Here is a 144,179-nt window from a genome sequence, read left to right on the forward strand (position 1 = left end):
TCGGTTTGTTACCCATTATGGGTGTGCCACCGCCAGTGTGCGGGCTGGAGCCCCCACCCAATCCCTTAACCCGGACCTAAATTAAAATTTACATAAGGTTTATTAGGGTTAAGAAAAAAGAACCAAAGGATGAGACAGGGAATCTATGTGGGAGAAAGTAAGAGGCAATGAGGCCATGTTGTTATGTCCCATGGCACTACGCAAAGTGAACAGGCCCATGAAATAGTCTGAAGAAATAGAACCCACGTAGAACACTAAAAGACCATACAAAAAAACAGGGGAATAGGCTAGTAGACAATTAATAATCCTTTATACCTTTCCTATCTAACTATACAGCTCCCTTACTGTATAGTTCTTTTCCTTTCTATGGACATTTCTTTAAACCCTTTTGGATCTTTTGGTTAATAGGTTAAATAATAAAGAGGCGGCCAAACTCGAATCAGGAGAAATACAATTAAACAAAGAAAGTGTGGACCCCCACTCGAGCACAGCCGGCCTCATTATAATTTAACTAATGCGTGGAACGACACGCATATAAAACAATAGGATTATTTTTTAATGACTCACCTGTAGTACATATTTCACTCTCAGAAATTCATAATTAATTAATTAAAATTTTAAATATCTAAATTTTATCAAAATTATCAAATGGATCTGTGATATCCAAATAAAAATATATATTAAGACAGCTGGGATGAATTGAAAAAGTCTGCTGTCCCTACACGAAAACTATATAGCACACACACAATATAGCATATATACACATAGCACACACGGGAAGTAGGATACCTCTAGCCAAGGTCAACTAAGAACTCAGGGGAGGGATTTCGAGTAAGATGATAGAAACCGAACTCGGATGAACAACCCTGTATATAACACTAGGACATAACAAATACCTCATAAAACATTTATTTTAAATTATTTTTTAAAAAAATAAACAAACAACATACTTGGTGGAAACAACAACACATAAAACACCTTTTCCTTTTATGGAGATAAGTGGAGGCGGCATCAGTAGTGAAGTGGGATACATTACGTACAATGGAAATTAGCATTACAGAGACCCCTGGGTCAGATTACGTACAATGGAAATTTAACATGGCGAAAAATCGTGGGTCAGATTACGTACAATGGGAATTAACATGGGAATAAATAGTGGGTCACTTTACGTACAAGGGGAATTTAACATGGGAATAAATCGTGGGTGGGATTTTTTTTTTTTTTTAAATTTAAATTTAAATTTAAATTTAAAAATGGGGTAGGCAATTGAAAAGTCATTCTCTTTTCGAGAAATATGCGTGGCCCTGAAAAGGGCCTTTTGTTTTTCTTCTTCTTCTGCTTCTAATTTCTTCTTTTTCTCCACCAACTTCTTATTTTCTCACCTACACTCTTTCTCTTCTTTTTTTTTTCTCCTCCTCATCTTTCTTCTCTTCCTCCTCCTCTTCTTTCTTTCTCTTCTCATTTTCTTCTTCTTTTTCAATTTTTTCATTCCATTTTCCTATTCTTATCCTTTCCTCTTCATCCTCCTTCTCCTCCTTTATTTCCTTCATCACACCACTTATCATATCCTTTGCTTTTCTTAAATTGTTAATTTCCATTTTTACTCTATGCGGACTATAAGAATAGTGGTCTTCATTGAGTCGTACTAGCATTTGTTCTATCATTCACAAATTGTCAAGGACGTCTTGCAATGTTTGAAATTTATCGAGGTGGTTCGAAGCCATCTTCTCTGTAGAATGGTTTGAACGACGAATACTGTGGGTTCTTATACTTAAAGCGCGTACGTGAAGGAAAACATCCCCCTAAAACATAAAATTGATCTTACCTAGATCATGACCAAACAACGCGCGTACGTGAAGGAAAACATCCCCTACTTTTTCATTTCATATAATAAAACCCAAACTATACTCTCCACATACGCTAAGAAACCCATAATCTACTATTCACACAAACATACCTGAGCTCTTACAAACACTAACACACAAACACATACCCTCACATTTTTTAAAAAAAGAGTTAGTGTTTATATTCACACTACTCTACCTACACACATGAGCAAATTGATGGTTATTTCTTTTCTAGAGTATTGGGGTAGCCCTGAAAAGGGCTGTTTGTTTTTAACTTCAGATGCCCCTGGTTAATGGTGGCACCTTCCGGGTCTGGCACCACAGACACAACGTCTACTCCAATCATTAGTCCAATTCACATGACTCGTTTGAAGAGCAGACGGGGGGTGAGTGGCTTCACTATCCCACTCCTCCGTTTGCGGAATAGTGAACACTTCTTCTTCCCTCTGTCTTCTTTGTCTTCGTTGTGATTGTGGTTCAGCTACAGGCTGGCGAGATGTCCTTGCCTCAGGTGTCACCTTGCACACAGGGTTCATCATAGGGTGACACCTGATCTCTCTCTTTCTTTCATTCTCTTCTTTCATTTTTCTCTCCTACTCCTCCTGTTCTATTCTCACTTCTTCCACAAGGGCCTCCGCAGTCAGCTCGTTCAGTAGGTATCTGGCATACTCCAGATGCATCTGAAGTTCCATCAGTTTAGTCAGTCTGCTGCTCATTTTTTTACTGTTGATCAATCAACAAGGGTAGCTAGACTGCCCAGCGAGTTTCAATTTATAGTGAAAGCGCGGACGTGAAGGAAAACATCCCACTAAAAACATAAAATTGATCTTACCTAGATCATAACCAAAAAAAAAAAACAACGCGCGGATCTAAAAGAAACACTCACTCACTTTTTTATGCTACCCATTCCAATTCTAAAAAAAATTTTCATTAACCACTTCAATAGACTATCCACATACGCAAAGCAATCCAACCCCAAATCTACTCTCCCACACCTCAAACACCAAAAATATCATCTTAATCTGCTATCCACACCAACGTACGTGAGCACTTACAAACACACAATCTTATACACAAACACATACACTCACACTATGAAAAAAGAGTCAGTGTTTATATTCACACTACTCTACCTACGCATTGGCAAATTGATGGTCATTTCTTTTCTAGAGTATTGGGTAGCCCTAAAAAGGGCTGTTTTTTTTTGTTTGCTATGGCAATCTTTTTTAGTTTCTAAGAATGCGATGTCCTCTGAGGATAGACTTTCTGGCGATAGGTCTGCTTCTTCGGAAAGAGAAGAAGAACTCTTTGGTGTCGATACGACAATCGACAAAGCCTCTGTCAGCTTCAGATTGCTGCTGTTGTTGTTGTTGTTGTTGCAGCTGTTGCTGCTGTCTCTGAAGTCTGTACTTCTCTGTCCATTCTTCTTTCTCCCTGTTCACTTCTTCTCTGAAGAGCTCTTCTATCAGGTCTTCAGTGATTTTTAACATTCTCACATTCTCTATTTCTTCTGGCTTCGGTATCAGACTGTGTCTGACCCTATGCAAATTCACGTAGGCTTCGTTGAGCTTAGCTAGTTTGGAGCACATCTTCGTAGGAGGATGAGTCGACAATGGATGGTTAGACTGGAAACAACCACGGTTCTTAAAGTCAAAGGCGGACGTGAAGGAAAACATCCCCCACACGGTTTTCGAGTCGCAACGTTCAATGAGTGTCATGAGAGGGATAGTAAGAAATTAAAGAGCATCAATCCAACATTCTTATAGCTAAACAAAAAACAAAGGCATTTTTTCAAAACACAACATTTTTTATTCAATAATCACTTAACACTAAACAACAACATTTCTAACATTTTTAACAATAATCCAACAATATAACATCAAACATTTTTTCTCAATTTACAGTCTACTTTAAACAGGGCTGACAACGTTGTGAATGAAATTGTGATTTCCACTGTTGGAAATCATTAGGCCATTGATGAACACTACGTTTCCTAGCTTGAGACAAAAGATAAGCATAATGGTCACAAAACCATCGATCTACTTTCACATCGTTTCTTGAAGAAGAACGAGGATCAAAATGAGTCACTAAATGTTCTAAGGAATAACCCAGGCTGCGATGATGCAGAAAATACACACAATATTGTCCACACACCAAGGAATATGTGCCTTGTAATTTCACATTATTGAATCGGGTGGTCTGAGCATTTCTTCTCATAAAGTCGATGATATCTTCTTCCAAAGGGGGCAATCCGTACGAATCGAAATATTCCACACATCCTTCTTGAGGAAAGTAGACGGCTACCCAGTGGGTTCCTGGGAGATGACTGTCGTCCGTGTTGATCACGTAAGCTAGATGGTCTTTAGGTTTGCGATGAGGGAGTTCATCTTCAGCACAGACGACAGGATTCCAAGAAGACGTATACGAACTGTGGTTCAAAAGGTAATAAAGTTCCCAGGTATCCATGTTTTTTTTTCTTCTTCACAGGTAATATTAAGTCGTCAATTCGATCCTGACTTTTTGCTTGAAAATGTCTGACAAATAACCGTTTCTTCGTTTCGTCTCCTCACTTTGATTCAGGAGAGCTTTATACGATGGATTTCTTGAGTGGTTAATGGTGGACAAGAATGTTCACGCAAGTCTTTATACCACTGGTGCAACACATCTTCGTCCGAGATGTGACTCCAAGCTTCGTCCAGATACTCGTCCAATTTTTCTTCTTGACTCAACATCAGGCATTTATCATGTTGAATTTGACTGCGATGATCGTTTTGACATCCATAGCAATTTTTCTTGATCAATTCCGTCATTTTTTCGACCAAGTGTTTGGCAAAACAGCAGACTAAATGGGCTTCTTGTTCTGGCCATCTTGACTTCATCATGATCACTTCTTCTTCCACAGTCTCCTCACATTTCATGTCTAAAGTTTCTCCACTAGGTAAAGAGGGATAACAGTCTTCCATGGTTTCTAGTAATCTAGAATGACTTCTCTCAAACTGTTGATTTCTAACGTATTGTCAAATTCTGCATACAGAATGACGTTCACCGTTTCATCAGGGTCTCGGTCTTTAAACTGAATTTCCACACGAATCTGGCCGGATTTTATAGGGTGGAAATGTCCCTCGTCGCTGCCTTGGTCTGGAGTGAAATCAAAAGCCCACAAAGCATAGCCTCCTGCATAATCCTCGTACGTAATACCGTGACTGGTGTTGGTTCCTAACTGTCCGGTGGCTTCGTACAGGGACAAGTACGACCTCAAGTAATTCTTCTTGGCAAAGTCAGGTTCGAAAGGTCTGGTACACAAGGTCTTGCCATCGCGACTGACTTCGATCTTGGACACGCCAAAGTGTTGAAAGTAGAAAGGATTTTTTTACGGCAGCTCCGTTGAAAGCTGTATTCTCGACGATACCAACGATTAAACGTTTGGGTAACTGTCCTTGGAACAGATGATCTTCGATCATGGATCGCTGTCCCTTGGGAATGGTGAAGGTTTTCACTTCCACGCGTCGTATGGGATACTTGGCGGTCGTTCTGCTCAACGTCTGACTGATGTCGTTTCCCACTTTAGGTAACACTTCCACACGGCGTACGTAGAGTCTGGCTTCTTGGATTTTGGTTTTGTAACCGTCACTATCAGCCATCAAATGGAAAGCGGTACTGCTACGATTCAGTCTCAGGCGGACATCCACCCCGTTCAGCAAATGCTTTTCTTGCAACCACATGTCCAAATGCAAACGATCCATCAATTCTAAACTTGTATCGACTCCAGTGATTCTCTTTCTTCGTTCTAGAAATCCATCATTGTTTTCTTTCTTTTCATCAGTTTCCAATATTTCAAACTTGGTAGGTTCGTCAGCTTCCCATACCACACAGGCATTGAGATGAGTGTTCTTGGCATCTATTCCGTACGTCAAGAGATTTTCCAGGTAGGCACGATAAGGGTAAGTATTCATGCTGCTACTGACTAGTTTATTATTCAAGTACAAGTCCACTCCACTGAACAAGGAATGCATGAAATTGTTGACGGGAGCTACTGGCTCAGTATCTATATCACCTCCTGTCTTATCTTGAACTTTGACTTTCAGGTACAAGTAACTGCTATTCAGATCGATGTAATCTTCGGGCTGTCCTTTGATTTCAAACTCTATGGGAGCGGAATCCGTCAAAGAGGAGACGGGGTGAAATTCCACCCACTGGGATTCTTGCATGGTCATCATGGTGGGGGGCATGGCAAACAGATCCAGTTCCGACTTGGAACAAGCGCAAGACTCTCGGAGCATCATTTCTTTGTTCTTTCTCAATAATCGAAAACGTCTAAGACTCGAACGGTTCTTCTTTTCTTGGCCTTTCTAGCTTGAAGTCTGGTGAAAGGGTGTTTTCTGCGTCGTCTCTTTCTGCCTTGTCCTTGCTGAATGCCTGACTCGGTAGCGTGCAGAGCATTTATAGGTGTTTCTCGTCGACCCAAAATGTCTTTGCCCGTTTGCAGCAAGACCTTTTTGCCTGCCCTCATGAAGGCTTCTTTAGGGTTTTGTTTGTCGATGATGACATTTTGGAGAAATTCTTTGCCTTGCGTCAGTGCCGCATCTTTCAAGGCGTGCAATCCGCGTGTCACCATCGGTTTCAACACCGGGGCCACCGAACGAAAGGCTGATTTTAACATGTCTCCTAAGCCGTGTCCTCGCTGACGAGCAACCCCTCGGTACACTGGATACATGACTTACGAATCGTGAGAGAACCGTTTTCGAAAATGGAGTTTCACCGTGACGTTTCCTTTGGTGAATGGAATATTTTGTCCCAAATCTCCTTTTATAGCAATGTTGACCGTGTCCAAATACGACTTGCTGACCGGCAAATAATGAGGATGGACAAATTCCCGGTGGACGTGATAGGTGTTTCCACCTTCCTGGTCACTGGTCGTGGTACTATCCACTTTGAAAGGAATGACACGCAGTAACGGAACAGAGGTGTGTCCCACCACGTTGTACTCAACCACATCGGAGTATACAAACATCAAATTCAGTCCTTGGTTCAGTTCTACCGGTTTTCCAAAAGCTCTGTAAAAATCCATATTACTGTTGATCTTGGGACTCCAATTGTTTGCGACCATTGTTGGATGTCCACCCAAAATTTCAAACAAACTACCATTGAACTTGAAGGACAACGTTTGGGTATCCGGAAATTTCATCAGTAAGCGACGAGCCACTTTATGGTACTCCAGGGTGACACGTTTACTTTGTTTGTTCAGGGCTTTGCCAAAAGCTGACTCGAACCTGTCCGCAATAGTGTCCACCAAATGTTGGCCACTAAAATAAAACCCTGTCGGAATTTTCAAGGTGTATATACTGAAGGCTGAATTGCTAGCTGGTCTTATGTCGCCTGAAAACCCGATGCTATTTATGTTGTCTTGTAATTGTTGGTTCAGGATTTCAACCTCAAAAAAGTTTTGCTTTTCGGTGATGTTTTGGATTTGTGTAGGGTGAATGATTTTCTCTAAAGCCACTTCCCAATGGGCTTCGTGATCTAAGGGGATGGCTTGAGGTAATTTGGCCGTGTAACAGCACAACGTGTTCTTGGGAAACACTTCCATGGAACTGTCACTGGGTAAGGTTAAGTAAAATTGGTTTTGGTGACTCATAATTCCAGAGTTCTGTGGCTCTCCGAGGGGTTACTGGACGTCAGAGGCGTGTCTCCGCCCAAAATGGGGTTGTGGTTGTTGTTGGAGTGGTGACTGGCACTGGCACTGGACACAAGGTTCCCGTGGTTCCTGTTCGAGGAGAATTTCAGGGAGGGATTGGGAAGCAGGTAACCGATGCAACTGCTCAATAAAATGGTCCACAATTGTTTGTCTCCTTGTTGCAAACTCAAATATGCAATGGCTGCCCCGATGACACAATACACCACTAAGATTTGGCAGAAAAAGACGATTTGCGTTTTAGGCACACGTTCTCCGCACCACACCCACAAGGGTTGTTTTTGTAAATCTTGCACAGAAGAACTGGGTGAAGGAGGAGTGGTCGCCGTAGCTGCGTCTGTGTGAAAGGGCATGATGGTCACTTGTTTATATAGTCGATGACTTGCGAAGCGTCGATCCAAGAATCAAAACTGGGTGGATATCCTTTCCAACGTACTTTGACTTCTTTGACACGTCGTTTGCCCACTTTACGGCTTCTGCGTTCGAGAATGCTTTCGATGTCGTACACGTCGTCTTCTTTTTTGGTGACACGTTGTAACTCGGGCAAATAAAACGTTCCTTTGAGCACTTCTCCGTTCATGTCTTCCAATTTATAGACGGTAGGATGACGACCATGCACTCGTCCAGTGACGCGAAACAATTCGGTCGTCCAGTTAGGTAAGTAACCTTTGTCGAAAGTGCGTTTGGTTTTGCCAATGCGCACCCAATCTCCTACGGCCAACTCTCCACTTTTCTCGGGGACAGCCCTCGTCGGGGACGTACCAAACAGGCGCTCAAACACCAACACTTCATTGTCGGGAGTCAACTCTTGCGGGGCACGTCCGATGCTTCGATGGTAAGATTGGATGTACGCTTGCACTAGGTGTGGTAAGATGTCGATGTACTTCAGAGTGTGGTGATGCGTAAAATATTTCCACATGCGTTCTTTCAAAGTGCGTTGAAAACGTTCCACGATGCTGGCTTTAGTTTCGGGATTCTCGGGGGTAAAAAAAATGAATGTCAGGTTTCTTTAATTCTTTTTGGAAAGCTTGGTTCAGAAATTCGGTGCCTTTGTCCGTTTGCCATCGAAGAGGGTGACGACCGCTTTGTTTCAACACCCGTTGCAGGGCTCGCACTAACTCGCTGCTCGATTTGGAAGTCAAGGGCACGACCCAGGCAAATTTGGAAAAGACGTCGATGACACAAAACAAATATTTGTAGCCACGATTGTAGCTGCCCAAATGAGAGACATCGGCTAAATCGGCTTGCCATTGATGATCGACGCCTTCCACTCGGGTGCGACTTCTGGCAAACTTACGTCGAATTAGTTTGTGTAAAGTGTAGGTAGCTTGTTCTTGTAACCATCGTTGCACTTGAGGTAAACGGAGACTTTTCAGTCGAGTTTTGGCAGCACGATACAATTTTTGAACTCCTGCGTAACCTGCAGGATGCGAGGGATCGTAGCATATGCTGGCTAAGACTTTTTCCATTTTTTATTTTTTGTGTTAATAAGGCACCCACTCTCGGAGGATGCTACTTTTTTTCTCTTGGGGTATTTTCTTGGATTGCAATGCTTTGCGTGTGCGACCGGCAATAGGTGTTGAAGAGGAGGATGTCTAAGCGGGGGATATCGGTTCTTCTTTCACTTCTGTCTTCACTTCTGTCTTCACTTTCTTTTTCTCTTGTGATGAAGAAGGGGTGGCCATCATCTTTTTAATCCATCCAATTCTGGAGGTAGGTGGTGTTGTTAACTTGCGTACTTTTTCTGGTGGAGTTTGAAACCCTTCTTCTTCTTCTCCTTTTTCTGTCTTGATCCCTGGTAGTGATGGTACTGGTACTGGTACTGGTGATGGTGCTGGACTTTTCATCAAGCTCTTAAAATCTTTCAGAGTGGGTAGAGCTGTTTCGTCTAAAGCTTTCTGGTGAAAGAGTTGCAGACGTTGCAAGAGTTGACCGTACTTTTGCGATTTTTCTGTTTCGGACAAATCTTGGCGATCCATCAAGGACTGTAATTCGTGTTGTAACTGGGACATCTCGCTCAAATGGGGATTGGGAGGTAAATGCGGGGTGCATTGTTCTTGCCACCGATGGTATTCCATCCATCGTTTGTAAGGCACTAAAGCCAGTTTTCGTCCTTCCATGGGGTTGTCAGGGGTCGATTCTGAGATCTTGGGACTTCCGAGGGCCTTTTTATCTTGCTCCCACCAGTCCTCCCAACATGGTTCCCAAGACTCATTTCAGTATGGGACCTAACAAGAGGGGTAAAATACCTCCACGTTGGACCAACATCTTCTTCTTTTGACGAATGGGAATTTTCTTTTGAACCATTTGGCGAAGAACGTGACGATGTTTGCCTAAGCATTGTTTCTGGTGTTTGGACAAAGGGATCGTGCCTTTCAAGACGTTCAAACAACATTCGCACACGGTATCGATGACCTCTTTGGAGGCCGATTGAATGAGTTTTTTTCGTAGGGGTGGAGAAGCTTTGGACAGGACAGATAACATGTCCCCATGTTTAACTAAACGAGGAGGCAGACCTTTTCTTTTCTTTCCTTGGGGCTGTTTAGAAGAGGGATGTTTTCTGGAGGGTGACATCTTTGAGTCTTCAGCACCAAAAACACTGATACCCCTACTTGGTCACAGACCTTTTTTTATACTGGAACGCGTCGCCACTGATTGTCTTTACGTCGTATCAGTCTGAGGACAGGCATGACACGTCGTGCAGGGGTACGTAACGGACTAAATCGAGCCAGTTCTTGCTTGGACAAATCCAGTAAACTTTGTAACATGCCCGATCTTTCATGGACTTTGATTTTGGGAGAAGGTACTTTGTGAGCAGCAGCCACTGCCACTAAATTGGAGGGTCCTGCCACTGGGGAAGTTCTTTTGGGGGTCATCAACGGAGATGTTCTTGGTGTGATCAACGTCTCCAAGTACTCTTCAGTTCTTGGTGTCATCAACGGAGAAGTGGATGAACGTGAGGCTGCCAGAGACATAGTCACCGCCGTGGCAGGTCGTGCTTTGCGAGTGTAAGGTTGCGTCCTGGCCGAAGAAGAAGTGCCTCTCTTGCAACTAGTTTTCTTCTGTGGACTTTTCTTTTTTCTGGGGACTTTTTCTCTGTTTCTTTTTCTGGGGGCTTCTTTTCTTTTTCCGGGGTGGTCCCGCCACTGGAGAAGTTCTTCTTGGGGACCTGTTCTTTTTCTTCTTCTTGGAGCTTCGTTGGACTTTTTTCTTGTTTATAACTTTGGGGGCATTAGGATCCCATCTTAAGAGTGATAGAATGATGACCACTCCTAGAGTACCGCTCCCTCTAGGTTTCAAAATGATTTGTTTTTTGGTTTGAGTGTCGATGCGGGGATCGGCCAGTTGGACCAAAGCGACTTTGTTTCGATCGAAAAAGCGTTTGGTTTGATGAGGAATCTGAATGATTCCTTGGAGTATTTGACGTGCCGTCACCGTGAACCATCGTAAGACTTCTTTGAGACTAGCTTCTAAGACACGAGCTCGTATTTGTTGATTTTTTTCTCGACTGATGCCATACAAGGCACGAATCAATTTGACGGGAAGATGCGACTGAAGGGACGTCATGTTCACACTGTGTGAGACAGACGAAAAAAGGTCTGAGGTTTTTATATGGTTTTTTTATGTGGAGTGAAATGAAGTCGAGGACGGAGACGTGTACAGGACAGGCCCTCCGTCTTGGCACCAGTGGTGAAACAAGTGGGTACGAAATCGCAAATCCTCGGGGGTCGTAGGTTTCAAATCGACGAGTAAATAGGCGTGTGGAGTTTGAGTGGCATCGTCGTACGCCTGAGTCAGCCAAGGCGTTCCTAACTGTTTGGCTAAGACTTGCACTTGCGATTTATCTCGAGGGCTTTTAAACAAGACCACGTAATGCGCATTGAGATTGATGGTGCGATGGGCTTTACTTTGTTGAAACAAATTTTGGGTGATGTAAACGACACTGGCATTACGGTGATGCCCTTTGCGCGTGAACCACAGTTTAATTTCTTCTTCGTCTTCTCCTAACATGTCGTCGAAAATGACCAAATGGGTTTGACGGGAGTCAGAGACGATACCGTCGTCTTCTTTAGGAATGCCTTCCACAAACACGATGGAATCGCCTTGACTTTCTCGCAAGAGGCTGTACGCCGATTGCCACTCTTTGTAACTCCACACGATCCGCTGAGGGGGTCGATCGATCAAATGATGTTTATGTTCGATCAAACGTTTGACGAATTCGGTTTTGCCTGAACCGCTAGGTCCAGCAATGAGCACGTGAAAGGGATGACGATGATACAAAGCCTCCCAACTGGCACGATCTAAGTGTTCGTCGATGACTATGACAGTAGAGGAAGAGGGAACAGAGACAGCAGAGGTAGCCATAGTGTCAGAAATGTCACTTGTGACACGAAAACAAACAAGACAAGAGTTTATACACTTTTTCAGAACACGTTTATTGAATGTTTCAAACATGAATACGAAAGACAAAAATACATAAAAGCCAAAGGCTTAAGTACAAGGATAAAAGGCACATGATAACCATTAACGTGGAATAAACGCAAGTGTCTGTACAACATGTTTTGGGTAATGTTCTAACCAGTTCTATAGTAGGGGGTAAGGTCACACAAGTGTCCTCCCGAAAGGGTCTTTCAGGCCTGTCCACGACAGTCCTGTCCTGGGTGACGGGTTCTTCTGACACCGTCACTAACACGGGTTGAAAAGTAACTTTTTTCCTTGAACAACTCTCGTGCATACTGGGCCACTTCTTGGGTCCAAGCCTCAAAACCCCATTCTTTCCAGGCACGGACATCTGTCCAATGGGGATGTAAGTCACAAGCTACACACACACATCGTCATACACGTCTTGGGTAGCTAAAAGTTGACGAATCTTTTTTTCCTGTTGAGGTCGAGAAGTATCCAGATGAAAACGTAAGGCTTTGAGCAAAAGGAGTTTTTCGTGACCATTTAAGGCCATTGAGGTGGTAAGTACTGATCGTAAAGAGTCCACAAGGAATCGGCTGGTAAACGAAATCCCAGAAAACAAGTCACTAAGACACACACCACTTGTCGTCCCAAACTGAATGGATACAGTTCTTGTAATAATATATGGTAATGATCCACGGTTTGAATATGGTCATTGAGTTCCTTCCACGGAATCTGTTCAATAATATGTGACATAATCCGTGGCATGGCAACTTGATTTTACAGAGTCTTTGTTTCGGAAGGAATAAAGGTAATTTCTAACTAAACATGTTCGTTCTCCAGTACGGAATTTAAATGTTACATACTGTAACTGAAACGTCAGAGTTTGTCTAGATGTTTCGTCTTTCTCTAAGCAGATTCCATGTAACAAATGTTGGTAATCCTTTAATTCTTCTTCCTCAATACGTTGCAGTAAGTGAATCTCGAAGTAACCAAAATTACGAACGTCTAGTTCATCATCATTCACAAACTGAAAATGTTCAACAAGGTCTGACCACTGAAACAATTTCTGACGAATCAGTCCTCTTATACCATTCAGGTACCAGTGGTTAAAGATCTGGTGACGTAACGGATGCAATTGTTCTTTACGTTTCACTTGTATTTTGACCAGTTCTCGGTAAATCCTTTCTCTCAACTCCTCAGGCAAGCCCAAAATGTTCTCTTGTAAAGTATCCATAAGTATATACACTGTTTTTTGGAATCCTTGGGTGGTGGCCAATAGCCTCGTTTAACTTTGTGCCTGATGTAATATCCACTCATAATCAGTCTTCTTGTACTTTGGAACAGAGCATAATTTAAAAACGGTTGAATAACTTTGAGTTTACGTTTCACTTGTGTTTTGATCAGTTCTCGGTAAATGCGGTCTCTCAACTCCACAGGCAAAGCACGAATGTTCTCTTGTAAAGTATCCATGAATAGGTTATACTAAATCCTCTTTGGTCTGACACAAGAAATGTACTGTTTGCACAAAGATGGTTTTACTTCAGTGTCGAATTTAAATCGTTGAGTCACTAATCTACACATTACAATTCGTTCAGAAGTTTCCTCTTTCACTAAGTTGACATTGTGTTCAAGATGTTGGTAATTCGTTAACTCTTCCTCTGGAATTCGATGCAGTAAGTTTACAATGATGTAGTAGATAGAATCGTCCATAACAAACCAATCCTTTTTAAAACCAGGGGATCGTTGATCAATGTCTGTCCAATGGAACACTTTCAATTGAATCAATCCTTGTATAGCCTTCAGGTACCAGTGGTTCAAACACCGGTGACGTAACGGATGCAATTGTTCTTTACGTTTCACTTGTATTTTGACCAGCTCTCGGTAAATGCGTTCTCTCAACTCCACAGGCAAAGCACGAATGTTCTCTTGTAAAGTATCCATGAACAGATTATGGTAAGTTACTTCAATGTATCGGTCCCACTAAGGGTAAGTAATGACAATTCGGTGACCATCGAGCATGTTCTACGTAGGCCGAATCTTGCGGTTCCCAGTGGTGAAGTGACACACCGCAACTGAAGCACTTGACTTTATCTCCTTCGCCCAAGTAGAAAAATCCGGCTCTGGCTAATTCTTCGGGGGTCGGTCCTCCCAGATACTTAGGCCATTTTCCTTTGAACGATTGAAGACGATTTTCAAAGTCGCAGTATTCCGACAAACGCACAGGGAACGAATATTCGTCTTTCACAGGTTCGTTTCGATGAGGGTTGAGTGACATGGGCAGGAGTTTGCTCAGGGCTGGATGACATCCGTAGGGGGGTAGACGTGAAGGTGAACATTCCGCTTTAAAACGAAACCCAGTAAAATGTCCAAGAGGACGAGCGGAATCACTTTCGCATCCCTCAGGTTTGACACGCACAGCATCACTTTCCATGATAGGGGCAGTGAGAACAAAGTTCCCATGATGCTTTACGGCATCGCTAAGGTCACAACGTACAGCATCGTACCCATCGCAAGGCTCACAATCGCATTCCACTTCCGAAGCCTCACACTTGAATTGTGCCTTTCTAAACAACTTGTTCTGTGTTTCTCTGAAAGTATTCATCTTGTTCGCTCGGTCTTGGTAGTCACAATGAACTATCGTTCTTGACCATAGCCCCCTTTTTATACTAGTCGCAATGCAGTCTCCAGCTTGTACATCTTTCCTTTTTTATGTTTTTTATGTCTTGTTCTGGAAGATACCGTCTCTAAGGTACCGTCAACATTGTACCGTAGTGTGATGGGCGGAAAGGCCATCGAAAGGTAAGGGGAGTGCGGAGACCATCGAGTATGTTCCAGAATAGCTGAATCTTTATAGATACATAGATCCATTCGTAACTTCAGTCCGCAAGCGAAACACTGTACCTCGTATCCCAATCCTGAATCAGGTCCCAAGTAGACAAATCCTGTTCTAGCTAAAACATGCGAAGAAGGTAATCCTTCCCTATCCGTAGGCCATTTCTGAAACGTGTCCAATCGACGGGCACAATCACAATACTCAGGTAAGAAGACTGGAAAATGGTAGGGTTTGAACTTGGAGTTCTCATCGGGTTTCTCACTCGATTCTTGCTGTGGCGAAGTCATCCTTCTAGCATGTGACTATCCTCTTACAACCAATGTTTTATACCAACGTGTCCATACGGTAAGGTGAAATGATTGGGAAGTCGCACTCGCTTCTGGTACACGATTTGATAGACTTTTTCCAAGGGCCGACTGACGATGTGGTGAGTGGGTAAACGTACAATCTTGTTCGGTTGATAGGTGGTCACTTTAAAGTTTCCATCCTCTCCTGATTGCAAGGCTTCTTTCAATACCCCAAAGTTCACCACTCGACTGGTACGATGATTCAGAGTCAGTCCTTTCACTTTGCACGTCGTGTGCACTTCTCCTTGTTTGTCACGGTATTCGTAGCCGTAATTTTTGGGACCGCCACTGACGAAACTTAGAATCTTGTCGTCGGGATGCTCGTCTGTCCAGGCTCCTAAACGGTCTCCTTCGATGTCAGGGTGCTGTTGACTCGGGTGATGGATGTAAATGCAACTGTCCGTGTCAAAGTACAGGACGCGTTCCCCTAACAGTTCTAAAGCTTCGTACAATTTTAAGCGAGCAAGGGCTGTCACGTAAGCCGCAATGATGACATTTCCAAAAGGGTCGTCTTGTACAAAGTCCAGATCTTCTTCGTAATTGACCAAGATCAAATTCTCTCGAACGACGTCCACGTGTTTCATGTATTTGGTTTTGTCGTGAATCATCTGGAAGTAACGGGAAGGTTCTGTCAAATATCCCGTCTTGGGTAAACACGGTCGTTGTGCCATTTTACCCCACAAGCAATTTAACATCACTTTGGCAAACGATCGCTTGCCTCCGTTTTTCTCGATGTGATCTAAAGTGATGCCTTCTTGTTCGTAGTATTTCTCTTTGAATTGTATTTGGTCTTCGGGAGTGTGACACCAGGAAGGATAGCCGTTGGCTTCTTGCTTCAGTTTCAAAAAGGCATCCACGTAGTCGGCGAAAATGCCTTTCTGACTGGGATCACCCTTGTGGTATTGTTGTGTCTTGGGAAAGTGGCAAATTTCGTACACTTCTAACAGTTGGTATCCCATGTCCAGAGCTTTGAGCAATTCTACGCTGACCCAGGTTCTCGTCAAGGCACGTTCTTCCTGGGTGTGATGGCAAGGCTGATCTTGGTTGCACGTTTCGGCACAAGTACGGCACAATGGAAACATCAGTTTGCCTTGACAATGGTGAGGTAAGACGGGATGGTATAGGTTCGTGGGAGGCAAAACTTTACACTTGATCAAGCCTTCGTATTGTCGAATGTTTTTCAGGTCGATGTGTTCCGTCAGCAATTGCGGGTGCCCTACAGGAAAGCGACAATATTTGCACACGTAGGGATACAGCGAACACACGTCCAAGTATTTGATTTCTTCTCCTTTCTCTTCGTCGGCTTGGTACAGCAAACAGGTGGCATTGGTCCTTCCTCCGTACAAACTATCCCTCGGGTTCAGCGGGTCCATGAACTGGTAACTTTCCACGAGGCGTTTAAACTCGGGATCGGTTTTCATACGGTGATCGTACTCGTGTTCCCACATTTCCACCACTTGGTATCCTTGCTGTTCCAACTTTAGGCGCCGCTGACATGTGTCCTGGTACAAGTCTTCCATGGTTCGTTGTAAAAACTGATTTTTAGTGCTACGATCAGGGTAACAGACGGGACATCCGTGAAATAAGCAACCGTTAAACTCGTACACGATCTTGTGGTTTTTTAAGTCCCAGCCATCGACCGAATACGTTCCGATGGTCTTTTCACCCCTTCCGTTGCGGGCATGCTGAATCCACTTGTCTTCCTTGTCGCACAAGTAATGTAACCAACGCAGGGCTTTGACCGAGTATTGACGTTTGACAAAGTGGGTCGTTTGAGGGCTGATGATAGCCACGGTGTTTTCAGGCATGAATCGTTGTAGATACACTAAGGAACACGCTTTGGCAATGGTGCAAGCTTCTTTCAAAGGATCGATCCCTCCGTGTTCCATGAACAGTTCTCGAATTTTTCCACAGCAACGCCGTAAAATGTCCACGTCGGAACGACAATACTTTAGCATTTCTTCCTGAAAGTCGAAAGGGTCCGAGGCGTGAACCTGGTACCAAGCGTAGAAAGCTTCTCGTTGTTCGGTACGCATGTTGTCGGGATCGTAATAGTGAGCCTCAGGTAAATGGGTTAGAACGGCGTGTTGATTGGCTTCCGTATTGAAAAAGTGTGGAAAGTACCCTTTAGCCATTTCTGTCATTCCAAACGTTTTAGGTATTCGACTCAAAGGCATGGCCAAATACCTCATCGAATCTTTAAACTGCACTTGTCCCACTTGCATGAAAATGATTTTGGCTCCGTTCAAAGTGACTTTAGGACGTTCGGTGCCTTGTTCCGTATAGTATCTCAAAAGAAACTGTCCATCGTATCCGGAGAAATTGTGAGCCATCACCGTGGCATGACGATGACAATCTCCGTAACGTTCGATGTCCTCTTGGCTCCACGTCTTGTCGATGGGGTCTAAGACCCATTGTGCAAAATCGGCTAACGTGTTCGGTCCCCGAAAGATTTTTTCACGCCCTCCAGGAATCTTGCTGCAGTGAGGGCAATGACTGAAGATAGGTTCTTGAATGCACTTCTCGCACGCTCGATGAGCCACGCAGAAATTAGGAATGTTAATACCGGTGTCTTGCATGCGTTCGAAATCGAAAAAGATGAAATTGCCTTTCTTCTTGTGACCGTCCTCTTTCTCTGGTGGGGGTTGGTATTTTTGCACGTAGCACTGGTGTTCCAAGTCCACGATGTGGTGACAAATGTGACATTTTTTCTTTCCTCGACATACGTGTGCCTTGGCATTATTGGTAAGTATGCCTTGTCCACAGGTAGGGCACAATCTCAGGAGTTGACAAGCACATTTCTTCTGTGAACCTTGTGTTTTCAAATGTTGTTGGTAACAGGTAGGGCTGACAAACGTGCGCAGACAAGTTGAACAAGGCACTGGTTCTTCGCTCAGACAGGGCGGAGAGGCCAAACATCCTGGGCATTTCATTCCACAATGCTTGTGTTGCTCTCGATTGTTATAACCATAATCACATTTCTCACAGTAATAACCGTATCCCAGGAATCCGGTGATGGCGGTAATGGTATCGAAATGGTCATCGTGATAATAAACATGAATGTATTTTCCGTCCTTAAAATCTTGGCCTCGAAACAACAGAGGTCCGCGCATTTCTTGAGGGTGCACTTTCAAGGTGTATCGTGGAGCTAGGACATCTTGCAATTTTTGCATCTCAGGAATGCCACAGGGTGTGTCTTTGGACAGGCCAGCTTGTTGCAACAGGAGTTCTGCTTCGTTTCGTTGTTTGGCTCGATAGGAACGTTAAATAGTGTTCCAGGTTCTTTTCCATTCTACCGTGTCGTTCTTGTTGGCATAGGTTCGTCCCACCACGATTGCACGGGCTAAACACATCTGGTCATGAGGGTTGTTAATTCGGACGAGACTGTTTTTGGTGTTGCGAAGGTCGTCCACCAATAACATCTTTTTGCGTCCAGTCCCTTGAGGAGGAGAGACGTGGGTCATGTCCAGTGTGGCTTTACCATCGGTGATGTCAAACTGAGCATTAGATTGTTGTACGTGTTGAATCTTGTCCATGACTTTGGAAGCGGTCAATTCTGCAGGGGTGCTAAACTCGATCCAAACAGGGGATTTCAAACCGTCGTGTTGTATTGAAAGTCTCAAGCGATCGTCTTCTTTGGGTTGACATTGTCGCTTGAGTGAAGTGAGCAAAGAATCCCACACCCCAGTGATGAACACTTCTGCTTTCTCTAACGGCACTTCAGCCTTGAAATCTTTAAACTTCACCGTGTAGGTGTAAGCCGTGGTTCTAAATTTTCTAGAGGAGCGCTTTTCCGTCTCTCGAATGGAATAGTATTTTTCAGGGTTGACTAAGGGCAGTGAACTTGGTTTAGAGGTTTCAAATTCTGGTTCACTCATGTCCTCTTCAAAATCACTGGCATGAATTTGTGCCAAGATTTCAGCCCTGGTACGAGGCGATAGATCACGTTTCTGCCTCTTACTTTCTTCTTCTTCTATCTTCTCGAATGAATAGGATCGTTTCATCTTGAGTGCAAAACGTCAAATGACTCAAGTTTAAATACCATAGACTAATTTATAGTCATGGCAGACCAGCGTATATAAAAGGGTGTGTGTCTTGTCATTTCACTATTCATTTCACTCTCAAGCCGAGCACAACGATGGAAGAGACTAACCAAATCGAACGTTTCGTCAGAGCTTTGCGAGGGGTCATTAGAAAATTCTCTTCAGACCAGCCGACGGACTACTCTCCTTCCTTTCGAGATAAAAGTCAAGATACTTGCTATATCTGTCAGAAGAAAGGGCATTGGTCTTCAGAGTGTCCAGACCGTCAAAAAAGAAAAAAAAAAACAGGGGCTAAAAAAGACAAAAGTAAAGATACCTGTTATTATTGTAAAGAAAAGGACATTGGTCTCCAGATTGCCCAAAAAAGAAACAAGAGGAATCAGAAGAAAAGAGGAATTCTTCAGAAGAAGAGAGGGATTCTTCAGAGGAAGAGAGGGATTCTTCTGAGGAAGAAAGAAGACAGGTGAAGAAAAAGAAACAGGAGAAGAAAAGAAGAAGGGAAGAAAGCGAGGAGGAAGAAGAAGAGGAAAAGAGTGTGACGGTGAAGAAATTCAAAAAACAGACAGACTAAACAAGGAGAAAGAAGAAGTCAATGAACTTTTAGTTAAAGTGTTCTGTTGTGAATTGTGAATTGGATTGTAAAAAATGGAGAAAAGAATAAATTGATGATACAAGGTAAGTGTCTTTGAGTTTTGATTTTAAAATAAGAAGCTACACTCACGCACTCATACAAAGACACGTACAATAAGGGTAAAATAGGTGGTTTTTTTTTTGTTTTTTTTTTGAGTTATTGGCAAATTGAAATTGCATTTCTTTTCGAGAAATGTGGGTGGCCCTGAAAAAAGGGCCTTTTTATTTTGGTGTAGGGGTAAGTTTAACTAATCAGCTTTAACTGCCTTAAGCCTTTGCCACGGCCAAGGCCTACTTCTGGACTGCATAATGTTGATGATGATGATTGGGTTGAAATCACTAAGGGTGGTACGGAAGGCTTAGTCACAGGGTTAACGTGTTTAGCTCGGGAAGGTCGTAATCTCTTCGGTCGTAATAAAGAAGTCTGATACATTTGTTTCAGACTTCTTAACTCCGCTAAAATGTCCAACAGTACCGTGACCGTTTGATTTTCACCCTCTTGTTTCTTTGCTGCTACTTCTTCTTGCTGTTGTTGTTGTTGTTTTTTTCTTACCTCTTCTTCTTGCTGCTGTTGCTGTAGGAGAATAGCTTGTTCCGCTTCCTTTTGTCGTTGTATAAATTTCTCCAATTCTTCTTTCTGTCTCTGTCTAAAATTCTCCAATTGCGGTAATGAAGAAGGTAACGAAGGTTCCGGAACAAATTCGTGCGAGGTAAGAAAATCCACAAAATCCCAATTCACCTCTTCTGAAAGTAAGTCCGGGTTCCCTTGGGCAGTCTCCCCTGTTGGTGCACCCCAATGGATCGTTTTCTGAATTTCCGTCATGTTGAATCACTGTCGCATAGATTGACTGCACACAAGCGCTAGCGAATCTATATAGGCCAACTGACGTCACAGACTACTCTCTTCTGATTGGATGCGGGCTGACTGAATTTTGTAACGCGTGTTCGGATTGGTGAATGAACTCAATCCGTTTCAATCCTTCCTTTACCTATAAATAAGTGCAGTTCACTGCATTGATTCACCTGTTCTCGTTGCTTCAAGATGTGGACCACAGTCGAATCATCCACCCTTGTGTCTTCCATGATGTTCAGGACGGACATGCTCATGTATGTCCGATCCAAGTGGACGGTTGTCCACAGGACAAACACCAGTCTGTGGATACGTAGGATCTACGTAGAAAGACAAGGATGCCTCAAAAGAGTGCTGATTTACGGGCCAACAGTGAGACGCAGCCTAAGGACAAGAAGAAGACCAATGCGGTGCCCTTTATGTTAATGGATACATTAACATAAACCCAAAGGCCCTTTTCAGGGCCACGCATATTTCTCGAAAAGAGAATGACTTTTCAATTGCCTACCCCTTTTTTAAATTTAAATTTAAATTTAAATTTAAATTTTTAAAAAAAAAAAAAATGCCACCCACGATTTATTCCCATGTTAAATTCCCCTTGTACGTAAAGTGACCCACGATTTATTCCCATGTTAATTCCCATTGTACGTAATCTGACCCACGATTTTTCGCCATGTTAAATTTCCATTGTACGTAATCTGAGCCAGGGGTCTCTGTAATGCTAATTTCCATTGTACGTAATGTATCCCACTTCACTACTGGCATCTGTCTGGTCCCCCCCCAAAAAAAAAAATAAAATAAATAATTAATATATATAAAAAAGTACAACCTGCCCTTGAGAAGTAAAACTAGTTTCATGACTATGCATGTACTATTGTTAGAGTAAATGAACTAAATGCAGGAACAAAACGTAATCATTGGAGTGTGAAATGTGATCTATTTAGGCCCCATTAATTATACAACAAAACTTAATTAGTGAATTAATACATTTAATTAATAATGGTTAAAGGTTGATGCTATGGAAACATGTCATGGTAACAATCATTTCGTATAATTATATATTACAGATGGGTGCGACTTGACTATATATTAGAGTGCGACATAACTTTATATTTGGGTGCGACATAACTTTACTAGTGTGCGACTTAGCGGGTGCGAGATTGTACAGTACGAGATAGCTTTGATTCACCCAGAATGGCGTCATCGAAAGCATTATTTGTGGTATACCGTTGTCTTTATATGGTGTTTCAAAGTTGAAATAAATTCATTGAATCTAAGTATACTGCTGCAAAACACACACACACAAACAGTACGCAAGTCAGACTTTCTCTTGGTATCTGCATTTTTAATGTATAAGTTGATTTCGCCTCAGTGTTCCATGTTCATAAAGGTCAATTTTGAAGGTCGCATATAGGTGTATCTACCAGGTTGTTCATTGACTAGTTAAAATGGGAAGAATATCATCTGCTAGTGACTTTATCGGGAAGAATGTATTAGTTCACTATTTGATTCATAAAAGAACACGATAGCCTTGTAATTCACACACCTTTAAATAAAGAAACTTATATCTGCAAGTGCGGAATGCCGAATAGTTTTGACAGACATCTTTCAGATATAGCATACATAGCACGCTATACCTTTGAATGATGCAGTTTTACCTGTCCTGACATGAGAGCACATTCAAGTACTTTCAAATGACCCCACCTCCGATTAGATTACATTCTTACTAACATCTTGGTGCAATGAATAGTGACTTAGATACCCGATTGTAGGAGAGAATGTCATTTGATAAAAAATCACGATTCTGATTTCCAGTTATGAAAAGTGTTGTAGGATTAAAAGTTAAAAGACAAATTTTATTGGAGTTATGAAAAAGAAGTAGGTCAACAAGTTATAATATGACATGTAAGTTTTTAAGTCTTTTTACTACATGAACTAGGACCATGTTTTATTTGTCCTTTTAAATCTAGTTTTAATACACTAAATGCTTTTTTGTTTTTCCCCCTCCAATACCATTCGAGTCAATCCCCTCCCTTTTTTTATAAATACCCGAACGCTTATATTGTATTGCATTACCCGAAGGCTTATCTGTATGTAGAAACATTATATACAAATTTAGTGTGTTTGTTCTTTTTATCTATTCATGGGCATTTGTATGCTGTGTGATTATATGATTGTATATATTTATATATATTAATTATTTATTTTTCGTTGATTCTTTTTATTTTTTAATTTGACCTTTTGTATAAAAAAAAATTAATTTCAGATAACAATTTGCTATTTATTATCTCTCTTGCGTATTCAGTTGTGTCGAGTTCTTCATGAAATATCAGTTTACAGTGTATTCTTCATTAATTTTCCTTTTCCTTTCACTTTCCTCCAAGTTAGATAGCGATAAATCACTTTGTGCATCATAATGTGTGGATCTCCTTATTTTCTTCTTTTTCGTTTTCTTCGTGTGTTTCTGAGCTTGTTGTTCTGCCATTAGAGACTGGTCAATTTTATGTTGTTTAAGTTCATTCCTTAATTTGTGTTCTTCTGCTCTTTTTCTTGTTTTCATTGTTGTTCCTTTCGTTGTTTCTCGCTAATTTCTTGGAGTATTGATTTGGTTGCTTGATTGGTCTTGTTGGATTGTTGGCTCTTTTCTTTGTTAGTTTTATGTATCCTTCACTTGGCCTTGTGTCGGTGATTGTTTGCCCGTTCCTTTATTCCGCGGTTTAGTGAATGGTACCACCTATTTCTGCGTTTTCTTCCGCTGTGTGAATATTGTAGACACCCTTTCTATGTTTTGCCTTGCTGGACATTTCCGAGGGGTATGCCCTACTTTCCCACATATTTTTAAAAATATTCCCTGTGACATATACATCATATGTGCCATGTTCTGCCTGGGAATCCATGAAAAAACAAGACTTTCGTTATTATCCTAAGTTTGTCTTTGTCGATTTCTAGGATACTTCGTTTTTTTTTATGGGGTATCCTGCCCAGGAGTGTCCATTCTTGCATTTGTCAATTTGATTGAAAGCTTTCTCTCAATTCTTCCCACTGTAGTTCGAGTGGTATCTCGAGTGGCACATCAGATGTATGGAGTTCTGCTGTCTGTTTCGTTATCGTTCTTAGGAAGGGTTTGGTTTCACTACGTTTAGAGTGATATATTCGTACTCTATTTGCCCGTATGGTAACACAGGTGTATTTCCTTTTGGTATTAATATGCATGTCTCTTCTCATCTATCTCCTATTTAAAGAGTCAATGCGGTCAATTAATGATTGGTCCATATTTGTGATAAGCATCAGTATCTTCGCCATGCTAGGTCTTTTATCAGGTTACATTTCTCTCAAGTTTATCTCTTGTACACCGGATTTGTATGTACATTCCAGAAAATCGCCTTCCTCTGTTTCTATCCTTCTAGTTTCAAAGTGCTTTTCAAATTCTGTCATTTCTCTCTGTCTCAAAATTTTGTTGCTGCACGTGGAAATTGTGAGTTTTTTTCATGTTGATTTTTTATGTCTTCAAAAATTATTTCTTACTCGTTGAATTTCTTTTTTATTTCTGCAGGTTTAATATTTTCATAGTTTCAGTTCTTCCATTCTGTGAAGTAGTTTTAACTTAGATTTTCAACAGGTTATCGCCTTTCAGGCACCTTTGCTCCCACTTGCTTGCTTAGGCGGCATTTTGCTGTACTGTACTCAAGTCGGGGTCGGCACTTTCTTTATTTGTGTTTCTCCCGATTCAAGTTAGGCCGTTTTACCTGCTAAATTCTTATTCAAAACCACCTCTACCTGCATACAATACAATCTGATAACAAGAGACCAGATGTCTGCTTCTAACATGCATGTCCCGTAACCTTGTTTACGTAGTAATTTAATATATATATATATATATATATATATATATATATATATATATATATATATATATATATGCAGCCAATTGTCAGATTCGTGTCAAAATTATCTCTTCCTATAAAAGACACCTTATGTAAGAAGTAAACCAAACTACCAAATTATTGTAAAAACCACTGCAATGTGTGAGTGGCCCCGAGTGGGCGAGTGGTCTAAAGCGCCCTCCGTTACGGATTATTGCCATCTCACCTATCTCAGCGTGGGTTCGAGTCTTGGATTCAGCCAATATGGGTATGTGAGAAAGCTTGCCAGTAGCTTCTCGTGGGTCGGTGGTTCTTTATGGGGTTTTCCCAGGTTCTTCCTCCACCATTAATACTAGCCGCCATGTATAGCCGATCGTGTGCTGAAAAATGGAGTTAAACCCTACAACAAAACAACAACAATAACAACAACTGCAATGTGTCATGCTTTATTATTTAATTGTTATTTCAGTGTATAATATTTGTGTCAGTCAGAATGTTTCGTATTTATTGTTTTGAAGTGTTTAAAAAGATTGCATACGTAAGATGTTATTATGGTGTCAGTAATTGGTTTGCCTCTCTCTCTCTCTCTGTTTATATAATAAAGTTGACCGCTCCGGTAGCCTAGTGGTTAGAGCGTCCGCATCGGATGCGGGAGGTCGTGGGTTCGATCGCAGGCTGAGCCATACCAAAGACTTACAAAAATGGTATCAACAGAACCCTTGCTTCGCGCACAGCATTAAGGGGTAAGTATTAGGACTGATCGGCCTGGTGTCAGGATAATTTGACTGGGTTGGACATCGTGCTACATGTCTGCGGCATGATGTTTCAGTGCTAGACATCACTATAAACTGACGCACTGCCGACATCGTAGCGATATGACTGAAAAATTGTTAAAGTTAAGTTAAAACGTCCAAATCACACTCACACATATAATAAAGTCTTGTAATATATTCATATATAGCAGCTGTTGTTTACAATGACATGGACAGGAATACTTTGTAGTGCCTTGCAGGCACTATGGCCTGTTCGCATTTATGAATATGCGGGTTCATAGAAAACACTTTTATCACATATCGTAGAGATAATGAGTGAAAATTGTTTATATACATTAAGTATCCAAATCACACACACACACACACACACACACACACACACACACACACACATTTCTTAGCAATAACGTTTGAAAAGCGTCATTGCCGTTTCATATTAAGAATCGACCATTAAATTACCCGGGTGTGGGGGTGCGCGTGGAATTTGTGTGTGGGGGGTGGGGGTAGGGGTGGGGTGGGGTGGGTGTGTGTGCCTCCGGATAACTTTTTATGTTAACTAATACATTGAGTAGATTAAGCCCTTTAAGAAAATAAAGTAAAGACATATTGTTCAAGGTATTTTGGTGTCAACGTCTCCCGTGAATAATAAATAGTATGTCTCTTTCAATAACTTCACCCAACTGCACGGTATCGGCAGGACATCTAAGCATTTGTAGTAGGTTCTAAAGTCCTTAAGTTAAATATCCAAAATGTATGCAGTTGCTCTAGACTGCACGAGCTGACTAAACTGAAAGTGCAAACATGTTATTTAGTGGTAAGCATTTAACACTTTTGAACTCAGCGATAAAGCACTAAGATTTAGTTTTTATTTGCACAAGAGTAGTAAATGGGGCAACCCGAGGGACAATGGGAATTACCATTAAAAACACCCCTGGGCCACACTAGGGACAATGGAAATTTAACATGGAGAAAAACGCTGGGCCACTCTAGGGACAATGGGAATTTAACATAGAGTTTGGGCTTGTCTAGGGACAAGGGGAATTGAACATGGGATTTTTTTTTTTTAAAAATTTAAAAAAAAAGGGTAGGCAATTGAAAGGCTATCTCTTTTCGAGAAATATGGCTGGCCCTGAAAAGGGCCTTTGGGTTTATGTTAATGTATCCATTAACATAAACGGCACCGCATTGGTCTTCTTCTTGTTCTTAGGCTGCGTCTCATTGTTGGTCCGTAAATCAGCACTCTTTTCAGGCATCCTTGTCTTTCAACGTAGATCCTACGTATCCACAGACTGGTGTTTGTCCTGTGGACAACGGTCCACTTGGATCGGACATACATGAGCATGTCCGTCCTAAACATCATGGAAGACACAAGGGTGGATGACTCAACTGTGGTCCACATCTTGAAGCAACGAGAACAGGTGAATCAATGCAGTGAACTGCACTTATTTATAGGCAGAGGAAGGATTGAAACGGATTGAGTTCATTCACCAATCCAAACACGCGTTACAAAATTCAGTCAGCTAGCATCCAATCCGAAGAGAACAGTTTGTGACGTCACGTAGTCTATATAGATTCGCTAGCGCTTGTGTGCAGTCAATCTATGAGACAGTGATTCAACATGACGGAAACTCAGAAAACGATCCATTGGGGTGCACCAGCAGGGGAGACTGCCCAAGGGAACCCGGACTTACTTTCAGAAGAGGTGAATTGGGATTTTGTGGATTTTCTCTCCTCGCAAGAATTTGTTCCGGAACCTTCGTTACCTTCTTCAGTCAGCCCGCATCCAATCCGAAGAGAGCAGTCTGTGACGTCACGTAGTCTATATAGATTCGCTAGCGCTTGTGTGCAGTCAATCTATGCGACAGTGATTCAACATGACGGAAACTCAGAAAACGATCCAATGGGGTGCACCAGCAGGGGAGACCGCCCAAGGGAACCCGGACTTACTTTCAGAAGAGGTGAATTGGGATTTTGTGGATTTTCTCTCTTCGCAAGAATTTGTTCCGGAACCTTCGTTACCTTCTTCATTACCGCAAGTGGAGAATTTTAGACAGAGACAGAAAGAAGAATTGGAGAAATTTATACAACAGCAAAAGGAAGCGGAACAAGCTTTTCTCCTACAGCAACAGCAGCAAGAAGAAGAGGTAAGAAAAAAACAACAGCAACAACAGCAAGAAGAAGTAGCAGCAAAGAAACAAGAGGGTGAAAATCAAACGGTCACGGTACTGTTGGACATTTTAGCGGAGTTAAGAAGTCTGAAACAAATGTATCAGACTTCTTTATTACGACCGAAGAGAATACGGCCTTCCCGAGCTAAACACGTCAACCCTGTGACTAAGCCTACCGTACCACCCTTAGTGATTTCAACTCAATCATCATCATCAACATTACGCAGTTCAGAAGTAGACCTTGGCCGTGGCAAAGGCTTAAGGCAGTTAAAGTTGATTGGTTAAACTCACCCCTACACCAAAAAAGGCCCTTTTCAGGGCCACCCACATTTCTCGAAAAGAAATACAATTTCAATTGCCAATAACTCAAAAATAAACCCCACCCATTTTACCCTTATATTACGTGTCTGTGTATGAGTGCTTGAGTGTAGCTTCTTATTTTAAAATCAAAACTCAAAGACACTTACCTTATATCATTAATTTATTCTTTTATCCATTTTTTACAATCCAATTCACAATTCACAACAGAACACTTTAATTAAAAGTTCATTGACTTCTTCTTTCTCCTTATTTAGTCTCTCTGTTTTTTTAATTTCTTCACCGTTTTTTCCTCATTTTCTTCCATTCTTCTTTTCTTCTCCTGTTTTTTTTGCCTCTTTTAAATAGAATTGTCTTCTATCTTCCTCTTCTTCCTCTGAAGAATCCCTCTCTTCTTCCGAAGAATCCCTCTCTTCTTCCGAAGAATCCCTCTCTTCTTCTGAAGAATCCTTCTTTTCTTCTGACTCCTCTTGTTTCTTTTTTGGGCAATCTGGAGACCAATGTCCTTTTTCTTTACAATAACAACATGTATCATGACTTTTGTCTTTTTTAGCCCCTGTTTTTTTTCTTTTTTGACGGTCTGGACACTCTGAAGACCAATGCCCTTTCTTCTGACAGATATAGCAAGTATCTTGACTTTTATCTCGAAAGGAAGGAGAGTAGTCCGTCGGCTGGTCTGAAGAGAATTTTCTAATGACCCCTCGCAAAGCTCTGACGAAACGTTCGATTTGGTTAGTCTCTTCCATCGTTGTGCTCGGCTTGAGAGTGAAATGAATAGTGAAATGACAAGACACACACCCTTTTATATACGCTGGTCTGCCATGACTATAAATTAGTCTATGGTGTTTAAACTTGAGTCATTTGACGTTTTGCACTCAAGATGAAACGATCCTATTCATTCGAGAAGATAGAAGAAGAAGAAGAAAGTAAGAGGCAGAAACGTGATCTATCGCCTCGAACCAGGGCTGAAATCTTGGCACAAATTCATGCCAGTGATTTTGAAGAGGACATGAGTGAACCAGAAGCCGAACCCTCTAAACCAAGTTCACCACCCTTAGTCAACCCTGAAAAGTACTATTCCATTCGAGAGACGGAAAAGCGCTCCTCTAGAAAATTTAGAACCACGGCTTACACCTACACGGTGAAGTTTAAAGATTTCAAGGCCGACGTACTATTGGAGAAAGCAGAAGGGTTTATCACCGAGATGTGGGATTCTTTGCTCACTGCACTCAAGCGACAATGTCAACCCAAAGAAGACGATCGCTTGACACTGTCCTGAAAAGGGCCTTTTTTCTTCATGGTGAAGGGGTGAGTTTAAGCAATCAACTTTAACTGCCTTATGCCTTTGCCACGGCCAAGGCCTACTTCTGGACTGCGTAATGTTGATGATGATGATAATGATTGGGTTGAAATCACTAAGGGTGGTACGGTAGGCTTAGTCACAGGGTTGACTTGTTTAGCTCGGGAAGGTCGTATTCTCTTCGGTCGTGATAAAGAAGTCTGATACATTTGTTTCAGACTTCTTAACTCCGCTAAAATGTCCAACAGTACCGTGACCGTTTGATTTTCACCCTCTTGTTTCTTTGCTGCTACTTCTTCTTGCTGTTGTTTTTTTCTTACCTCTTCTTCTTGTTGCTGCTGCTGTAGGAGAAAAGCCTGTTCCGCTTCCTTTTGTCGTTGTATAAATTTCTCCAATTCTTCTTTCTGTCTCTGTCTAAAATTCTCCACTTGCGGTAATGAAGAAGGTAACGAAGGTTCCGGAACAAATTCTTGCGAAGAGAGAAAATCCACAAAATCCCAATTCACCTCTTCTGAAAGTAAGTCCGGGTTCCCTTGGGCGGTCTCCCCTGCTGGTGCACCCCATTGGATCGTTTTCTGAGTTTCCGTCATGTTGAATCACTGTCGCATATATTGACTGCACACAAGCGCTAGCGAATCTATATAGACTACGTGACGTCACAGACTGCTCTCTTCGGATTGGATGCGGGCTGACTGAATTCTGTAACGCGTGTTCGGATTGGTGAATGAACTCAATCCGTTTCAATCCTTTCTGTCCCTATAAATAAGCGCAGTTCACTGCATTGATTCACCTATTCTCGGAGCCTCAACATGTGGACCGACGTTGAATCTTCAACCCTTGTGTCAACGATGATGTTCAGGACGGACATGCTCATGTATGTCCGATCCAAGTGGACCGTTGTCCACAGGACCACCAGCAGTTTGTGGATACGAAGAGTCTACATAGAGAGACAAGGTTGCCTCAAGAGGACTCTGATGTATGGCCCTGCTGTAAGACGAAGTTTGAGGAAAAGAAGATGCCACAGATGCCCTTTATGTTAAGGGCATATTAACATAAACCCAAAGGCCCTTTTCAGGGCCAGCCATATTTCTCGAAAAGAGATAGCCTTTCCATTGCCTACCCTTTTTTTAAAAAAAAAAATTTAAAAAAAAAAAATCCCATGTTCCATTTCCCTTGACGCTATACAGTCCCACCCTGTTTAAATTCCTTTGACGCTATACAGTCCCACGATTTTTCTCCATGTTAATTTCCCTTGACGCTATATGTTCCCACGATTTTTCTCCATGTTAAATTTCCCTTGACGCTATATATTCCCAAGGGTGTTTTTAATGATAAGTCCCATTGACGCTATACTATCCCTATTCACTACTAATATGCATCAGGCAGAAAATGACTTTGTTTGGATTTAAAAATATTTCGCTTTGAATATAATTGTATGGAATATATTTCACAAGAGATCGCTAAAAGTGGATGTAATCGTGCACTACACTAAGACCGTAGCCATGAATTAGCATAGCTATTCAAAGCTTGAATTTAGTTTATCTGATTTAAATCGTCTTCGTCATTTTAATTTGTTTTGGCCTTGCTACAATTTATATAGTATACGATGCATTTGATACGGGCCATGCTGCAATTTGTATTGGCCATGTTACAATTTGTATTGACCATGTTACAATATGCATTGGCCACGGTACATTTTGTATTTTCCATGCCAAGTATTATATTGGCCATGCTACAATGTGTATTGGCCATGCTACACTGTGTATTACCATGCTATAATCTGTATTGGCCATGTTACAGTTTGTATTGCCATGCTACAATTTACATAATTCTTTCAGAGTTACGCTAATGTCTTTCTTCTGTATGTAGAACGGATCACTGTAAAAACTCATAACCATGTTACTGTCCCGCTCTGAACCAACATAATCCACAATTGGTAAGGTGATCATGAGGAGATAGGTGTAACACAGTTGTTACGGTGATAATGAGAGGATAGCTGTAACACAGTTGTTACGGTGATAATGAGAGCTGTAACACAGTTGTTACGGTGATAATGAGAGGATAGCTGTAACACAGTTGTTACGGTGATAATGAGAGGATAGCTGTAACAGAGACAATGCAATTGTGACTTTAATTGTAACATCTGTTTAAGCCGCATTTATGACACATACAGAGGAACGAATGCAAAATCGAAAGTGTCAAAATATGATGATATTAAAGTACAAGTTCTAAATTTTCAACGCATACGGAAAGGTACGCAAATCATCAGAACAGATGGCAACAAATAACTATCCCAGCCTGATAATATTTTTATCCTTTTTGTCAAAGTAATTAATTGATAAAACGATATCATTTTACTAAAGATAATAACCGAAATCCAGCTACGCTGTTACTTTATCTTATTTGGTCCTGTCTCAAGGTGCGGTTTGTTATAAGAAATCTACTTTCAATATACCATTTCGCAGAATGTGGACCTTTTCATCACAAATGGTCACTCCTAGTGTATTATTCAAATATTTATACAAATGATATCTGAAACTAGATTGTAGGTATTCTCGCTTCTAGTTATGTACAGTGGCGCCAATCTACGGGTGCAACACCTAGGAAGCTAACGGGCCGAAAGGAATATAAAGACTTTATTTTCTGAGACTGACTTTATATTGTTGTACAAGAAGTTCATTCAAGTTAAACAAATTTAAATGTAAACCACCTTATTTAATACTACAAAGAGGCAGCTCAACACAAAGTTACCTGTAGAGGAAATCGATACTGGCTGTTTGTAACTTCAACTGCTCTTAAGAAATTGGCATAAACCAATTTGATGAACTTTTAAATTCACGTGATAAAGTGTGATATTTGGAGAAATGGATAATTTGAAGTCAATGAATACTTAAGGTTCTCCCTTTATAATACTTGTGCAAAATTGTGATCATAATTCAGGCAAAATCATGGGAATATAAGCAGCTGAAGGTAAGAATATTTCACAGATTTAATATCCGTTTTAAAATGTATTCAACAATAACATGTTTGCTCTTTAAACTGAAACAACAATGTCTTTATCAAAACGATTTTTTATTTTTATAGTAGAAATGTGCAACGAGTTTTTGGGTGAAGTAAGTGGACACGTGTATGAGGCCATAAGCCGGAAAAAGCTGTACAAAACAATGTTAATGTTCGATAAATATATATAAAATTTATTGATAAAAAATACATGCACATCAGTATGAAAATATACAACCATCAGATACGACCGTACTGTATGTAGACTTAGTACATGTACCATGGATTAGGGTGCTTGGCCGATTATTTATAGACATAAATTATTAATTCCTTATGTTGTCCTTTGTAGTACATTCACGTACTTGTATTGCATAACCCTCATTGTTACTGTCTTTATCCAATTCCCCGATTTGTTTTTTTTTAAATATTTTTTTTTTAAAACAATTTATTTTTGGGGGCGGTTGGGGAGGGGTGAGCGCAAAGATCTTGCGATGGTCTCTTTGATGGTGTTAACGGCACGCAATATTGACCATATAGGGCTAGAAAATGGGAGCAAAGTGCCTTTCACAAAAGAGAAACAAAAAGGCAACCGACCTGGGTTGGCCTGGGAATGTCGACTCTGAAATCCGTGCATTCAGAGTCCGATGCTCTGTCGAATGAGCTACCGTTACTACCAGTCCCGTGACGGTACATAAGTTTGTAACTTATTAACATACCCTGCTGCCGTTTATTTATTGATTTATTTTTTTAATATTTATTGATGGTATTATTTTATTTTTATTATTATTATTTTTATTATTATTATTATTATCTACAACGCTGTGCAGGGTAGCATATTTGGATATTGAGCAGATATATATAATTCGCATGACTATTTTTTGTAGTTTTTCCTTGTGTCAATTTCGTGACTTTTAAAAAGTTTGATCGTTATGTGTATATATATATATATATATATATATATATATATATATATATATATATATATATGTGTGTGTGTGTGTGTGTGTGTGTGTGTGTGTGTGTCTGTGTTTGTGTGTGTGTGTGTATATAGCTAAAACCTTCTTTTAAAACCCAATGTTTTATCTATGGAAAATAGATTAAGGATCTGTGTGAGGTGCAATTCAATTGCCAATACCTTTGAAATTACTTCACTCAACAAACAAACAAAAATGCCTAGGATATCTTTATGTTGAGAGTCAGACGAATTTCAGCAACGTTTCTAAAACTCACTGAGCTTGTATGTTATCGTATTAGAGGAAGTTGTTCAGTAGATATCAATGTTGACATTGGTTTCCAGTAATAATAGATAACCGGAATGAAGGATAATAGGTGTTTCAGAGAAAAGAGCATGGTGACGCCTGATTTGAGAAAGTGACATATCCGATATCAATTAGCTCCGTTGCTAACAATTTCATCTGACCGTTTTCAGTACTAATTACTCCTTACTTCTGGTTATTTTTTTCTTTAATTTAAATATCGAGTCAACAGATTGTCAATATTTAAGCTCTTTATACCTAAGATAAACATTTACTAGTGCTTAAGAACAAACTATAGTAATTCATACTACAATTTATAATCATACCAGAGTTTGTATAGTGATTGACTATTACAAAGACCTGGTATGCTAATTACTTAGCCAAAGGAACTATCCATGTATTTAATCGTGGTTTATCGAGATTTATTCTTTGATTTTTAAAGACATGCTTCAAAATTACCGGTGGAGGAAGAACCCGGGGAAAAAACCGACCCACGAGACATTTATTAGCATAACTAGTTATCAGTGACGTCACTAGGGATGGTTTCACAGAGTTCAGTAACTCACTGTGTCACCCCCATGGACCTCCTTCCGTAACAGACAATACAAAAAGTTTATAGACAGTCATTTTTGTGTCACCCCCACCCCATGCACCCCCCCCCCCCGTCACGCCACTGCTAGGGATACCTAAACGGGGTGGGGGAGGGCAGGTACGACTTGTTTTAAAACATGCAATACGTTTCATGAGTGTTCATTTAAACTGAAGAAAAAAAATTGAATAATGGAAGTATTTTTCTAACAATTGCGAGCAAAAGATTGAAATTATTCGACAAGTTTAATGCAATGTATATAGACGAACATTCAGGTAGGACCGAGTTACGAACACTGCCGACTTTATTTGGCGATACTACTGAACAGTGTGTTGAGTGATATTGAAATATATGTGGATACCACAGCCAGTCTTTTTCTGCATTATAAGACATAGTGACCTCTTTGGTGAGGTAATGATATTTTTGTATGCGTATTACATAAATACATTTTTTAGCAGCAGGGAAGTTCTACAGACCAGACGGTTCCGCCAAAATAAAGCCTCCTACGAGAACTTTCTCCGTAGAAGCCTCAGATTTCAAAAATAAAGCTTCCCACGAAAATTAATTTGCGTAAATTCAACCCAGAGTGCAATTTTTGTGTGCAAATTCAATGATTCTGGACAAGGAAAAAACATAACTTTTCGGGGGGGTGGGGGGTGGGAAATTTATTCTGGTGTCGTGGAGTTTGTCAAGGTTGGGCTGCAAGTCTTATGAATAAATTTGATCGAGACCGATTCGATATCTACTACGCGGATCATGAAGATTAATCGTAATAAAACCATGCGGTGTTGCCTGAGCGCGGCTGAAGAAATTTTTAAATTTGTTTATGTCCATATCGCCGTTACACCAGGTCTGGTGAATATTTCTCAACGTGTGAGTATCAACGCCGTTGAAAACCGATAAGATATTGCAATTGTCTCTAATGACTTTAGGAATTTGCGTATATCGCTGCGTCACGTAAATAACATCGGTGTTCTTGTGTCGGCCACGCGAAAATATTCTAGCCGGGTTGGTTTGCTTGTCTAGCATAACATCATCGAAAACAACAAGATTATTAACATCGCCATCTAAATTTTCCACGGTTGGAGCTTCATTAATGTCTGTGATAAATTCGATTGTTCCTTCGTCGGTATTGTCGCTAAATTCCTTTAGCACTTGATAACAACGCTGATCATCAACGGACGGTGCAACCAAATACAATTTATCCCATTTCAGCCATCGCATTATCAAATTTAGCAACAATTGCGTCTTTCCAGATCCTGACGGGCCAATTATTATCATTCTAATCGAATTCGGTAATACCGCGTTATGTTTCACCTGCTCGCGTCGCTTCGTGGCCGAAAAATCAATTACATTCATGTTACTAGAATACATGGATCTATATTGTGTTAAGTGTCGCACTCACACAGCTACGTTAAATCCAATCGAAATTGTCACACGCAACAACAGAAACGCAATCAAGGGGGAATGCGAAGTTTGCAAGACTCGCAAGTTCAAATTTGTAAAAAAAAAAGTAGAACCGGAGGAGACATTGCCTCCTCCTTGTCAAATCTACCCGGAACTCCCTGGGCGAAATATCCCGGAGAGAAGCATCTGCCAGAGTACAATTATTGTGGACCCGGAACGAGGCTCGATATCAGACTCGACGATAATAACCAACCAAAGCAAGGTGAAGATCCGGTAAACGCTATCGATAAAGCTTGTTACTACCACGATCTCGCGTATCGCAGCGGGGATTTACAACAAAGGCATCTCGCTGATATCAGGCTAATTCACGCACTAAACGCGATTCCTGACAAAAGTTTCAAAGAAAAATTGGCAACTTGGTTGATAAAAGGCGCAATGAAAGGTAAATTAGTATTCGGTGCTGGTAAATAATAATGGAGCAGATATATTATTCTCCGCGAGGATTTTGGCGAGGAAAATCAGCAATTGCCAAACTCGCTAAAGCCGCTAAAGTAAAACAATCCACCGCTGAATCGTGGTTATCGAAACAGGCAATCTGGCAAATATATCTTCCAACACCTAAGAAAATACCATATGCAAGTTTCACTGTCAGCGTACCTAATGAAGTCCATCAGGCTGATTTAATGTTTCTTCCTTACGATACCGTCGACGGAGTCACATACAAATATGTTCTGACAGTCGTTGATATCGCTAGCAGGTATAAAGAAGCCGAGCCATTATCGAATAAAACAGCAACGGAGATCGCTAAGGCGTTTAGCGAAATTTATTCACGATCCCCGTTAACATGGCCAAATCTTCTTCAGGTTGATCCAGGTCGAGAATTTCTTGGCGCGGTTACTTCACTGATGAAAAAGAATAATGTTAAAATCCGTCGCGGTATTGTAGGTGTTCATCACAATCAAGCTATCGTCGAAAGATTCAACAAAACGCTTGCAGAAAGATTATTCGGATACCAGTACGCGCGTGAATTCATTCAAGATAATCGATCTCACGATTGGGTATCAAGGTTGCCTCATGTGATTAACGCGCTAAATAACGAGACAACTCGAACAATAGCAATGAAACCCGCAATTGCAATTACAAAATCGAATATACCCCTAAAGCGAGATTCCACAATTCAGCCTGTACTAGGTAGTGTCACAGTCAGGTATTTGTATAAAGAAGGCGAGGCCGAGGGAGGCAGAAAAAGAGCAACCGATCCAAACTGGAGCGTCACAACACACAAAATATCAGCCGTAACAAGATCATCGGGAAGACCAGCAATTTATATTCTAGATTCGCTAGCGCCACAACGCGGATTTACCAAGGAGGAATTACAAATAATACCGAAAGATACTCAACTACCACCAGCGTCACTAAGATAATTTACTCGAATTCTACCTAACTGAGATAATTTTCTTACTCTCGACACGGCCAGATACACTAAATTTGACCAGGAGATTCTATCATCGACGATCCAGACCTGGCCGTGCACGGTCAATCCCTGCGATGAATGTATCGTTGTTGCATATCCTAGTTTCCATGGTGATCTTTCTGCGTTTATCGCGTCATTGACAAGATTAATATCAACCCCGATAACATCATTCAAGACCAAGATCTTTTCCTCTCCGCAGGGCAAAGTAACACTGATATTTTGTTTCCTGGTATCAACGGGCCTATAGCATAACGGCACCTGCAGCGTTGGAAATTTCTCGCAGTGCAACTTAAATAACATATCCTGGATAATATCACGAACAATTTTCCTACTAGCAACAAATGATCGGGACGCCACAAATTTAGAAAATTATCCATCGGAGTTTCGTCGATTATTCTTCTCATCACATCACATTGAATTTTATTCGGTTGTAATCGAATTATTTTTTTGAATTCGGTCAGTAAAATATCATCGGATCTATAATCGGCGTCGATTTCCTCATAATAATCAACGAAGCTTCTGAGCCACTCGTGAGGAGATTCACCATCAATCGGATCAGGCTGACCATGATCTCCGCACATTACCACGGCGGTATTTTTCCCCTCCAGCCAGGTCAAGATAGATTTTAACGTGACTAAATTTACTGTGCAAATTTCATCAAATATTATGATCTTGTTGATGTATTTGTTTCCCATGCGAGCCGAATCCCACAATCCACCGCTGTATTTGAAATAACTATGATACGTGCAAGAACCAACCCCGCGTTGCTTTATTTCTCGCGCTAATCTATGAGTCGGAGTCAACACGATCATATCGGAATTTGCAAATAAATTTATCGCTCGTGTTGTTTTACCGCTACCACCAGGACCATTCATGTAGACGAATTTGTTACGTGAAATTGGGTCAAATGCAGATGCAGCCGTCGATGTTTCTAGAATCGAAGATTCTCCAAATCTATCTCGATGATATTTATCGCAATCTTCGACATCGGCGTCCTCACAATAATCTAGGATATCCTCGTTTTTTATCCTCCAAGTTCCCCAGGAGCTACCATCGGTGATTAAATTTTCTAGCCTGTATTGGTATTTGTTATCGATATAAAACGAATCCGTCGCAACCTTTACCGCGATATCAGAAAATTTATTTATCATCGACAGCATATTTATACTAACATAAGCGAGCATCGACGACCTCAAATGCGTATACTGCGCTGATTCTCCGTCAAGGTAGCTAATTACGGTACCCAACTTTGCTCCATCAATGATACTATTCTCTCTGTTGCAAAATATTCCTCGCGATACCGTATCGGCGATTATAAAATCCATCTCGGCGTCGTTGATAAACAACCTAGCGTGTCGGTGTTTATGATCAACGGATCCTCCTTGAGTAAATTTGCCAATTATTTTTCTTCCGATATCTTTCGCGTTTTCACAATCCGTCGGCAGCCACACCTTAGTTTGTTTCCTATATGATATAATCGCCTCGCTCACTGTCAACGACACTAACATCGACGAATCCAGCATATATCTCAACAACACCGTAGGGACCCATCTGCGCTGAGATAAATGCCGACCAAACCAAATATAACAGATTTTATGCAAATTTTCAGCAAACTCGAATGACGTAACACAAGCGAATCCGGTCATAACAAAATCAGGCAACGGTCCTTAATTGCTACTCTCGTCATCTCGCTGGTAGGATGGCCAAATTTAGCAAAATGATCCGCACAATCGCCATATCCGAGGAAACTTCCAGGATAGCACGCGCTCATGTCAACGGAAATCATATCTTCGAAATTGTACTTGGTATTCCACAATCCTCCATGGCCGTACTCGATACAGCTAAGTTGAATATCAGCGAGATATTCATTCCTCGTAGGCTTCCACGAGTTTCTCTCTCTGGCAGCGTGAGCAGCAACAGATGGAACAGTAAAACAATTCGTTAATAACTGATCGGGATTCGACGAATATTTCACCGCGAGATTTCTCATCGATTCGTGTAATTTTTCATCACGGTAAATATCACCGCATGGCAATATAAACTGATCGTATTTTTCTTCGCTCGAGAACAACCAAATTGATATCGGATCAGACTCGGCTAATATTTTGATATATCTGAACATGGCATCGGAATTGTTCTTTGCAGAATTTCCCACGGGATAAAATTTAACAGCACGATCCCGCGGAAATATCATTACCGATTGTGACCACGCGTGGGAATTATGATCGACAATCTCGATTGGTGCTCCTCGAGATTTATACGGCGACGAATATAATATTTCTCCCGATAGTGTTTTCACCGTAATAGGAAATTTAAGTTTTTTGCTCAACGCAGCTACATCGTCCACCGATGCACCATCAGCGACAGTCTTTGCCCACGCGTTAATTTTATTCAACCTCAACTGGGTGAGACCAGATCCACGCCGAGCGTTTTTCATATGCTCGATAACACGCTTAGCCACGCAGTTTATCTTCGGCGATTCTTTCATCGCAGGTAGATTTTTCGCGTCAGGATTATTATTCAGCCGATAAATTCCATAAACAACAGCGCTGGATGGATACGCCCTAGCATAATAAGGACCATCGATTCCTAATAACAATCCTGGCTTGGAATTTTTATCAAGAACGACATTTTTCTTACCGCCACGCACGGGATCTCGTTTATCGCGAATAATCCAACTATCGTCAGGCATTTGTGCGATAAATTTTATTCCAAAGATAAATCGCTCTTCTTTATGTTCGTTTTTTATGTGCTCGATTATTTTCTTGGCTCGCTCCAAATTCATCGTAGCATCAACAGAGTTCGTTTTCCAAGTCGACCAAACATGAACAGCTCCATCATCGAAGAATTCTTTCTTGGCCCGATCAACCTCAGGAATGATATATTCTGCCTCATCAAGATCAAATGCATCCATGATTATATTTTAGACAAATGTTTAAATTATAATATGCATTGTAAATGGATAACAATCGGATCAACAAAATCATGCGACAAATCCTGCAGAGGCGATTATTGTGGCGCTCACATATATGCAATTCGACGTGGCAGTAAAGGACCACAACGTTGCTTAGTTTGCCAAGTTGGCACTCGAGGAAAGACCCGATTATGTTTATCCTGTGGAGGGAAAAATTATCGGGAATTACGAAGATATTACGAAAAGAGATCCTCGTCGGTTATAACATGTGAAGAAGATTATATTAATCGATTCAAGGCAAATTATGATTTAGACAGATAGAATATTGTATATGAATCTGAAATCGACGATTCCTACAACAACAATCACATACGAGTTCAAATCTCATCCTACGATCAGTGGATACGAAGCGTCATCGGATGGTATTGTCAGACATATCAAAACAAGAAATCAAGTCGGTATAATTGGTAAACACGGATATCTCAGATTTACCATCAACAAAACCCAAAAACAAAGAGGCATGAGTTATTCATGTCACAAATTTATATTCGAATGTTTTCGCGGACCAGTAGAAATTGGACTTGTTATCGATCACATCGATGGAAATAAAACAAATAATAAACTTTCCAATCTCCGAGCAGTGACTCCGAGTGAAAATTCAAGATTTGGTAATACCGGTGGCGGACGGCGACCACCTAGGGCGGTTAAATCGGTAAATCGAAAAACAGGCAAGGAGCTTGTATTTGAGTCGATGGGCGCCGCCGCAAAATATTTTAGTATTAGTCCAGCATCGGTGCAGCGTGCGACAGAAAGAATAATCAACGCGACGTTTTCATATGATCTCGATGCGTGGATCGAATTTTATTATATTCCGATAATATTCGATTCGGAAAGTGAGGACGAAGATTAATTGAATATTACAAATTTGTATATATGGACGAAGAAAATATAAATAACATCATCGAAGCCATCGATGACCTGAGAAAGAAAAATATAAATATTTCCTCAGATTTGGACGCTGGTAAAATCCGGTCCGAATTTGAGACGATTATTCAGGGAAAGCTCGAATACAGATACACGCTACCGTCAGAATACAAGTTTATAAAAAAGATCCAAATTGCCATGTATCAATCACTTGCGACTGTCAGCGATGATCAAATCGAGGATTTTGTTAAATTATCGACGCTGGTAGAAAAAGTTAGATTAAGATTGTCAGACGAATACGAGTCAAGAAAAATTACAAGCTCACGTGTCAGGCAGTTGAAAAAGCTGTTTGATGAAAGTAGAGTCAAAGATTCTGAAGATTCTTAAGATTCTTGCCACAAAAAAAAAAAAAAATTTCAAGAATCTCCGATTCTAATTTTTATTATTTTTTTTTATTATTTTACTGAAATTATGCAATTTTCTTAATTTTGACGGGTATTTACCCCACCAAAAACATAAAATTATATAAATTGCACAATTTGACGGGTATTTACCCCAACGGATTTACGAAATTATATAAATTAGTCAATTTGACGGGTATTTACCCCATCAAAATTAAGAAATTTACTAATTTTGAAAAATTTCCTGGTTTTTATTTATTTTTTTGGCCATTTTTCTTTGGCGGAAAGATCAAAAATCTTTAGAATCTTAGATTATTTCACGATCTCACCAACAAATTGATGCTCAGTGTTTCTCCGCGTATATCAAGCAAATGTCCATTTTGATCTGTTAGTTTGAAATTTATCCGCGACATCAATCGATTGTGGCATCGCAGGTAAAACGGATTTACTGGCTCTTTTATTATCAAAAAACCCGGAGATGCGCTAGGTGAAAACGAATACAAGATAAATCCCTGCTGTGCCTGCTCTGACACAGACGAATCCACATTGTAGCTGTTTTCAACAACATCCGCGTGAAGATAAATCGCGATAACCTCCGTTATATTGACGATACCTGGCGAGATATGCCGCCCTTGACCGGCAGAATCATTATTATGTTTGAGAATCGATTCTGATTGTATTTTTTTAGTCCACGCGGCATGTAATTTCGGAAATAAATCATCGATGGTATCAGTGACGGATTTTCTCATTTCATCGACGTTATAACCGGGAAATTTGAAATTTGGTAGCGTTTCCTCGGTTAATTCAAATACTCTCATGAATTTTTGTTTTTCTCCTGAATTTCTGATCAACTCGAATTTGCTAATAGGAAGAACATAATCGGCAATTGATATATCGTCGATTATCGCCCGAATGAACATGTCGTGATAATATTCAATATCATTCGCGAGTTGATTTAAAATCTTCACGCGTTCGATAATTTCGCTACATGAACCTGATTTATTTAAGATGCATTCATGAAATGATTCCCGCAATAAATTTAATTGTAATTTATGCTCTTGAATAAATTCGTCGAGGGTTCTTCTTACCAAGATACCGTCTATGGGGGCTATTATCCTGTTAATGTTGGTAGCGTCGAAGATTTTCACACCGGGGGGAATTTTAGGAAGAGGCAACCACGAGAGAATTCTTTCGTTAATAAAAGTAAAAGCGAACATTACCAGGTTAAATTTGTGGTTATTTATGATGTTGATGGCGCTGTGGATCAGAGGCTTGTGTTTGTTATCTTCCCTCCATACTTCGTCTGTGGTAAAATCAGATTTTTTTGGCTCCGGTAGTTCTGGAGGAGCTTCCTCGTGCCAACCTGGAATAATAAAATCTGGTTTTTCTGGTTTTGCCAGAGGTGCGATTTCGGGCCAACCTAGAACTGTCCTAATCGATGACTGGTAAATATCAACGATATATGGCGATTTTACTTCGATTATCGACGACAACGTTGGATCGTGCGAGGATATTTTTATTCCTGGAGTAGCATCGCCGGTTATATTCGATATCCTACTGGTAAATTCCTTACCTAGTTGCTCAATTTCGTAACTGCCTGTTGGTATGCCAACGACGATCCAATCGGGAGTTCCATCGGGGCGGTTTTTATTGGCAAAAACAAGCGAATTATTCGATGATAATCTACCAAATGATTTCGACCTAACATTGGGCCAGCTGTTATAGACGCGTAATTGTGACAGCGCAATTTCCTTGACGCTAATTGGTATTGGAAAATCGATACTAAATTCTGGCCTGGTTGAGCTTGCCGATATCAGCGTTGTTATCGGCGGTGTCGTGTTTGTCACGATTTGAGTTAGTTCGGACATTATTGATATTCATTTGTTCAATCTCGGAGTAGATATTTATCATTGCTGAAAATTCTAGATCGGATATAACGCCATCGTTGAGACTCTCAGAAAGCAACGACGATAATTTTGAATACGCGCCGTTGACCTGGGATAATTTACTCGTGTATAGAGACAATTTTTCATTTGTGCACGAGGATATTTTTTTCGCGATGATATTGAGAACACCAGCGATTGTTGTTGTCGATGAGATTATTATCGTTGCTGCGATCGGCGCGATTGTTGTTACCGCGGATAAGATTATTCCCGCACCGGCGATTATTGCACTTACCGCGTACACAGCAACATCGATGGCAATTAATCTGCGTTGATATTTTTTTATTTTTACCTGATACTCGTCGAGAAGTTTTTTTAGCGAATCCTGCCATGAACGCGCCTGATTGTAACGGTAATCCGATGCGGTCATTTATTAGTATCTACGATAACAATTACGGAATACCAACTGTTCCCCATCCCGATAAATATTCGAAAATTACAAAATAATTCACCGGTCCTGTGGTGGTTCTGTCTGGCGGTTCTAGATCGCATAACATATCGCTACCTTCACTTAGCGAAATAATAAAAAATCCAGGGTAGAATTCATGAATTTTACTGCCACGTTCCACTATTATATTGAATTTTATCTCGGAGATCACATATATTCGATATACGCCAGTAATTGGCGCGTTGAAATAAAACCCGATACTGTTTCCAGGTTCCCAAGTATAATTGTATGTCCTAAACACAAATGGCACATTGCAGGGAAGATTTTTTGTTTCTACTTCCGCTGGTATCGAAATACGCGCTAATCTTCCAAAATTCATTGACGATATTTTTGTGTTAATATCGCTAATTTTTGTAGTTGCGTCGAGAAGTTTCGCGTTTAAATCTCGAATTTCTCCGCCGTACACTGATGTATCGAATTTTTGACGCGCTAATTCACGTACCACGTTAATTTCATCGTTGATTTTAGTAATATCCTCGTTGATTTTTTTCGTTTTCTCATCTATCGATTCACGTATCGCGTTAAACCCCTTGGTAAATTCGGGAGCAACAACATCGCTGAGTTTATTAATTTCCTCGCTGATTTTTTTGTTGAGATCGTCGATTGATGTTTTATCGATTTTCTGACCCATCGCGGTATTTATTTTGGTAATTTCCTCGTTGATTTTTCTTATTCTCTCGTTGAGATCGTTGTGTGTAGTGGAGGAAGTATCGCTGGATGTTTTGATATCATCCTCAAATTTTTTGCTAAATTTAGCTAAGGCATCGTCGAGTTTTTTAAGGTCGTTATTTAGCCTGTTAAGTCTTTTTGTCATTCTGTCCTGAAGATCGTCGTGTAATGTTTTATCGGCCTTTAGAAGCAACGTTGCTGATAGCTCGTTGTCCTTTTTTTCCACATCCGCGATATTAGCCTTCAGGGGTAACTTCGCTATAATATCGGCGATATCAGCGATGGATTTTGATACCGAATCTGACAGGCTAGTAAATTGATTAATGCGATCGTTATATTCGTCTCGCTTGATTATATCGGTTATTTTGACGTTGCTTGTTTGTAATCTTCCTTCGCGGCTCTGAAAAACAGCAACTTCGCCAGGATCTACTTCTGACAGCGATAGAAGATTGTTAATATCATCCCTGGTTGCGAACTTTGATAGATCGACGTCAGTCACTTCTGCTTCCTTCTTCCTGTAGATAAATCTACCGTAAATATCAACCATGATATTTATCTATGGCATATTCAAATACAATTTTATGATATGGACCGGATGATTTTGAAATTGCATCAAGGACATTAATTGATTCAGGACCGCATATCGGTGGATCCATTAACGTCTGCGTCGGAAGTGTCGAATACCAAATCGGAATATTCAACGAAGACACGTAACTGATAAATTCCTTCGGTGGTGCTAATCCGTACGAGTCAAAATAAACAACTTCGCGAGGATTAATCGCGTAGGCAACCCAGTGTGTGCCAGGGCCGGTATTTGAATCGAGATTTATTATTCCTGTCTCGGTAGGGTTTGGTTTTTCTGGTAGTTGGTCCCGCATAAATACACCTCTGAAAAATTTTTTTTTTTTTTTCTTTACTTCGCTAAGTAGATCTAAATTTGAGGCTGGTAGACTCGACTTAAGCCGGATCCGTACGGGGGTCGTCTTAGGTAAAGGCCGGATCCGTACGGGGGTCGTCTTAGGTAAAGGCCGTTTCCCTTTTTTTTACCGTATCGCCCTCCCATCACTTTTTGTGCTATTTTGGAACCTACACCTCCAAGCGCGCCTAATCCTACTGCTTTTGCAATTGCCGGAAGAGCCCCAGCTAGTAGCCCTGGAAGAGCGGCAAATAGAGGGAAAATGCCGCCCGTTTTGACCATGTCTCTGATGGCGCCTATGGAAAGACTCACATGAACGCCGGAATTCGCTGATTTTGCTTTGGTGAATCGTTCACGTTGATTTTTAGTTAGCGACAGTTTGTTAGGACCGCCCTGAATTTGATCATTTTTCAGGGTTAATTTCAAACCGCATCGCTTTGATATCGCTGATTGGAGTTTTTTCATCTGACCCGGGGTCAGAGTTACACTGACGTGTTCGTATGGCATATTAATAATCGCTTAATCTAAATTTAGAAATCTTCGATTTTGTCACATTTTCTCGACAGGAGCGTCGATGATTCTCATTCTGCCACTGATGCCTTCCAAGATCATTGTTCTATCGCTGAGAATTACCGCGATCACTTTGTGATTAAGTCCACCTGTGTTAATTCTGGCTTTGAAATGAATATCGACAACGGATTGTTTTACCAAATCGAGATGTTCCAAGGAAAAGTAATAGATAGGATAAAATTTATTAAAATCTAGCTGCGATATTTGCAATCCTGTATCGATATTTTGATCGCGACCCATGAAACTTAGCAAGCGATGATATGCACGGGCCGTCGAATGATTTTCAAAATCAATTGATATTTCCTCGGATGGTTCTTGTTGGCCATTTACTCTCAACGACACATTTGTCGCTCCAATATGATCAAATATCATATGACTGTATAATTGATGATACCTATTGGCACGCAAAAACGCGATAAAGATATGCCTAGGTGCAGAGGTACCCTGCTGCGATGCGATACGCCAGGTAAAATCACCATTAATATTGGTAGTTGTGGAATCTGTTGTTGTTGTCAGCCATGACATGACAGATTTACCGCCTTGGTTCATGAATGATAATAATTTTTCTTCTTCGATTATTGATGGAGTTATCGCTGGCATCCACAAGGTAAATTTTAGTAATCTTACTATGCCGTTATTATTCGCGGCATCATTGGGACCTATCACGCCGGTAGCGTAATCGACGGCACCTTCTCGCCAGATAGCATCGTTGCTATTTTCCTTTCTAACAAACGTAACAGTGTGTTTTGCTCCGTAGATAATTTTCCTGAAATGCCTGCAAAATCCGAATATATGAGATAACGGGATAGCACAAGCGAATCTTCTGTTACCTGGTGATAGCATGGACTTTCGCGTGGTAAATCCGAGATTATAATCAGGATAAGGTTTAATGATCATATCTTCGACATCATTATTGGGAACAGCAGGATTGGCGCGATTGTTGGGTTGTCTGATAAGGAACGGCCTACTTTCGGGACGATCAGTATTATCCTTGGCAAACATCATACTAGGGCCAGCTGATCTAGTAAAATCATCCGAGTATCTAGCTAGGCCTATTATCGTCGTTGCTAAGTCAATATCATTGGTAATTGACTCAATCTCTCTTCCGTCAATCATGTAAGTGGCACTCTTGAATAATGCCATAATACCGTTATTGACGAATCCGACTCTAAAATCTGGCCCATAATTGGTACCATCCGTTTTAACAACTTCCCCAATAACTTCGATATATGCCTCAGATGGAAGAAAATATCTTGTTGTATCGTGAACTTGAATTTCCAAGCGATTAGGTGTATTTGGTTCAACTGCAATATACGAAAAATACTGGAAATCTCGCACGGATATATCTCTACCTACGGGCTCGTCCATGTCGAACACTTCGTTTGACACTTGTGCGAACATTTATTAATAAGAATTTCATCTAAAACGAAGACCACTGCCTGAAATGAAGCTTGTATTTGCAACTTCATTTGCTAGATTTGCGTTAGCAACTTCCTGTGCTAGGTCGTTTATATTTTTATTTGCTGCGTCGTTTATGGCTTTGCTGATTTCGGGGGGCATTTCGCTGGTACTAGGTAATTTGACAGGCTGCTTTTTACGCATTAAATTTGATACTCTACCTCTGATAGCATCGTAGCCTTTGCTGGCCAAATTGCCGATACCAGAGATGACAGTCTCACCGATTTTTCCTATTGCTTTTGACGCGAATTGTTTAACTGTGGGTCCAATTTTAGGTATTATTCGCGTGACGAGGCTTTTAACGATGTCGCCGAGTCCGTTACCGTGGATATATTTATATACGGGCAATCGAGAGTTTACTATGCGGACCTGTTTAGGTCTGCGCTGATGCTTGTGAACAATCATGTTATTTCAATTATGTTATTTTAATCGATGAATTCATCGACGAGTTCCTTGTAAATGTAAGAGTCTATGACACCGCCACGAAATAATCGCTGACAAATATCTGAGGCCTCGTTGATTATTTCACGAGAGTTATTTCCGGCTCGTTTTCCTCCGATTAATACTTCGAGGCGAGACACGTCGTTGACAACACTGTCAGGGCAAATGGTATATCCGCTTCCTGTCTTTGGTTTTGGAAATTGCGATGGCGATAATACGTCCTCGAATTTCTCCTCTTCACCTAATTTTCTTACTTTTTCTTGAAAATCTTTGAATCCGGGGTGATTAGGATCGATTTTTTCTCCCCTTGCGGCAAAATACACAACGGGAACCCATTCCTCGGAGGTATATTTATCTAAATTTTCGGAACGTAAATATTTACCCCTATCGCTGTAATTTTTGGCAATTTTAACCAATTCGCCTTTATATAATTTTTTAAAACCTGCCGGTGTAAAATCATCCTTGGGAGACATTCTAGTGATTCTCAAAAATTCCATTGGTCCCGTAGGAAACGGTTCATTTGCATAAGCCTCAAATTGAACGAATCTTGTATCACTACTCCTGGCCTGAGGTAAATTATACATTATCCGGTATATTGCCTTATTCCATTTTTCTCGATCATAATAATTTAATCCTTCGTTCGTTAAATATGCGTCTCTGTCGTAAAATTTTTTTCTTGCAAAATATCCAAGTTCCTTAAGATTATTAGGATCAATTTTGTCTAATTCTTGTCTTATCGAGGTAAAACCTTCTATTTTAAAATATTTATTTTTTATATTCTCGAGAGGATCGATTCCTTTTTTCTGCTTTTTCTTTTCTTCTTCCTCCTCTTTTAGTTGTTCTTCTTCTTCCTCTTTTAGTTGTTCTTCTTCTTCCTCTTTTAGTTGTTCTTCTTCTTCCTCTTTTAGTTGTTCTTCTTCTTTTAGTTGTTGTTGCGCTTGTTCTTGTTCTTCCCTTAATTCTTCCAAAAGTTGCCCCCGCCAATCTTCTGGTTGTATTTCTCGAGTTTGTGTTCGCGGCGTTTCTGATTGTGCTTGTTGTAATTGTTCTCGCAGCGCTTGTGTTTGTGCTCGTACTTGCGCTTGTGTTCGTGCCTTCTGTATTTGTCCCTGTATCTTTTGTGCTTGTGCTCGCACTTGTTTTTGTGCTCGTTCTTGCCGTGTTTGTATTTGTTCTTGACGAATTTGGTCCAATCTATCCGGAACTACTCGAGTGTGTTGCTCGATGTCTCTCGTCATAGGAATAAGCCCGCGCTTCCTAAGTTCCTTATCTTTCTTTTCGTCACCGTATGCAACCTGTTCGATTGCTCCAGTGACTGGACTCAACAATTTCGACGATATCTCGGTAATTCCATATTGCTTGTCTTCGTAATCACGGACATTTTTCTTAAATAATTGCTTTGCTGGGATAAGCTTCTTTACTGCCGCTAATTCTTCTCGCGCTAATCTAGCAGAATGAGGCTCTCCAACTGTGCTAGTTTTCCGACTCATATTATTTTCAAATATATTATTTTAATGTGACGTAAAATTAGGATTTGCAGCCCAACCTTGACAAACTCCACGACACCAGAATAAATTTCCCACCCCCACCCCCCGAAAAGTTATGTTTTTTCCTTGTCCAGAATCATTGAATTTGCACACAAAAATTGCACTCGGGGTTGAATTTACGCAAATTAGTTTTCGTGGGAAGCGTTATTTCTGCTTTCTGAGGCTTTTACGGAGAAAGTTCTCGTAGGAGGCTTTATTTTGGCGGAACCGTCTGGTCTGTAGAACTTCCCTGCTGCTTTTTTTTGTTGTTGTCATGAGTACATTATTTAATCCATTATTCGTGTGATACAAGCAAATATTATTTATTTGTTTGCAAACGCTTCCAAATATGCGCAGAAAATACAAAGCGACCTGATAAAAATGAAAAGGGAATATAAAAAAGATTCCTCTGCAAGAGTCAATAAAAAGGAGTGTCAAATGAAGTTAAGCGAGCCTGTTAGCCCACTGTACCTCCATAAGGGCCGCACACATGTCGCATCCAGTTAATAATCACTAAGGGTTGGAATACGGGATGTGAATCGTAATTCCGTACATGTATAAGCCAGCCGAGGTCCGCGTTTTCTGTGTCCGTGAGAAAAAAAAAAAAAAAAAAAAAAAAAACATTTAGCTGCATTCTGTCAGGAAGAAACTGCCAATAACTGAACACAATAGTAAAACAACACAAATCAACAAATAAATAAATAAATAAATAAATAAATAAATAAATAATAAATAAATAAATAAATTGTCCCACGTGTAACCTGTTAGCGCCTAATTTGATGTATTGAGTCTTATCTGATTTGAGCAGATTATACTCAACGATCATTCAAATACAAGTGAGAGACTCGTTGCAGAGTTGCCGTGTCTAAGATTGCTGACGCATATTGTTGGGCATTATCAGTATAGTGCATAAAGGTTACACGGTATTGACCTCACATGAGTGTTGAATATGATCTTGAATAGAAAACAAATAGCCCGCATAACCGTCTTGATTTAAATATGCGTTTAACACCTTTACCCAGTGTTGTGAAACCCGAACAAAATTCACTCTGTCAAATTGTGTCCTAATTATTTTTTATATGTTGAATTTCAATGCAAGCTGAACAATCGTCTATGGCTGATGTATTGCCATTCTAATCGACTACGGCTGACGCATTGCCATTCTAATTGACTACGCGTGATGTAATTACATTCTAATCGACTGCGGCTTCGCCTGCTATATTTTCATTGTTTAGATCAAAGATCATTCAAAATTTTTAGTTAACCATGTAAAGCTGGTAGCAATAATGGAATGAAATGTACGCCTATGCGATATTGTATGGCCACTGCATAGCCCATTATGTTCAGTTTTATTCAACAGTAAATTTAATTCAGTAGTAAATCCTCGGTCTATAATCAACTGTCAAATTTCAAAGTGAGTTTCATTGTATGGCCCCATACATACTTAGACACTGAATGAACATTTGCTTGACATCACTATATAGAAGCAACGTATGTACAAATGCATAAATATAAATGGCACATAAGCAATATCCAGACCAACCCCTAAAATAAACAGCAAACATTCACCAGCTCGCACCAACACAAGGAATATTTTCTACAGCCCTGATCCAGTCGGGGGAGAAGAGGCGAGATGACTCAAATCGAACCAATTGGTCGTACATGTATTTCGATGTAATAATTGTTCAATCATTGGTTTTATCGACGCAGTATCCTCATAAATGACATCATTTATTCACAAAGTAAGATAACGCATGTTAGTGTAAACAGTGTTTCATCTCCATACCCACTCCAATAGAACTTTGTCAGTGTTTATCTGAAAGGTGAAGCAATCATCGTCGTTGTAATTGTATGAGTAAATAGCGGAAATTAAATTGGAATTCAACGCATTTTAAACTTGCTTTATTGAGGATATTATATCGACCCAAATGATATTGTCTTTATAGGCTATTACCCTCCTATCATAATTTCAGTGTGTGTGTGTGTGTATGAGAGAGAGAGAGAGAGAGAGAGAGAGAGAGAGAGGGAGGTTGTTTGGATTCATTCAGCAGATAGTAAACGATACAAGATTACCAATATATCTGGCGGAGTTGGCGGAGGAAAAACCTTGCAAGTACCACCGACCGACTGGAACTACTGGCAAGCTTTCGCTATTACTCACATTCGTCCTGCCGAGACTTGATCCTACGCTGATATTATTTTGACATACATGTGAATGATCTGTGAGGGTCATCACCTGTAGACCACTCATTTAAGAGAGAGAGAGAGAGAGAGAGAGAGAGATTTGACATTAATTGAAATGATACAGAATATTTCTGAAACATATGTCTTCATGTTAGCAATTGTTTACTTGCACCAAAACTTTATGTTTACAAAAGACTATTTTCTGACGAAATATTTTTGCTTAAATTCCCTAAAGTTAGTTCTCATTGCCAATTTGTTACATTGTCGGTTAAGTTGGTATTAATATATAATTTTTTATCGTCGGTTAAGTTGGTATTAAAATATAATTTTGTTCAACTTTTGTTTCTGAAAGTGATTCCCCCACTGATAATTGTTTTTACCAAAGTGTGTAGCTGAGTACATCTACGAGATTTACTTGAATTTGCTTTGAAGAGATGGCAAATCATTGTTTTGTTTGGTTTTTGTTTCAATAGATAAATTACGGAGGTACACGGTTGCACTAAAAAGTTTATTATTTCTAGAAATAAATTATGCAGTTGGAAACATACAATATTCTTCTTTTGGTATCTTGAGTTTTTCCACACACTATACTTTATTAAGTCTATTGATGAGTAATAAAACATTGTATTAGAGGTATTGAATTCAAAGCCCCTCCCTTTTCATTTTAACGTTTTAGCTCTCAATCTATATTTTTGTGTGAAAGTGCAAAACGCATGAATGAAAACAAAAACATAAACCCTTATTTTTGGGTATTTTATTATCGGAAAAAATAAACAGATAACACTCTGATTGGTACCTTGTCATATTTGCTTTGATGAGAGCGATTAAATAAAGGAAATAAATATACGCTTGCATCAGCCTTTTTGCGTACTCACAGGTGATTCCTAACCTGTGTTAACAAGACTATATATATATATATATATATATATATATATATATATATATATATATATATATGCCATAATGCCTTATCATTTATCATTTGAAGCACACATACGAATAACTACTAAAGTTTTTCTCCCCCCAAGCATCATTGCAAACTGCAGCTGATGCTGTATCTATATATACATGTCAGAAGATGTCCCGAAAAAGACCCTCATGAGCTTTTAATACACAGGATTTTAATATTTATACCATTCGTTTACCGCCGACATTTTAATCGTTTCATTTGTTCCCCAGACGTTTAAGAGTTCTGTATGGGAAATGTCGGTACCTGATAATAGAAGCCACATGTTATAAGTATAATATCATATTGTCTATATGTGTGTGTGTGTGTGTATGTGTGTGAGAGAGAGAGAGAGAGAGAGATTTAGTGATGAAAATGATGAGGTAAAGTGAAGATACAATGCATTTTATTTCTGATATTGATAATAACTAACTAAAATATATATATATAGTTAAATATGTATATATGTGTATATATATGTATGTATGTGTATGGATGTGTGTGTGTGTGTGTGTGTGGGTGTGTGCTTTATTTTCGTCTGTGTACAATACTATATTTAGTATATGTAAAAGATCACACAAAGTTTGGTATATTTTAATTCGCCTGCAGAAAGCCAAAAAATATTATTGATTTTTTTCTTTTTCTTCTGAGGTGTTTTTTTGCTATAACTTGTGCTGTTTAAAAGTTATATGTTCGTATATATCGCTATACAGGTTAACTCGCTATATGAATTCAACATGAAACTGTTTCAATTACCATATTTGCTTCCGGCTTGTTGCAGTATAAATCATAGATAAGAAAATTACCTAACCGTTGTTGTTGCTGATTTTGGGGTTTAACGCTATTTTTCAATGCACGATAGGCTGTATATGGTAGTCAGTATAGATGGTGGATAAAGAATTAAAGGATAAAACCGGGAAGAACCACCTGCCCACGGGAAGCTACTGACATCTTTCTCACGTACCCATATTGACCTAGCCAGAGACTCAATCCGACAAGGATAGAGAAAACTTAGATAAGATGGCAGTAATATGTAAAGGCAATCGCTTTAGACCACTCGGTCACCAGGGGTCCCTCACTTAACCGTAGCGTATTCTCAGAATTTGCTTGCTTTGGTTTTAGCATGATTCAGACAATTGATAACAAACAGGAAGAAGTACCTTAAAGCCAATCGCATTCCAAACATTCGTAAATTGAGACAGTTCTATGATGTTGCACGTGAATCAACAAATGCGGAATAAGAAAAATGTTTTGCAAAACATTATATAAGGTGAAGCATACAACAGAGTGGTGGTGGATCCAGGAAAAAGACTCGAGCGATAACAAGTCCTTTGGTTGTTTTATGTCGTTATTATTATTATTATTATTATTATAAATATTGTTGTTGTTGCTCATGTTGCTTTAATAATATGCTCATTTCACGCTTCATATCTTTGGAAGTGAATTCCAAGAAAGTATAATAATAAAAATTCTTTCAAATTTTAAATGACCCCCACCTCTTGGAAAAAAAACATGATTTTAATAGACGGTAAAAAAAAGTTTTCACCGTGATAGAGCACAAACTACTGCATCTTTTAATTGCTGTTATGTTAAACAAATTAGATAAAGACCCACTGACCTGGACCCATACAAAACATGTAAGTTCATGTAACATTATTTTACAACTCATTTTTAAAAAAATGTGTAATCGAAAATTCGGGCGGTGTTGGTAGGGTGGGTGAGTCCAGTGGGGTGCTTACGTCATTTCATGACAGTGATGTTTCGTCCCCAGCATTTAAACACATCCTATTGTATTTCCATCAACATTAGTTGAATTTAGTGGAAAAGAAATTACTAATTAATTAGTAGTAGTCAAAGGCTAACGGAAGTGTACATGGCATCGTTCAACGCAGTCGTAAAATTCGAAGAGTTGTGTACACATACACTTTTAAGGACTCGACTTTCTCTTGGGTACTTCGTGTGAGTTCGTGCTTAAGGTTTTCGTCCAACCGAAATTCTTTGGTACTCGCTCACTACATCGATTTCCACGTATACCTATTTTTTTTAAAAAAATAGTTTTATTGTATGAAAGAGAGCAAATATATCAGGCAATGGGAATTTTGCTAAAACTGTAACATGTTAATTCATTAAAAATGGGGACTATTAAATGATGCTGTAATTATCATATTTTGTCTATGAGTGGACATCCATCATTAATGTAGAACTTATGAAAGCAATATTCAAAAAGCTGACACCATAAACTATAAAAATATTTATATTGTTACGTGTTAATGGTCGAATAAACAGTAACACGGAAAGAGTGAAAAGAACAATCTTTTTAAAATTTAACAAATAATTTATTTCCCTGGAATAATTATGTAAAATTGAAATAAGGAGAAGAACTTACGGTTTCAAAAATAATCTAATAATAATCTACGAATTAAATTGCACAGGTCCTAGAAATAAATGTTCTAATAATTTCAAGTTCGAATCCCGACAGAAATCCCAGATGGATGACGATGACGTGTGCTGTAGTCTGTACTGTGTTGTCTTTTACAGTTCCTTGTAGAAATACAACTAATGACACTCCGGTGCTGGAAATCCAGATTAAATTTGTAAGCAATGTTTTTTCCAAAAATTCTGTGCGAGCCCTCCTCAAAATTTTTCCAGAGAAAAAACAATTAATCCTTTCGAAATCCAACAGATCTGAAGAAAATTATAACTCAAAATCTGGCTACAACCAAATAACGTGACATCAGTGTAAAAAGCCCAAAACTGAGAAATCTCTCTCTATGCATCTCTATTAAAACTAATAAATGCGCAGTAATGGAAAAACCGGATTTGCGAAACATAGGGCCACGTGACCGTGTTTACATATAACAAATCACGTCCGCAGAATATGGCCTTGATTAGACAGTGATTTTACTGCGAGTATAAAACAAATATTGTTTACAGCTTAAAGAACAAATTCCTATCATGACTTGGAAACAACCAATCATTTTAAAATACAATATAACTTGTTTACGAAGGTTGCTACAATATCTGAAACAAGGTCAGGATTTAGATGAACACATGATATTTAGAACAAAAATGATTCAGGTCAACCGATTTTCTGGGAAAATATCATCTCCAGTGAATAAATTTACATTATAATAGCACATAAGAGAATTAAAAATATAAAACTGACAAACAATTAAATTAAAATAAATATGAACTAAATCAGATATATGTAACACCTTGCCCATAAAAAAATACAAATTTATATGACAAAGCTTTCAATTTACCATATATTTATTATACATGAGTTTTAAGAAAAACATAGGAATTACTCTTATGAATTACAAACAGTGTACATGAAACAATACATTTCTATACACCGGGAAGTGCATATACTTATAATTGTCTTTTCCCTTGATGTGCCTGATTTCAAGATTATATTCCTGTAACAACAAACTCTACCTTAGTAGTCTTTGATTTTGATTTGCCGATGAAAGTAAGGGAATGTGGTCACTAAATACATTAATCAAAGAAGGAGCTCAACCAACGTAAACTTCAGAATGTTGTAATGCCGATATCAAAGCCAAACATTACTTCTCGATTGTTGAATAATTCCTTTGGTGCTTATTATTTTTCTTGGAAAAATAGCACACTAGGTGATCAATACCACTTTCATGTTCTTGAATCAAAACTTGAATCAAAACTGCTACAACCCCAATATCACTTGCATCAACAGACAGTTTAAAAAATTGGCTGAAATGTGTAGCTGTAAGAACTGGCGAGCTTTTAAGTATGGTTTTCAACTTGTCAAAAGCCTCTTTACATTTTTTAGTCCAAAGGAACTTGCTTTTCTTACTCAATACATTTGCCAGGGTTTCAGCAATGATAGAAAAATTGGAACAAAATTTTCGATAGTGTCCGGCCATACATAAAAATCGCATCAGTTGCTTTTTATTAACAGGCACATGAAATTCAGAGATAGCCTTTGCTTTAGCATATATATGTTTAACTTGTCCATGTCCACGATGTATCCGAGGAAAGTTACACTAGTACGGCAGTGTCTGTCAAAGAATTTCCGAAATGCTGCTAAATGTTCCTTCCAGGTGTCGTTGTAGATGATAACGTCATCAATGTATGCATCACAATTGTCTAGACCAGAGGCAATCATATTCATGAGGCGTTGAAATGTACTTGGCGACCCTTTCATCCCAAACGGCATTACTTTATATTGGTAAAGTTTTTCATCTGGAGTCACGAATGCCGAAATTTCCTTTGCTCTTTCCGTAAGTGGAATCTGCCAAAAATCTTTTCAGAACGTCACATTTGGTGACATACGTGACATTACCGATGTTATCAATATAGTCATCGATTCTTGGTAATGGGAATCAATCGGGTTTTGTCACTCTATTCACCTTCCTGTAATCAGTTCAAATACGGAAAGTTTTATCTGGTTTTGGAACAAGTATGCATGGTGAACTTAAGTCACTTTTACTGGGTTCAAATCATTGTCCAGCAAATATTGAATTTACTTTTTCAAGTATTCATGTTAGAGAGGGTTTATCTTGTACGGGTGTTGTTTGACAGGTTTGGAATTTACAATTTCAACGTCATCGAGAATTTTCATTGTCCTTGTAGGAACATCTGGAAATAAGTGATCATATTCAAATAATAACTGTTTAAATTCACTTCTTTCTTGCTCTTGCAAATGTGAAAGTTGCTTGTCTAGATCTTTCATAATTTCTGAATTCCGAAGATTTGTCACTTTAAAGTCAATAGAATCCAATGATATTCCTTCACTTAAATCTTTACTGAGTGGGACAGGTATAACTAAATAATTAATTGCATGTTTAACCTGGCTATCCCTTTCAATATACTGGTACTCCTATAATTTATTTAGATCCCAGGAGTACTAATATTATAATTTATCTCATTTATTTTAATTCTAATTCCTTCATGTTTGTGTCAGAGTCTGATACAGACTTACTGACTGAAACCAAAGCAATTTTATCTAAAATATTCTTTTCTACCAAATACTGAACCAAACTATTTATTATGTCTTGTTTCGTTAAGGAAGCCTTTGCTTCAGAAGGTCTTTTTTTCTGGCAAGTTGAATCAAATAATCCTTTTTTGAAAAGATACAAATGTTCTTGGGTAGAATTTGAAAGAAAGATTTCCACTTTTGATGACATTTTAGAAAAAGCTTGTCGATCCCACTAAAAATTTCAAAAACTAGGTGAAATCAAATTTCAAAAACAATGTTTTCCGAAATATTTTAGCCGGAATACAAAAATCCCTAACGAGCACCAAATTTCTATGTTACGTGTTTAGGCTCGAATAAACAGTAATACAGAAAGAGTGAAAAAAAAACCAAGCTTTTTGAAATTTAACAAATAAATTATTTCCCTGGAAAAAAATCTGTAAATAATGAAAAAAGGAGAAGAACTTGCGGTTTCAAGAATCAAATCCAAAAACAATCTAAGAATAATCCACGAATTAAATTGCAAAAGTCCTAGCAATAAATTGTCTAATAATTTCAAGTTCGAATCCTGACGGAAAATCCAAGATGGATAACGATGACGTATGCTGTAGTCTGTACTGTGTTGTCTTTTAAAGTTCCTTTCAGAAATACAACTAATGACACTCCGGTGTTGGATATCCAAATTAAATTTGTAAGCGACGTCTTTCCAAAATTCTGTGAGAGCACTCCTCAAAATTTTTCCAGAGAAATCCAACTGACTTGAAGAAAATTATAACTCAAAATCTGGTTTCAAGAAAATAACTTGCCATCAGTGTAAAAAGCCCAAAACTGAAAAATCTCTCCCTACGCATCTCTTTTAATACTAACTAATGCGCAGTAATGGAAAAACCGGAACTGCGAAACACAGGGCCACGTGACCGTGTTTACATATAAAAAATCACGTCCACATAATATGGAGTTGATTAGACCAATGATTTTACTGCGAGAATAAAAAATATTATTGTTTACAGCTTAAAGACAAAGACCCATCATGACCTTGCAAACAACCAATCATTTTAAAATAAAATAGAACTTGTTTACGAAGGTTGCTACAATTTCTGAAACAAGGTCAGGATTTAGATCGACACATGGTGTTTACAAAAAAAATGATTCAGGTCAACCGATTTTCTGGAAAAAATATCATCTCCAGTGAATACATTTAAATTTATAATAGCATATAATAGAATAAACAATTTAAAACTAACAATTAAATTAAAATAAATATGAATTAAATCAGATATATGTAACAAAATGCCATGGGCCAATCACAGTTTAACACCAACAACTGCAACACATTTACATCTAGCTTTGTCGTGCTTCTGTCTGCGTTGAATTATTCATTTTAAAAGCGTATAGTCCAAACGATACTATAATATCTACGGTTGACAAGTTGAAATGTCTAGGTTTATATTTGCAGAAATATGAATCCCTGGTAAATTCTTCCTTTATTTAAATTGCATTATGGAAGTTTCATTACCGCTCCTACATATCAGGTAAAGAAAGTGAAAAAAGTGAATGTTCAACATTTCAAACAAGGAGTACCACGACAAATTACTTAGGAATGTGTTTGTGTGATTTGGGATTTTACGTTGCTTTAACAGTTTTTCAGTCTTATCGCTACCCTGCCTAGTGGTTAGAACATCTGCCTCGGATGCCGTAGGTCGTGGGCTCAATCCCCTACCGAGTCATACCAAAGACTTACAAAAATGGAACTAACAGCTGCCTCGCTTGGCGCTCAGCATTAAGAGGTTAGTGTTAGTACTCGTCGGCCTGGTGTCAGAATATTGTGACTGGGTGGGACATCATGCTACATGTCTGCGGTATGATGCCCCAGTGCTAAACATCACTATAAACTGCCACATTGCAGACATCGTAGCAATATGACTTAACTTTTTTTTAAAGCTACCGTATAAATCCAAATCACAACATTTTACAACGCTACCCGCAGTGTGGGATTTTATACTGATGTCTCTCACTACATAACATATAAATGTGGTTCAAATAAAGAAGATGCAGCTCCAAATTCGAGCAATACATTATATTCGGAATACGTTTGTACTCTTGGACCATTAAAACGACGAAAGTCAAAACTAGAACATGCTAGGCCTTTTCTGTTTCAACAAACGTGTTGCACCATTGATATCCAAGCTCGTCATATTGATGTGTATTTATACAACTATTTAGATTGTTATTTCCCCCGAGTAGACGGAAATAGCCTAGGAACGTTTCGATCGGGAATGGTACAAATGAAAGAGCATAGCTATTTAAAACACTACAGCGTCTTCAAATAATCAGTACACACGACATAAGGACCTACCGTGTATTTGTTTGTGTTGAGTGGGGAGGGGATCTTTTAAAGATAAAACGGGCTTTCAAATTATATGAACAATAATATTCTCGCTCATATTTATAAGGGAAAAATAAAAAAAACAACTTCAACAAAACGTATATCTATTATACTGGTTGAATATATTTCTCCGTAAAATTTACCTTGGGGTAAAAGTTGAAAAAATATATTGCCTTTGAAGAAACTATAATACTATATTATTTTCATCCTTCAACTCTCTCTTTCTCTCTTTCCCATTATTGGTCTGGTTGTGAGTATTGTCATCATATATCCATATCGAGAGAGAGAGAGAGAGAGAGAGAGAGAATTTATCATTTATGAAATATCATATAAGAATTCGAGTCATTTGACGGTAGGTTTATACGTTCAGTTACATTCGTCTTCCGAGTTATACGATACCAATGACACAACTTTGTAAAATGCTGCTGAGATGTGATGATCATACAATATAGTATTTGATTAGGTAGCTGTTTAGTGTTTATTATTAATTTATACTTTAACCTTGCCTGTAACAAGAGTATTAAATATATCAATTAAAAATATTGCAATGAGCACCCCTGCCTCTCTCTCTCTCTCTCTCTTAAACCAGCTAAAATTATTAATCTCTCCTACTCCGCAGAGAGAGAGAGAGAGAGAGAGAGATAGATATATATATATATATATAGAGAGAGAGAGAGAACAAAGTGAATTTCGACAAAACAGTGTAATATTTTTATTTTATTTTTACAATGTAGATTCAGTGATGAATGAAAATCTTGCTTCTTGTCCATTTACCGGTATATGATGACACTGCAGTGAAACATCATGCAAAGTGCACGCGTCATAATGAAGGCTCAGTTTATTTAGAATACTTGGTGTAAGCTCAAACGTTTTAGTGTTTCTTCAAGCTCAAATTCATTTTCCTTCGCCCTCCATAGCTCTCCACAAGAGAGAGAGAGAGAGAGAGAGAGAGAGAGAGAGAGAGAGAGAGAGAGATGATATTCTTAATTATGCTTAATTCGCTTAGTAAACTGGGATTTGAAATAAGCGTTGCTTCTTTTCTTTTTCATGTTTTACAATGAGATGGAGAAATATAGACTGATCGTGAGAGCAGAGGAATAATAATCTAGGGTTGAATTCGTAAACCCACACTTTGGGTATATCAAATTGCTTTTTATATCAACACTTTAAAACATATTAACTTTGATGTGTTTGCCTACACGTAGTGATCATGATGCCAGGCATGATATAAACGATAAGCTAAGGATTGACGAAAGGACTATAATTTATACTGAATAATTGTGTGAACCTTTCCATAAACAAGTCAAATACGTAGGAGGACAGCTTCATTGCAATGATGATTCGTGTTAGCGTGAATGCCGCTAATTGCGTTTTGAAGAATTTGTTTCAGAACAACAAAGAGCAATGACGCTGACATACAGTAAATAATAACTCATAGTAAGCTGAGAGAATATATTTCATGGAGTTATATGCCTCAGGTCCACACAACATTATGCATTATATCAACCACACACTCAACAGTACTAAACCAGGAGAAACATTTCAATTTTGCTCGCCACAAATCAGACTATCCATGATGATTGCACCTCATTTTTGGGTTTAGTTTGACATGAAGGTTTAAGGGGATGCGAACATGTGATGTTAAACATCTTTATGTAGAATTGCTGTGAAAGATATATCCTTAACACACTGTAGCGATGACATTTATACTTATAAGTTTGTAAAATGATCAGCAAATGCAATCAAGTGCACATCAGTTATACCAGACTGGGCTGATCGATGTGCCATCAATACAACTTTGAGGACGTTGATCTGATAGTATTTTAATAAAATAAAGATTCCGCTGGAAATCCAGAAAATGACAGATCATTGTGCACTATGTCCGTTAAATATAACTCTTTATTCGGCGTAAAATTTCCACATTGTACAATGAGGGAAGGTGTTGTCATATATACTGTGGACATCAGACTTTCTCCTCAATGTGACCTTCACATACCATCCTGTTCATACATTTTATTCCAACGTCTTCATCAACAACTGGATGAAATGATGTAATTGCATAACATTGATGCTTTTGAATTCCACACAGTGTTTAAAATGTTCAAATGTGGGGTCGAATGCCTGTTTTATTTGTGCAAATTCAGTAACTTCCCGTCTTTCCAATATATGTTTCTTAGGCAGACAGCATGGTTCCTTGGTGTACTAGCCTGCCGTAACCACCTTTGAACTTAGACTGGTCTACTAGATTCTCAGGATTATCAAACACATAACCAAACATCGACTGCAGCGAAGAAGAGATTAGTTAACCATGATGAAACTAATGATACATTTCCGTAATACTGGCATTATAAGGACACATTTATATTCAACTTCGTGTGTTTGTGTATGTCTGTATTTTGTATTACATATATTAAATATTCCCAGGACTAAAAATAGCAAACATGTTACTAATTTATCATCGTAGGTGGTAACGAATTGAACTTGGGTATTTATTTTCTTTTTAATTTTACTGATATGATCAGGTAAAAATTGCAAATATTCACAGCTTGCGTTCATCACAATTGTTGGGGTGGGGAAGGTAGAGACAAAATGGTAATACTTTTTATACATTTTCCAACCTAGGACAATACCTGACCGCTTGTCTCGACATGGTTTATTCAGTGTCATTGCTGCAGATTGATGTAAATATTTGCTTAATTCTAAAACGCCAATAATATTTACCAGATAACCGATACTAGATGATATGGTACCGTACAAATACATTACCAAATGTCGGGAAGAGTCCAATCTGTTTTATCTACACAAGATCTAGAGCAAACAGTTGCATACACGAATATACACGTACAAATATCACATTACACTTTTGATAACAATCTATTTATAACATACAATGTGATCTGAAGGAACAATATATTGAATAAGTCAACAAAGAACCCACTGGAAAGGGCATTCTTAATCTTTATAATAAACTGTTCGGGCCTATCAGAATATGACTGTTCTATGAGTGGGACTACATTCACCAGATAGCTTTTGTGGTAAATAGTTTTGGGTTTGGAGAAAATGTGGCAAGAGTTTCATTATTCCCTCCAATTCGTCTTTCTTACTCGAATTATAAGGCTTCGAAGAATGCAAGGATGTCATGGTAAAGAGCCCCGCCTGACCAAGAAGTCAAATAGTTCTTCTTTACGAATCACTGTCTGTATTTATAATTTGCACGTATTGACACCAGTTCCGGTCAGGAAAACATGTTCTTTACTAACGTCTTACCCTTGATCTGCAAGCATCTAATTTGGTTGTGTTATAAATTCTCAAAATGACGCTTGCATAATCTTGGGAATAAGTTTCAACATTTTATTGGGGATGACTATGTAATTTTTAAACAAAAATAGCTGCTAGAAGGATTTTCTTCGCTATCAAAAATAAAGGTCGTAAAGAAAAATAAACTGAGATAATTACCTGCTAGAATGAATCAGATAGCGGTGTTTGATTGGTTGAATGCCATAGAATGATGGCATGTCAAAATTATCAATGAGCTAGAGTCTTGGCTAGAATAAACTGGATATGTACGAAGGCATTCCTGCAGCTTCTCGTGGATTGGTAGTTCTTTCTGTGGTCTTTCCGAGATCTTCATACACCACTTCTGCTGGCCACTATAGGTAGCCTATCAGGTGCTAAAAAACGGCGTTAACTCCCCCCCCCCCAAAAAAAACAAACAAAACAAACAACCTTTGTAATGGTAACTCGTATAAAGCAGATAGATACAATATGTCTATAGAGTCACGCATCAAGCGAATATTGCTGTGCAAAGGGAGCCGAAGATATACATACTCCGTCTTTTGATGTTATTACTATTAATACTGCTACAATTATTTTACAGCATCACACCACCAGCACTATTTTAGTTGATACTGGTTCCACTTCCTTTTATCTGCTTGCAATGTCGACGACCGTCAGCGCGTACATTGTCGTGGGGCAAAAACAAGATATCTGCCTGATGAACTTGGTTGGGAGTGTTAAGATCAAACCGTTCATATTGAATCGTTTTTGGTGGTGGCGGACAAATTTGTCTTATTGCCTGTCCGGACAACCAATCTGCGACAACATTGAAACCAGCGAGTTTGCTAGTGACCGCTTTGCCTTTCCAATATCTTCTTGAACTATAATAAATATCGATTTCATTATTATACATATCGGACAATTAATCTCCCCACCACTGATCATCGCCGATTTTATCACTCAGTTGGCCAGTGACTCCTCTAATGTTTCATTTTTATAGACTTCAGCGTGTGAATCAGCTTGACACCAAGTCCATGACAAAAATTAATTACAGCCTGGAAGAAGATTTTCACCAAGATACTTAGCTCATAGAGTTCCTGATTATATCCCGTGCACTGCCGCGATATGACCGTACTTGGCTTTCGTCTCGCGATAAGCCTTTGGCGACTCGTGAGTTGCTGAAAATAAAAACTTATATTTTTTGCCGCATTTAACGCACACACCTGTCAGTACTTGTCGACGCTTCCTTGTCGTTGTTGCTCTTAATCAAATAGTATCATTGACCATCGTGAATTGAATACAATATAGACTCATATTTATGCATAATAATATATTCCTACAACATGAACGTGATTGACAGTCCAGGGACAGAAGAGCAAGGGACAATCGAGTATCATCCATCATTATTCCATTCTATCCGTTCTATCATTCATGGTTCGTCTGCATCGAGTAAAACTCAATTGCTGCTCAACCTGATAATGAGGTTGCTCAAAAAGGACAAACTTTATTTGGTAGCTCTATCCGCAGACGGCCAGTGATGTTATGGTGTCATCAAGGAATGCAATGAAGCTGCCAATGATTCCTTATCCCAGATGAAGATGTCGAATTTATCACTAACATTAATTATGCCCCGTCGGTTGATGATCTTGGTGGTAGAGTTAATAATTGTGCAAACAAGCAAATCCAACCAGAACATTTTCACGAGGCAGGTATACAAATACGGATTTCATTTGAATTAGGTAGCGATACGCTCAAATCCATTAAGTGATCAGAGATAACTGTAATTGTTTAGTTATTTTTAACGGCGTCGATACGAATGCACTGCGAAATATTCGTTAAACTTTTGACTATTTAACGTGGACGTGAATAAGTTTAAAAACTTCTTTTCACATGCTCAGAAAACTCAACGTGGATTTATTACAATTATATTACATGCTTGAAGAACACGATATCTCATTGATCTCGATAAAATATTTGGTTGAGCAACCTGTCAGCACATCAGTGGTAAGTCAGTTATTGCATAACAAACCCTGCTACCCGCCTGGAAGGCTCTGATCGGCGTTGTCAATACAAAATCTCAGCATCATTGAAGACCTCGACTTTAGTAACCGACTGTTAAAAACACCCCCAGGTCAGATCAGCGCCTCCCACCTCCCTCCCGCTTCCAGCCTGCATAGTGGGGCCTATAGGCTATCTGCGAATGTTGCAGATGTCAGGGGTGTCAGTAGAATCTATACGCTGTTAGTATTACTATTTACACTGCAACTATTGTTAGACACACCACTATAGCTGCCAGCAAAACTATTTCTACTCTCATTGCAACCATAATTCCCACTTCTAACTTTAGCTTGGTATTTATATCATACGGAACAAAGAGATTCTGTGTTTGTAAATGCAAGGCGTCCGCCAATTGCAACTTGATTTATCCTCTTGTTTAAACGTGTCATAGATTCAAATGTTGCCACCTAGACATATTGTGCGAGAGGATGGATACGGATATAAATATCATCTGAGAAAAAAACATTAAAATCTTTTACATGGTATACATCGATCATTACTCCGCCTAAGTCTAAAAGACGAATCCAACATGTAAGATATTCAGGTTTACTAATTAGTGTTTTATTTTGCAATCCGGTTTTAAAATTGTATTAAAATTATTATTTGCTTCATGGTAAAATTTTCACCTACATTAGGCGAAATATAGTGACGTTATACAAAACCTGAATTTTGTAATATGATGAGATAAAACAGAGACCAGTTAAGAAAGGCCGCGTTACCGTCAAACACGCCTTGCATATCAGATTTTGCAATACAACCAGTCACCTATAGGAATTAACGTGGGCAGAGCTTGTGGAAAATGTTGAATAAACAAGGCTTAACTAATAGCTATGTTAATAGAGGTTGGGTAGTATTCCTTTGTCAAATGCAATAGCACAAGCAACAAAGCCTTCATCGCTTCCTGATCCCACTCATTCACTGGCCTGTTATATACCTTTAATTTGCAAAGGACACATGTACCATCCCTTTTAATAAAAAATACATATGATATCGAATTGAATCGTGTCAAGACGGCACATAAAGTTGCTTTTACGAGCTTTTTAATTTACTTTTTAAGTTATATTTTACGTCATTGCTTTGAAACACACACACACACACACACACACACACACACACACATATATATATATATATATATATATATATATATATATATATATATATATATATATATATATATATATGTGTGTGTGTGTGTGTGTGTGTGTGTGTGTGTGTTCCTGTGATCAAATAATACCCACACATTTATTTTTAAAGCGAGGAAGTGGACAATATGTGATGTGGTTTAGGCCGGAGCAATATTATATTTCAAAGAACAGCGGTTTATATGCACGCAATGCTCTTCGCTTTATAAGTTAGTGAGGCAGGTTGGAGATGATCCTCAGAGCTTATCTCCACCCAATAATTGTGCCATATTTGCGGTTGAGTGGTTCAGAAATTAGCTGCGTTTCGACGAAAAGTAATTTTAGTGCTGGATAAAGATACAAAATAAATGAAAGGAGCCAGAAAATTTTGTTTAACTAATATGATATACGGTTCATATTCATTTGGAAATATGAGCCACATTATTTTGACAAAAGAAAAACAGCAAAATAAATTAGCAAAGATTATTTTCAAACGTTGATGTATGGAGTTAGACGTTACACCTTGTAGAGCCTACTCAAAACAGGTAAATAAATACAGGTATGTGACCACTAATTATTTTAAAGTAACATAACCATTCGACTCGTGCGGAAAAGCAAAATACTGAACTTTTATTAAGGTGGACTCCTTGGGTCGTAAAGGAATTTAATTTTCTTAAATTATACATCTCATACACTTCAGTCCATTATTATATTTGAAAGCAACAATATTTACTTGCATTATGTTATGCTGTATTTAATTTCCTACATTATGGCCGTGCTAGGCTATATTATTAGGGGCAGACCAAGGAGGACCCCTGTCTAACAGCACGGTACACAAACAAAATGTGGTAATACATCTGGTTTCAAGGCTATATCATTACCTAGCTATTTGTTTTATATATTAACATAAATTCCGTGGCGCAATGAACAAGTACTTGTAAAACATTCCAAGATATCTGCATTGTGTTAAAAGTAATTCAATGCTAATGATGCATTCCGATAAATAATTATAACATTTTGCGATCTAAAATATCAGTTGTACGTTGACATAGCGAACTTAAGTACACCTATTTCTCCTTTTATATTAATTCGTTTTTGTGTGATAGCCCAGTACGGATTGTTGTTAGAAAATACAAATGCATACGAAATTTACTAGTTCCCTTCCAATTTCATCATATTTTCAAACTACGGGTGGGATTACCGTTTCCGATAGAAGAAAGTACGCAGGCAGCCAGGCGACCTGGTCATATTGTGTTGAAACACATACATGCTAAAGTGATTTCAAGGTTATTTAAATTATTTCAGAGATTCGTGAAAATGACAGTTGTCTACTGTTCATGAGAAATCCTCATCAAATATGGGAACACGGTTTAACGGTTGTATTCGTGGTAAACATGACAAACTCGAGCGGATAAATCTAGCTGAAATCGCATATTTGACTGAGCGAGTAAAAGTTAATTGTTATTTAACAGGAGGGGTAACATTGGTGATGAAAATGAAACTGAAACGTTTACATTAACATACTAGTCTTGACAACGACGCTCTTACTTCCATGAAGATGTTAAAAAAAGAAGAAAAAAACCAAATGCCTAAAGAATCAGTAAGTCAGATGTTACTCAATTAAATACCTGTACCAACTCGAATGATCAGTGTCGGCGTAGAGTTTGATCTTGCCTAGGAACTCTCAATCTTGAATCGATCAGAAAGGTAATAAAATATTATATGCCAAGAGAACATTGAGTTTCCGTGGCTCATATGTAGCAGCCTAACCGAACTGAAACCTTTTAACAGGGGAAAATGTGTATAAAAAACATAGACTTTCTATAAAAATACCGAGGTCTTGAGGATACGAAATTTGTAAGGAATCTAATTTAATCTGCAGCTGTTTGCATAATGCGTACATATTTGATAGTAGTTCTGGTCTAACACTTTTTTCACTTGTTATAAAAATGAAATAATTTCTTTCTTCAGGACGCCAATGCTGCAAACATACATAGGGGAGTACTTGTATTCGAGAACTAATCGTGATATTAAATCTCTCTCATTATAGCCATCACATGTGCAATTCAAGCATAATTCTCCATCTGTACTGTGTCAAGCTATTGTGTTGACATAGGAATTTCAGCACAAAGAGGCTCCCATGCAAATGTAATTCTTCCCTTTTTGCATAGTAAAAACATCTAACGTAGGTGATACAATTAACAATCGAGAAGAGTTTTCCAGAAATCAGTACTTCAAATTAAGATGACACATTATATTGACATGTGAGGCCCTCTTGTAATTTCGAAGCGGGAGTGGTCACGACTTTCCAGGAAGAGACGCATTTTTGCTTCGCATTTTCTTGAAAGTAAACTCTTCTTTATTACATAAGAAAGGTTTCTTTTGATGTGAACATTCATTATTATTCAAGTGTTAATGTATTAATTTAAATTAAACTTATGGTTAATATATTATATTGAATATATTCAGGTCTCAATATAATAAAAAGACTTTTCTTCAGGTCTCAATGTTGTTACATTGATCGTAGTAAGATTTAATATATTGCATTGATTACATTCAGGTCTCAACGTATTACAATTCATCATATTCAGATCTTAATGTATTATATTGATTATAGTCTATTCTTACCGTCTAACATTATACGTTATATAAAGTCAATGCTATCCAGCGGGCATAGTTTTTGTTTTTATCAGGACTACTCCTTATACCTTAGTCGCTCGATAACCTTCCCTCCTCCCCTTAGAGAGAGAGAGAGAGAGAGAGAGAGAGAGAGAGAGATATTATTGTTGTTGTAGGGTTTAACGCCATTTTTCAGCACACGATAGGCTATACATGGCGGCCAGTATTAATGGTGGAGGAAGAAACCGGGAAAACCCCTGAAAGAACCAACGACCCACGATAAGCTACTGGCAAGGTTTATCACATACCTAAATTGGTTGAATCCGAGACTCGAACCCCCGCAGACAGAGGTGAGATGGCAGTGATCCTTAACGGAGAGCGCTTTAGACCACTCGGTCACTCGGGGTCCCGAGAGAGAGAGAGAGAGAGAGAGAGAAAGAGAGAAAGAGAGAATGCTGGATTATATCTTATATTTCAAGTTTCTAAACCTTTTATTTTATTATTCTTTTGAAAAAGCACGATAACGAAAGTAACATGAATTTCTCATTATGTTAAATTTATAATATGCAAAAGTATATATGTTTTCTCCTATTCAATAAGGCTGACAAATGGGTGTGGAAATTTGTTAGATCCTGAGTTCGAGTGTAATTAGCATGCCATCATTCTGACTCCGATGCATTAATTCAGCTGTGTTATTTTATCTTACACTTTTAATCATTACCTTATGGGGCGAACAACTAGGGCATGCAATCGATTGACTAACCATTAATATGGGAGCAACGTAAAGGTACTCTTCAAAATTGATATGTGATATAACACGTCTGTAGTGATGAGCTTTCTTGCAATTCGATGATTGAAAACTAGTATTGCAGCAAAGTGTCTGGCAAACATTACTTAAAATGGATTTCATCACGTACGTCTTGTGATATATCCAAGTATCCGAAACCACAAAGCCACATCTTGTGATATATCCAAGTATCCAAAGCCATATCGTATGATATATCCAAGTATCTAAATCCACAGAGCCATATCTTGTGATATATCCAAGTATCGAAAGCCATATCATGTGATATATCCAAGTATTGAAAGTCACAAAGCCATATCTTGTGATATATCCAAGCATCGAAAGCCATATCATGTGATATATCCACGTATCTTAAGCCATATACTGTGATATATCCAAGTAGCCAAAGCCACAAAGCCTTATCTTGTGATGTATCCAAGTATCCAAAACCACAAAGCCATATCTTGTGATATATCCAAATATCTAAAGCCATATCTTGTGATATATCTAAGTATCCAAAGCCACAAAGCTATATCTTGTGATATATCCAAATATCTAAAGCCGTATCTTGTGATATATCAAAGTATCCAAAGCCATATGTTGTGATATATCCAAGTATCCAAAGCCATATGTACATACAACATCTTTGATTTTTAAAAGCCGAATAACTCGACCAGCATCACAAAGTTTGAATAACATTTTGCGGGATATGTGCCATAGCCATTATATTCATTTGTATTCTCTACTTAAACCATTTTGTAAAGTATTGAATGCAGATAGGAAATGGGTCACGGTCACTTCTAGACAATGCCGAGAACGTCCTTTATAGTAAATTTAAGATAATTGGTGCTAAATCTAGTATTGGCATTGCCAGTCTGGTATAAGTATTCATAACATATCGTTAAATTTCTGCCCCGTTTACCAGGGATGACCTTAGTGTTGACAGTGTAGAATTTTCAGAAACTGGAAATGTCCAATTGTAGGCAAATATTTTTGTTTGTAATTAATCCTTTTGTTTTAACTGTGATGCCAAACAGTAATTTACTGTAGTGCAGAACGCTTCTGGGCTGAACACCATCTCCATATATTACTGTGCTTAAACAGTTTGAAATTTTTGACCTTGATATTAATGCGGCTGGTTGCATTTGGACAAACTTTGCATCTAAGAACATCAATATTAATTTTATCATGATAAATAGTCATTTTTGTTTCATCACAAACCTCATTTACAATTGTGAATTTTTGACGTTGTAGAGTGATTACAATGTTAGTGCACGTATGAAAATCAGAAGCATATAATATGTTACAAATTTCATGTCTAGGAGGAGAAAGAATTATGCAAAATCTACTTCTCTCTCCTGTTATTGACACTAAATAAATATCATAACATGCTTAGAAAAATGCCGATATATGTTAAATTAATAGCGGCACCAATGACGTCACACAAAATATTACTTATAGAATTTAACTAGATTTCATGGTGTAAGTTATGACAGTTTAAAATCGGTATAAGTTGATTGCTGTTCGTCCATTTTAAGCATGGAATAAAATGTCATGTTATCGCCAACACTACATCCTAACATGTAACAATACTTGACATTCGTGAAGTGCAAAAGTAAACATTTACACTAACACCTTGTCACCATCTATAATATATACATAATATGGTACACGATTTCATCGCGATCCATTCTGCTTTCTGTTCCCAGTTCCCTAACATGCATAACGGAAATATGAAGTGAAAGAGAAAACTCTTTTGTGTTGGATAACAACCTTGAAATTAAAGTCTCACCAAGTAACCTACACGAATATGGTTCGCCGTAATGGTACGGTTGGGCTTTCTTTAGGATTCATCTACAGTGTTTATATAATCAATGATACAACGTTGCAAACCCTGTTGACATTATACGGTAAATTTGTGCACATACTGTGATTTATTTAATGTTTTGTTCTTGTTGTTGTTTCTCAAATAAATTATAATGTCATAAAAAAGAATTAATTAAATATGACAATGTCCAAAGGCCGCTCTCTATCTATCTCTCTGGACCATTGAAGGAAGATACAGGCGAAAATCCATGACAAGAATGGCGTAGATTTTCGCTTGTGCCATCCCAGGTTGTTTCTGAACATATGAATGATGGTAAAATGTTGATTAAACCGACCAAAGGATGAGAGAGAGAGAGCGAGAGCGAGGGAGAGAGTTTTGTGATCGGTAGTATTCGCTTGTGTCATCCCACGTTGTCTCTGGACATATTAATGATGGTAAAAGTTGTCAAACCTACCAAAGGATGAGAGAGAGAGAGAGAGAGAGAGAGAGAGAGAGAGAGTTTTATGATTGGTAGTACTTTTGTTAAAGCAGAATGATGACTTAGATCAACCATAAATAATAAAAAAAATAGTTTATTTACCTCTAATTCGTTCGTCATTTGGCTTAGTTACTAGTCCACATTACTTTCCATGCGCCGGCACATGAATGGCATGGCGTTCATGCGAATAGCGTAGCTAACCAAGTGTTGCTTCTTTCATTAAAACGATCTTTCATGTTAAATTATAATTACGTATTTTATTGATTTAGTCCATGCGAAGAAACATGGAAATAAAAAAAAAAGAAAACAATTAACTTCTTAATATGCAAAGTTGATTGTGAGTTGCCACAAAAGACAAAGTGCTACATTATGTAGAGGGTGATGTGAGGTGTTCAATCACTCTTTCAATATACAGCTGCCTGTAGTACATCTTAATTCCGTTCAAAGAGCAAACATATTTTATTTGTATGTGATATAAATAAAATATAAGTATAGTATGTAACCTGTATCAATTATTTATGACTCATTATATAACTGTTTCATCAAAGGTAAACTCGGCAGGCTTCGTTTCCTTTAACTAAAAAATGTATACATCTCGGGGCATATCATTGATACAGCGCCCATATTATTCATACTATATATATATATATATATATATATATATATATATATATATATATATATATATACACATTATAACACTGCTAAACAGACCACTGGGAGCTACATATATACATATTTAAAGTAAACGCGAGATATATGACATTGCTTTAATTTCTAGTTCCTTTGCTACATACGTACGTGCTTACAATAATGTATGCATCATATATTAATGACAAAAGCTCTTTATATTAGTCATGCCAAACTAGAATTCAAGATGTTTATCCCCTCCGTATATAATACCTAATGTTGAAAAAAATTGATAATATGATTTCCATTCGAGTACACCATTCATTACGTATTTTATTTATAGTGATTTATGAAATGTTTCTTTTGTGGTGCACTCATATGGTTATATTGCTAAATTTGATATTAGGAGCAAAAAAACGTGTTTGGTTGCACTGTTGCAAGAATATGTGCAAACGATTTAAGTAGAATTTAATTAATTAAAGGCCTTACAGGTTAGAAGGACATAAACTAAATATTATTAATGCTTCTTGTCAACAATTTCATTTTTTCGCAATTTCTAGTATTACATTGAATCATGATTAAAAGTTGCTCAATAGAGTATCGTGCTGCGTGCCCCATACGTAATGCAAGAGGATTGCCATAGGCCCGATGGCTTGGGCGGGCAGGTCTGAAACTTATTATATTAAGACTATTTCCACGGAACAATATGTTGCTGTAATCGTATAGGATAAAGTATAGTTAACTTTATATGTTTACAAATTCTGCGATCAATCAATGAAAGAATTTCAAAAATTGCAGACAGACCGAAATTCGTAAGTGTACTGATTTCGAAAGACAATGCAATGGCAAAATTGCATGCAAGTGAAACAACAGACGAGCACATGAAAAGACCAATAACTCTGGGTATACCAGTCGTGGTAAACTATTTGGCAACTCGCTGATTTCTGTATATTGCCTGGACAAACTCAAACTAAATTCGTATCCGGACACTATTGGACGCAAAAAGAGAACATCATATTAGTGTCGTTAAATTTACATAGATCAAGTTTAGTTTCAAGAAAATCACAGAGCGTAGATGGTGTATTTTATAACTGTACTAGTTCGAAGACTGTTTCAAACCAAATCAATTCATGTCGCCTAATGAACTGTAACCTTGTATCCGAGCAGAATAACTCTTAATTTGAATTTAGTTGCGTTTGAGATGAATTAACCCAGGACAACATTGCATGATGCACCTTCATTGAATAAACTTTATGGGGCGAATAGTGTCATCATACATAATGGAGTAACCCAATTATAATTGCATAACTTAAACATATGCAGTACTCAAAAATAAGAGATTTTAGGTATGAAGACTTTTTTATGTGGAGTGACCAACATGTACAATAAATACAATGGTCCACTGATAAATTAAAATCCTAAAGCTTTCATGTTGTAAAGTTTAAAGCGTTGCCACCTCTTGTATTCACAAACATACGAATATACCACATATTAAGTTAAATGTTGTATCATCCCATTTATGGTCAACAAATAAATTTATGATCCACTGAAAGTTTAAAGCAATATTGAGCAAATGCACTTTACCATGGTGATTTTCGGTTATGGAACACATGTAAATTACAAACTTGTTCAATATTTCTATAATATATTGTAATTTGCTTTGTTTAGCATAAAGAATGACACAGTGTGAGAAAATCAAGAGTTTAAAGAGACGTGATACAAAATAGTCAGCGAGTTTAACATGCACACAATCTCAATATCAATCGATAATGTGCATTTGATTAAAAGCATGGCTGGAATAAAATATGATCATCAATGCTACTTGCTGTTAATAAAACAAATCATTTTAATATTCCTGTAAATGAACTGATTTCAAACATAGATCATGCAATGTTTTAGAAAAGATGATTTACATATTCCCTTCAAGAATCATAACATTGACATTAGAAGCATTGGTCCAGATAACATGATGGTTATTACATGTATAGTGTAGATTAGCTTAGCTTTCAATCAGCGTATCTACATGTATAGTGACGATTTGGGAAGCTTTCCATGGTCAGTCTACAACAATTCGACCAAACCGGAGGTAGTATTTGTGGATAATAATAGATTCAAAACAGCATATAGCGATTGCATATATGCATTAGATCTTCTAAGGCAACACGATGAATGTCACACATGGAATTATTCGTTTTGAAAGATTCAGTACATGTTGCAAGTGTCTGAAAACAATTCTATATAGGACGCGAGCCACCTGTGTACTTCACATATGTCTATTTCTCTACTGACGTGCGTTTAGTATAAAGATAAAAATCATCGCCGAATTAAAACAAAGCACAATACAAACAAACACAGATAACATATAATTAAATGTAGCTTATAATATGAAAAACGAGAAATAACTACCTTAAATATTTGTGCGAATTTAAAGCCTCGCCAATCTGCAGCAACATCGGTTCATAGCCCGCGGCAATGTGTTATGACGGAGAAAAAAACCCAACACTTTGTTACACGTGTACGTACAATAACACATCAATTCAGAGATCTAGCTTGTCATGGTATTGGTGTGTTCCTATGACCGTACATAAGTAAATAACATACATTCTTAGATTTTAAATTGTTCAGAAACACATTTTGACCATGCTGTGGCATGCCAGGGCTCTGACGTAGCTTTCAATCAGCGCTTTACAAAGTGACCGCGGGGAATTGAGAACAATTTCAAACTTCTAGATCGGTAATTTTTCCCCCGTTAATAAGGGTTATATATATCCTTTCTCAATGAAAAATTAAGTGTGTTAAAGATTAGCAAATTATCCTTAGCGGCCAGGTGTGTCAAGGACATGTACTAATCCTGCCTCAATGTAACAATGAAGTCTGGGAAAGACACGAACTTATCCCGTCTCAATGAAACAATGACTTATGGGAAGGACAAGCACGTATCTTCTCTCAATGTAACAATGAAATATGTGAAGGACAAGAACTTGTCCTCTCTCAATGTAACAATCAGGTAAATTAAGGACAGGAGTACTGCTGTGTAAGATGTCTCATTATAGGTTTTGGAATACTATATATTAAATGATTATATTGAATGATTGAAATTGAGTTTCAGTAATGAGGTGAAGTTTATAAAGTTATGTAATATCACATGGTAATTCAGTAAGAACTGTGCATGTTAACATTGTATTCCTTTTTTTATATCCCCATATCGTTTTTTGTTTTTAAACAGCATAGTCAAAAAGTTTAACATGGTAGAATGCAAATGTTCTGAAATGGATATAGTAAACTGAAGAACAAGTTCAATTACATAAACGTGTATGATATGACGAAATAAGTGAATTAAAAATTTAATATCTGTCCATGGTCAATAATTTTGACTCAAGTATAAACTATGTAAACAGAAGCGACATTCCAAACAACCTTTCGGTTATAACGGAGATCATTCTTTGTTTGCAGACAAAGGAAACTCTTGTTTTCATTTAACGTCAGAAAAGGGTTTAATTTATATCAAAACAGGTGAGCAACAGGCTCAGTTTTAATTGCATGATATATCCTTTAATGCCTGTGTTGTGTATATTGATATTCAAATGTAACATGGAGAGTCGTTGAATATACACTCCATGTCAGGGTAATCAAATTAGAATTACTGCAGAAGTATTTGAATGCTTAAGAGTTGTAGCACTACACTAAAGATGTATAATCATATGAACGGCATAAGCAAATAAGGATCAGTCTGAATGAGACATAAGCAAATATATTTATATAGTTTGAAATGTATCCGACCAGGACAGCAGCATATATGGATCAGTCTGAATGAGGGGAGGTGATGAATGACTACCGTATTTCTTCAAGTTATTGCTATCTAATTACATTGGTTTATGCAATTCGGGAATGACTCTTTCAAACTTATAAATTATGTATCCTTTTAAAATCAGAACTGGTCATATCGATTTTGTTCTGGCCTTAATAATTATAATGCCAATAAGTGTCATTATCGTCTTTTACGAAGATGAGGTAAATACAGATTTATTAAGCACGTAAAATGAAGTCACCTATAAATGAAGGAAGATTATACATGGACTGTATTTCTTGTTTCTCAGTAGTCACTCTGCTCCATTATATACTCGGTCTAGTAACGGTTTGGCAAAATATCGACATGAAGAAGGTATACAAAGTTAAGTCAGAATATATCTTTTTGATATATACATAATGAGGACTTGACACCTATGTACATTCAGGATTTGTTTTAATGTCGTGATACGTTTTGTTCTTGTCCTCGCGTACACTTAGTTATGAAGTTAAAGTTGTACCTGTTTTTACCATTGTATTATTCAGTGCCATTCGGTTTGCTATTCTTCGTTCTTGTTAGTGTAATGTAGTCAGTGACATTTGGTAGAAAGGAACTAACGCATCACCAACAGCTTTCGTGTCTTCACTTTGCAAGATGTATCTTTTATATGCAGATTATCGAAACAATTTTAAAACAATCAATTTGAGAAATTAAAAATATTTAAATATTTGCAATAAGATCGATCGAGAAAGGCAACAGCAAAATAATTTAGAAAATAAAGTTGATGAAAACGTAGTAGAAGTACGCCAAGCGAAAGGAATAATCTTTTGCGATGAACAAAACGTAAATCTGTTATTTCCAATGACAAACCTATTTTAAAAATGCATTTCTGCAACATCAAACTCCGCATTAGTAATCTTTGTTTGTGTTTCTCAACTTGCCAGTGAACGCAAGGGTTTGTGATCAATACATAAAATAATCGGATTTGCTGGCCATGGTGTACACTTCAACACGCTGATAAACTTCAAAGCATTGCGAAAGCCAATATCGAAACCAAATATTCCTTTTCGATTATGGAATAAATTCCCTCGTGCTTGTTTAATTTCTTAGCAAAAATACTAGATGATCTACACCACTATTTTGTCTTCTTAAATCAGTACTGCATTAAAATCTTACATCATTTCCCTCATCAGATATTTTAAATGATGGACTGAAATATAATGCTAAAAGAACTAATGCACTCGTAGGTAAGGTCTTAACTTATCAAACGCATGATGATATTTTTCAGGCCAATGAATATTTGATGTTTTACTCAATAGATATGTCAGGCGTTCAGCAATTATGGAAACATTGGAGCAAAGTTTCTGATAATATCCAGCCATACCTAACTATCGCATCAGTTGCATTTTAATGATAAGCACAGGCAATTCAGAGATGGTCTTCATTTTAGTATCGATATATATTATCTTTTCTATGTACACCTATATGTCCTAGAAATGTAACAGAAACAAAACAAAAACTAACCTTTGGATAGAATATTTGTCAAATTTACACCAGTGAGCCTGTCAAAGAATGTCCGAATGTTGACTAAGTGACCATTCTACATGTCGTTGTAGGTGATGAAATCATCAATGTAAGCATTGCAATTCAAAGGTTACATTTGTTGAAATATTGTAATCTTCCAATAGTATCAATGCAGTTATCGATTATTGAAAATAGAAATCAATAAAAATTATTCACACTATTCACATTTATCTACTATGTGCACACGCGAAGTATAATTTGAATTCCGTACAAAAGTAAACATGGTGAACTCCAGTCACATTGTCTGGGTTCAGTGAAAATATTCTCCAGGAAATACAATGTTTGACAGGGTTCATCCTGTACAGGTGTGGAATCTACAACTTCAGCTTCAAGCCAGATTTTATTTGTTCGCGTAGGAACAGCTGGCAACAAGTGCTCATATCCAAGTGATTGCCAATTTCGTTCATCATTTTCTTATGGCTGCAGAAGTGAAAGTTTCTGGTCAAGATTATTCACAATTTCTTAATCCTGCAGATTGATTATACCAAAGTCACCACCGTCCGAGTTAATTTCAGCGCTTAAATCCCCACTTTGTGGGAAGGAACTACTAAACTGAATATATGATTCACAAGGCAATCTCTAAAAATATACTGATACTTCGTTAAGATATTTGCATGCCAGGAGTATACATATTGCTATTAAACTCACTCATGTTTGTCTAAATTTGTAAGGACCATACCACCTGATCTGAAGAAAATGTTCAATAATGAGCAAGGGAGAGATAACTCAATCACCAGACTGAAACCGTATCTCCATTTTAGTTATGTCGTACCTTGATTTTATGTTTTACTTACATTTCTGGATGTCTAATATAATCATAACTTGCTGGAGAATTCCTTACATAAAATTTGACCCTTGATCAGATTCGATAGATTTCGGCTTGGCAAACTAATTAAAAGAACACTATCAAATCTATTGATATTGCTTCAGTTTTGATATAAAAGGAGTTGCCTCTGGAACTCTTGTAGACGCACACGTTATGGTCAACACACATTGACTGCCTGACCTATACTTAGGTTAGGGACAATCTACCATTATTCTGCTTAATGGTTCGTAAAATGCAGGAATGGGTTGCATACGAGCCGTACTTATCTTTTGATCGGCTTTTCCTAAAATTGGACAAGTGTAACAAGATCTACAGTATTTACAAACTTCACTTTAAAATATTCGACCAATAAAAATGATTCAAGATCTTGTGATAAGACCTTTTGATACTTAACTAACCAGTCAAAGTAGCTACACGGACTAAGCTAAACAGTTTCCGTCTATACGACACCGGAACTACACTTTGATAGCTCATTGACAAATCGTCAACAAAAGGCAACTCAGGTGTTTTCCATTTTCTCGTAAGGAACCCGTTATAGCTAAATAACAAACAGGTATATCAGTGCTTCATTTGTTTTGTCTTGTTCGAGGATACGTCATTGTCGTGCATCGCCCCAATTTGAATAAGGAGCTTGAGTTGCTAAAAGATTATCACTGGGATCAATACCTTTTGATTCATCCAAAGTCAGACAGTGTCAGCTACATTCTTTATAATATTATCAAGAGCCTTTTCCTCAATAACTCTAGTAACAGCAGACGCTGGATATAAATCTGGGATTTTATTTCAATAGGATCGACTATTTGATCAAGACAAGACTTTTTTTTTCTCCGGCTAGGTCATCGAGTTCGCAATAAATGAATGCTAGGTCGTAAAGGCTTGCCCTTAATGTGTAAAGTCTAGACTGTTTCTAATATAGCGGGTCTAGAGATTCAGTCTGATGACAAATTTACCTAACGGAGAAGAACATTAACAATTCCGCACTCCATTCCCCGAATAAGAACACTCTCATTAGTTGACGGCACTCAGAAGAAAAGGCAAAGCACCCACTATTAAAAGACTCTGGAAAGCTCTTCTGTGTCTTTTCATTTTAATAGGGATATAATTGTTAGATTCACTAAAGAGTGATATAGAACCCTTCGACATGCATAATTCCTATTTCTCCATAATAAAATCAGACTCCTGCTTGTTTAACCCTGCAAATTTATTGTTTTTAATACATCACCGTAACAATGACCTCTTAGAATTAAGAACATTAGGAATAGGTCTGTCTTAATTATGGTTCTTATTTTTCAATTTGAAGTTGCCAGAAATAACGTTCCGTTTCTTCTTGCGATATGTGCACGTACGAATATATAAGGATTTCTGATGAGTCATACCAGAAATTTGATTCCTAAAAAATGTGCCAGACTGAGGATTGATATTGATCGTATTATCTTGAAAAAGTTTTTCTCTTTTTAATAGCATAGTACAGTGATATTTTGGCCATTTTAAATTTTCAGCAATTGTTTCATAATGTGGAAAATATATATCTTCTTTTTCTTTAAAAGTGTGTATTAACCTAATATTTTAGTAAAACCAAAACTTGCATGTATTAAACTGGGGACGTCTTTTTCACTTCCCATCCCTAAATGTTTAAATCTTAATGGACAATCCTTTCTTCTTCTTCTTTTATTCTTTTTCTTCTTCTTCTCTCTCGTTCTTCGCATTAACATTTCTCATTTTCTCTTTTTCCACTTTCTCTGAATGATTTTGTCTTTCTTCTTTTTGTAATTCCATTTTTTCTCTCCTCTTTCTTCAGTGGCATATATTTTTTTCCTTTCTGAAGCTCAAACTTTATAAACTCTGATTCCATCTTGTATTTTAATCTAAATTCATTAAATTTTATACAGACTTACTAATCAAATCCAACGCACTTTTATACAACAAATTATTGTTTACCAATTATTCCTTAAAGAATTCTTCGCTTCGAAAATATCATATTTTCTGGCAAGCAGGAGTAGTGCATCCATTTTCTAGGAGTCAAACTGTTTCTGGGTAATATTAGAAAAATAGGTTCTGCACTATGGATACCATTGCCAACGCTTGTTTATTTCATTACAGATTTATGCAATGTCAAATATTACATCGGACTTAGACAATTCCAAAACAAATGTGAATTTAACGTCCAAAAACAAATTTTTCTGAAATAGTTAAGAGCAATTCTTATTTCAGGGAAGACCCCATATTTTGCTACAATTCCATGGTCTTAAAACAAGTTATAGAAAAGCAACAAACTTGTAAAATTATGGTGGTCTTGTAGAGGTGATTCCCCAACGGTCCTTTTTTGATCACATTACTGCAACACGAAAACACATCCTTATTTGAAAATTCACTATAAATGTAAGTCTCTTTATTCAATAATCATGGTTTTGAGCACTTTCTTGAGAAGATTTGCTAGAATTAAATAATTTGAATAGATACATTGCTGCCCAAATGATCTACTGGACACAACAATAATAAAATTGATTCTGCTAATCATTTACAACACGAATACATTTTTTCGAGAACAATAAAGAAGATTGTATAGTCCTCTACCTGACCGCAGGTCTCACTTAGCATATTCTATTTTTATAAAAAAAATTGACCTAATAGAATAGTTCCTTTTGGAAGGCTCCAAATGTTTACAAGATACAATCCTAGTTATGATCAGGAGTCTATTTCTAATCATTGTATATAAATTTAGTAAACAACATGCAAAGTTGGATGTCTTGGAGAAGTTTTTATTTTCTAAACTCAGATTGAGATAAACGTCTTTACCACAGAACCCAAATCAATTATTTAGGTCAGGAAGAAAACGAACTTGACTTTGGTTCGGGATAAGTCCACAGTACAGTTATCCATAGCATTTAATGAAAATAGAAATTTAAACGTCTAAAAAACAAACAACGCAAATTAAATGTAAAGATCACAACTTAATTATCATCCAAATGTGTTTATTATTTACTCGGATGTGACTTGTTTTGGTTAAGAAGTACTCAGTTACTTTAATGTCTGCAAAATGCATTAATCCGGAGCAGACGCACGCACACATGCAAACACACACACACGCAGACACGCATACACATACACACGCGTACACAAACACACACACACACACACACAGACACAGATGTTTCGTTTTGGTCAACCATGTTTGCCTTATGTATTGTTTAGGAGAATTCTTGTGCATATAATAGAGTAACTGAATATTATCAAATCCACATACTTCGTAACCTACTGCATGACAGGCAAACTTGCATGATTCCTAATTTGAATTAATCTCACTTGACTGGACATCAAAAACTAAATCACTATTAGAAGAAAAGTCAAACTAGCAGGCCCACACAAGCACATTATAAAATTCTTATCCGGCAATAGATTGCAATTAGTAACGAATTGAGTACTTCCAAGATATTTTCAATTACGCCGGACAAATCGTTTCAGTTTATCCCCACTACAATAGCTAGAATGGTAGAAAGGCGGAACGACTTGACAATTCAACTGTGGAGTGTACGATGCTCAACTATATCTAAGGTGATAATTGTGTCCTTTTTAGATATGATCTTATTTTTTACAATTATGTATTATCCCTATCGATAAACGGATATTTACAGTTACATGCATAATAATTACAGATAGCAGACTTCCAGTATAGAGAGTGTACGGAAAAATATACCACGTCAACAAAGAAAGTGTACAGCACCGATATTTGTTCATTATTTTCAAGAGAAGGATCTCCACTTTAGGTAAATTAATTTTACATTACTGCATATGATGTTACATTAAAACAGCGCCTTTAAAATGCAGGCTATTTTATACTGCATGATACGCATAGCCCAAAATTTGCATCATACTATAATATATCCCTCGAAACTCTCAAGCAGGGAACGAATCTTAGCTACTTTCTCAAGTTTGGCTGTGAAATTAAGTTGATTGCAGTTCATGTTCAGCAAATTAAACTATTATCACGAAATATCTAACCCTCTTTTTTCAATAAGGACATTAGAACGTTCTGCAGCAATCGGAAAATCATTCGACTTGCATTCGGGATCCGTGATTCAAGTCCATGGATTTTTCGTTTGCAACAGTTGCCCTGTCTGTTTAGGTATGTCTTCATTGGTTTGGCGACCCATACACGATAAAGTAATCAATTGCAAAGATTGCAGTATGTTCCGGACATCATTGTCTGCATCCAAGCAAATACGTTTTTCTAAAAATAAACTTCCATCCAGTACGCTGTTTGGTGGAGGCTGTTGACTTTCAAGTAGAAGTCAGATGTTAGTCTCTATTTCCGAACGTATCTGTGGGCATTCGAGCACCCCACCATTTCACCTGAAAAAGAAATAATAGCAGAAAACCACGGGCTCAAGCAATTCTTGCTTTTCACAGCGGTATTTGCTGCCCAGTATAGTCATGCTACTGAAATATGTTGCCTAAAAACATTCATGTGAAAAAAGAAAGGAAATTAACAAGCACTGGCAATACATGATTAAAGGAGAAACAAATATAATAGTTTTGTTCAGAGCTTAGAGAATGAGAAATGAACGAAGTGAAATAACGTTTTGTTTACTGGAGGGAAGGGTGGGTGGTGGGAATATGCCAAGGTGATTCTTGCAAAAGCTCAGGGCCTATCATCTTAATCTGACAATGAATAATAATAGAAGGTTAGAACAAAACTCAGGTATTGCAATTCTGGTTATTTTCAAAGTTCTTTTTTACACGCATTCGCATGGTGTGTGTGTGTGTGTGTGTGTGTGTGTGTGTGTGTGCGCGTGTGTATATATTTAGACATCGGTATAAGTATCAACTGTTGGTTCCTATCCAGTTCAGTACCAATATGTCGGTACCGAAATGTACGAGTCTTGGTTGACTAGTGATTAGTGTGCCGAAATCGCGACCACCAAAGTCCTGATTCGAATACTTCCCAGATTAATCTGGATTGGTTGCCCTGAGCAAAGGACTTTAGCCTCAACGCCTTGGTTCTGTTCTGTATGACGTGTAATGTTTGTATGTACCAGTTAACAGCAATCTAGCAAACTTCATTAAATCGTACAATAACATTTACATTTCATGAAATGTTACTTTCTTCATGTTATGTAATTTATCTTGCTAATCGTTGTGTATATCGGTCAATATAAAAAGCAATGCAGAAATTGGATAAAACTGAAATTTTAAATGAAATGTAAAAGCTGTTCATCTAACTTATATGTTTACACAGTGTGTCATCAATATGAATGAGAAAGGCAAAGGCAGCAAGTGCTGGGAACAAAATTATGAAATAAAAAGAAGTGGGCACGTATTTGTCAGCGGTTGAACATGTGTCAGCCTGAATCGATTATATCAGACGTGATGAACTATTTAAACCATTGGATTCGATAATATAATTTATCTTCAAGTACTTGATCACATCTGACGTAGATACGAATGTGCCACGATATATATATATATATATATATATATATATATATATATATATATATATATATATATATATATATATATATATATATATATTTGAATACTTGCGTTGTAACCATTAGCATGTACTAAGTAGCAGTACAAGTTTCTAACATTTTAGATGTATCATATTGGTGTATAATTAACATATTTAGTCAAGATATAAAAATGTCATGTATAAAAATTATGCTCCTTTTTAACATCATAACTGTATATGCGTTTATTACAACCAGATTCCCATATGTAAGATAGTTTAATGACCTGGATTATCCAGTCTAATACAAATAACCTCGTATTTTATCTTGTTGAATTGGTGCATACAATACTCGCCCTAAACAGTTATATCACAACCAGGCCCAACCCTGGGCACGGTGAACGAGGCAACTACTTTGGGCCCAGCGCTAACTCGCAATGCAGTTATTTTGCTTGGGGCCCGGCACTCATTGTTTGCCGCCTTTGTCTCTGCATGCTGCCTTTGGCGCCATCATTCTAGGGCCGAGCCTGATTACAACTCATCTCTGTCCACGTGCGTTCGAGTCACAGTCTAAAGAACGTGGGTATGAAATAAAGCCAGAAGCTTTCTGGGGGTTCTCCTGGGTTTTACTCTACAAAACATATTACGGTCGCATTGTATATAGGCCGTATCAGGTGCTGAGAAATGGCATGCAATACTCAAGCACACAATCTTCATTCATCATGATATACAATGATATAAGGGACGTCACTCGTACAAAATAGGTACAATTAATTTTGGCAAATGCTATTCATTTCCCTTAGATAACGAAATTGAGGGATTTACGTAGAATCCTTGGATTTGTTATAAATGTTGTCATATGTACTTGCTAACTTTGTAGCAGAGGCTCGAAGACTCTTAAAGTTCGACTTATTCTTTGGCAATGTAATGTTTTCCACTTCAACAACACATAATTTAAATTGAAAAGCATGTTTTGTACTAATGAATATTGCTGTGGCGGTTTGGAGTTTAACGCCATTTATAGATGGCGGCCAGCATAACTGGTGGAGGAAGAAGCCGGAAAATCACATTAAAAGGCAACCGACCCATAGGTAGCTAATGAAAAGGTTTCTTGCATGCTTACTTTGGGCGAGTCCAATATTCGAACCACCGCTGACAGAGGTAATGTGTGAGTGATTGGTAAAGGCAAGCGACTTAGAACTTAACCTCTTTGGACCCAAGTTGTGACACAGCATCTCCCTGATAATTGGAAGAAATTAATCAAAATAGCTATTCTAAGTCTTTTTTTGCCACTACTCGTCGTATGCATTGTAATTAAACAGGAGTAGTGGCGTTGACTTCACATGTAAGAGAGTATGTACATGCTGTGATGAAATATAGTATTTTAAAATATAATTTTTCGCCAGCAACCTCAATCCATTATTCTTAATTGAAAATGCTTTTGGAGTTATTCTTTCTATTTAACACGCAATGTATCTAATATAGCATCAAGATCGAATGAAATATGCACCACCTGCATGGGCTGGCTTCAGGTTGATGTTACCTCTTTTTGGACGGACCTTGAGACAACATTCGTTGAAAAATAATGAGTCTTTAAACGCGTGGTTACCGCAGAAAATTTGCATCAACTTAACTATCCACGATACTATAATGTCACACTTGCATGTTGCGTTTCTTACTTTCGATTTTTATGATTTAGCAGTATTTAGTAGTATTGTGTTTTTTGCCAACAAACGGAGTTCCTGTCAAGCAGTACGAAATAATATCCAAACATCTAATACACATACATGTTCCTATCTCAGTCTGCTAAACAAATATATGTGAGATTATCTTAAGAACTACTTACGTTAAAATATTAAGGCGTTTTCATTTCAGGACATGTTCCGTGGTTTGATAAATCGTCCATTATGCTGTCATTTGACATGTTTAATTAATGATAGAATATCTTGAGAATATAAATGAAACATAAACGAATGATCAATACAATCTCTCAAAGTAAAAAACGGAGACGTATTACAGAAAGAACATATCCTATGTCTCGTGCAACATTAAAGACTATGGGTTCATAATAACAATGAAATGTTCATTATTCCAGCGATAAATAAGATGGGCAAGGAGAAGACACGATCCTTTTCACACATAATGTTGGCGTTCCTGCTGATTGCAAGTAAGTTTTGTCCCTGTTTCTTAAGTTTTCCTTCTCTTCTTTCTCTGGTGGTACCTCTCACATCAATGACATATACACTAACACATGCAATGAGTAAAGCAGCAACTTACTTGACTAAATGGAAAGATATTACAATTGTCCTGTGTCATAATACTCGTTATTCAGGAATATGCATGCAGCAATCAAATAAATATGACTTGCTTGACTTATAGAAGTTATACAAATGTTTCATATCATATTGTTTGGAGAAGTGGTCGAACGAAATCATCTTTCAAGAAATCGATTGTTACAAAATCTAAAATTGTTATCCGTACAAGTTGGGAATGGTTTGCAAATATTGATGTCTCTCCACATGAAAGCTGTACAATCAGAATGATGTTCATACATGAGAGGTTTGTAGTAATTTCTCACTAAGAATTTGGTATATAGACATTTCAGGTCCTCCACAATTACCAAATTTGAACAAATTGAAACTGGTTTTTAAAAATTTATTTGTATTGCTATTTTTCAAAATAACATGTCAATGGGTAGGATCGCAAATTTAAACTTTGTTAAGCAAAGAGAGTTCACTGACCTACCTTGCACTGGTATTAAAAATATAAAATGGCGCTGCAGCAAATTGAAAAAGAAATCACTAAATTACGGGTTTCATCACTATCTTACAATTTATGAAAAAAACTTGTTTAAAAATGTAAATGTTTGTTAAACGCTCGTATAGGCGTACCATTACTACCTTTTCAGAAAGCGGATTCACACAAATTTTAGCCGTTCGCTTTTTATTTGTTGAACAAGGCATAAAGCTTACCATCATATATTCATTTAAATAAGTGCTTATTTTCAAGAGGCAGTGGTCTGGAAGTGTGATTATTAATTTAATTTTTTAAGCAGTCGATTACTCTTCACTTTTTATTTGACAAGAAAAACGCAGACGTCGCTGTCTTTGAAACATAGATGTGTTGCTATATAAAACACAGTACAAATAAAATTGAACTGAGTCATTAAATATTATCCTGTATAGGAATTACTAGTGATTATTAGATCATTTTGAAAATGCCTAGCACTTGAGCATAATAAATCTCACCCATTATTTAAGTAGCTCCAATAAATAATTGGCTTCACTGGGGAATTTCAGTGTGTTAAAAAAGTTAGCAAATTTATGGACTTACAATAAAAAAAGTACACACCATTCCATCGACCTATTTGTTACACACCAATGTATTACAATGGATAGGTTCAGAGAGGTAATACATACAAAAAGATAAAGACATTCCGCAGAGATGCAGTCATATTTCATAGACAATTGTGACTGTTTGATACTTCCATTTAGGCACACATAGGACATTTATGATTTAATCAATAGATATGAAACAAAATGGCAGAATAAACAACTGGATAGCGGGTATAACATCACTGCACTGCAAAAAACCTTGCTGGCATTTATATGATTCAACAATACCACAGGCAGTGGAACCAGTTTACCGATTGCGAATCAAAATTATGAATAAGCAACCTGTTTCTTGAATCTAAGATACCATTACTTGTTGGCCAATAGTATGATCTATTGGGCAACAATATTACTCTACAAATAAACACAGTTTGCAACAACTGTAATAGTTCTGAAAGAATAATTGTATATATCTGGAAATGACAAAGGAATATCTGCTGTGAATGACGCTAAATTGTATTGCAAAATAGAGTGAGAAAAGATGACGATGAGAGTTGACAGGAAAATACGAAACAGGGAATGCTAAAGCAAACCATCGTAGATGCTATATAGCCCCGTGTATTAAATTATCATCGAACATACAAATAATAGAACATACCTTTTTTCTACAAGATAACAACGGGCTAGAGTAGGAAGGGATACGCGTAAGCTTTTTTAGCTTAAATAGTCAATTTCAAAATAGACCATATACTAAGTATCCTGGGTTCATAATGTACAAGACAAAGCTATTGAAACTGTAGTTTAAACCAGGACGGATATGACACAGACGAATATATTACCAATAAAATTTCATGGATATTCTTCCCATTAAATAGTCTAGCTAAACATTGCAATTGTTGGAGGTGGAATAAACTTTTGTAGACAGTGATATGGTGTTGAAATATGAATTGTAGTGTGAATTATCGTTGACAGTGAAACAAGTCTTTTATTGTGATTTTATTTTAGAAAATGTTTAATGAATGTATAATCAGTTCTAAAAGAGGTTCCGTACGTAAATTACATGCCGTCATTAGTTACGAAGACTAGAAGCAGTATATATCCGTTTCACGCATGGAACGTATTGTTTTATTATTAAGTACACAGGCAAGATAATGCCATTAAGTAGTTCTAGTGATTTTGATTTTGTATCAGAAGAAGTGAGAGATAAGCATGGCAACAAGTTGCCCAATACATGCACATACATTACAAACTACAGCTAAACAATAATTATGTTACAAATGTAAAGTATCCAAGGGAATTATCTGGTGACGCTAAATGTCAATTTGTTCAATTAAGTATCGACGAGCAAAAACGTAAGCCTTTCGAGGAAAATAACGGGAACATTACAAAACATGAAGAGGACAAGTTGATATTATTTAACCAAATGTTGACCCTATTATGCAATAGTTATATCAAAGTTTTGATTAGAATAATACAATATTTGTTACGCACAAAAATATCTAAGTAGACATTTAGTATCATAAGTATGTATGACATAAAAGCTGAACAAATCAAGAAAGAAGAGAGAAAATGACACCAAATATTTAACAATATTTAGAAGAAACACCATATGTGAATATATCATTAAGAAAAATCCTTCGATATTAAACCGATAATTTTAATATTTTGCGGAAAGGAATACGTGTCAGAACCTAATATCTCATATTAAGTGACCCTTGTTAAATTTCATTCTGTAAAGTATATACGATCGTGAACACATGATTAAAAACTGAAAAGGATTCCATTGGCGAAAATTTAGCAATATAAGTATCTGAAATGGATCAAAGTTTATGATGTTAGCTGTTAGCAGCTTTGCGTATCTTTAGAAGCTGTCATGAATAGGGTATGTTGCGCATGTTGTCTCTATAGCTTTTAGGGAATCGCTTTACAATACTACGTTTTTCATTACAGTCTACATTGCTTTTATACACTGAAATACAGACATTCCTGGCAATTTTATTTATCAATTCATTCTCACAGAACAAACAACAACAAGCAGCACCACGACGGAAGCAGCAACAGTCACCACAGAGGCAACAACTACAACAGCACAGGGAAGCACGAGTACAACGACTGAGGTTCCGACAACAAGCAGTACATCCAGCACGGTGACTATTACTCAATCAACGGAGTTGCCAACAACAACGACGACGTTAATAAGCACTACCTCTACAACACCTGTTCCATCGAGTACTGGCACGACAGTGACAAGCACGAGCTCCACAATAAGTTCGATTCCAACTGCATCGACTACTGAAGCTGAGACCAGTACCACAACCACACAGTCTGCAGCTACTGAAAGCACTACACCAGCAATAACCAGTACAACGACACAGTTCAAGACAAGCACTTCTACTCCAGCAACCGATAGTACGGCAACCACACAAACCACATTGCCGACATCGTCCTCTAGCGGAACTACAGGTATATAGGAAGAATTTATAGAATTTCGGTTTTGATCACCAACAAATGCGGGTTGGAATAATCAATGTTTTGCCTACAATACTCAATTCCTAAAGCTTGTGATAGAATGAAGACGTTTATGTTTAGTTTTGGAAAGCATCTTCCGACTTTGCTCGAATTTCAAATCGCAAAGTATGTGAAAGTCAGGTCGGGACGATATATAGAGAGGCACAAGCGTCCGGTGGTGCTTTGCACGGCCATTGCTATTGATATTTGTTATATTCAAGTAAAATAGCTCTGTTAAAAGGAATAATTCATTTTTGGAATGAGACTGACTTTTAGGATCTAAAGACGTGTCAATTAATGATTGCTGAAGTCAACAAAATGAGGAAACTGTTAAATTGCGAATTGGAGCAAATGAAACTAAAATATATCCTGAGATCGCAAATGTTTGGAATTATTCAATTTAAAATCGAAAATAAAAGCTTGAATTAAGAACGAATAATGTCTGAATATCAAGTATTTGAGTTTTCAGATGAAACCAGATTGAATTTATGCATCACCGAGGTAAATGAGGTAAATGTTAGGCTGTGCACTATGCAGTTGTAGACTTGTATGAGGCCAGAATGAATAAATAGTTTGGGTTGAAATCTATCGCTCTCAAGTGGATTTTCCTTTTAAAAGTGCTGAAAAGTAGTGTGAAGATGGAGTTCAAAATGAGATCAACACCCTTTCTAATAGCTTAAAGAAATACCCCTCCATATGGAACCCAAAATTTAAATACTTTGCGGAAAGGAATACGTGTCAGAATCTAATGCCTCATATTAAGTGATCTTTGGTAATTTGTTTCTGTAAAGTATATATAGGTACACATATATGTCCAAAATAAATGAATACTTGAAAGAGATAGTTCTATAATAAATATGTGATCAGAAGGTTGTCATTGCAACAAACATAATTATTTTGAGTACGATCGTGAACACATGATTGAAACCTGAAAAGGATTCCATTGGCGACAATTTAGCAATATAAGTATCTGAAATGGATCAAAGTTTATAATGTTAGTTCTTAGCAGCTTTGCGTATCTTTTGCATATGTCATGAAAAGGCTATGCTTCGCATGTTGTCTCTATAGCTTTTAGGGAATCGCTTTACAATACTACGTTTTTCATTACAGTCTACATTGCTTTTGTACACTGAAATACAGACATTCCTGGCAATTTTATTTATCAATTCATTCTCACAGAACAAACAACAACAAGCAGCACCACGACGGAAGCAGCAACAGTCACCACAGAGGCAACAACTACAACAGCACAGGGAAGCACGAGTACAACGACTGAGGTTCCGACAACAAGCAGTACATCCAGCACGGTGACTACTACTCAATCAACGGAGTTGCCAACAACAACGACGACGTTAATAAGCACTACCTCTACAACACCTGTTCCATCGAGTACTGGCACGACAGTGGCAAGCACGAGCTCCACAATAAGTTCGATTCCAACTGCATCGACTACTGAAGCTGAGACCAGTACCACAACCACACAGTCTGCAACTACTGAAAGCACTACACCAGCAATAACCAGTACAACGACACAGTTCCAGACAAGCACTTCTACTCCAGCAACCGATAGTACGGCAACCACACAAACCACATTGCCGACATCGCCCTCTAGCGGAACTACAGGTATATAGGAAGAATTTATAGAATTTCGGTTTTGATCACCAACTAATGCGGGTTGGAATAAGCAATGTTTTGCCTACAAACCTCAATTCCTAAAGTTTGTGATAGAATGAAGACGTTTATGTTTAGTTTTGGAAAGCATCTTCCGACTTTGCTCGAATTTCAAATCGCAAAGTATGTGAAAGTCAGGTCGGGACGATATATAGAGAGGCACAAGCGTCCGGTGGTGCTTTGCACGGCCATTGCAATTGATATTTGTTATTTTCAAGTAAAAGAGCTTTGCTAAAAGGAATAATTCATTTCTGGAATGAGACTGACTTTTAGGATCTCAAAACGTGTCAATTAATGAATGCTGAATTCAACAAAATGAGGAAACTGTTAAATTGCGAATTGGAGCAAATTAAACTAAAACATATCCTGAGATCGCAAATGTTTAGAATTATTCAATTTAAAATCGAAAATAAAAGCTTGAATTAAGAACGAATAATGTCTGAATATCAAGTATTTGAGTTTTCAGATAAAACCAGATTCAATTTATGTATCACCGAGGTAAATGAGGTAAATGTTAGGCTGTGCACTATGCAGTTGTAGACTTGTATGAGGCCAGAATGAATAAGTAGTTTGGGTTGAAATCTATCGCTCTCGAGTGGATTTTCCTTTTAAAAGTGCTGAAAAGTAGTGTGAAGATGGAGTTCAAAATGAGATCCCCACACTTTCTAATATCTTAAAGAAATACCCCTCCATATGGAACCCAAAATTTAAATACTTTGCGGAAAGGAATACGTGTCAGAATCTAATGCCTCATATTAAGTGATCTTTGGTAATTTGTTTCTGTAAAGTATATACAGGTACACATATATGTCCAAAATAAATGAATACTTGAAAGAGATAGTTCTAAATAAACTATGTGATCAATAGGTTGTCATTGCAACAAACATTATTATTTTGAATACGATCGTAAACACATGATTGAAACCTGAAAAGGATTCCATTGGCGAGAATTTAGCAATATAAGTATCTGAAATGGATCAAAGTTTATTATGTTAGCTGTTAGCGGCTTTGCGTATCTTTTGCATATGTCATGAAAAGGCTATGCTTCGCATGTTGTCTCTATAGCTTTTAGGGAATTTCTTTACAATACTACGTTTTTCATTACAGTCTACATTGCTTTTTGTACACTGAAATACAGACATTCCTGGCAATTTTATTTATCAATTCATTCTCACAGAACAAACAACAACAAGCAGCACCACGACGGAAGCAGCAACAGTCACCACAGAGGCAACAACTACAACAGCACAGGGAAGCACGAGTACGACTGAGGTTCCGACAACAAGCAGTACATCCAGCACGGTGACTTCTACTCAATCAACGGAGTTGCCAACAACAACGACGACGTTAATAAGCACTACCTCTACAACACCTGTTCCATCGAGAACTGGCACGACAGTGACAAGCACGAGCTCCACAATAAGTTCGATTGCAACTGCATCGACTACTGAAGCTGAGACCAGTACCACAACCACACAGTCTGCAACTACTGAAAGCACTACACCAGCAATAACCAGTACAACGACACAGTTCCAGACAAGCACTTCTACTCCAGCAACCGATAGTACGGCAACCACACCAACCACATTGCCGACATCGTCCTCTAGCGGAACTACAGGTATATATGAAGAATTTATAGAACTTAGGTTTTGATAACCAACTAATGCGGGTTGGAATAATCAATGTTTTGCCTACAAACCTCAATTCCTAAAGCTTGTGATAGAATGAAGACGTTTATGTTTAGTTTTGGAAAGCATCTTCCGACTTTGCTCGAATTTCAAATCGCAAAGTATGTGAAAGTCAGGTCGGGACGATATATAGAGAGGCACAAGCGTCCGGTGGTATTTTGCACGGCCATTGATATTGATATTTGTTATATTCAAGTAAAAGAGCTTTGCTAAAAGGAATAATTCATTTCTGGAATGAGACTGACTTTTAGGATCTAAAAACGTGTCAATTAATGATTGCTGAAGTCAACAAAATGAGGAAACTGTTAAATTGCGAATTGGAGCAAATGAAACTAAAATATATCCTGAGATCGCAAATGTTTGGAATTATTCAATTTAAAATCGAAAATGAAAGCTTGAATTAAGAACGAATAATGTCTGAATATCAAGTATTTGAGTTTTCAGATGAAACCAGATTGAATTTATGCATCACCGAGGTAAATGAGGTAAATGTTAGGCTGTGCACTATGCAGTTGTAGACTTGTATGAGGCCAGAATGAATAAATAGTTTGGGTTGAAATCTATCGCTCTCAAGTGGATTTTCCTTTTAAAAGTGCTGAAAAGTAGTGTGAAGATGGAGTTCAAAATGAGATCCCCACCCTTTCTAATAGCTTAAAGAAATACCCCTCCATATGGAACCCAAAATTTAAATACTTTGCGGAAAGGAATACGTGTCAGAATCTAATGCCTCATATTAAGTGATCTTTGGTAATTTGTTTCTGTAAAGTATATATAGGTACACATATATGTCCAAAATAAATGAATACTTGAAAGAGATAGTTCTATAATAAATATGTGATCAGAAGGTTGTCATTGCAACAACCATTATTATTTTGAGTACGATCGTGAACACATGATTGAAACCTGAAAAGGATTCCATTGGCGAGAATTTAGCAATATAAGTATCTGAAATGGATCAAAGTTTATAATGTTAGCTGTCAGCAGCTTTGCGTATCTTTTGCATATGTCATGAAAAGGCTATGCTTCGCATGTTGTCTCTATAGCTTTTAGGGAATCGCTTTACAATACTACGTTTTTCATTACAGTCTACATTGCTTTTGTACACTGAAATACAGACATTCCTGGCAATTTTATTTATCAATTCATTCTCACAGAACAAACAACAACAAGCAGCGCCACGACGGAAGCAGCAACAGTCACCACAGAGGCAACAACTACAACAGCACAGGGAAGCACGAGTACAACGACTGAGGTTCCGACAACAAGCAGTACATCCAGCACGGTGACTACTACTCAATCAACGGAGTTGCCAACAACAACGACGACGTTAATAAGCACTACCTCTACAACACCTGTTCCATCGAGTACTGGCACGACAGTGGCAAGCACGAGCTCCACAATAAGTTCGATTCCAACTGCATCGACTACTGAAGCTGAGACCAGTACCACAACCACACAGTCTGCAACTACTGAAAGCACTACACCAGCAATAACCAGTACAACGACACAGTTCCAGACAAGCACTTCTACTCCAGCAACCGATAGTACGGCAACCACACAAACCACATTGCCGACATCGCCCTCTAGCGAAACTACAGGTATATAGGAAGAATTTATAGAATTTCGGTTTTGATCACCAACTAATGCGGGTTGGAATAAGCAATGTTTTGCCTACAAACCTCAATTCCTAAAGCTTGTGATAGAATGAAGACGTTTATGTTTAGTTTTGGAAAGCATCTTCCGACTTTGCTCGAATTTCAAATCGCAAAGTATGTGAAAGTCAGGTCGGGACGATATATAGAGAGGCACAAGCGTCCGGTGGTATTTTGCACGGCCATTGATATTGATATTTGTTATATTCAAGTAAAAGAGCTTTGCTAAAAGGAATAATTCATTTCTGGAATGAGACTGACTTTTAGGATCTAAAAACGTGTCAATTAATGATTGCTGAAGTCAACAAAATGAGGAAACTGTTAAATTGCGAATTGGAGCAAATGAAACTAAAATATATCCTGAGATCGCAAATGTTTGGAATTATTCAATTTAAAATCGAAAATGAAAGCTTGAATTAAGAACGAATAATGTCTGAATATCAAGTATTTGAGTTTTGAGATGAAACCAGATTGAATTTATGCATCACCGAGGTAAATGAGGTAAATGTTAGGCTGTGCACTATGCAGTTGTAGACTTGTATGAGGCCAGAATGAATAAATAGTTTGGGTTGAAATCTATCGCTCTCGAGTGGATTTTCCTTTTAAAAGTGCTGAAAAGCAGTGTGAAGATGGAGTTCAAAATGAGATCCCCACACTTTCTAATAGCTTAAAGAAATACCCCTCCATATGGAACCCAAAATTTAAATACTTTGCGGAAAGGAATACGTGTCAGAATCTAATGCCTCATATTAAGTGATCTTTGGTAATTTGTTTCTGTAAAGTATATACAGGTACACATATATGTCCAAAATAAATGAATACTTGAAAGAGATAGTTCTATATAAACTATGTGATCAGAAGGTTGTCATTGCAACAACCATTATTATTTTGAATACGATCGTGAACACATGATTGAAACCTGAAAAGGATTCCATTGGCGAGAATTTAGCAATATAAGTATCTGAAATGGATCAAAGTTTATGATGTTAGCTGTTAGCAGCTTTGCATATCTTTTGCATATGTCATGAAAAGGCTATGCTTCGCATGTTGTCTCTATAGCTTTTAGGGAATCGCTTTACAATACTACGTTTTTCATTACAGTCTACATTGCTTTTGTACACTGAAATACAGACATTCCTGGCAATTTTATTTATCAATTCATTCTCACAGAACAAACAACAACAAGCAGCACCACGACGGAAGCAGCAACAGTCACCACAGAGGCAACAACTACAACAGCACAGGGAAGCACGAGTACAACGACTGAGGTTCCGACAACAAGCAGTACCTCCAGCACGGTGACTACTACTCAATCAACGGAGTTGCCAACAACAACGACGACGTTAATAAGCACTACCTCTACAACACCTGTTCCATCGAGTACTGGCACGACAGTGGCAAGCACGAGCTCCACAATAGGTTCGATTCCAACTGCATCGACTACTGAAGCTGAGACCAGTACCACAACCACACAGTCTGCAACTACCGAAAGCACTACACCAGCAATAACCAGTACAACGACACAGTTCCAGACAAGCACTTCTACTCCAGCAACCGATAGTACGGCAACTACACAAACCACATTGCCGACATCGTCTTCTAGCGGAACTACAGGTATATATGAAGATTTATAGAATTTAGGTTTTGATCACCAACTAATGCGGGTTGGAATAATCAATGTTTTGCCTACAAACCTCAATTCCTAAAGCTTGTGATAGAATGAAGACGTTTATGTTTAGTTTTGGAAAGCATCTTCCGACTTTGCTCGAATTTCAAATCGCAAATTATGTGAAAGTCGGGTCATGACGATATATAGAGAGGCACAAGCGTCCGGTGGTGCTTTGCAGGGTCATTGCTATTGATATTTGCTATATTCAAGTAAAAGAGCTTTGCTAAAAGGAATAATTCATTTCTGGAATGAGACTGACTTTTAGGATCTAAAAACGTGTCAATTAATGATTGCTGAATTCAACAAAATGAGGAAACTTTTAAATTGCGAATTGGAGCAAATTAAACTAAAATATATCCTGAGATCGCAAATATTTAGAATTATTCAATTTTAAATCGAAAATAAAAGCTTGAATTAAGAACGAATAATGTCTGAATATCAAGTATTAGAGTTTTCAGATAAAACCAGATTCAATTTATGTATCACCGAGGTAAATGAGGTAAATGTTAGGCTGTGCACTATGCAGTTGTAGACTTGTATGAGGCCAGAATGAATAAGTAGTTTGGGTTGAAATCTATCGCTCTCGAGTGGATTTTCCTTTTAAAAGTGCTGAAAAGTAGTGTGAAGGTGGAGTTCAAAATGAGATCCCCACCCTTTCTAATAGCTTAAAGAAATACCCCTCCATATGGAACCCAAAATTTAAATACTTTGCGGAAAGGAATACGTGTCAGAATCTAACGCCTCATATTAAGTGATCTTTGGTAATTTATTTCTGTAAAGTATATACATGTACACATATATGTCCAAAATAAATGAATACTTGAAAGAGATAGTTTTATATAACTATGTGATCTAAAGGTTGTCATTGCAACAAACATAATTATTTTGAGTACGATCGTGAACACATGATTGAAACCTGAAAAGGATTCCATTGGCGACAATTTAGCAATATAAGTATCTGAAATGGATCAAAGTTTATAATGTTAGCTGTTAGCAGCTTTGCGTATCTTTTGCATATGTCATGAAAAGGCTATGCTTCGCATGTTGTCTCTATAGCTTTTAGGGAATCGCTTTACAATACTACGTTTTTCATTACAGTCTACATTGCTTTTGTACACTGAAATACAGACATTCCTGGCAATTTTATTTATCAATTCATTCTCACAGAACAAACAACAACAAGCAGCACCACGACGGAAGCAGCAACAGTCACCACAGAGGCAACAACTACAACAGCACAGGGAAGCACGAGTACAACGACTGAGGTTCCGACAACAAGCAGTACATCCAGCACGGTGACTACTACTCAATCAACGGAGTTGCCAACAACAACGACGACGTTAATAAGCACTACCTCTACAACACCTGTTCCATCGAGTACTGGCACGACAGTGGCAAGCACGAGCTCCACAATAGGTTCGATTCCAACTGCATCGACTACTGAAGCTGAGACCAGTACCACAACCACACAGTCTGCAACTACCGAAAGCACTACACCAGCAATAACCAGTACAACGACACAGTTCCAGACAAGCACTTCTACTCCAGCAACCGATAGTACGGCAACCACACAAACCACATTGCCGACATCGTCCTCTAGCGGAACTACAGGTATATATGAAGAATTTATAGAACTTAGGTTTTGATCACCAACTAATGCGGGTTGGAATAAACAATGTTTTGCCTACAAACCTCAATTCCTAAAACTTGTGATAGAATGAAGACGTTTATGTTTAGTTTTGGAAAGCATCTTCCGACTTTGCTCGAATTTCAAATCGCAAAGTATGTGAAAGTCAGGTCGGGACGATATATAGAGAGGCACAAGCGTCCGGTGGTGCTTTGCACGGCCATTGCAATTGATATTTGTTATTTTCAAGTAAAAGAGCTTTGCTAAAAGGAATAATTCATTTCTGGAATGAGACTGACTTTTAGGATCTCAAAACGTGTCAATTAATGATTGCTGAATTCAACAAAATGAGGAAACTGTTAAATTGCGAATTGGAGCAAATTAAACTAAAATATATCCTGAGATCGCAAATGTTTAGAAGTATTCAATTTAAAATCGAAAATAAAAGCTTGAATTAAGAACTAATAATGTCTGAATATCAAGTATTTGAGTTTTCAGATAAAACCAGATTCAATTTATGTATCACCGAGGTAAATGAGGTAAATGTTAGGCTGTGCACTATGCAGTTGTAGACTTGTATGAGGCCAGAATGAATAAGTAGTTTGGGTTGAAATCTATCGCTCTCGAGTGGATTTTCCTTTTAAAAGTGCTGAAAAGTAGTGTGAAGATGGAGTTCAAAATGAGATCCCCACACTTTCTAATATCTTAAAGAAATACCCCTCCATATGGAACCCAAAATTTAAATACTTTGCGGAAAGGAATACGTGTCAGAATCTAATGCCTCAGATTAAGTGATCTTTGGTAATTTGTTTCTGTAAGGTATATACAGGTACACATATATGTCCAAAATAAATGAATACTTGAAAGAGATAGTTTTATATAACTATGTGATCTAAAGGTTGTCATTGCAACAAACATTATTATTTTGAATACGATCGTGAACACATGATTGAAACCTGAAAAGGATTCCATTGGCGAGAATTTAGCAATATAAGTATCTGAAATGGATCAAAGTTTATGATGTTAGCTGTTAGCGGCTTTGCGTATCTTTTGCATATGTCATGAAAAGGCTATGCTTCGCATGTTGTCTCTATAGCTTTTAGGGAATTTCTTTACAATACTACGTTTTTCATTACAGTCTACATTGCTTTTTGTACACTGAAATACAGACATTCCTGGCAATTTTATTTATCAATTCATTCTCGCAGAACAAACAACAACAAGCAGCACCACGACGGAAGCAGCAACAGTCACCACAGAGGCAACAACTACAACAGCACAGGGAAGCACGAGTACAACGACTGAGGTTCCGACAACAAGCAGTACATCCAGCACGGTGACTACTACTCAATCAACGGAGTTGCCAACAACAACGACGACGTTAATAAGCACTACCTCTACAACACCTGTTCCATCGAGTACTGGCACGACAGTGGCAAGCACGAGCTCCACAATAGGTTCGATTCCAACTGCATCGACTACTGAAGCTGAGACCAGTACCACAACCACACAGTCTGCAACTACCGAAAGCACTACACCAGCAATAACCAGTACAACGACACAGTTCCAGACAAGCACTTCTACTCCAGCAACCGATAGTACGGCAACCACACAAACCACATTGCCGACATCGTCCTCTAGCGGAACTAAAGGTATATATAAAGAATTTATAGAACTTAGGTTTTGATAACCAACGAATGCGGGTTGGAATAATCAATGTTTTGCCTACAAACATCAATTCCTAAAGCTTGTGATAGAATGAAGACGTTTATGTTTAGTTTTGGAAAGCATCTTCCGACTTTGCTCGAATTTCAAATCGCAAAGTATGTGAAAGTCAGGTCGGGACGATATATAGAGAGGCACAAGCGTCCGGTGCTATTTTGCACGGCCATTGATATTGATATTTGTTATATTCAAGTAAAAGAGCTTTGCTAAAAGGAATAATTCATTTCTGGAATGAGACTGACTTTTAGGATTTCAAAACGTGTCAATTAATGATTGCTGAAGTCAACAAAATGAGGAAACTGTTAAATTGCGAATTGGAGCAAATTAAACTAAAATATATCCTGAGATCGCAAATGTTTAGAATTGTTCAATTTAAAGTCGAAAATAAAAGCTTGAATTAAGAACGAATAATGTCTGAATATCAAGTATTTGAGTTTTCAGATAAAACCAGATTCAATTTATGTATCACCGAGGTAAATGAGGTAAATGTTAGGCTGTGCACTATGCAGTTGTAGACTTGTATGAGGCCAGAATGAATAAATAGTTTGGGTTGAAATCAATCGCTCTCGAGTGGATTTTTCCTTTTAAAAGTGCTGAAAAGTAGTGTGAAGGTGGAGTTCAAAATGAGATCCCCACCCTTTCTAATAGCTTAAAGAAATACCCCTCCATATGGAACCCAAAATTTAAATACTTTGCGGAAAGGAATACGTGTCAGAATCTAACGCCTCATATTAAGTGATCTTTGGTAATTTATTTCTGTAAAGTATATACATGTACACATATATGTCCAAAATAAATGAATACTTGAAAGAGATAGTTTTATATAACTATGTGATCTAAAGGTTGTCATTGCAACAAACATTATTATTTTGAATACGATCGTGAACACATGATTGAAACCTGAAAAGGATTCCATTGGCGACAATTTAGCAATATAAGTATCTGAAATGGATCAAAGTTTATGATGTTAGCTGTTAGCAGCTTTGCGTATCTTTTGCATATGTCATGAAAAGGCTATGCTTCGCATGTTGTCTCTATAGCTTTTAGGGAATCGCTTTACAATACTACGTTTTTCATTACAGTCTACATTGCTTTTGTACACTGAAATACAGACATTCCTGGCAATTTTATTTATCAATTCATTCCCACAGAACAAACAACAACAAGCAGCACCACGACGGAAGCAGCAACAGTCACCACAGAGGCAACAACTACAACAGCACAGGGAAGCACGAGTACAACGACTGAGGTTCCGACAACAAGCAGTACCTCCAGCACGGTGACTATTACTCAATCAACGGAGTTGCCAACAACAACGACGACGTTAATAAGCACTACCTCTACAACACCTGTTCCATCGAGTACTGGCACGACAGTGGCAAGCACGAGCTCCACAATAAGTTCGATTCCAACTGCATCGACTACTGAAGCTGAGACCAGTACCACAACCACACAGTCTGCAACTACCGAAAGCACTACACCAGCAATGACCAGTACAACGACACAGTTCCAGACAAGCACTTCTACTCCAGCAACCGATAGTACGGCAACTACACAAACCACATTGCCGACATCGTCCTCTAGCGGAACTACAGGTATATATGAAGAATTTATAGAATTTAGGTTTTGATCACCAACGAATGCGGGCTGGAATAATCAATGTTTTGCCTACAAACCTCAATTCCTAAAGCTTGTGATAGAATGAAGACGTTTATGTTTAGTTTTGGAAAGAATCTTCCGACTTTGCTCGAATTTCAAATCGCAAATTATGTGAAAATCAGGTCGGGACGATATATAGAGAGGCACAAGCGTCCGGTGGTGCTTTGCACGGCCATTGCTATTGATATTTGCTATTTTCAAGTAAAAGAGCTTTGCTAAAAGGAATAATTCATTTCTGGAATGAGACTGAATTTTAGGATCTAAAAACGTGTCAATTAATGATTGCTGAATTCAAAAAAATGAGGAAACTGTTAAATTGCGAATTGGAGCAAATTAAACTAAAATATATCCTGAGATCGCAAATGTTTAGAATTATTCAATTTAAAATCGAAAATAAAAGCTTGAATTAAGAACGAATAATGTCTGAATATCAAGTATTTGAGTTTTCAGATAAAACCAGATTCAATTTATGTATCACCGAGGTAAATGAGGTAAATGTTAGGCTGTGCACTATGCAGTTGTAGACTTGTATGAGGCCAGAATGAATAAATAGTTTGGGTTGAAATCTATCGCTCTCGAGTGGATTTTCCTTTTAAAAGTGCTGAAAAGTAGTGTGAAGATGGAGTTCAAAATGAGATCCCCACACTTTCTAATAGCTTAAAGAAATACCCCTCCATATGGAACCCAAAATGTAAATACTTTGCGGAAAGGAATACATGTCAGAATCTAATGCCTCATATTAAGTGATCTTTGGTAATTTGTTCCTGTAAAGTATATACAGGTACACATATATGTCCAAAATAAATGAATACTTGAAAGAGATAGTTCTATATAAACTATGTGATCAGAAGGTTGTCATTGCAACAACCATTATTATTTTGAATACGATCGTGAACACATGATTGAAACCTGAAAAGGATTCCATTGGCGAGAATTTAGCAATATAAGTATCTGAAATGGATCAAAGTTTATGATGTTAGCTGTTAGCAGCTTTGCGTATCTTTTGCATATGTCATGAAAAGGCTATGCTTCGCATGTTGTCTCTATAGCTTTTAGGGAATTTCTTTACAATACTACGTTTTTCATTACAGTCTACATTGCTTTTGTACACTGAAATACAGACATTCCTGGCAATTTTATTTATCAATTCATTCCCACAGAACAAACAACAACAAGCAGCACCACGACGGAAGCAGCAACAGTCACCACAGAGGCAACAACTACAACAGCACAGGGAAGCACGAGTACAACGACTGAGGTTCCGACAACAAGCAGTACCTCCAGCACGGTGACTATTACTCAATCAACGGAGTTGCCAACAACAACGACGACGTTAATAAGCACTACCTCTACAACACCTGTTCCATCGAGTACTGGCACGACAGTGGCAAGCACGAGCTCCACAATAAGTTCGATTCCAACTGCATCGACTACTGAAGCTGAGACCAGTACCACAACCACACAGTCTGCAACTACTGAAAGCACTACACCAGCAATAACCAGTACAACGACACAGTTCCAGACAAGCACTTCTACTCCAGCAACCGATAGTACGGCAACTACACAAACCACATTGCCGACATCGTCCTCTAGCGGAACTACAGGTATATATGAAGAATTTATAGAGTTTAGGTTTTGATCACCAACGAATGCGGGCTGGAATAATCAATGTTTTGCCTACAAACCTCAATTCCTAAAGCTTGTGATAGAATGAAGAAGTTTATGTTTAGTTTTGGAAAGCATCTTCCGACTTTGCTCGAATTTCAAATCGCAAATTATGTGAAAATCAGGTCGGGACGATATATAGAGAGGCACAAGCGTCCGGTGGTGCTTTGCACGGCCATTGCTATTGATATTTACTATTTTCAAGTAAAAGAGCTTTGCTGAAAGGAATAATTCATTTCTGGAATGAGACTGACTTTTAGGATCTCAAAACGTGTCAATTAATGATTGCTGAAGTCAACAAAATGAGGAAACTGTTAAATTGCGAATTGGAGCAAATTAAACTAAAATATATCCTGAGATCGCAAATGTTTAGAATTATTCAATTTAAAATCGAAAATAAAAGCTTGAATTAAGAACGAATAATGTCTGAATATCAAGTATTTGAGTTTTCAGATAAAACCAGATTCAATTTATGTATCACCGAGGTAAATGAGGTAAATGTTAGGCTGTGCACTATGCAGTTGTAGACTTGTATGAGGCCAGAATGAATAAATAGTTTGGGTTGAAATCTATCGCTTTCGAGTGGATTTTCCTTTTAAAAGTGCTGAAAAGTAGTGTGAAGGTGGAGTTCAAAATGAGATCCCCAGCCTTTTTAATAGCTTAAAGAAATACACCTCCATATGGAACCCAAAATTTAAATACTTTGCGGAAAGGAATACGTGTCAGAATCTAACGCCTCATGTTCAGTGATCTTTGGTAATTTGTAACTGTAAAGTATATACATGTACACATATATGTCCAAAATAAATGAATACTTGAAAGAGATAGTTTTATATAACTATGTGATCTAAAGATTGTCATTGCAACAAACATTATTATTTTGAATACGATCGTGAACACATGATTGAAACCTGAAAAGGATTCCATTGGCGACAATTTAGCAATATAAGTATCTGAAATGGATCAAAGTTTATGATGTTAGCTGTTAGCAGCTTTGCGTATCTTTTGCATATGTCATGAAAAGGCTATGCTTCGCATTTTGTCTCTATAGCTTTTAGGGAATCGCTTTACAATACTACGTTTTTCATTACAGTCTACATTGCTTTTGTACACTGAAATACAGACATTCCTGGCAATTTTATTTATCAATTCATTCCCACAGAACAAACAACAACAAGCAGCACCACGACGGAAGCAGCAACAGTCACCACAGAGGCAACAACTACAACAGCACAGGGAAGCACGAGTACAACGACAGAGGTTCCGACAACAAGCAGTACCTCCAGCACGGCGACTATTACTCAATCAACGGAGTTGCCAACAACAACGACGACGTTAATAAGCACTACCTCTACAACACCTGTTCCATCGAGTACTGGCACGACAGTGGCAAGCACGAGCTCCACAATAAGTTCGATTCCAACTGCATCGACTACTGAAGCTGAGACCAGTACCACAACCACACAGTCTGCAACTACTGAAAGCACTACACCAGCAATAACCAGTACAACGACACAGTTCCAGACAAGCACTTCTACTCCAGCAACCGATAGTACGGCAACTACACAAACCACATTGCCGACATCGTCCTCTAGCGGAACTACAGGTATATATGAAGAATTTATAGAATTTAGGTTTTGATCACCAACGAATGCGGGCTGGAATAATCAATGTTTTGCCTACAAACATCAATTCCTAAAGCTTGTGATAGAATGAAGACGTTTATGTTTAGTTTTGGAAAGCATCTTCCGACTTTGCTCGAATTTCAAATCGCAAATTATGTGAAAATCAGGTCGGGACGATATATAGAGAGGCACAAGCGTCCGGTGGTGCTTTGCACGGCCATTGCTATTGATATTTGCTATTTTCAAGTAAAAGAGCTTTGCTGAAAGGAATAATTCATTTCTGGAATGAGACTGACTTTTAGGATCTAAAAACGTGTCAATTAATGATTGCTGAAGTCAACAAAATGAGGAAACTGTTAAATTGCGAATTGGAGCAAATTAAACTAAAATATATCCTGAGATCGCAAATGTTTAGAATTATTCAATTTAAAATCGAAAATAAAAGCTTGAATTAAGAACGAATAATGTCTGAATATCAAGTATTAGAGTTTTCAGATAAAACCAAATTCAATTTATGTATCACCGAGGTAAATGAGGTAAATGTTAGGCTGTGCACTATGCAGTTGTAGACTTGTATGAGGCCAGAATGAATAAATAGTTTGGGTTGAAATCTATCGCTCTCGAGTGGATTTTCCTTTTAAAAGTGCTGAAAAGTAGTGTGAAGGTGGAGTTCAAAATGAGATCCCCACCCTTTCTAATAGCTTAAAGAAATACCCCTCCATATGGAACCCAAAATTTAAATACTTTGCGGAAAGGAATACGTGTCAGAATCTAACGCCTCATATTAAGTGATCTTTGGTAATTTATTTCTGTAAAGTATATACATGTACACATATATGTCCAAAATAAATGAATACTTGAAAGAGATAGTTTTATATAACTATGTGATCTAAAGGTTGTCATTGCAACAAACATAATTATTTTGAGTACGATCGTGAACACATGATTGAAACCTGAAAAGGATTCCATTGGCGACAATTTAGCAATATAAGTATCTGAAATGGATCAAAGTTTATAATGTTAGCTGTTAGCAGCTTTGCGTATCTTTTGCATATGTCATGAAAAGGCTATGCTTCGCATGTTGTCTCTATAGCTTTTAGGGAATCGCTTTACAATACTACGTTTTTCATTACAGTCTACATTGCTTTTGTACACTGAAATACAGACATTCCTGGCAATTTTATTTATCAATTCATTCTCACAGAACAAACAACAACAAGCAGCACCACGACGGAAGCAGCAACAGTCACCACAGAGGCAACAACTACAACAGCACAGGGAAGCACGAGTACAACGACTGAGGTTCCGACAACAAGCAGTACATCCAGCACGGTGACTATTACTCAATCAACGGAGTTGCCAACAACAACGACGACGTTAATAAGCACTACCTCTACAACACCTGTTCCATCGAGTACTGGCACGACAGTGGCAAGCACGAGCTCCACAATAGGTTCGATTCCAACTGCATCGACTACTGAAGCTGAGACCAGTACCACAACCACACAGTCTGCAACTACCGAAAGCACTACACCAGCAATAACCAGTACAACGACACAGTTCCAGACAAGCACTTCTACTCCAGCAACCGATAGTACGGCAACCACACAAACCACATTGCCGACATCGTCCTCTAGCGGAACTACAGGTATATATGAAGAATTTATAGAACTTAGGTTTTGATCACCAACTAATGCGGGTTGGAATAAGCAATGTTTTGCCTACAAACCTCAATTCCAAAAACTTGTGATAGAATGAAGACGTTTATGTTTAGTTTTGGAAAGCATCTTCCGACTTTGCTCGAATTTCAAATCGCAAAGTATGTGAAAGTCAGGTCGGGACGATATATAGAGAGGCACAAGCGTCCGGTGGTGCTTTGCACGGCCATTGCAATTGATATTTGTTATTTTCAAGTAAAAGAGCTTTGCTAAAAGGAATAATTCATTTCTGGAATGAGACTGACTTTTAGGATCTCAAAACGTGTCAATTAATGATTGCTGAATTCAACAAAATGAGGAAACTGTTAAATTGCGAATTGGAGCAAATTAAACTAAAATATATCCTGAGATCGCAAATGTTTAGAAGTATTCAATTTAAAATCGAAAATAAAAGCTTGAATTAAGAACTAATAATGTCTGAATATCAAGTATTTGAGTTTTCAGATAAAACCAGATTCAATTTATGTATCACCGAGGTAAATGAGGTAAATGTTAGGCTGTGCACTATGCAGTTGTAGACTTGTATGAGGCCAGAATGAATAAGTAGTTTGGGTTGAAATCTATCGCTCTCGAGTGGATTTTCCTTTTAAAAGTGCTGAAAAGTAGTGTGAAGATGGAGTTCAAAATGAGATCCCCACACTTTCTAATATCTTAAAGAAATACCCCTCCATATGGAACCCAAAATTTAAATACTTTGCGGAAAGTAATACGTGTCAGAATCTAACGCCTCATATTAAGTGATCTTTGGTAATTTGTTTCTGTAAAGTATATACAGGTACACATATATGTCCAAAATAAATGAATACTTGAAAGAGATAGTTCTAAATAAACTATGTGATCAATAGGTTGTCATTGGAACAAACATTATTATTTTGAATACGATCGTGAACACATGATTGAAACCTGAAAAGGATTCCATTGGCGAGAATTTAGCAATATAAGTATCTGAAATGGATCAAAGTTTATGATGTTAGCTGTTAGCAGCTTTGCGTATCTTTTGCATATGTCATGAAAAGGCTATGCTTCGCATGTTGTCTCTATAGCTTTTAGGGAATCGCTTTACAATACTACGTTTTTCATTACAGTCTACATTGCTTTTGTACACTGAAATACAGACATTCCTGGCAATTTTATTTATCAATTCATTCCCACAGAACAAACAACAACAAGCAGCACCACGACGGAAGCAGCAACAGTCACCACAGAGGCAACAACTACAACAGCACAGGGAAGCACGAGTACAACGACTGAGGTTCCGACAACAAGCAGTACCTCCAGCACGGTGACTATTACTCAATCAACGGAGTTGCCAACAACAACGACGACGTTAATAAGCACTACCTCTACAACACCTGTTCCATCGAGTACTGGCACGACAGTGGCAAGCACGAGCTCCACAATAAGTTCGATTCCAACTGCATCGACTACTGAAGCTGAGACCAGTACCACAACCACACAGTCTGCAACTACCGAAAGCACTACACCAGCAATGACCAGTACAACGACACAGTTCCAGACAAGCACTTCTACTCCAGCAACCGATAGTACGGCAACTACACAAACCACATTGCCGACATCGTCCTCTAGCGGAACTACAGGTATATATGAAGAATTTATAGAATTTAGGTTTTGATCACCAACGAATGCGGGCTGGAATAATCAATGTTTTGCCTACAAACCTCAATTCCTAAAGCTTGTGATAGAATGAAGACGTTTATGTTTAGTTTTGGAAAGAATCTTCCGACTTTGCTCGAATTTCAAATCGCAAATTATGTGAAAATCAGGTCGGGACGATATATAGAGAGGCACAAGCGTCCGGTGGTGCTTTGCACGGCCATTGCTATTGATATTTGCTATTTTCAAGTAAAAGAGCTTTGCTAAAAGGAATAATTCATTTCTGGAATGAGACTGACTTTTAGGATCTAAAAACGTGTCAATTAATGATTGCTGAAGTCAAAAAAATGAGGAAACTGTTAAATTGCGAATTGGAGCAAATTAAACTAAAATATATCCTGAGATCGCAAATGTTTAGAATTATTCAATTTAAAATCGAAAATAAAAGCTTGAATTAAGAACGAATAATGTCTGAATATCAAGCATTTGAGTTTTCAGATAAAACCAGATTCAATTTATGTATCACCGAGGTAAATGAGGTAAATGTTAGGCTGTGCACTATGCAGTTGTAGACTTGTATGAGGCCAGAATGAATAAATAGTTTGGGTTGAAATCTATCGCTCTCGAGTGGATTTTCCTTTTAAAAGTGCTGAAAAGTAGTGTGAAGATGGAGTTCAAAATGAGATCCCCACACTTTCTAATAGCTTAAAGAAATACCCCTCCATATGGAACCCAAAATGTAAATACTTTGCGGAAAGGAATACATGTCAGAATCTAATGCCTCATATTAAGTGATCTTTGGTAATTTGTTCCTGTAAAGTATATACAGGTACACATATATGTCCAAAATAAATGAATACTTGAAAGAGATAGTTCTATATAAACTATGTGATCAGAAGGTTGTCATTGCAACAACCATTATTATTTTGAATACGATCGTGAACACATGATTGAAACCTGAAAAGGATTCCATTGGCGAGAATTTAGCAATATAAGTATCTGAAATGGATCAAAGTTTATGATGTTAGCTGTTAGCAGCTTTGCGTATCTTTTGCATATGTCATGAAAAGGCTATGCTTCGCATGTTGTCTCTATAGCTTTTAGGGAATCGCTTTACAATACTACGTTTTTCATTACAGTCTACATTGCTTTTGTACACTGAAATACAGACATTCCTGGCAATTTTATTTATCAATTCATTCCCACAGAACAAACAACAACAAGCAGCACCACGACGGAAGCAGCAACAGTCACCACAGAGGCAACAACTACAACAGCACAGGGAAGCACGAGTACAACGACTGAGGTTCCGACAACAAGCAGTACCTCCAGCACGGTGACTATTACTCAATCAACGGAGTTGCCAACAACAACGACGACGTTAATAAGCACTACCTCTACAACACCTGTTCCATCGAGTACTGGCACGACAGTGGCAAGCACGAGCTCCACAATAAGTTCGATTCCAACTGCATCGACTACTGAAGCTGAGACCAGTACCACAACCACACAGTCTGCAACTACTGAAAGCACTACACCAGCAATAACCAGTACAACGACACAGTTCCAGACAAGCACTTCTACTCCAGCAACCGATAGTACGGCAACTACACAAACCACATTGCCGACATCGTCCTCTAGCGGAACTACAGGTATATATGAAGAATTTATAGAATTTAGGTTTTGATCACCAACGAATGCGGGCTGGAATAATCAATGTTTTGCCTACAAACCTCAATTCCTAAAGCTTGTGATAGAATGAAGAAGTTTATGTTTAGTTTTGGAAAGCATCTTCCGACTTTGCTCGAATTTCAAATCGCAAATTATGTGAAAATCAGGTCGGGACGATATATAGAGAGGCACAAGCGTCCGGTGGTGCTTTGCACGGCCATTGCTATTGATATTTACTATTTTCAAGTAAAAGAGCTTTGCTGAAAGGAATAATTCATTTCTGGAATGAGACTGACTTTTAGGATCTCAAAACGTGTCAATTAATGATTGCTGAAGTCAACAAAATGAGGAAACTGTTAAATTGCGAATTGGAGCAAATTAAACTAAAATATATCCTGAGATCGCAAATGTTTAGAATTATTCAATTTAAAATCGAAAATAAAAGCTTGAATTAAGAACGAATAATGTCTGAATATCAAGTATTTGAGTTTTCAGATAAAACCAGATTCAATTTATGTATCACCGAGGTAAATGAGGTAAATGTTAGGCTGTGCACTATGCAGTTGTAGACTTGTATGAGGCCAGAATGAATAAATAGTTTGGGTTGAAATCTATCGCTTTCGAGTGGATTTTCCTTTTAAAAGTGCTGAAAAGTAGTGTGAAGGTGGAGTTCAAAATGAGATCCCCACCCTTTTTAATAGCTTAAAGAAATACACCTCCATATGGAACCCAAAATTTAAATACTTTGCGGAAAGGAATACGTGTCAGAATCTAACGCCTCATGTTCAGTGATCTTTGGTAATTTGTAACTGTAAAGTATATACATGTACACATATATGTCCAAAATAAATGAATACTTGAAAGAGATAGTTTTATATAACTATGTGATCTAAAGATTGTCATTGCAACAAACATTATTATTTTGAATACGATCGTGAACACATGATTGAAACCTGAAAAGGATTCCATTGGCGACAATTTAGCAATATAAGTATCTGAAATGGATCAAAGTTTATGATGTTAGCTGTTAGCAGCTTTGCGTATCTTTTGCATATGTCATGAAAAGGCTATGCTTCGCATTTTGTCTCTATAGCTTTTAGGGAATCGCTTTACAATACTACGTTTTTCATTACAGTCTACATTGCTTTTGTACACTGAAATACAGACATTCCTGGCAATTTTATTTATCAATTCATTCCCACAGAACAAACAACAACAAGCAGCACCACGACGGAAGCAGCAACAGTCACCACAGAGGCAACAACTACAACAGCACAGGGAAGCACGAGTACAACGACAGAGGTTCCGACAACAAGCAGTACCTCCAGCACGGCGACTATTACTCAATCAACGGAGTTGCCAACAACAACGACGACGTTAATAAGCACTACCTCTACAACACCTGTTCCATCGAGTACTGGCACGACAGTGGCAAGCACGAGCTCCACAATAAGTTCGATTCCAACTGCATCGACTACTGAAGCTGAGACCAGTACCACAACCACACAGTCTGCAACTACTGAAAGCACTACACCAGCAATAACCAGTACAACGACACAGTTCCAGACAAGCACTTCTACTCCAGCAACCGATAGTACGGCAACTACACAAACCACATTGCCGACATCGTCCTCTAGCGGAACTACAGGTATATATGAAGAATTTATAGAATTTAGGTTTTGATCACCAACGAATGCGGGCTGGAATAATCAATGTTTTGCCTACAAACATCAATTCCTAAAGCTTGTGATAGAATGAAGACGTTTATGTTTAGTTTTGGAAAGCATCTTCCGACTTTGCTCGAATTTCAAATCGCAAATTATGTGAAAATCAGGTCGGGACGATATATAGAGAGGCACAAGCGTCCGGTGGTGCTTTGCACGGCCATTGCTATTGATATTTGCTATTTTCAAGTAAAAGAGCTTTGCTGAAAGGAATAATTCATTTCTGGAATGAGACTGACTTTTAGGATCTAAAAACGTGTCAATTAATGATTGCTGAAGTCAACAAAATGAGGAAACTGTTAAATTGCGAATTGGAGCAAATTAAACTAAAATATATCCTGAGATCGCAAATGTTTAGAATTATTCAATTTAAAATCGAAAATAAAAGCTTGAATTAAGAACGAATAATGTCTGAATATCAAGTATTAGAGTTTTCAGATAAAACCAAATTCAATTTATGTATCACCGAGGTAAATGAGGTAAATGTTAGGCTGTGCACTATGCAGTTGTAGACTTGTATGAGGCCAGAATGAATAAGTAGTTTGGGTTGAAATCTATCGCTCTCGAGTGGATTTTCCTTTTAAAAGTGCTGAAAAGTAGTGTGAAGGTGGAGTTCAAAATGAGATCCCCACCCTTTCTAATAGCTTAAAGAAATACCCCTCCATATGGAACCCAAAATTTAAATACTTTGCGGAAAGGAATACGTGTCAGAATCTAACGCCTCATATTAAGTGATCTTTGGTAATTTATTTCTGTAAAGTATATACATGTACACATATATGTCCAAAATAAATGAATACTTGAAAGAGATAGTTTTATATAACTATGTGATCTAAAGGTTGTCATTGCAACAAACATAATTATTTTGAGTACGATCGTGAACACATGATTGAAACCTGAAAAGGATTCCATTGGCGACAATTTAGCAATATAAGTATCTGAAATGGATCAAAGTTTATAATGTTAGCTGTTAGCAGCTTTGCGTATCTTTTGCATATGTCATGAAAAGGCTATGCTTCGCATGTTGTCTCTATAGCTTTTAGGGAATCGCTTTACAATACTACGTTTTTCATTACAGTCTACATTGCTTTTGTACACTGAAATACAGACATTCCTGGCAATTTTATTTATCAATTCATTCTCACAGAACAAACAACAACAAGCAGCACCACGACGGAAGCAGCAACAGTCACCACAGAGGCAACAACTACAACAGCACAGGGAAGCACGAGTACAACGACTGAGGTTCCGACAACAAGCAGTACATCCAGCACGGTGACTATTACTCAATCAACGGAGTTGCCAACAACAACGACGACGTTAATAAGCACTACCTCTACAACACCTGTTCCATCGAGTACTGGCACGACAGTGGCAAGCACGAGCTCCACAATAGGTTCGATTCCAACTGCATCGACTACTGAAGCTGAGACCAGTACCACAACCACACAGTCTGCAACTACCGAAAGCACTACACCAGCAATAACCAGTACAACGACACAGTTCCAGACAAGCACTTCTACTCCAGCAACCGATAGTACGGCAACCACACAAACCACATTGCCGACATCGTCCTCTAGCGGAACTACAGGTATATATGAAGAATTTATAGAACTTAGGTTTTGATCACCAACTAATGCGGGTTGGAATAAGCAATGTTTTGCCTACAAACCTCAATTCCAAAAACTTGTGATAGAATGAAGACGTTTATGTTTAGTTTTGGAAAGCATCTTCCGACTTTGCTCGAATTTCAAATCGCAAAGTATGTGAAAGTCAGGTCGGGACGATATATAGAGAGGCACAAGCGTCCGGTGGTGCTTTGCACGGCCATTGCAATTGATATTTGTTATTTTCAAGTAAAAGAGCTTTGCTAAAAGGAATAATTCATTTCTGGAATGAGACTGACTTTTAGGATCTCAAAACGTGTCAATTAATGATTGCTGAATTCAACAAAATGAGGAAACTGTTAAATTGCGAATTGGAGCAAATTAAACTAAAATATATCCTGAGATCGCAAATGTTTAGAAGTATTCAATTTAAAATCGAAAATAAAAGCTTGAATTAAGAACTAATAATGTCTGAATATCAAGTATTTGAGTTTTCAGATAAAACCAGATTCAATTTATGTATCACCGAGGTAAATGAGGTAAATGTTAGGCTGTGCACTATGCAGTTGTAGACTTGTATGAGGCCAGAATGAATAAGTAGTTTGGGTTGAAATCTATCGCTCTCGAGTGGATTTTCCTTTTAAAAGTGCTGAAAAGTAGTGTGAAGATGGAGTTCAAAATGAGATCCCCACACTTTCTAATATCTTAAAGAAATACCCCTCCATATGGAACCCAAAATTTAAATACTTTGCGGAAAGTAATACGTGTCAGAATCTAACGCCTCATATTAAGTGATCTTTGGTAATTTGTTTCTGTAAAGTATATACAGGTACACATATATGTCCAAAATAAATGAATACTTGAAAGAGATAGTTCTAAATAAACTATGTGATCAATAGGTTGTCATTGGAACAAACATTATTATTTTGAATACGATCGTGAACACATGATTGAAACCTGAAAAGGATTCCATTGGCGAGAATTTAGCAATATAAGTATCTGAAATGGATCAAAGTTTATGATGTTAGCTGTTAGCAGCTTTGCGTATCTTTTGCATATGTCATGAAAAGGCTATGCTTCGCATGTTGTCTCTATAGCTTTTAGGGAATCGCTTTACAATACTACGTTTTTCATTACAGTCTACATTGCTTTTGTACACTGAAATACAGACATTCCTGGCAATTTTATTTATCAATTCATTCCCACAGAACAAACAACAACAAGCAGCACCACGACGGAAGCAGCAACAGTCACCACAGAGGCAACAACTACAACAGCACAGGGAAGCACGAGTACAACGACTGAGGTTCCGACAACAAGCAGTACCTCCAGCACGGTGACTATTACTCAATCAACGGAGTTGCCAACAACAACGACGACGTTAATAAGCACTACCTCTACAACACCTGTTCCATCGAGTACTGGCACGACAGTGGCAAGCACGAGCTCCACAATAAGTTCGATTCCAACTGCATCGACTACTGAAGCTGAGACCAGTACCACAACCACACAGTCTGCAACTACCGAAAGCACTACACCAGCAATGACCAGTACAACGACACAGTTCCAGACAAGCACTTCTACTCCAGCAACCGATAGTACGGCAACTACACAAACCACATTGCCGACATCGTCCTCTAGCGGAACTACAGGTATATATGAAGAATTTATAGAATTTAGGTTTTGATCACCAACGAATGCGGGCTGGAATAATCAATGTTTTGCCTACAAACCTCAATTCCTAAAGCTTGTGATAGAATGAAGACGTTTATGTTTAGTTTTGGAAAGAATCTTCCGACTTTGCTCGAATTTCAAATCGCAAATTATGTGAAAATCAGGTCGGGACGATATATAGAGAGGCACAAGCGTCCGGTGGTGCTTTGCACGGCCATTGCTATTGATATTTGCTATTTTCAAGTAAAAGAGCTTTGCTAAAAGGAATAATTCATTTCTGGAATGAGACTGACTTTTAGGATCTAAAAACGTGTCAATTAATGATTGCTGAAGTCAAAAAAATGAGGAAACTGTTAAATTGCGAATTGGAGCAAATTAAACTAAAATATATCCTGAGATCGCAAATGTTTAGAATTATTCAATTTAAAATCGAAAATAAAAGCTTGAATTAAGAACGAATAATGTCTGAATATCAAGTATTTGAGTTTTCAGATAAAACCAGATTCAATTTATGTATCACCGAGGTAAATGAGGTAAATGTTAGGCTGTGCACTATGCAGTTGTAGACTTGTATGAGGCCAGAATGAATAAATAGTTTGGGTTGAAATCTATCGCTCTCGAGTGGATTTTCCTTTTAAAAGTGCTGAAAAGTAGTGTGAAGATGGAGTTCAAAATGAGATCCCCACACTTTCTAATAGCTTAAAGAAATACCCCTCCATATGGAACCCAAAATGTAAATACTTTGCGGAAAGGAATACATGTCAGAATCTAATGCCTCATATTAAGTGATCTTTGGTAATTTGTTCCTGTAAAGTATATACAGGTACACATATATGTCCAAAATAAATGAATACTTGAAAGAGATAGTTCTATATAAACTATGTGATCAGAAGGTTGTCATTGCAACAACCATTATTATTTTGAATACGATCGTGAACACATGATTGAAACCTGAAAAGGATTCCATTGGCGAGAATTTAGCAATATAAGTATCTGAAATGGATCAAAGTTTATGATGTTAGCTGTTAGCAGCTTTGCGTATCTTTTGCATATGTCATGAAAAGGCTATGCTTCGCATGTTGTCTCTATAGCTTTTAGGGAATCGCTTTACAATACTACGTTTTTCATTACAGTCTACATTGCTTTTGTACACTGAAATACAGACATTCCTGGCAATTTTATTTATCAATTCATTCCCACAGAACAAACAACAACAAGCAGCACCACGACGGAAGCAGCAACAGTCACCACAGAGGCAACAACTACAACAGCACAGGGAAGCACGAGTACAACGACTGAGGTTCCGACAACAAGCAGTACCTCCAGCACGGTGACTATTACTCAATCAACGGAGTTGCCAACAACAACGACGACGTTAATAAGCACTACCTCTACAACACCTGTTCCATCGAGTACTGGCACGACAGTGGCAAGCACGAGCTCCACAATAAGTTCGATTCCAACTGCATCGACTACTGAAGCTGAGACCAGTACCACAACCACACAGTCTGCAACTACTGAAAGCACTACACCAGCAATAACCAGTACAACGACACAGTTCCAGACAAGCACTTCTACTCCAGCAACCGATAGTACGGCAACTACACAAACCACATTGCCGACATCGTCCTCTAGCGGAACTACAGGTATATATGAAGAATTTATAGAATTTAGGTTTTGATCACCAACGAATGCGGGCTGGAATAATCAATGTTTTGCCTACAAACCTCAATTCCTAAAGCTTGTGATAGAATGAAGAAGTTTATGTTTAGTTTTGGAAAGCATCTTCCGACTTTGCTCGAATTTCAAATCGCAAATTATGTGAAAATCAGGTCGGGACGATATATAGAGAGGCACAAGCGTCCGGTGGTGCTTTGCACGGCCATTGCTATTGATATTTACTATTTTCAAGTAAAAGAGCTTTGCTGAAAGGAATAATTCATTTCTGGAATGAGACTGACTTTTAGGATCTCAAAACGTGTCAATTAATGATTGCTGAAGTCAACAAAATGAGGAAACTGTTAAATTGCGAATTGGAGCAAATTAAACTAAAATATATCCTGAGATCGCAAATGTTTAGAATTATTCAATTTAAAATCGAAAATAAAAGCTTGAATTAAGAACGAATAATGTCTGAATATCAAGTATTTGAGTTTTCAGATAAAACCAGATTCAATTTATGTATCACCGAGGTAAATGAGGTAAATGTTAGGCTGTGCACTATGCAGTTGTAGACTTGTATGAGGCCAGAATGAATAAATAGTTTGGGTTGAAATCTATCGCTTTCGAGTGGATTTTCCTTTTAAAAGTGCTGAAAAGTAGTGTGAAGGTGGAGTTCAAAATGAGATCCCCACCCTTTTTAATAGCTTAAAGAAATACACCTCCATATGGAACCCAAAATTTAAATACTTTGCGGAAAGGAATACGTGTCAGAATCTAACGCCTCATGTTCAGTGATCTTTGGTAATTTGTAACTGTAAAGTATATACATGTACACATATATGTCCAAAATAAATGAATACTTGAAAGAGATAGTTTTATATAACTATGTGATCTAAAGATTGTCATTGCAACAAACATTATTATTTTGAATACGATCGTGAACACATGATTGAAACCTGAAAAGGATTCCATTGGCGACAATTTAGCAATATAAGTATCTGAAATGGATCAAAGTTTATGATGTTAGCTGTTAGCAGCTTTGCGTATCTTTTGCATATGTCATGAAAAGGCTATGCTTCGCATTTTGTCTCTATAGCTTTTAGGGAATCGCTTTACAATACTACGTTTTTCATTACAGTCTACATTGCTTTTGTACACTGAAATACAGACATTCCTGGCAATTTTATTTATCAATTCATTCCCACAGAACAAACAACAACAAGCAGCACCACGACGGAAGCAGCAACAGTCACCACAGAGGCAACAACTACAACAGCACAGGGAAGCACGAGTACAACGACAGAGGTTCCGACAACAAGCAGTACCTCCAGCACGGCGACTATTACTCAATCAACGGAGTTGCCAACAACAACGACGACGTTAATAAGCACTACCTCCACAACACCTGTTCCATCGAGTACTGGCACGACAGTGGCAAGCACGAGCTCCACAATAAGTTCGATTCCAACTGCATCGACTACTGAAGCTGAGACCAGTACCACAACCACACAGTCTGCAACTACTGAAAGCACTACACCAGCAATAACCAGTACAACGACACAGTTCCAGACAAGCACTTCTACTCCAGCAACCGATAGTACGGCAACTACACAAACCACATTGCCGACATCGTCCTCTAGCGGAACTACAGGTATATATGAAGAATTTATAGAATTTAGGTTTTGATCACCAACGAATGCGGGCTGGAATAATCAATGTTTTGCCTACAAACATCAATTCCTAAAGCTTGTGATAGAATGAAGACGTTTATGTTTAGTTTTGGAAAGCATCTTCCGACTTTGCTCGAATTTCAAATCGCAAATTATGTGAAAATCAGGTCGGGACGATATATAGAGAGGCACAAGCGTCCGGTGGTGCTTTGCACGGCCATTGCTATTGATATTTGCTATTTTCAAGTAAAAGAGCTTTGCTGAAAGGAATAATTCATTTCTGGAATGAGACTGACTTTTAGGATCTAAAAACGTGTCAATTAATGATTGCTGAAGTCAACAAAATGAGGAAACTGTTAAATTGCGAATTGGAGCAAATTAAACTAAAATATATCCTGAGATCGCAAATGTTTAGAATTATTCAATTTAAAATCGAAAATAAAAGCTTGAATTAAGAACGAATAATGTCTGAATATCAAGTATTAGAGTTTTCAGATAAAACCAAATTCAATTTATGTATCACCGAGGTAAATGAGGTAAATGTTAGGCTGTGCACTATGCAGTTGTAGACTTGTATGAGGCCAGAATGAATAAATAGTTTGGGTTGAAATCTATCGCTCTCGAGTGGATTTTTCCTTTTAAAAGTGCTGAAAAGTAGTGTGAAGGTGGAGTTCAAAATGAGATCCCCACCCTTTCTAATAGCTTAAAGAAATACACCTCGATATGGAACCCAAAATTTAAATACTTTGCGGAAAGGAATACGTGTCAGAATCTAACGCCTCATATTAAGTGATCTTTGGTAATTTATTTCTGTAAAGTATATACATGTACACATATATGTCCAAAATAAATGAATACTTGAAAGAGATAGTTTTATATAACTATGTGATCTAAAGGTTGTCATTGCAACAAACATTATTATTTTGAATACGATCGTGAACACATGATTGAAACCTGAAAAGGATTCCATTGGCGACAATTTAGCAATATAAGTATCTGAAATGGATCAAAGTTTATGATGTTAGCTGTTAGCAGCTTTGCGTATCTTTTGCATATGTCATGAAAAGGCTATGCTTCGCATGTTGTCTCTATAGCTTTTAGGGAATCGCTTTACAATACTACGTTTTTCATTACAGTCTACATTGCTTTTGTACACTGAAATACAGACATTCCTGGCAATTTTATTTATCAATTCATTCCCACAGAACAAACAACAACAAGCAGCACCACGACGGAAGCAGCAACAGTCACCACAGAGGCAACAACTACAACAGCACAGGGAAGCACGAGTACAACGACTGAGGTTCCGACAACAAGCAGTACCTCCAGCACGGTGACTATTACTCAATCAACGGAGTTGCCAACAACAACGACGACGTTAATAAGCACTACCTCTACAACACCTGTTCCATCGAGTACTGGCACGACAGTGGCAAGCACGAGCTCCACAATAAGTTCGATTCCAACTGCATCGACTACTGAAGCTGAGACCAGTACCACAACCACACAGTCTGCAACTACCGAAAGCACTACACCAGCAATAACCAGTACAACGACACAGTTCCAGACAAGCACTTCTACTCCAGCAACCGATAGTACGGCAACTACACAAACCACATTGCCGACATCGTCCTCTAGCGGAACTACAGGTATATATGAAGAATTTATAGAATTTAGGTTTTGATCACCAACGAATGCGGGCTGGAATAATCAATGTTTTGCCTACAAACCTCAATTCCTAAATCTTGTGATAGAATGAAGACGTTTATATTTAGTTTTGGAAAGCATCTTCCGACTTTGCTCGAATTTCAAATCGCAAATTATGTGAAAATCAGGTCGGGACGATATATAGAGAGGCACAAGCGTCCGGTGGTGCTTTGCACGGCCATTGCTATTGATATTTGCTATTTTCAAGTAAAAGAGCTTTGCTGAAAGGAATAATTCATTTCTGGAATGAGACTGACTTTTAGGATCTAAAAACGTGTCAATTAATGATTGCTGAAGTCAAAAAAATGAGGAAACTGTTAAATTGCGAATTGGAGCAAATTAAACTAAAATATATCCTGAGATCGCAAATGTTTAGAATTATTCAATTTAAAATCGAAAATAAAAGCTTGAATTAAGAACGAATAATGTCTGAATATCAAGTATTTGAGTTTTCAGATAAAACCAGATTCAATTTATGTATCACCGAGGTAAATGAGGTAAATGTTAGGCTGTGCACTATGCAGTTGAAGACTTGTATGAGGCCAGAATGAATAAATAGTTTGGGTTGAGATCTATCGCTCTCGAGTGGATTTTCCTTTTAAAAGTGCTGAAAAGTAGTGTGAAGATGGAGTTCAAAATGAGATCCCCACACTTTCTAATAGCTTAAAGAAATACCCCTCCATATGGAACCCAAAATTTAAATACTTTGCGGAAAGGAATACATGTCAGAATCTAATGCCTCATATTAAGTGATGTTTGGTAATTTGTTCCTGTAAAGTATATACAGGTACACATATATGTCCAAAATAAATGAATACTTGAAAGAGATAGTTCTATATAAACTATGTGATCAGAAGGTTGTCATTGCAACAACCATTATTATTTTGAATACGATCGTGAACACATGATTGAAACCTGAAAAGGATTCCATTGGCGAGAATTTAGCAATATAAGTATCTGAAATGGATCAAAGTTTATGATGTTAGCTGTTAGCAGCTTTGCGTATCTTTTGCATATGTCATGAAAAGGCTATGCTTCGCATGTTGTCTCTATAGCTTTTAGGGAATCGCTTTACAATACTACGTTTTTCATTACAGTCTACATTGCTTTTGTACACTGAAATACAGACATTCCTGGCAATTTTATTTATCAATTCATTCCCACAGAACAAACAACAACAAGCAGCACCACGACGGAAGCAGCAACAGTCACCACAGAGGCAACAACTACAACAGCACAGGGAAGCACGAGTACAACGACTGAGGTTCCGACAACAAGCAGTACCTCCAGCACGGTGACTATTACTCAATCAACGGAGTTGCCAACAACAACGACGACGTTAATAAGCACTACCTCTACAACACCTGTTCCATCGAGTACTGGCACGACAGTGGCAAGCACGAGCTCCACAATAAGTTCGATTCCAACTGCATCGACTACTGAAGCTGAGACCAGTACCACAACCACACAGTCTGCAACTACTGAAAGCACTACACCAGCAATAACCAGTACAACGACACAGTTCCAGACAAGCACTTCTACTCCAGCAAGCGATAGTACGGCAACTACACAAACCACATTGCCGACATCGTCCTCTAGCGGAACTACAGGTATATATGAAGAATTTATAGAATTTAGGTTTTGATCACCAACGAATGCGGGCTGGAATAATCAATGTTTTGCCTACAAACCTCAATTCCTAAAGCTTGTGATAGAATGAAGAAGTTTATGTTTAGTTTTGGAAAGCATCTTCCGACTTTGCTCGAATTTCAAATCGCAAATTATGTGAAAATCAGGTCGGGACGATATATAGAGAGGCACGAGCGTCCGGTGGTGCTTTGCACGGCCATTGCTATTGATATTTACTATTTTCAAGTAAAAGAGCTTTGCTGAAAGGAATAATTCATTTCTGGAATGAGACTGACTTTTAGGATCTCAAAACGTGTCAATTAATGATTGCTGAAGTCAACAAAATGAGGAAACTGTTAAATTGCGAATTGGAGCAAATTAAACTAAAATATATCCTGAGATCGCAAATGTTTAGAATTATTCAATTTAAAATCGAAAATAAAAGCTTGAATTAAGAACGAATAATGTCTGAATATCAAGTATTTGAGTTTTCAGATAAAACCAGATTCAATTTATGTATCACCGAGGTAAATGAGGTAAATGTTAGGCTGTGCACTATGCAGTTGTAGACTTGTATGAGGCCAGAATGAATAAATAGTTTGGGTTGAAATCTATCGCTCTCGAGTGGATTTTCCTGTTAAAAGTGCTGAAAAGTAGTGTGAAGATGGAGTTCAAAATGAGATCCCCACACTTTCTAATAGCTTAAAGAAATACACCTCCATATGGAACCCAAAATTTAAATACTTTGCGGAAAGGAATACATGTCAGAATCTAATGCCTCATATTAAGTGATCTTTGGTAATTTGTTCCTGTAAAGTATATACAGGTACACATATATGTCCAAAATAAATGAATACTTGAAAGAGATAGTTCTATATAAACTATGTGATCAGAAGGTTGTCATTGCAACAAACATTATTATTTTGAATACGATCGTGAACACATGATTGAAACCTGAAAAGGATTCCATTGGCGAGAATTTAGCAATATAAGTATCTGAAATGGATCAAAGTTTATGATGTTAGCTGTTAGCAGCTTTGCGTATCTTTTGCATATGTCATGAAAAGGCTATGCTTCGCATGTTGTCTCTATAGCTTTTAGGGAATCGCTTTACAATACTACGTTTTTCATTACAGTCTACATTGCTTTTGTACACTGAAATACAGACATTCCTGGCAATTTTATTTATCAATTCATTCCCACAGAACAAACAACAACAAGCAGCACCACGACGGAAGCAGCAACAGTCACCACAGAGGCAACAACTACAACAGCACAGGGAAGCACGAGTACAACGACTGAGGTTCCGACAACAAGCAGTACCTCCAGCACGGTGACTATTACTCAATCAACGGAGTTGCCAACAACAACGACGACGTTAATAAGCACTACCTCCACAACACCTGTTCCATCGAGTACTGGCACGACAGTGGCAAGCACGAGCTCCACAATAAGTTCGATTCCAACTGCATCGACTACTGAAGCTGAGACCAGTACCACAACCACACAGTCTGCAACTACTGAAAGCACTACACCAGCAATAACCAGTACAACGACACAGTTCCAGACAAGCACTTCTACTCCAGCAACCGATAGTACGGCAACTACACAAACCACATTGCCGACATCGTCCTCTAGCGGAACTACAGGTATATATGAAGAATTTATAGAATTTAGGTTTTGATCACCAACGAATGCGGGCTGGAATAATCAATGTTTTGCCTACAAACCTCAATTCCTAAAGCTTGTGATAGAATGAAGACGTTTATGTTTAGTTTTGGAAAGCATCTTCCGACTTTGCTCGAATTTCAAATCGCAAATTATGTGAAAATCAGGTCGGGACGATATATAGAGAGGCACAAGTGTCCGGTGGTGCTTTGCACGGCCATTGCTATTGATATTTGCTATTTTCAAGTAAAAGAGCTTTGCTGAAAGGAATAATTCATTTCTGGAATGAGACTGACTTTTAGGATCTAAAAACGTGTCAATTAATGATTGCTGAAGCCAACAAAATGAGGAAACTGTTAAATTGCGAATTGGAGCAAATTAAACTAAAATATATCCTGAGATCGCAAATGTTTAAAATTATTCAATTTAAAATCGAAAATAAAAGCTTGAATTAAGAACGAATAATGTCTGAATATCAAGTATTTGAGTTTTCAGATAAAACCAAATTCAATTTATGTATCACCGAGGTAAATGAGGTAAATGTTAGGCTGTGCACTATGCAGTTGTAGACTTGTATGAGGCCAGAATGAATAAATAGTTTGGGTTGAAATCTATCGCTTTCGAGTGGATTTTCCTTTTAAAAGTGCTGAAAAGTAGTGTGAAGGTGGAGTTCAAAATGAGATCCCCACCCTTTTTAATAGCTTAAAGAAATACACCTCCATATGGAACCCAAAATTTAAATACTTTGCGGAAAGGAATACGTGTCAGAATCTAACGCCTCATATTCAGTGATCTTTGGTAATTTGTAACTGTAAAGTATATACATGTACACATATATGTCCAAAATAAATGAATACTTGAAAGAGATAGTTTTATATAACTATGTGATCTAAAGATTGTCATTGCAACAAACATTATTATTTTGAATACGATCGTGAACACATGATTGAAACCTGAAAAGGATTCCATTGGCGAGAATTTAGCAATATAAGTATCTGAAATGGATCAAAGTTTATGATGTTAGCTGTTAGCAGCTTTGCGTATCTTTTGCATATGTCATGAAAAGGCTATGCTTCGCATTTTGTCTCTATAGCTTTTAGGGAATCGCTTTACAATACTACTTTTTTCATTACAGTCTACATTGCTTTTGTACACTGAAATACAGACATTCCTGGCAATTTTATTTATCAATTCATTCCCACAGAACAAACAACAACAAGCAGCACCACGACGGAAGCAGCAACAGTCACCACAGAGGCAACAACTACAACAGCACAGGGAAGCACGAGTACAACGACAGAGGTTCCGACAACAAGCAGTACCTCCAGCACGGCGACTATTACTCAATCAACGGAGTTGCCAACAACAACGACGACGTTAATAAGCACTACCTCCACAACACCTGTTCCATCGAGTACTGGCACGACAGTGGCAAGCACGAGCTCCACAATAAGTTCGATTCCAACTGCATCGACTACTGAAGCTGAGACCAGTACCACAACCACACAGTCTGCAACTACTGAAAGCACTACACCAGCAATAACCAGTACAACGACACAGTTCCAGACAAGCACTTCTACTCCAGCAACCGATAGTACGGCAACTACACAAACCACATTGCCGACATCGTCCTCTAGCGGAACTACAGGTATATATGAAGAATTTATAGAATTTAGGTTTTGATCACCAACGAATGCGGGCTGGAATAATCAATGTTTTGCCTACAAACATCAATTCCTAAAGCTTGTGATAGAATGAAGACGTTTATGTTTAGTTTTGGAAAGCATCTTCCGACTTTGCTCGAATTTCAAATCGCAAATTATGTGAAAATCAGGTCGGGACGATATATAGAGAGGCACAAGCGTCCGGTGGTGCTTTGCACGGCCATTGCTATCGATATTTGCTATTTTCAAGTAAAAGAGCTTTGCTGAAAGGAATAATTCATTTCTGGAATGAGACTGACTTTTAGGATCTAAAAACGTGTCAATTAATGATTGCTGAAGTCAACAAAATGAGGAAACTGTTAAATTGCGAATTGGAGCAAATTAAACTAAAATATATCCTGAGATCGCAAATGTTTAGAATTATTCAATTTAAAATCGAAAATAAAAGCTTGAATTAAGAACGAATAATGTCTGAATATCAAGTATTAGAGTTTTCAGATAAAACCAAATTCAATTTATGTATCACCGAGGTAAATGAGGTAAATGTTAGGCTGTGCACTATGCAGTTGTAGACTTGTATGAGGCCAGAATGAATAAATAGTTTGGGTTGAAATCTATCGCTCTCGAGTGGATTTTTCCTTTTAAAAGTGCTGAAAAGTAGTGTGAAGGTGGAGTTCAAAATGAGATCCCCACCCTTTCTAATAGCTTAAAGAAATACACCTCGATATGGAACCCAAAATTTAAATACTTTGCGGAAAGGAATACGTGTCAGAATCTAACGCCTCATATTAAGTGATCTTTGGTAATTTATTTCTGTAAAGTATATACATGTACACATATATGTCCAAAATAAATGAATACTTGAAAGAGATAGTTTTATATAACTATGTGATCTAAAGGTTGTCATTGCAACAAACATTATTATTTTGAATACGATCGTGAACACATGATTGAAACCTGAAAAGGATTCCATTGGCGAGAATTTAGCAATATAAGTATCTGAAATGGATCAAAGTTTATGATGTTAGCTGTTAGCAGCTTTGCGTATCTTTTGCATATGTCATGAAAAGGCTATGCTTCGCATGTTGTCTCTATAGCTTTTAGGGAATCGCTTTACAATACTACGTTTTTCATTACAGTCTACATTGCTTTTGTACACTGAAATACAGACATTCCTGGCAATTTTATTTATCAATTCATTCCCACAGAACAAACAACAACAAGCAGCACCACGACGGAAGCAGCAACAGTCACCACAGAGGCAACAACTACAACAGCACAGGGAAGCACGAGTACAACGACTGAGGTTCCGACAACAAGCAGTACCTCCAGCACGGTGACTATTACTCAATCAACGGAGTTGCCAACAACAACGACGACGTTAATAAGCACTACCTCCACAACACCTGTTCCATCGAGTACTGGCACGACAGTGGCAAGCACGAGCTCCACAATAAGTTCGATTCCAACTGCATCGACTACTGAAGCTGAGACCAGTACCACAACCACACAGTCTGCAACTACTGAAAGCACTACACCAGCAATAACCAGTACAACGACACAGTTCCAGACAAGCACTTCTACTCCAGCAACCGATAGTACGGCAACTACGCAAACCACATTGCCGACATCGTCCTCTAGCGGAACTACAGGTATATATGAAGAATTTATAGAATTTAGGTTTTGATCACCAACGAATGCGGGCTGGAATAATCAATGTTTTGCCTACAAACCTCAATTCCTAAAGCTTGTGATAGAATGAAGACGTTTATGTTTAGTTTTGGAAAGCATCTTCCGACTTTGCTCGAATTTCAAATCGCAAATTATGTGAAAATCAGGTCGGGACGATATATAGAGAGGCACAAGTGTCCGGTGGTGCTTTGCACGGCCATTGCTATTGATATTTGCTATTTTCAAGTAAAAGAGCTTTGCTGAAAGGAATAATTCATTTCTGGAATGAGACTGACTTTTAGGATCTAAAAACGTGTCAATTAATGATTGCTGAAGCCAACAAAATGAGGAAACTGTTAAATTGCGAATTGGAGCAAATTAAACTAAAATATATCCTGAGATCGCAAATGTTTAGAATTATTCAATTTAAAATCGAAAATAAAAGCTTGAATTAAGAACGAATAATGTCTGAATATCAAGTATTTGAGTTTTCAGATAAAACCAAATTCAATTTATGTATCACCGAGGTAAATGAGGTAAATGTTAGGCTGTGCACTATGCAGTTGTAGACTTGTATGAGGCCAGAATGAATAAATAGTTTGGGTTGAAATCTATCGCTTTCGAGTGGATTTTCCTTTTAAAAGTGCTGAAAAGTAGTGTGAAGGTGGAGTTCAAAATGAGATCCCCACCCTTTTTAATAGCTTAAAGAAATACACCTCCATATGGAACCCAAAATTTAAATACTTTGCGGAAAGGAATACGTGTCAGAATCTAACGCCTCATATTCAGTGATCTTTGGTAATTTGTAACTGTAAAGTATATACATGTACACATATATGTCCAAAATAAATGAATACTTGAAAGAGATAGTTTTATATAACTATGTGATCTAAAGATTGTCATTGCAACAAACATTATTATTTTGAATACGATCGTGAACACATGATTGAAACCTGAAAAGGATTCCATTGGCGACAATTTAGCAATATAAGTATCTGAAATGGATCAAAGTTTATGATGTTAGCTGTTAGCAGCTTTGCGTATCTTTTGCATATGTCATGAAAAGGCTATGCTTCGCATTTTGTCTCTATAGCTTTTAGGGAATCGCTTTACAATACTACTTTTTTCATTACAGTCTACATTGCTTTTGTACACTGAAATACAGACATTCCTGGCAATTTTATTTATCAATTCATTCCCACAGAACAAACAACAACAAGCAGCACCACGACGGAAGCAGCAACAGTCACCACAGAGGCAACAACTACAACAGCACAGGGAAGCACGAGTACAACGACAGAGGTTCCGACAACAAGCAGTACCTCCAGCACGGCGACTATTACTCAATCAACGGAGTTGCCAACAACAACGACGACGTTAATAAGCACTACCTCCACAACACCTGTTCCATCGAGTACTGGCACGACAGTGGCAAGCACGAGCTCCACAATAAGTTCGATTCCAACTGCATCGACTACTGAAGCTGAGACCAGTACCACAACCACACAGTCTGCAACTACTGAAAGCACTACACCAGCAATAACCAGTACAACGACACAGTTCCAGACAAGCACTTCTACTCCAGCAACCGATAGTACGGCAACTACACAAACCACATTGCCGACATCGTCCTCTAGCGGAACTACAGGTATATATGAAGAATTTATAGAATTTAGGTTTTGATCACCAACGAATGCGGGCTGGAATAATCAATGTTTTGCCTACAAACATCAATTCCTAAAGCTTGTGATAGAATGAAGACGTTTATGTTTAGTTTTGGAAAGCATCTTCCGACTTTGCTCGAATTTCAAATCGCAAATTATGTGAAAATCAGGTCGGGACGATATATAGAGAGGCACAAGCGTCCGGTGGTGCTTTGCACGGCCATTGCTATTGATATTTGCTATTTTCAAGTAAAAGAGCTTTGCTGAAAGGAATAATTCATTTCTGGAATGAGACTGACTTTTAGGATCTAAAAACGTGTCAATTAATGATTGCTGAAGTCAACAAAATGAGGAAACTGTTAAATTGCGAATTGGAGCAAATTAAACTAAAATATATCCTGAGATCGCAAATGTTTAGAATTATTCAATTTAAAATCGAAAATAAAAGCTTGAATTAAGAACGAATAATGTCTGAATATCAAGTATTAGAGTTTTCAGATAAAACCAAATTCAATTTATGTATCACCGAGGTAAATGAGGTAAATGTTAGGCTGTGCACTATGCAGTTGTAGACTTGTATGAGGCCAGAATGAATAAATAGTTTGGGTTGAAATCTATCGCTCTCGAGTGGATTTTTCCTTTTAAAAGTGCTGAAAAGTAGTGTGAAGGTGGAGTTCAAAATGAGATCCCCACCCTTTCTAATAGCTTAAAGAAATACACCTCGATATGGAACCCAAAATTTAAATACTTTGCGGAAAGGAATACGTGTCAGAATCTAACGCCTCATATTAAGTGATCTTTGGTAATTTATTTCTGTAAAGTATATACATGTACACATATATGTCCAAAATAAATGAATACTTGAAAGAGATAGTTTTATATAACTATGTGATCTAAAGGTTGTCATTGCAACAAACATTATTATTTTGAATACGATCGTGAACACATGATTGAAACCTGAAAAGGATTCCATTGGCGAGAATTTAGCAATATAAGTATCTGAAATGGATCAAAGTTTATGATGTTAGCTGTTAGCAGCTTTGCGTATCTTTTGCATATGTCATGAAAAGGCTATGCTTCGCATGTTGTCTCTATAGCTTTTAGGGAATCGCTTTACAATACTACGTTTTTCATTACAGTCTACATTGCTTTTGTACACTGAAATACAGACATTCCTGGCAATTTTATTTATCAATTCATTCCCACAGAACAAACAACAACAAGCAGCACCACGACGGAAGCAGCAACAGTCACCACAGAGGCAACAACTACAACAGCACAGGGAAGCACGAGTACAACGACTGAGGTTCCGACAACAAGCAGTACCTCCAGCACGGTGACTATTACTCAATCAACGGAGTTGCCAACAACAACGACGACGTTAATAAGCACTACCTCTACAACACCTGTTCCATCGAGTACTGGCACGACAGTGGCAAGCACGAGCTCCACAATAAGTTCGATTCCAACTGCATCGACTACTGAAGCTGAGACCAGTACCACAACCACACAGTCTGCAACTACCGAAAGCACTACACCAGCAATAACCAGTACAACGACACAGTTCCAGACAAGCGCTTCTACTCCAGCAACCGATAGTACGGCAACTACACAAACCACATTGCCGACATCGTCCTCTAGCGGAACTACAGGTATATATGAAGAATTTATAGAATTTAGGTTTTGATCACCAACGAATGCGGGCTGGAATAATCAATGTTTTGCCTACAAACCTCAATTCCTAAAGCTTGTGATAGAATGAAGACGTTTATGTTTAGTTTTGGAAAGCATCTTCCGACTTTGCTCGAATTTCAAATCGCAAATTATGTGAAAATCAGGTCGGGACGATATATAGAGAGGCACAAGCGTCCGGTGGTGCTTTGCACGGCCATTGCTATTGATATTTGCTATTTTCAAGTAAAAGAGCTTTGCTGAAAGGAATAATTCATTTCTGGAATGAGACTGACTTTTAGGATCTAAAAACGTGTCAATTAATGATTGCTGAAGTCAACAAAATGAGGAAACTGTTAAATTGCGAATTGGAGCAAATTAAACTAAAATATATCCTGAGATCGCAAATGTTTAGAATTATTCAATTTAAAATCGAAAATAAAAGCTTGAATTAAGAACGAATAATGTCTGAATATCAAGTATTTGAGTTTTCAGATAAAACCAGATTCAATTTATGTATCACCGAGGTAAATGAGGTAAATGTTAGGCTGTGCACTATGCAGTTGTAGACTTGTATGAGGCCAGAATGAATAAATAGTTTGGGTTGAAATCTATCGCTCTCGAGTGGATTTTCCTTTTAAAAGTGCTGAAAAGTAGTGTGAAGATGGAGTTCAAAATGAGATCCCCACACTTTCTAATAGCTTAAAGAAATACCCCTCCATATGGAACCCAAAATTTAAATACTTTGCGGAAAGGAATACATGTCAGAATCTAATGCCTCATATTAAGTGATCTTTGGTAATTTGTTCCTGTAAAGTATATACAGGTACACATATATGTCCAAAATAAATGAATACTTGAAAGAGATAGTTCTATATAAACTATGTGATCAGAAGGTTGTCATTGCAACAAACATTATTATTTTGAATACGATCGTGAACACATGATTGAAACCTGAAAAGGATTCCATTGGCGAGAATTTAGCAATATAAGTATCTGAAATGGATCAAAGTTTATGATGTTAGCTGTTAGCAGCTTTGCGTATCTTTTGCATATGTCATGAAAAGGCTATGCTTCGCATGTTGTCTCTATAGCTTTTAGGGAATCGCTTTACAATACTACGTTTTTCATTACAGTCTACATTGCTTTTGTACACTGAAATACAGACATTCCTGGCAATTTTATTTATCAATTCATTCCCACAGAACAAACAACAACAAGCAGCACCACGACGGAAGCAGCAACAGTCACCACAGAGGCAACAACTACAACAGCACAGGGAAGCACGAGTACAACGACTGAGGTTCCGACAACAAGCAGTACCTCCAGCACGGTGACTATTACTCAATCAACGGAGTTGCCAACAACAACGACGACGTTAATAAGCACTACCTCTACAACACCTGTTCCATCGAGTACTGGCACGACAGTGGCAAGCACGAGCTCCACAATAAGTTCGATTCCAACTGCATCGACTACTGAAGCTGAGACCAGTACCACAACCACACAGTCTGCAACTACTGAAAGCACTACACCAGCAATAACCAGTACAACGACACAGTTCCAGACAAGCACTTCTACTCCAGCAACCGATAGTACGGCAACTACACAAACCACATTGCCGACATCGTCCTCTAGCGGAACTACAGGTATATATGAAGAATTTATAGAATTTAGGTTTTGATCACCAACGAATGCGGGCTGGAATAATCAATGTTTTGCCTACAAACCTCAATTCCTAAAGCTTGTGATAGAATGAAGAAGTTTATGTTTAGTTTTGGAAAGCATCTTCCGACTTTGCTCGAATTTCAAATCGCAAATTATGTGAAAATCAGGTCGGGACGATATATAGAGAGGCACAAGCGTCCGGTGGTGCTTTGCACGGCCATTGCTATTGATATTTACTATTTTCAAGTAAAAGAGCTTTGCTGAAAGGAATAATTCATTTCTGGAATGAGACTGACTTTTAGGATCTAAAAACGTGTCAATTAATGATTGCTGAAGTCAACAAAATGAGGAAACTGTTAAATTGCGAATTGGAGCAAATTAAACTAAAATATATCCTGAGATCGCAAATGTTTAGAATTATTCAATTTAAAATCGAAAATAAAAGCTTGAATTAAGAACGAATAATGTCTGAATATCAAGTATTAGAGTTTTCAGATAAAACCAAATTCAATTTATGTATCACCGAGGTAAATGAGGTAAATGTTAGGCTGTGCACTATGCAGTTGTAGACTTGTATGAGGCCAGAATGAATAAATAGTTTGGGTTGAAATCTATCGCTCTCGAATGGATTTTTCCTTTTAAAAGTGCTGAAAAGTAGTGTGAAGGTGGAGTTCAAAATGAGATCCCCACACTTTCTAATAGCTTAAAGAAATACACCTCCATATGGAACCCAAAATTTAAATACTTTGCGGAAAGGAATACGTGTCAGAATCTAACGCCTCATATTAAGTGATCTTTGGTAATTTATTTCTGTAAAGTATATACATGTACACATATATGTCCAAAATAAATGAATACTTGAAAGAGATAGTTTTATATAACTATGTGATCTAAAGGTTGTCATTGCAACAAACATTATTATTTTGAATACGATCGTGAACACATGATTGAAACCTGAAAAGGATTCCATTGGCGAGAATTTAGCAATATAAGTATCTGAAATGGATCAAAGTTTATGATGTTAGCTGTTAGCAGCTTTGCTTATCTTTTGCATATGTCATGAAAAGGCTATGCTTCGCATGTTGTCTCTGTAGCTTTTAGGGAATCGCTTTACAATACTACGTTTTTCATTACAGTCTACATTGCTTTTGTACACTGAAATACAGACATTCCTGGCAATTTTATTTATCAATTCATTCCCACAGAACAAACAACAACAAGCAGCACCACGACGGAAGCAGCAACAGTCACCACAGAGGCAACAACTACAACAGCACAGGGAAGCACGAGTACAACGACTGAGGTTCCGACAACAAGCAGTACCTCCAGCACGGTGACTATTACTCAATCAACGGAGTTGCCAACAACAACGACGACGTTAATAAGCACTACCTCTACAACACCTGTTCCATCGAGTACTGGCACGACAGTGGCAAGCACGAGCTCCACAATAAGTTCGATTCCAACTGCATCGACTACTGAAGCTGAGACCAGTACCACAACCACACAGTCTGCAACTACCGAAAGCACTACACCAGCAATAACCAGTACAACGACACAGTTCCAGACAAGCACTTCTACTCCAGCAACCGATAGTACGGCAACTACACAAACCACATTGCCGACATCGTCCTCTAGCGGAACTACAGGTATATATGAAGAATTTATAGAATTTAGGTTTTGATCACCAACGAATGCGGGCTGGAATAATCAATGTTTTGCCTACAAACCTCAATTCCTAAAGCTTGTGATAGAATGAAGACGTTTATGTTTAGTTTTGGAAAGCATCTTCCGACTTTGCTCGAATTTCAAATCGCAAATTATGTGAAAATCAGGTCGGGACGATATATAGAGAGGCACAAGCGTCCGGTGGTGCTTTGCACGGCCATTGCTATTGATATTTGCTATTTTCAAGTAAAAGAGCTTTGCTGAAAGGAATAATTCATTTCTGGAATGAGACTGACTTTTAGGATCTAAAAACGTGTCAATTAATGATTGCTGAAGTCAACAAAATGAGGAAACTGTTAAATTGCGAATTGGAGCAAATTAAACTAAAATATATCCTGAGATCGCAAATGTTTAGAATTATTCAATTTAAAATCGAAAATAAAAGCTTGAATTAAGAACGAATAATGTCTGAATATCAAGTATTTGAGTTTTCAGATAAAACCAGATTCAATTTATGTATCACCGAGGTAAATGAGGTAAATGTTAGGCTGTGCACTATGCAGTTGTAGACTTGTATGAGGCCAGAATGAATAAATAGTTTGGGTTGAAATCTATCGCTCTCGAGTGGATTTTCCTTTTAAAAGTGCTGAAAAGTAGTGTGAAGATGGAGTTCAAAATGAGATCCCCACACTTTCTAATAGCTTAAAGAAATACCCCTCCATATGGAACCCAAAATTTAAATACTTTGCGGAAAGGAATACATGTCAGAATCTAATGCCTCATATTAAGTGATCTTTGGTAATTTGTTCCTGTAAAGTATATACAGGTACACATATATGTCCAAAATAAATGAATACTTGAAAGAGATAGTTCTATATAAACTATGTGATCAGAAGGTTGTCATTGCAACAAACATTATTATTTTGAATACGATCGTGAACACATGATTGAAACCTGAAAAGGATTCCATTGGCGAGAATTTAGCAATATAAGTATCTGAAATGGATCAAAGTTTATGATGTTAGCTGTTAGCAGCTTTGCGTATCTTTTGCATATGTCATGAAAAGGCTATGCTTCGCATGTTGTCTCTATAGCTTTTAGGGAATCGCTTTACAATACTACGTTTTTCATTACAGTCTACATTGCTTTTGTACACTGAAATACAGACATTCCTGGCAATTTTATTTATCAATTCATTCCCACAGAACAAACAACAACAAGCAGCACCACGACGGAAGCAGCAACAGTCACCACAGAGGCAACAACTACAACAGCACAGGGAAGCACGAGTACAACGACTGAGGTTCCGACAACAAGCAGTACCTCCAGCACGGTGACTATTACTCAATCAACGGAGTTGCCAACAACAACGACGACGTTAATAAGCACTACCTCCACAACACCTGTTCCATCGAGTACTGGCACGACAGTGGCAAGCACGAGCTCCACAATAAGTTCGATTCCAACTGCATCGACTACTGAAGCTGAGACCAGTACCACAACCACACAGTCTGCAACTACTGAAAGCACTACACCAGCAATAACCAGTACAACGACACAGTTCCAGACAAGCACTTCTACTCCAGCAACCGATAGTACGGCAACTACACAAACCACATTGCCGACATCGTCCTCTAGCGGAACTACAGGTATATATGAAGAATTTATAGAATTTAGGTTTTGATCACCAACGAATGCGGGCTGGAATAATCAATGTTTTGCCTACAAACATCAATTCCTAAAGCTTGTGATAGAATGAAGACGTTTATGTTTAGTTTTGGAAAGCATCTTCCGACTTTGCTCGAATTTCAAATCGCAAATTATGTGAAAATCAGGTCGGGACGATATATAGAGAGGCACAAGCGTCCGGTGGTGCTTTGCACGGCCATTGCTATTGATATTTGCTATTTTCAAGTAAAAGAGCTTTGCTGAAAGGAATAATTCATTTCTGGAATGAGACTGACTTTTAGGATCTAAAAACGTGTCAATTAATGATTGCTGAAGTCAACAAAATGAGGAAACTGTTAAATTGCGAATTGGAGCAAATTAAACTAAAATATATCCTGAGATCGCAAATGCTTAGAATTATTCAATTTAAAATCGAAAATAAAAGCTTGAATTAAGAACGAATAATGTCTGAATATCAAGTATTAGAGTTTTCAGACAAAACCAAATTCAATTTATGTATCACCGAGGTAAATGAGGTAAATGTTAGGCTGTGCACTATGCAGTTGTAGACTTGTATGAGGCCAGAATGAATAAATAGTTTGGGTTGAAATCTATCGCTCTCGAGTGGATTTTTCCTTTTAAAAGTGCTGAAAAGTAGTGTGAAGGTGGAGTTCAAAATGAGATCCCCACCCTTTCTAATAGCTTAAAGAAATACACCTCGATATGGAACCCAAAATTTAAATACTTTGCGGAAAGGAATACGTGTCAGAATCTAACGCCTCATATTAAGTGATCTTTGGTAATTTATTTCTGTAAAGTATATACATGTACTCATATATGTCCAAAATAAATGAATACTTGAAAGAGATAGTTTTATATAACTATGTGATCTAAAGGTTGTCATTGCAACAAACATTATTATTTTGAATACGATCGTGAACACATGATTGAAACCTGAAAAGGATTCCATTGGCGAGAATTTAGCAATATAAGTATCTGAAATGGATCAAAGTTTATGATGTTAGCTGTTAGCAGCTTTGCGTATCTTTTGCATATGTCATGAAAAGGCTATGCTTCGCATGTTGTCTCTATAGCTTTTAGGGAATCGCTTTACAATACTACGTTTTTCATTACAGTCTACATTGCTTTTGTACACTGAAATACAGACATTCCTGGCAATTTTATTTATCAATTCATTCCCACAGAACAAACAACAACAAGCAGCACCACGACGGAAGCAGCAACAGTCACCACAGAGGCAACAACTACAACAGCACAGGGAAGCACGAGTACAACGACTGAGGTTCCGACAACAAGCAGTACCTCCAGCACGGTGACTATTACTCAATCAACGGAGTTGCCAACAACAACGACGACGTTAATAAGCACTACCTCTACAACACCTGTTCCATCGAGTACTGGCACGACAGTGGCAAGCACGAGCTCCACAATAAGTTCGATTCCAACTGCATCGACTACTGAAGCTGAGACCAGTACCACAACCACACAGTCTGCAACTACCGAAAGCACTACACCAGCAATAACCAGTACAACGACACAGTTCCAGACAAGCACTTCTACTCCAGCAACCGATAGTACGGCAACTACACAAACCACATTGCCGACATCGTCCTCTAGCGGAACTACAGGTATATATGAAGAATTTATAGAATTTAGGTTTTGATCACCAACGAATGCGGGCTGGAATAATCAATGTTTTGCCTACAAACCTCAATTCCTAAAGCTTGTGATAGAATGAAGACGTTTATGTTTAGTTTTGGAAAGCATCTTCCGACTTTGCTCGAATTTCAAATCGCAAATTATGTGAAAATCAGGTCGGGACGATATATAGAGAGGCACAAGCGTCCGGTGGTGCTTTGCACGGCCATTGCTATTGATATTTGCTATTTTCAAGTAAAAGAGCTTTGCTGAAAGGAATAATTCATTTCTGGAATGAGACTGACTTTTAGGATCTAAAAACGTGTCAATTAATGATTGCTGAAGTCAACAAAATGAGGAAACTGTTAAATTGCGAATTGGAGCAAATTAAACTAAAATATATCCTGAGATCGCAAATGTTTAGAATTATTCAATTTAAAATCGAAAATAAAAGCTTGAATTAAGAACGAATAATGTCTGAATATCAAGTATTTGAGTTTTCAGATAAAACCAGATTCAATTTATGTATCACCGAGGTAAATGAGGTAAATGTTAGGCTGTGCACTATGCAGTTGTAGACTTGTATGAGGCCAGAATGAATAAATAGTTTGGGTTGAAATCTATCGCTCTCGAGTGGATTTTCCTTTTAAAAGTGCTGAAAAGTAGTGTGAAGATGGAGTTCAAAATGAGATCCCCACACTTTCTAATAGCTTAAAGAAATACCCCTCCATATGGAACCCAAAATTTAAATACTTTGCGGAAAGGAATACATGTCAGAATCTAATGCCTCATATTAAGTGATCTTTGGTAATTTGTTCCTGTAAAGTATATACAGGTACACATATATGTCCAAAATAAATGAATACTTGAAAGAGATAGTTCTATATAAACTATGTGATCAGAAGGTTGTCATTGCAACAAACATTATTATTTTGAATACGATCGTGAACACATGATTGAAACCTGAAAAGGATTCCATTGGCGAGAATTTAGCAATATAAGTATCTGAAATGGATCAAAGTTTATGATGTTAGCTGTTAGCAGCTTTGCGTATCTTTTGCATATGTCATGAAAAGGCTATGCTTCGCATGTTGTCTCTATAGCTTTTAGGGAATCGCTTTACAATACTACGTTTTTCATTACAGTCTACATTGCTTTTGTACACTGAAATACAGACATTCCTGGCAATTTTATTTATCAATTCATTCCCACAGAACAAACAACAACAAGCAGCACCACGACGGAAGCAGCAACAGTCACCACAGAGGCAACAACTACAACAGCACAGGGAAGCACGAGTACAACGACTGAGGTTCCGACAACAAGCAGTACCTCCAGCACGGTGACTATTACTCAATCAACGGAGTTGCCAACAACAACGACGACGTTAATAAGCACTACCTCTACAACACCTGTTCCATCGAGTACTGGCACGACAGTGGCAAGCACGAGCTCCACAATAAGTTCGATTCCAACTGCATCGACTACTGAAGCTGAGACCAGTACCACAACCACACAGTCTGCAACTACTGAAAGCACTACACCAGCAATAACCAGTACAACGACACAGTTCCAGACAAGCACTTCTACTCCAGCAACCGATAGTACGGCAACTACACAAACCACATTGCCGACATCGTCCTCTAGCGGAACTACAGGTATATATGAAGAATTTATAGAATTTAGGTTTTGATCACCAACGAATGCGGGCTGGAATAATCAATGTTTTGCCTACAAACCTCAATTCCTAAAGCTTGTGATAGAATGAAGAAGTTTATGTTTAGTTTTGGAAAGCATCTTCCGACTTTGCTCGAATTTCAAATCGCAAATTATGTGAAAATCAGGTCGGGACGATATATAGAGAGGCACAAGCGTCCGGTGGTGCTTTGCACGGCCATTGCTATTGATATTTACTATTTTCAAGTAAAAGAGCTTTGCTGAAAGGAATAATTCATTTCTGGAATGAGACTGACTTTTAGGATCTAAAAACGTGTCAATTAATGATTGCTGAAGTCAACAAAATGAGGAAACTGTTAAATTGCGAATTGGAGCAAATTAAACTAAAATATATCCTGAGATCGCAAATGTTTAGAATTATTCAATTTAAAATCGAAAATAAAAGCTTGAATTAAGAACGAATAATGTCTGAATATCAAGTATTTGAGTTTTCAGATAAAACCAGATTCAATTTATGTATCATCGAGGTAAATGAGGTAAATGTTAGGCTGTGCACTATGCAGTTGTAGACTTGTATGAGGCCAGAATGAATAAATAGTTTGGGTTGAAATCTATCGCTCTCGAGTGGATTTTCCTTTTAAAAGTGCTGAAAAGTAGTGTGAAGATGGAGTTCAAAATGAGATCCCCACACTTTCTAATAGCTTAAAGAAATACCCCTCCATATGGAACCCAAAATTTAAATACTTTGCGGAAAGGAATACATGTCAGAATCTAATGCCTCATATTAAGTGATCTTTGGTAATTTGTTCCTGTAAAGTATATACAGGTACACATATATGTCCAAAATAAATGAATACTTGAAAGAGATAGTTCTATATAAACTATGTGATCAGGAGGTTGTCATTGCAACAAACATTATTATTTTGAATACGATCGTGAACACATGATTGAAACCTGAAAAGGATTCCATTGGCGAGAATTTAGCAATATAAGTATCTGAAATGGATCAAAGTTTATGATGTTAGCTGTTAGCAGCTTTGCGCATCTTTTGCATATGTCATGAAAAGGCTATGCTTCGCATGTTGTCTCTATAGCTTTTAGGGAATCGCTTTACAATACTACGTTTTTCATTACAGTCTACATTGCTTTTGTACACTGAAATACAGACATTCCTGGCAATTTTATTTATCAATTCATTCCCACAGAACAAACAACAACAAGCAGCACCACGACGGAAGCAGCAACAGTCACCACAGAGGCAACAACTACAACAGCACAGGGAAGCACGAGTACAACGACTGAGGTTCCGACAACAAGCAGTACCTCCAGCACGGTGACTATTACTCAATCAACGGAGTTGCCAACAACAACGACGACGTTAATAAGCACTACCTCCACAACACCTGTTCCATCGAGTACTGGCACGACAGTGGCAAGCACGAGCTCCACAATAAGTTCGATTCCAACTGCATCGACTACTGAAGCTGAGACCAGTACCACAACCACACAGTCTGCAACTACTGAAAGCACTACACCAGCAATAACCAGTACAACGATACAGTTCCAGACAAGCACTTCTACTCCAGCAACCGATAGTACGGCAACTACACAAACCACATTGCCGACATCGTCCTCTAGCGGAACTACAGGTATATATGAAGAATTTATAGAATTTAGGTTTTGATCACCAACGAATGCGGGCTGGAATAATCAATGTTTTGCCTACAAACCTCAATTCCTAAAGCTTGTGATAGAATGAAGACGTTTATGTTTAGTTTTGGAAAGCATCTTCCGACTTTGCTCGAATTTCAAATCGCAAATTATGTGAAAATCAGGTCGGGACGATATATAGAGAGGCACAAGTGTCCGGTGGTGCTTTGCACGGCCATTGCTATTGATATTTGCTATTTTCAAGTAAAAGAGCTTTGCTGAAAGGAATAATTCATTTCTGGAATGAGACTGACTTTTAGGATCTAAAAACGTGTCAATTAATGATTGCTGAAGTCAACAAAATGAGGAAACTGTTAAATTGCGAATTGGAGCAAATTAAACTAAAATATATCCTGAGATCGCAAATGTTTAGAATTATTCAATTTAAAATCGAAAATAAAAGCTTGAATTAAGAACGAATAATGTCTGAATATCAAGTATTAGAGTTTTCAGATAAAACCAAATTCAATTTATGTATCACCGAGGTAAATGAGGTAAATGTTAGGCTGTGCACTATGCAGTTGTAGACTTGTATGAGGCCAGAATGAATAAATAGTTTGGGTTGAAATCTATCGCTCTCGAATGGATTTTTCCTTTTAAAAGTGCTGAAAAGTAGTGTGAAGGTGGAGTTCAAAATGAGATCCCCACACTTTCTAATAGCTTAAAGAAATACACCTCCATATGGAACCCAAAATTTAAATACTTTGCGGAAAGGAATACGTGTCAGAATCTAACGCCTCATATTAAGTGATCTTTGGTAATTTATTTCTGTAAAGTATATACATGTACACATATATGTCCAAAATAAATGAATACTTGAAAGAGATAGTTTTATATAACTATGTGATCTAAAGGTTGTCATTGCAACAAACATTATTATTTTGAATACGATCGTGAACACATGATTGAAACCTGAAAAGGATTCCATTGGCGAGAATTTAGCAATATAAGTATCTGAAATGGATCAAAGTTTATGATGTTAGCTGTTAGCAGCTTTGCGTATCTTTTGCATATGTCATGAAAAGGCTATGCTTCGCATGTTGTCTCTGTAGCTTTTAGGGAATCGCTTTACAATACTACGTTTTTCATTACAGTCTACATTGCTTTTGTACACTGAAATACAGACATTCCTGGCAATTTTATTTATCAATTCATTCCCACAGAACAAACAACAACAAGCAGCACCACGACGGAAGCAGCAACAGTCACCACAGAGGCAACAACTACAACAGCACAGGGAAGCACGAGTACAATGACTGAGGTTCCGACAACAAGCAGTACCTCCAGCACGGTGACTATTACTCAATCAACGGAGTTGCCAACAACAACGACGACGTTAATAAGCACTACCTCTACAACACCTGTTCCATCGAGTACTGGCACGACAGTGGCAAGCACGAGCTCCACAATAAGTTCGATTCCAACTGCATCGACTACTGAAGCTGAGACCAGTACCTCAACCACACAGTCTGCAACTACCGAAAGCACTACACCAGCAATAACCAGTACAACGACACAGTTCCAGACAAGCACTTCTACTCCAGCAACCGATAGTACGGCAACTACACAAACCACATTGCCGACATCGTCCTCTAGCGGAACTACAGGTATATATGAAGATTTTATAGAATTCAGGTTTTGATCACCAACGAATGCGGGCTGGAATAATCAATGTTTTGCCTACAAACCTCAATTCCTAAAGCTTGTGATAGAATGAAGACGTTTATGTTTAGTTTTGGAAAGCATCTTCCGACTTTGCTCGAATTTCAAATCGCAAATTATGTGAAAATCAGGTCGGGACGATATATAGAGAGGCACAAGCGTCCGGTGGTGCTTTGCACGGCCATTGCTATTGATATTTGCTATTTTCAAGTAAAAGAGCTTTGCTAAAAGGAATAATTCATTTCTGGAATGAGACTGACTTTTAGGATCTAAAAACGTGTCAATTAATGATTGCTGAAGTCAACAAAATGAGGAAACTGTTAAATTGCGAATTGGAGCAAATTAAACTAAAATATATCCTGAGATCGCAAATGTTTAGAATTATTCAATTTAAAATCGAAAATAAAAGCTTGAATTAAGAACGAATAATGTCTGAATATCAAGTATTTGAGTTTTCAGATAAAACCAGATTCAATTTATGTATCACCGAGGTAAATGAGGTAAATGTTAGGCTGTGCACTATGCAGTTGTAGACTTGTATGAGGCCAGAATGAATAAATAGTTTGGGTTGAAATCTATCGCTCTCGAGTGGATTTTCCTTTTAAAAGTGCTGAAAAGTAGTGTGAAGATGGAGTTCAAAATGAGATCTCCACACTTTCTAATAGCTTAAAGAAATACCCCTCCATATGGAACCCAAAATTTAAATACTTTGCGGAAAGGAATACATGTCAGAATCTAATGCCTCATATTAAGTGATCTTTGGTAATTTGTTCCTGTAAAGTATATACAGGTACACATATATGTCCAAAATAAATGAATACTTGAAAGAGATAGTTATATATAAACTATGTGATCAGGAGGTTGTCATTGCAACAAACATTATTATTTTGAATACGATCGTGAACACATGATTGAAACCTGAAAAGGATTCCATTGGCGAGAATTTAGCAATATAAGTATCTGAAATGGATCAAAGTTTATGATGTTAGCTGTTAGCAGCTTTGCGTATCTTTTGCATATGTCATGAAAAGGCTATGCTTCGCATGTTGTCTCTATAGCTTTTAGGGAATCGCTTTACAATACTACGTTTTTCATTACAGTCTACATTGCTTTTGTACACTGAAATACAGACATTCCTGGCAATTTTATTTATCAATTCATTCCCACAGAACAAACAACAACAAGCAGCACCACGACGGAAGCAGCAACAGTCACCACAGAGGCAACAACTACAACAGCACAGGGAAGCACGAGTACAACGACTGAGGTTCCGACAACAAGCAGTACCTCCAGCACGGTGACTATTACTCAATCAACGGAGTTGCCAACAACAACGACGACGTTAATAAGCACTACCTCTACAACACCTGTTCCATCGAGTACTGGCACGACAGTGGCAAGCACGAGCTCCACAATAAGTTCGATTCCAACTGCATCGACTACTGAAGCTGAGACCAGTACCACAACCACACAGTCTGCAACTACTGAAAGCACTACACCAGCAATAACCAGTACAACGATACAGTTCCAGACAAGCACTTCTACTCCAGCAACCGATAGTACGGCAACTACACAAACCACATTGCCGACATCGTCCTCTAGCGGAACTACAGGTATATATGAAGAATTTATAGAATTTAGGTTTTGATCACCAACGAATGCGGGCTGGAATAATCAATGTTTTGCCTACAAACCTCAATTCCTAAAGCTTGTGATAGAATGAAGACGTTTATGTTTAGTTTTGGAAAGCATCTTCCGACTTTGCTCGAATTTCAAATCGCAAATTATGTGAAAATCAGGTCGGGACGATATATAGAGAGGCACAAGTGTCCGGTGGTGCTTTGCACGGCCATTGCTATTGATATTTGCTATTTTCAAGTAAAAGAGCTTTGCTGAAAGGAATAATTCATTTCTGGAATGAGACTGACTTTTAGGATCTAAAAACGTGTCAATTAATGATTGCTGAAGTCAACAAAATGAGGAAACTGTTAAATTGCGAATTGGAGCAAATTAAACTAAAATATATCCTGAGATCGCAAATGTTTAGCATTATTCAATTTAAAATCGAAAATAAAAGCTTGAATTAAGAACGAATAATGTCTGAATATCAAGTATTTGAGTTTTCAGATAAAACCAGATTCAATTTATGTATCACCGAGGTAAATGAGGTAAATGTTAGGCTGTGCACTATGCAGTTGTAGACTTGTATGAGGCCAGAATGAATAAATAGTTTGGGTTGAAATCTATCGCTCTCGAGTGGATTTTCCTTTTAAAAGTGCTGAAAAGTAGTGTGAAGATGGAGTTCAAAATGAGATCTCCACACTTTCTAATAGCTTAAAGAAATACCCCTCCATATGGAACCCAAAATTTAAATACTTTGCGGAAAGGAATACATGTCAGAATCTAATGCCTCATATTAAGTGATCTTTGGTAATTTGTTCCTGTAAAGTATATACAGGTACACATATATGTCCAAAATAAATGAATACTTGAAAGAGATAGTTCTATATAAACTATGTGATCAGGAGGTTGTCATTGCAACAAACATTATTATTTTGAATACGATCGTGAACACATGATTGAAACCTGAAAAGGATTCCATTGGCGAGAATTTAGCAATATAAGTATCTGAAATGGATCAAAGTTTATGATGTTAGCTGTTAGCAGCTTTGCGCATCTTTTGCATATGTCATGAAAAGGCTATGCTTCGCA

At 37.9% G+C, this 144,179-nt stretch overlaps 1 long non-coding RNA gene across 1 annotated transcript; it reads left to right on the top strand.

Moving 5' to 3' along the window:
* The first annotated feature begins 31,731 nt into the window (after positions 1-31,731).
* LOC149791510 (uncharacterized) lies at positions 31,732-86,092 on the top strand. The gene is made up of 3 exons (XR_016423367.1): positions 31,732-32,041; positions 82,125-82,235; positions 86,016-86,092. It is a non-coding gene; the product is annotated as an uncharacterized LOC149791510 (long non-coding RNA).
* The last annotated feature ends 58,087 nt before the right edge of the window (positions 86,093-144,179 follow it).

The sequence above is a fragment of the Sinohyriopsis cumingii genome, chromosome 9 (genome assembly GCF_028554795.1).
Source record: "Sinohyriopsis cumingii isolate HCF-2022 chromosome 9, ASM2855479v2, whole genome shotgun sequence".
Taxonomy (NCBI): domain Eukaryota; kingdom Metazoa; phylum Mollusca; class Bivalvia; order Unionida; family Unionidae; genus Sinohyriopsis; species Sinohyriopsis cumingii.